This window comes from Stenella coeruleoalba, assembly GCF_951394435.1.
Source record: "Stenella coeruleoalba genome assembly, chromosome: 1".
Classification (NCBI taxonomy): domain Eukaryota; kingdom Metazoa; phylum Chordata; class Mammalia; order Artiodactyla; family Delphinidae; genus Stenella; species Stenella coeruleoalba.
Window position 1 is genome coordinate 2,298,437 of NC_137169.1, and position 140,744 is coordinate 2,439,180.

A 140,744-nucleotide genomic window follows, 5' to 3' on the forward strand; every position below is an offset into this window, starting at 1 on the left:
GTGTGGGAGGTACTTGCGGGTTCTTCGCCGTCTGGCATTATAAGTGCGTTGTGACTGTACCATGTTTATTTCTAGCAGGGCCTTTGTGCTGCCCTGACTTTGCCCCCGTCAGCGCCAATGACCCCACACAGGAAACACAGATTTTTGTCTCGGTTGCTGTTGTGACCAATTCCATCTGTGAAGGGCAGGCAGTGACTGTCCCCAGGCAAGGCTGGGAGAGGTGAGAATGGGGCCCTAGGACCTCTTCCACCTGTGCCTTCTGAGCCGGCTTCCGCTGCCCTCTGCGCGTTCTCCTCAGTGATTTCTTGGAAGGCTGTACACACATGCGTGATATCAGTGGCTTTCGGTTCCTGGGACCTGGGTGTTGTGTTGCTTGCTTAGTTTCTCGTGGTAGGTTTCTGGGCCGCTGTCCAGCAGCTCATGCTAACACACATCATCTTGACAGGCTATGAGAGTAGTAATAGTTTTACAGTAGCCAACACTGGAAACAACCAATGACCGTCAACAGGAGAATGGATAAATAAGTTGTGAGACGTTTCTTCACGTGCATGACCACGTGGAGACCGTGTCTGAGCTGCACGCAGCAGCATGAATGACGGACGGTCAGGGTCGTGATGGGGAGGGAGGAAAGCAACTCACACCGGGATACACGCGGTATGATGCCACGTGCACAGCTTAAAGATATGTCAAACTCAAGATTCTTTTGTCTAGGGATACATGCCTGTGCGGTGTCTGTGAAGACAGCCGAGGTTGGTACTGCAGACAGTGCGGCCAGACCCCAGGGCCACCACCGTCTCTTCTTGGCCGGCCTGCAGGGTGCAGCTGGTGCATCCAGACCCCCTCTCCATCCCCTTCCGTGCCCCAGTCTCAGTCCCCATTGCTGTCCCCGCCCTGGTCCCGGACCATGTCTCCACCGGGCTGAGGCTGGGAGCTGGAGGCCCTGGACACCTGGCAGGGCTTGCCCTCCTGCCACTGTCCCAGCCTCCCGGGTAATTTGACTTAGGATCCCTGAATTTGGTAAACAGCATTCCCAAGCATTGTCTCCTTACCCCATCTAGAACCCTAGCAGTGGTTCCAGCAGTGCCTCCCACCTTCAGCAGGACACTGCTCCCGTCCATTGCCAGGACTGGTCCCGGGACACCAGGAGGCACCGAGAAGGGGTGGCCAGGTGACCAGTGTGGAGGCGGCGCTAGGACACTCCTGGGGAGTCCTCAACCTTCAGGACGAGGGCCATGAAAGGGGGCTTTAGGGATGAGCTAGGCCCCGGGACACCTGCTCACAAGGGCACCCACCCTGCTGCTCAGTCTGACCTCACTCTCTTCCCCGCTCTCCCTGCTGGGACATCTCTTGATGGGGAGGGGCCGCACGCCTCCCCTGCACTTGAGAGCTCAGAGACTGGGGGTGGGGAGGGGGGTGGTGGTGCCCTTCCTCCTGCGGCTGGCTCCCCCCACACACACACACTGGGAGGCACCCCTGGGGACCTCAGAGGCCAGAAGGAAGCTCGGGGAGATTTTGAGGCCAGCCGGGCAGGTGGCGGCGCCACACCTTCCGTCTCCCCCCACCCCTGCAGGCTCATCACCTTCCCCGCCTGAGATGAAGGGGTGGAGGCTGCCTGCGGGGAACTGCTCTGTGCTTGGGCGCAGGCTCGCAGAGGGCGTGTGCTGGGAACCAGGCTCAGCACCTCCCCCTCAGCTCCATTCCGGGGTGTGTGGGGAAACCGAGGCAGAGACAAGCGGATCTTGCCTCCAGTACCCCGAACCTGCTCCCGGCAACCCTCACCGCAGGGTGGACAGAGGCGCAGAGCACAGGGTTCACATCTGGGCACGCTGCCTTCCGGTGGTGAGGGCTTGGGCTCTGACCCAGTTTCCCTGCCCGCAGTGGAGGGTGGGACCAGCTGCCCTGCAGGTCCTCTGACCCTTCCAGAACACGCACGTGGGGGCGTGGGGCGCTCCACTGAATTGCTCCCGTCCGCCCTGCGGCAGCGGCTCCGGGGGTCACCGCCCCGGTCGGTCACCTCCCGACCCCAGATCCGGGAGGCTCAGCTCCTGCCCAGGTCTTTCCTGCCCCTGGTGGCAGCAGGCTGGGCGGAGACCCCAGCGCTCTGAGGATTCGGGGCACACGCTGCTCCAGCAGGCTCTTGTTTTTTTAGCACTGGGCTAGTTTTTAAGAGCAAATAAGCAATGGCACTAACGAACACCTAGTTGAAAGTAGCGCACTGAAATCTCTCGGGGTGTCTGACACTAGCAGGTGGAATCACTCTCTTCCCTTTGGACAGCGAGCTCTTTCCTCCCACGTTCTCCAGAGCACACACTCACGCACACACCCCGCCTACCAAAGTAAGATAAGTAATTTTGCTGTTTAAACTGTAATGCTAAGTTTTAAGTTTATATATGTGTGTGTGTGTGTGTGTGTGTGTGTGTGTATATATAAAGGAAAAAACTATAACTTCAAAATGGAAACTTATAAAACCATCAAAGGTAATAAAAACTTAAAACCACTCTACAAATCAACAGAGAAAATACTGTATTTTTACTTATTTGAAAAGCAAAATAGCTTTGTTGGCTGGTAAAAATGCCCTCTTTCAAAAGGGATAAAAAACACAGGAAGAGACTATAAAGTATAAACCTCTGATGGGCACAATTGGAGCATTTATAAAATATTCTCATTTTATTCCATGGGATAAAATTGGTAAAGAACTTTCTCTAATTTATATGTAGCTTAAAATCGTTTAGCTTCTTCAGGAGTAAACCCACAAATAACTTATTTTAGGAACCACACTCTCTCCTGGCAACCTAATACCCACTGCCCCTCTCTAAGCAAATCTCAGCAACTCCCTGGCATTTCAGGGCTGAGCTACACCTGCATGTTTATGAAAGGAAATGTAACTTACCGATTGCTTTTTAATTATAATTTTAAAACGAAAGTGACAAGACATTTAGTAATCTTTTTATTATATTCATATACTCGGTGAATTAACGCCTAAGCCCTCAAACAACAACAAAAATATATTACTTAGATATTTTACAAGTTTGGTACGTGAAATAAAGACAAATAGAAAACTATGTCAAAACATTAAAAAGTTGCAAATTTTCATTAAAAGTGTTTACGCTTGTACTCTAATGCCAGATTTATAGATACAATTCTTTTAAATTAGAATATTTTGAAATATGAAAATAATAGAAATAAATATTGTTAAGTATCCACAACATATTCATGAGTGAGATTTCAATTAAGTACTGTTCCAAGTTTAGATGTTTATGAATGGCCAAGGGAGCTTATAGTTCCTTTTTAGTTTTCTATCCTTTATTCTTGGGCCCTTAGTAGTACATATATAACTCTGTAAAGATTTTAATAGCCACTGATCACTGCCAGGAATCATCGGAATAGAAACACATGATTCTTCTGTAACCAGCAAGACTGATCTGTTTTAAATGCACTCAATTTTGTCAATCACTAAAAATTAAGTAATTTTACAAAAATCTTCTTTATGTTACAATACATAGAAAACATTAACTGTATAGTTCTTAAAAGTTTTGATTGGAGAGAAAAGAATCATTTCTTGGTTAACTTTTCTCATTGTTCTGTTTAAAGCAGTGTTCTACCTGTACTTCACTCTCATGGGTGAGAGACCATGGCAACATCTTTTTGAAACCAGGAAGGCTCATTTTATAATTATCTTGGCATCTGTACTCTGCTCTCTCTAGTAAAGTTTTATGTTATTTCTCCCCCCATATTTTTACGTTTTTTTATAGAGTATATTTTTGAAGGTAATTCTCTTGGTCACTCTTATTCCGGCTCAGTATTTTGAGTCAACCGTATGAGAAAGCATTAGCCTACCAAAAATGGAAATTGATCGACTAGTACAAATTCACGGTCACTAACATACCCAGGGAGCACATCGCTCAAATAACTATTAGTTTTTAAATATATATTTTGTTATTTTACATGGTTGGGAATTAAAAATATTCTTACACTAACGGTATAGTGCAAGTTTCGTCATCCTGGAAGCCTGCCTGGATCATGCTCAGGAGGAAAGCACACCCTGGGCACGGGGCCGGGTGGGGCAGGGAGGGCCATCTTCTTTCGGTCTCTAGTGGGCTGGGCACCTGGGGAGCACAGGCGTGGACGAGAAGGCAGCCTTTCCAAGCACGTTCTGGACAGACACTGGCTCCCCCACAGCTACCTGGCTCTGAAGCCAGGTGAGCCACTGCCATGGGCCGGGAAGGTTGGTTGGCGGCTGGTCAGGAGGCTGGATTCTGAGGTTTGGTTTCATCATTTTAAGTGGTTTTTGGTGTTGAAAGTATCATACAAAGTGTTTGAGAAAAGTGAACATACAGTTGCAATTCCCACGCGGATCCGAGCGGGACAGGATGACGGGCTGAGCAGAGGCTCGGAGGCTCCTCTGAATTACGCAGAGTGGGAGTCGCTCTGCCTGCCCCAGGGGTTAGGAAAGGGCTATTTCGATGGACACACCTGCTCAGGTGAGCGCAGGATCATCGGGGAACGTCATCTCCTATTTTTCTAGGGCTTCATGCATGTAAAGAACTTGAAGCCCCCCGAGGAAGGGCCTGACGTGGAGCCGCCAGCATTAACCTCCACTCCGCCTGGTGTGGGCGCCGATGTGGGGGTCAGGTGGGCTGCGCTCCGAGCGTCTGGCAGGCGAGAGCCGAGGGGGCCGGGCCGGGACCTTAATTTCTTGACCTCGACCTTACCTTCTTGACCTCGACCTTACTTCTTGCTGCCGTGGACATGCGGGCTTTGCAGGCCAACAGCCCCCCTACCCTGGGGAGGAGGGGCACAGGGGGACTGGCCCCCCCATCCCATCCCATCCCATCCCCCGGCCTGGCGAGCCCTGCAGACCTTCCACCACGGCTGAGAGAGACCCACATGCAAGAGGTTTAGAGTGAGGGCTTTATGGAAATTGCTCCAAGCAGCTGCGCAGAGGTGCTGCGCTGGGCCTGTCCCTCCGCATGGGCTGCTCGGCGCTGCTCCTCCCGCAGGACCGTCTCCTGTGGACCCCGGGCCCTGGGGGCTGGAGACCTGCGAGCCGGAGCCAGGGGAGATCAGGGCCTCACTCCGGAGGCAGGGGCCACGGTCGGGACGGGCGCAGCCAGGAGCCTGGGGGCAGCAGGGGCGGAGCGGGGGTTGCCACGTCTAGAGATGCTTTGAGGTGACACGTCCACGGCTGGGGAAGCTGCTCGCTCCCTTTGGAGACGAGGGAGCAGATGCGGTGCTGTCACCGCTTCGTGTACGTCCTGCCGGAGCTTCTACTCAGGCCCCCCTTGGGGGTGGGGATCTTGCTTCCGACCTTGGATCCCGAGGTCCCCGACTTGGCTGCGGCTGGGCCTCTACCTGCAGTGGACACACAGAGCACGGGGGACAAGCGTGAGCCAGGGCGCAAAGCCGCGGTGACAGTGCGAGTGGCCCGGGGTCGCCAGACACAGGGAGGATCTGAGCACGAGGGGCTGGGACGCTCCCGGTCACCCAGCCCACAGGTGGCTGGGCTGGGCCGGCAGATGTGAGAGGGGGCTGGGCGGGCCACCCTCGAGGATGCACATGCGACGGCAGGAGAGGAAGAAAGAGCCAGAGGAGGAGCCTGACGCACGGTCAGAGGAAAGAACTGAGCCGCTTACCTAATTTTTAGTTTCAAACAGCTCCCGAAATGAAAGACCAGCAGCCATGTGACCAGGGCCGGTTACCCGGCTAGGAGGCCGGGGTGGCTCCCCCAGCACCCCTGGTCCTCACACGTGTGCATGCGTGCGTGCGCGCGTGCGTGTGTGTGCGTGTGAGGGGCGCAGCTCCTGCAGGTGCCTGGCGCTGAATGAGCACGAGACACATTTCCTCATGTTCTCGTTGATCACAGGGCCCCAAAATAAAGTCATGTATCCAAGGTCAAGAATAATTTTCTAATGAAAAACAGCACTCTTCTGTAAGGCATTCTAAACCCTACAGAAAGCAGCCAGAACTGGGATTCAGAAGTCAGGTCGTGGCGCCGCCTACGGGTCTCCTACTGAACCCCCAGTTTCCGGACACTGGTACCCACGGTGCGGAGGGACACGAGACCCGGGGTGCGCCTGCGAACACCCGCGGTTTGGTTTCTCAGCTCTGTGAGTGGGGAAGCAGGACCACGTGGAGGGGCTTCGGCCAGAGCTGGTGCTGACGACATGATCACCCTACTTCTTCGGGACCCAGGGACAGGGCCGAGGCCGGGCGGATGCTTACCTGGCGGCAGCGTGGGCGCCTTGCGTAGCACGTGCGTCCGGCGCAGGTTCACTGTGCAGCCCGTGGGGCCCATGAGGTGGGCCTTCCACGCCTGAAACGAGAGGCAGGTGGAGTGGGAACCAGGCCACCAGAGGGGTGGCGATGCGCTGCGGCTGCGGGCGTGGGTCCTGAGCTCTGTGCGTGTCCTGCCTTGGAGCCCCCTGTGCTGAGTGCACGGCCGGAGCACCCACGTATCTTGAGATGCTGCCTGCACTTCACACCTCTCCCAGCTCTCATCACCGCTGAGCAAACATGCCAAGACCGCTGTCACGCGGGTGCGCAACGTGCGACGGTCCAGGGGCACAGGGTGCAGGGGCTGAGGGTGGCCCTGCTGGACAGCCAGCAAGGAAGAAGGGCCCTCGGTCCTACAATGACGAAGAAAAGAATTCTGCCAGCACCTGCGATGGGCCAGGAAGTGGCTCCTTTCCCTGCCGAGCCACAGATGAGAGCGCAGCCTGGATGACACCTCGAGTGCAGCCCTGGGAGACCGCAAGCAGAGGACCCAGCCAGGTCGTGCCTGGACTTCTGACCCACAGAAACTGTGATAGAACAACGGGTGTTTAAGCTGCTCGGCGGGTGGTGCCACGTTAAGGAAACACGGAGAAAGCAGAGGAGAAGCAGCACAAGCCTGCCAATGCGTCTCTGCAGTTGACTGTGAGTCAGATGCCATCCCCTCAAGGCAGACGCGGGGGGCTTGGGGGGAGGGCAGGAGGGGAAGGAGGCCACTGCCAATGTCCGCGCTGCTCAGAGCAGGGAGCCGACTGGTCTCCAGAAGGAGGGGCTGCTCACGTACGACAGTAATAGTGTAAAGGTGACAACGACAACAAAAGCTCAAAGGCTCCTAAATTCTAAAAATACACAGGGAGAGAGAAAAAGTGTGGGCACGTGAGAGCAGCTCACATTTAGGACTAAAATGGATAAACCATAAAAAGCCGCTCGCTCTGTAAGGGAGGGATGGTGGGCAGGGCAGCAGCTTCTGTCGGGTCTTCCCTGGGTAAGTCTCATTTGACAGACTTTGGAACCGTCTAAGTATCTCATGTAATTGTAGAGCTTGTGTTTGAAAACCCCTGGGACTTGAACACAGACTGAAACAATGAGGCTGAACTGTTAACAACTGGCGACACAAGCACGTGGAGCAACTCCTGTGACCGTGAAGCAGAGATGCTTTTGTCCCACGTCTCCAGAAGGAGGCACGGGAGGGACACAAAGAGCTGGGACAGCACGCGTCCAGCAGCATCTCCCTGCCTGCAGCACCCGCACCGCTGCTCTGAGCCCCCACCAAGGGGAACGTGGGTCCGAGCAATGCACACTCTGTGACGGTCCAACGGGCATCTCTGGGGGCTGTGGGCACTGATTCTTGGGAGGGAAGGAAGGACACACAGACGTGCGACGCCAGAGGTTCAAGAGACCCTTACAGCTCAGACTCCGAATCAGGAACGTCACCATGAACTTTTTTTTTTTTTTGCTACGTGGGCTTCTCACTGTTGTGGCCTCTCCCGTTGCGGAGCACAGGCTCCGGACGCGCAGGCTCAGAGGCCATGGCTCACGGGCCCAGCCGCCCCGCGGCATGTGGGATCTTCCCGGACCGGGGCACGAACCCGCGTCCCCTGCATCGGCAGGCGGACTCTCAACCGCTGCGCCACCAGGGAAGCCCCACCGTGAACTTTTGATGGATTTATCTCAACGTTTTCCCCGGCTCTGTCCGCAAAGAGGCCCAGAATGGTACCGAACCAGGAGCAAGGAGCACCCGAGGCACCCGAGGGGGTCCTGGAACGTCATTTCCACTGCAGGGAACCAGGAACGGAAGGCTCGGTGGGGCACCTTGTTGCGACGGCCAGGAGGCTCTGAGTCCCCTGGGCCACCGGCAGCGCCAGGAGCCTGTCTGCAGAGGCTCTGATGGCCAGAGATCGGTTCGTTCACGCACCACTAAGCACAGCGATGCCAACAGCTGAACACGGCAGACAGTTTTAAGCCGTGAGTTCCTGATGGTGCTAAGATCCAACAAGCAAATAAGCCACCACTGGAAGGTGCTGGGGACCCAACCTGTCGTTCTGAAAACCAGTCAACGATGGAAGAGACCTAAGCCTTCACCGTGCCTTCCCCACACACGGCCCGTGAGGAGGCACGTGCTTCCCATGCTTGTCTCTGTTACGTGTGTGACGTTTTCTGAGAGGGAGAGAGGATGAGCCCTGGACGGCCGGATGGCCGGGGCGCTGAGGGAGCAGCGGGCGGCCGGGCCCACCATCCGGCACGGTGGGGCGTCGCTGGGTCTGAGCCATCCTATTGGCACCACAGCCCCAGGGCTGGGACAAGGGACCCCGCAGTGGACGCAGTGGGTGGACCGCAGGTGGCCGCGGCTGAGGGGCTCAGGGCAGGAGAGGCTGGGCCTGCTGGGCCCCGCGGGAGCTCAGCACGCAGGGCAGCGCTGGCGTCGTGTGAGCCAGAGTGATCAGGCTGACACCAGAGGACGGGGCGCGTGGAGGAGAGGGTGGGAGACCCTGGCGCCCCCCAACTAGGCCGCTGTGTCACCCGCATGGCTCACGCTGGGAGCGGGCGGAGTGCTGGGCACCGGACACGAGGTAGGATTTCCAACCTGGACGGGGCTCAGCTTTATGCATTACAAGGGACCAGAGCGTTACAGAATCTGGCCAGGAGGCCAGTCTAGGCCCCAACGTGGAGATGAAAGCCAAGCCTGGAAAAAGTGAAACCACTTCATGCTTCCATCCCAAAGAGCTGAGACGCTCGCTCCCCCTTCCTGGGAGATGCCACAGGCGTGCTGCGCAGGGAGCGCAGGAATCCTGAGACAGAGCCTCACCCCACCCCGGGGGCCAGCCTCCGCCCGACGCCTGCCGTCCCTCCACGCAGCCAGGTCGCCCCGTCAGCCCCTCACCTCTTCTCCGGGGGTGAAATTCTCGTGGCACAGAGGACACCGGTTCGCCAGCTTCTCCGCTTTGGCAGCTGAAACGGTTTCAATGAGACAAGATCTAGTTACTCCTGTGGGGTGTGAATGGCGGCGCAGAGGAACGGGTGGGCAGGGGCACCGGCAGATGCGGGATCTGCCCCCCGACCCCCCAGCCGGGCCTCCGGGGATGGCGCGAGGGTCTCAGGGGGCTGCGGGGGCACTCACGGTTGCAGTCTCTCGTTTTTATGTGTCTGGGCAGCTCTTCCTTTAAAATGGCCTCGCTGCAGCGGTAACACTCCCCAAAGCTGTCCTTTTTGTCACACTCTGTCAGCAGATGCTCCGTCAGGCTGGAAATCTCCACCACCTGGAAGCCACGACGGGACACGTCACATGGCTGAGCGTCCTGAGGCGCGTGCGGCCCCGGCCCCGGCCCCTGCACGAGCGCGCGCTTCCTGTCCCGCCAGCACCACTCGGGAAGGGAGGCGCACACCTGTTACCTGTGCAGTCACGTACACGTGGCTGGAGACCTCACATCCTGCTTGCCATGCTACCTCAGGAGCATCCAGAGGCCACGGCTAAGCGGGGAGGGGAAGCAACGGTTCACCCACAACACTAACCCTGCCCTGTACTCTGAAGAGCTCAGGGGCCTACATGGCCTTGGGTTCAATCCCGGCTCCCGGCCATTTCTAAGAACGTGCCCGGAAACGGGTCACAAGAAGAGACCCTTTCACCACTGTGACCTCTTTGCCAGGAGGCGCTTGTACACACCCTAGAGCTTCACGCCGCAGACTCTCACCTGCTGCCAGAGGAGCCAGGCCACGCCGGGGGGAGGAGTCTGCACCGCCAGCCAGGGTGGGGAGGAGCTGCTCAGAGGGTGGGGCCTGCCCACCCCGCCCCTGCAGGCCTGAGAGCACCCAGGACAGGAGAGAAGGTCACTCCCCTTCTGGTTCCCCTCCTCTGTCTAAAGAAGGGCTGGCTGGCTGCATAGAGGAAAGATGAACAACTGGGGTGCGCGAGGACCCCTTCAACAGGGTGCCCAAGCATTAACCCTAGAACGGGTCAGTAGGGTGGACAACATTAAAATGAAAAGCTCCTGCTCGTTGGTGAAGAGGCCAGACACAGAGTGGACACCACACATTCAAGTGGCGAAGGACGCACATCCGGGTGTGTCAAGAATGACTACACGTCAGCAATAGCGGGACTGGCACCCAATTCAAAATATGGGTGAGAAACTAGAAGTGCTTCGCAAAAGAGGTCAGCGAGAGGCCAGCAGGGGGACAGGGCTCCAGCCCAGCATCGTCAGGAGAGCGTGACATGCGCGTGGCAGGTGGCGACTGCGAGGCTGGCGAGGACGGGGGGCGGCTCCCGCCCGGACACTAGGCGCGCGGCTCACACTGGCCTTCTGCAGCTGGACGCGAGCCCACCCAGCCGTCCTACAGCGAGGTGTACGCCCAAAAACGTGCGTCCGCACGCGCGGAAGATTACACAAGGGTGTCTGTAGCAACGCTATTCCTAACAGTCTCACCCCAAACCCAGACGCAGTAGAAAGGACTGATAAATTGTGGTACGTTCAAACAATGGAATACTGTACAGCAAACCCCAGACGTAGCGTATGATTCCACTTCAGTAAAACTCACAAAGCAAGAAACAGACATGAGGACAGTGATGGCCCTGGGGAGGAGGGTGGGGTACCTTGCGGTACCTGGCCTGCTGGCGGTTACGTGGATTTCTTTATCTTGCGATAATTCAGGAGCTGTAACACCCATGACTTGTATACATTTATATATATGTTATACTCTAATAATAAAGTAAGAAAAATCAACCCCAACAAAACTTTCCCCCTAACTTTTCCTCTGAAAATGCTAAGATTTGGGACATTTTTGTGACTCGGCCTTCGGGAACTGCGTGCCCAGCTCGCCTGCCTGGGTCTGGCCCGCCCGTGCCCAGCACCTGACCTGTTTGCAGTAGTCACATCTCGTCAGCATAAGACAGTGCTTCCAGTAATGGAGATCCAGGCCTTCTTCTGTGAAGGAGTCGCTCCTCTCCCCACAAAAAATGCATAAACTGAAACAAAACAGAAAGGCAGGAAATGAAGCACAGACCCAGTTTAGCCGCCCCATCCTGCCGGCTCCCGGGGAGCTCTGTGACGCCCCCATGCCCAGCCTGCCGCCACCATCCCGGACCCACTGAGTGGGCTTCAGCTTGACCTGGAGGCACGGCTGCCCCTCACAGAGGGGCCTCACGAGGGGCTGGGTAGCTCCTCTATCAAAGGGCGTAAACAAGAGTCTTTACCACGTAGGGGTTTGAGAAAAAGTAGCTTAAGATCCCTTAGAATTCTAACTCTGTCAGCGTCACCAAGCAGAAAGGATATTTTAAATCACAAGAAAAGATTAGACCAAGACATCTCCCTTAAATTCCTTGTAGATCTGTCTCAGCCACAGCACAGGAGAAAGCATTTTGCTGCTGTAAAGTTTGAGCCTGACCATATTCAATGTCCTGTGATAAGCCATAGTGGAGAAGAAGATGAGAAAGAACATATATACGTATAACTGAGTCACTCTGCTGTACAGCAGAGACCAACACACCGTAAATCAACTATACTTTCATCAAACACTAGAAGAATTTCTGGCCTGTAACAGGACTTCTGACAAACAGCCTGCTCGTTTCTGTCGGGCAAGAGAGGAAAGGTTACCTTGACTCACAGCTGGTGCTCCTGGTTTGGAGGGCAATTTCCTAGCTTTCAGAATCACTGAAAAGAGCCAACTAGGTCACGTGAGCCTCATGAACCGGGGGAATATATTTATCTGACGGCATCTTTATGGGTTAGTCCCTCTACTTATTCTGCAGTGGGTTAGAGACAGCTTTACTCACTTATCTAAACAGTGATTATCTGGAATTTCTGGAGCATTAGGTGGGGCCGCTTTCCTTCCTCGAGTGTCTAAAGAAATTAAAAAGAAAGCTATTTAAATAACCTTTGGTAGAAAACTATTTTCAAAGTTTTAGTAACCAGTTAACCAGTTGGATGGGAAATACAGTTTAAAAGCTACCAGTTAGTAAAGGTAGTATTTTGCATTCAGCCCTGAAGCGTCGGAGATGCAGACATTCGCGGCGTGACTACGCAGAGCTTTCACGATGTGCGTTCTACGTACCCTGACTCTCGGCCTTCGCAGCTTCACTCTCTTTTTCCTGAAACAGAAGAACAGAAAGATCAGGGACGAATGGCTGCAGGGCGAGTGAGAGTCTACCCAGGGTCTACTGTGATCCTGGAGGCATGACCTTAGGCTGTGTGGCAGAATCTCCATCCGCAAACAACATACTTGTTTGAGAGTCGCCCTCTCAACCCCCCGTGGGCAGCAGTCTCCTCCGTCCTGCCCTCCACAGCCCCTCCCTCGGGCTCCTGCCCTCCACAGCCCCTCCCTCGGGCTCCTGCCCGCCCCCCCGTCTCCTTGGAAACCACTCTTCATCAAGGCCACCTGCACCCCCTTCGGGTCGCCTGCCCATCATCAGTGGCTGCCCGCCCGAAGAACGCGCCATGGGCTCCCGGCGGCACGTGACTCTCCTCACCTGTCTCCTCCAGGCCCTTCTGAGTCGGGCTCCCAGGGCGCCCCCTGCGCCCCCTCCAGGACTCAGCCTGCCCCCCGTTTGTCCATACAGACCCTGACGGTGCTTTTGCCCAGGTCCCAGGCTGCACACCCATCTCTGTGCTCATGACCCTAACGTTTGTGCCACCACCTGGGCCTCTCTGCTACCCAGCATGTACTTGGGTCTTAACGTCACTAAAATGTGACTCAACCAGACCAACCCCCCCCCTTCCCCGCCCACAGGCTCCCCCTCACGTGCGCCCCTCGCAGCCTCTGGCGCAGAGCCCAGAACCGCCAGTCTTCTAGGTATTCAGGCCACGAAGCCTGGAGACCCCAGTGGCTCCCACCCCTCCCTCCTGTTCCAGGTGTGGCCTGTCCCCGACCCATCAGTGAGCCCCGCAGGCTCTGCTTCAGCACCCCAGGAGCCTGCCCTTCCCACCACCTGCAAACACAGTGGCCAGGGCGGCCCGTTACTGCCCCTGTAAAGGGACCCCTGGAGGCTCCACAGGCCACGGCACTGCTGCCCCGGGGGCCCCCCCGCCACGCAGCGTCATGTGGTGTCAGGCGGTCAGCTGACCGCCTCCCTCCTCTGGCTTCCTCTTCCCCTGCGCGGGCACCACACCCTCACGCACCGCGTATCTGCCTCGTGGGTCTTGGCTGCTGGGCGTCCCCACTGTGGGAGGTGACAGCCGGGGGCGCAGTGCTGACCGGAGGAAGGACAGGGTGCAGGGCCCTGTGTGTCCACGGCGGGAAGCTGCCCCTCTGCACCGAGCTCTCCTCCTGCCGCTCAGGGGCCTCCCGGGGGCTCCTCCTGTCACCAAGCCTTCCTCCCTGCACTGGCCAGTCTGCCCCACCTGAGCCTGCTAGACCCACGTGGCCTGGGCTGCTGGCCACTGGTGGGGGAGGCGCATCTGGGACTTGCAGTTTCACGGGAGGACAGGGACGAGCTGGTCCCCTATCCACGGCATTAAGTGACGCAATACGTAGACACCGTCTACTGTGATTGCAGAAAATCAAAGCTTACACGATAGGAACTTCTCTCCAACCCAAGCTCTGAATACAGAAAACACACGAGAATACAATTTTAGGACTGGGGAAGCACCTGACAGACTGACACTAAACTTGCAAATAGGGTTCACGTGATTTATACACCTACCAACTAAAGAAAGCAAACTCACACAAACGGATTCTGGGCGTCAAAAACAATCCTTATTAACGAGAGATGGGTTCGTATATCTTGCAGGGAGACAAATGAACAACGCCAAAAGTTAAATTTTAGTTATAAAATCTACCTTAATCTATGCTTTGAACAGATTAGACAACTGACTAGTAATTTAAAAATCTTTTCCGAAAACTCCTGAGCAATCGGGTGGTTTAAAAATATTCTGCCGTTCTCAAGTTTTGGAGCTGGACGGTCGTGGTGTCTACAAAACGATGTGAATGTCCTCAACGGCACAGAACCGTACACTGAAAAGTGGCTAAAATGGTAAATCTCACGTTATGTATATTTTACAATAATAAAAAATAGAAAAAAAGACTGTCATCCTCCTGCGAGATGGCTTCAGTGATCATCTCAGGACAAGGACGGCAGGACGGCACCCACCCTCCCGAGCGGCCGTGCCGTGTGGTCTCTCTTCCTGGAGCAGTGGCCCTTGTTCCTGCTGCATCTCTGGAGCCCAGGGCAGGGCTGGCCCAGTGCAGGCGCTCAACAAACACTGAAGGATGAAACGAGCCGGAGGACAGGCCTCCATGCCCCGCACCACAGATGCTGCGGGGACGCACAGCCTGGTGACCTCGGCAGCTCCCAGGCCGGGCACTGCTCCCGCGCTGCCCCGCCGGTCCCCCGCCTCCTCTCTTCTGTTCCTTGGTGGGCGCTTTCCCGCTCTTCTCACAGGCATTCTGACATGCCAGCGTCCAGCGGAAACGTCACTGTCACTTTCTGTCACAGGCACTTCAACATACATTCGGTCGTATTTTCTTTCTTTTTTGCCATTTTTAGTCACTTATTCTTTTTCTAAAAAGCGGTGGTCAGAGCATTTCCCAGGAGACTCACCCTCATGAGCACAGCCGGCCTTATGCACCCACGTCCTCTCCCTTTTACTATCAACTTAAGGAACTTAATCACAAAAACCAGAGTGATGGCACAAATTTAAATCACAGAGGCAGGGCCCTTCAGAAGGGACACGTTTCATACAACCAAACACCATCTGATGCCCCCTGCGCACTAAGACTCAGTGCTTCCTGACGGGCAGCATTTGCCCCAAACCTTCCTTTTTTAATGCATGGAAATCAGATCTTCATATTCAAGCTCCTTTTCCTCCTTTGCCTCTGAAGGAGGCGAGAAGCTGCAGCGAGGACTTCTGTCCCTCTACCCCCCACCCTGCTCCACCAACTCCTGCAGCTCCGAGCGTCCTCTCTAAACACGGCTGGGCCAGCAGCACACTTCATCCCCGGGAAGAATGACGAGCATGCAAATGTTACTTCTCCTTTTTCATTTCTAATTCTGTTGACTTAAGTCTTCTCCCTTTTTTTCTTGATGAGTCTGGCTAATGGTTTATCAATTTTGTTTATCTTCTCAAAGAACCAGCTTTTAGTTTTATTGATCTTTGCTATCGTTTCCTTCATTTCTTCTTCATTTCTTTTTGATATGATCTTTATGATTTCTTTCCTTATGCTAACTTTGGGTTTTTTTTTGTTCTTTTTTTTTTAACATCTTTATTGGGTTATAATTGCTTTACAATGGTGTGTTAGTTTCTGCTTTATAACAAAGTGAATCAGTTATACATATACGTATGTTCCCATATCTCTTCCCTCTTGCGTCTCCCTCCCTCCCACCCTCCCTATCCCACCCCACTAGGTGGTCACAAAGCACCGAGCTGATCTCCCTGTGCTGTGTGGCTGCTTCCCACTAGCTATCTATTTTACGCTTGGTAGTGTATATATGTCCATGCCCCTCTCTCACTTTGTCACAGCTTACCCTTTCCTCTCCCCATATCCTCAGGTCCATTCTCTAGTAGGTCTGTGTCTTTATTCCTGTCTTACCCCTAGGTTCTTCATGACATTTTTTTCCCTTAAATTCCATATATATGTGTCAGCATACGGTATTTGTCTTGCTCTTTCTGACTTACTTCACTCTGTATGACAGACTCTAGGTACATCCACCTCACTACAAATAACTCAATTTCGTTTCTGTTTATGGCTGAGTAATATTCCATTGTATATATGTGCCACATCTTCTTTATCCATTCATCCGATGATGGGCACTTAGGTTGTTTCCATCTCTGGGCTATTGTAAATAGAGCTGCAATGAACATTTTGGTACGTGACTCTTTTTGAATTATGGTTTTCTCAGGGTATATGCCCAGTAGTGGGATTGCCGGGTCATATGGTAGTTCTATTTGTAGTATTTTTTTTTTTTTTTTTTTTTTGCGGTACGCGGGCCTCTCACTGCTGTGGCCTCTCCCGTTGCGGAGCACAGGCTCCAGATGCACAGGCTCAGCGGCCATGGCTCACGGACCCAGCCGCTCCGCAGCATGTGGGATCTTCCTGGACCGGGGCACGAACCCGTGTACCCTGCATCGGCAGGTGGACTCTCAACCACTGCGCCACAAGGGAAGCCCTATTTGTAGTTTTTTAAGGAACCTCCATACTGTTCTCCATAGTGGTTGTACCAATTCACATTCCCACCAGCAGTGCAAGAGTGTTCCCTTTTCTCCACACCCTCTCCAGCATTTATTGTTTATAGATTTTTTGATGATGGCCATTCTGACTGGTGTGAGATGATATCTAATTGTAGTTTTGATTTGCATTTCTCTAATGATTAATGATGTTGAGCATTCTTTCATGTGTTTGTTGGCAATTTGTATATCTTCTTTGGAGAAATGTCTATTTAGGTCTTCTGCCCATTTTTGGATTGGGTTGTTTGTTTTTTGGTATAGAGCTGCATGAGCTGCTTGTAAATTTTTGAAATTAATCCTTTGTCAGTTGCTTCATTTGCAAATATTTTCTCCCTTTCTGAGGGTTTTCTTTTGGTCTTGTTTATGGTTTCCTTTGCTGTGCAAAAACTTTGAAGTTTCATTAGGTCCCATTTATTTTTGTTTTTATTTCCATTTCTCTAGGAGGTGGGTCAAAAAGGATCTTGTTGTGATTTATGTCATAGAGTGTTCTGCCTATGTTTTCCTCTAAGAGTTTGATAGTTTCTGGCCTTACATTTAGGTCTTTAATCCATTTTGAGCTTATTTTTGTGTATGGTGTTAGGGAGTGATCTAATCTCATACTTTTACAGGTACCTGTCCAGTTTTCCCAGCACCACTTATTGAAGAGGCTGTCCTTTCTCCACTGTACATTCCTGCCTCCTTTATCATAGATAAGGGGACCATATGTGCGTGGGTTTATCTCTGGGCTTTCTATCCTGTTCCATTAATGTATCTTTCTGTTTTTGTGCCAGTACCATACTGTCTTGATTACTGTAGCTTTGTAGTATAATCTGAAGTCAGGGACCCTGATTCCTCCAGCTCCGTTTTTCGTTCTTAAGATTGCTTTGGCTATGCGGGGTCTTTTGTGTTTCATATATTGTGAAATTTTTTGTTCTAGTTCTGTGAAAAATGCCAGTGGTAGTTTGATAGGGATTGCATTGAAACTGTAGATTGCTTTGGGTAGTAGAGTCATTTTCACAATGTTGATTCTTCCAATCCAAGAACACGGTATATCTCTCCATCTATTTGTATCATCTTTAATTTCTTTCATCAGTGTCTTATAATTTTCTGCATACAGGTCTTTTGTCTCCTTAGGTAGGTTTATTCCTAGATATTTTATTCTTTTTGTTGCAGTGGTAAATGGGAGTGTTTTCTTGATTTCACTTTCATATTTTTCATCATTAGTGTATAGGAATGCCAGAGATTTCTGTGCACTAATTTTTTATCCTGCAACTTTACCAAATTCATTGATTAGCTTTAGTAGTTTTCTGGTAGCATCTTTAGGATTCTCTGTGTATACTATCATGTCATCTGCAAACAGTGACGGCTTTACTTCTTCTTTTCCGATTTGGATTCCTTTTATTTCCTTTTCTTCTCTGATTGCTGTGGCTAAAACTTCCAAAACTAGGTGGAATAAGAGTGGTGAGAGTGGGCAACCTTGTCTTGTTCCTGATCTTAGTGGAAATGCTTTCAGTTTTTCACCATTGAGGATGATGTTGGCTGTGGGTTTGTCATATATGGCCTTTATTATGTTGAGGAAAGTTCCCTCTATGCCTACTTTCTGCAGGGTTTTTATCATAAACGGGTGTTGAATCTTGTCAAAGCTTTTTCTGCATCTATTGAGATGATCATATGGTTTTTCTCCTTCAATTTGTTAATATGGTTTATCACATTGATTGATTTGCGTATATTGAAGAATCCTTGCATTCCTGGAATAAACCCCACTTGATCAGCGTGTATGATCCTTTTAATGTGCTGTTGGATTCTGTTTGTTAGTATTTTATTGAGGATTTTTGCATCTATGTTCATCAGTGATATTGGCCGGTAGTTTTCTTTCTTTGTGACATCCTTGTCTGGTTTTGGTATCAAGGTGACGGTGGCCTCGTAGAATGAATTTGGGAGTGTTCCTCCCTCTGCTATATTTTGGAAGGGTTTGAGAAGGATAGGTGTTAGCTCTTCTCTAAATTTTGATAGAATTTGCCTGTGAAGCCATCTGGTCCTGGCTTTTGTTTGTTGGAAGATTTTTAATCACAGTTTCAATTTCAGTGCTTGTGATTGGTCTGTTCATATTTTCTATTTCTTCCTGATTCAGTCTTGGCAGGTTGTGCATTTCTAAGAATTTGTCCGTTTCTTCCAGGTTGTCCATTTTATTGGCATAGAGTTGCTTGTAGTAATCTCTCATGATCTTTTGTATTTCTGCAGTGTCAGTTGTTACTTCAGCTTTTTCATTTCTAATTCTATTGATTTGAGTCTTCTCCATTTTTTTCTTGGTTTTTTTTCTTGGTCTGGCTAATGGTTTATCAATTTTGTTTATCTTCTCAAAGAACCAGCTTTTAGTTTTATTGATCTTTGCTATCGTTTCCTTCATTTCTTTTTCATTTATTTCTGATCTGATTTTTATGATTTCTTTCCTTCTGCTAACTTTGGGGTTTTTTTTGTTCTTCTTTCTCTAATTGCTTTAGGTGCAAGGTTAGGTTGTTTATTCGAGATGTTTCCTGTTTCTTAAGGTGGGCTTATATTGCTATAAACTTCCCTCTTAGAACTGCTTTTGCTGTCTCCCATAGATTTTGGGTCGTCCTGTCTCCACTGTCATTTGTTTCTAGTTATTTTTTCATTTCCTCTTTGATTTCTTCAGTGATCACTTCGTTATTAAGTAGTGTGTTGTTGAGCCTCCATGTGTTTGTATTTTTTACAGATCTTTTCCTGTAATTGACATCTAGTCTCATAGTGTTGTGGTCAGAAAAGATACTTGATACAATTTCAATTTTCTTAAATTTACCAAGGCTTGATTTGTGACCCAAGATATGATCTATCCTGGAGAATGTTCCATGAGCACTTGAGAAAAATGTGTATTCTGTTGGTTTTGGATGGAATGTCCTATAAATATCAATTAAGTCCATCTTGTTTAATGTATCATTTAAAGCTTGTGTTTCCTTATTTATTTTCATTTTGGATGACCTGTCCATTGGTGAAAGTGGGGTGTTAAAGTCCCCTACTATGAATGTGTTACTGTCGATTTCCCCTTTTATGGCTGTTAGTATTTGCCTTATGTATTGAGGTGCCCTATGTTGGGTGCATAAATATTTACAATTGTTATATCTTCTTCTTGGATCGATCCCTTGATCATTATTTAGTGTCCTTCTTTGTCTCTTGTAATAGTCTTTATTTTAAAGTCTATTTTGTCTGATATGAGAATTGCTACTCCAGCTTTCTTTTGATTTCCATTTGCATGGCATATCTTTTTCCATTCCCTCACTTTCAGTCTGTATGCATCTCTAGGTCTGAAGTGGGTCTCTTGTAGACAGCATATATATGGGTCTTGTTTTTGTATCCATTCAGCCAGTCTGTGTCTTTTGGTGGGAGCATTTAATCCATTTACATTGAAGGTAATTATCGATATGTATGTTCCTATTCCCATTTTCTTAATTGTTTTGGGTTTGTTATTGTAGGTCTTCTCCTTCTCTTGTGTTTCTTGCCTAGAGAAGTTCCTTTAGCATTTGTTGTAAAGCTGGTTTGGTGGTGCTGAACTCTCTCAGCTTGTCCTTGTCTGTAAAGGTTTTAATTTCTCCATCAAATCTGAATGAGATCCTTGCTGGGTAGAGTGATCTTGGTTGTAGGCTTTTCTCCTTCATCACTTTAAATATGTCCTGCCACTCCCTTCTGGCTTGCAGAGTTTCTGCTGAAAGATCAGCTGTTAACCTTATGGGGATTCCCTTGTGTGTTATTTGTTGTTTTTCCCTTGCTGCTTTTAATATGTTTTCTTTGTATTTAAGTTTTGATAGTTTGAAGGGAGAAGACTCAAATCAATAGAATTAAAAATGAAAAAGAAGTAACAACTGACACTGCAGAAATACAAAAGATCATGAGAGATTACTACAAGCAACTCTATGCCAATAAAATGGACAACCTGTAACAAATGGACAAATTCTTAGAAATGCAATACCTGCCAAGACTGAATCAGGAAGAAATAGAAAATATGAACAGACCAATCACAAGCAGTAAAATTGAAACAGTGATTAAAAATCTTCCAACAAACAAAAGCCCAGGACCAGATGGCTTCACAGGCGAATTCTATCAAACATTTAGAGAAGAGCTAACACCTATCTTTCTCAAACTCTTCCAAAATATAGCAGAGGGAGGAACACTCCCAAACTCATTCTATGAGGCCACCATCACCTTGATACCAAAACCAGACAAGGATGTCACAAAGAAAGAAAACTACCGGCCAATATCACTGATGAACACAGATGCAAAAATCCTCAACAAAATACTAGCAAACAGAATCCAACAGCACATTAAAAGAATCATACACGCTGATCAAGTGGGGTTTATTCCAGGAATGCAAGGATTCTTCAATATACGCAAATCAATCAATGTGATACACCATATTAACAAATTGAAGGAGAAAAACCATATGATCATCTCAATAGATGCAGAGAAAGCTTTCGACAAAATTCAACACCATTTATGATAAAAACCCTGCAGAAAGTAGGCATAGAGGGAACTTTCCTCAACATAATAAAGGCCATATATGACAAACCCACAGCCAACATCATCCTCAATGGTGAAAAACTGAAAGCATTTCCACTAAGATCAGGAACAAGACAAGGTTGCCCACTCTCACCACTCTTATTCCACCTAGTTTTGGAAGTTTTAGCTATAGCAATCAGAGAAGAAAAGGATATAAAAGGAATCCAAATCGGAAAAGAAGAAGTAAAGCCGTCACTGTTTGCAGATGACATGATAGTATACACAGAGAATCCTAAAGATGCTACCAGAAAACTACTAAAGCTAATCAATGAATTTGGTAAAGTAGCAGGATACAAAATTAATGCACAGAAATCTCTGGCATTCCTATACACTAATGATGAAATATCTGAAATCAAGAAAACACTCCCATTTACCATTGCAACAAAAAGAATAAAATATATAGGAATAAACCTACCTAAGGAGACAAAAGACCTGTATGCAGAAAACTATAAGACACTGATGAAAGAAATTAAAGATGATACAAACAGATGGAGAGATATACCGTGTTCTTGGATTGGAAGAATCAACATTGTGAAAATGACTCTACTACCCAAAGCAATCTACAGATTCAGTGCAATCCCTATCAAACTACCACTGGCATTTTTCACAGAACTAGAACAAAAAAATTTCACAATCTGTATGGAAACACAAAAGACCCCGAATAGCCAAAGCTATCTTGAGAACGAAAAATGATAAAGGAGGCAGGAATGTACAGTGGAGAAAGGACAGCCTCTTCAATAAGTGGTGCTGGGAAAACTGGACAGGTACACGTAAAAGTATGAGATTAGATCACTCCCTAACACCATACACAAAAATAAGCTCAAAATGGATTAAAGACATAAATGTAAGGCCAGAAACTATCAAACTCTTAGAGGAAAACATAGGCAGAACACTCTATGACATAAATCACAACAAGATCCTTTTTGACCCACCTCCTAGAGAAATGGAAATAAAAACAAAAATAAACAAATGGGACCTAATGAAACTTCAAAGTTTTTGCATAGCAAAGGAAACCATAAACAAGACCAAAAGAAAACCCTCAGAATGGGAGAAAATATTTGCAAATGAAGCAACTGACAAAGGATTAATCTCCAAAATTTTCAAGCAGCTCATGCAGCTCAATAACAAAAAAACAAACAACCCAATCCAAACGTGGGCAGAAGACCTAATAGATATTTCTCCAAAGAAGATATATAGATTGCCAACAAACACAGGAAAGAATGCTCAACATCATTAATCATTAGAGAAATGCAAATGAAAACTACAATGAGATATCATCTCACACCGTTCAGAATGGCCATCATCAAAAAATGTATAAACAATAAATGCTGGAGAGGGTGTGGAGAAAAGGGAACACTCTTGCACTGCTGGTGGGAATGTGAATTGGTACATCCACTATGGAGAACAGTATGGAGGTTCCTTAAAAAACTAAAACTAGAACTACCATATGACCCAGCAATCCCACTACTGGGCATATACCCTGAGAAAACCATAATTCAAAAAGAGTCACGTACCAAAATGTTCATTGAAGCTCTATTTACAATAGCCCGGAGATGGAAGCAACCTAAGTGTCCATCATCGGATGAATGGATAAAGAAGATGTGGCACATATATACAATGGAATATTACTCAGCCATAAAAAGAAATGAAATTGAGTTATTTGTAGTGAGGTGGATGTACCTAGAGTCTGTCATACAGAGTGAAGTAAGTCAGAAAGAGCAAGACAAATACCGAATGCTAACACATATATATGGAATCTAAGGGAAAAAAATGTCATGAAGAACCTAGGGGTAAGACAGGAATAAAGACGCAGACCTACTAGAGAATGGACTTGAGGATATGGGGAGAGGAAAGGGTAAGCTGTGACAAAGTGAGAGAGGGGCATGGACATATATACACTACCAAGCGTAAAATAGATAGCTAGTGGGAAGCAGCCGCATAGCACAGGGAGATCAGCTCGGTGCTTTGTGACCACCTAGTGGGGTGGGATAGGGAGGGTGGGAGGGAGGGAGACGCAAGAGGGAAGAGATATGGGAACATATGTATATGTATAACTGATTCACTTTGTTATAAAGCAGAAACTAACACACCATTGTAAAGCAATTATACCCCAATAAAGATGTTAAAAAAAAAAAAGAGCATGCAAATGATCCAGTGGAGGATTCCTTTTATTTACCCCTAAACTAATTTAAAAAACAACAAAGAATAAAGATATCCATTTGGAGAGTCCCACGAAAAGCAAACCAAGCATGCTGTACATCTACGTAAGGAAATAAACGGTCACAGGGTTTTGACCGAGAGCATGACGGTGAAAGACAGTGAACCTTGCCAACCTGGACTTCAGCCTGCATCTCCTTTAGTGTTGCCGACTGCCCTTGTAAAGCTTTAATTTCTTCTTTCTTGCGTTTTTCTGCTTCTTCTGTAGCTGCTCTTTTCTGTGCCTGGTATGAAATGATTTTCCATTAGAATTGATTTTTAGGGTAGCGCTGGAAATTGAGTGATAAGTTATAGCATATAAATTATGTTTCTTCTGTATTATAATCGTCACTAAGACTAGTACTATAGCTAGAATCAAAAGAAAATCCACCAGATTCATCTAATAAATGTTTACTGGTTGTTTTTTTTTTCTGGAATTAAAAAATTTTTTTTAAATTTTATATCGGGGTATAGTTCATTAACAGTGTTGTGTTAAATGTTTCCTGTTGATAAACACTGCAGGTGTCCTCCCGGCCATCATCATCCCTACACAGACAAGGTGGAAGAGCCAGGACGCGGGCTCAGGCACCAGTGTCCTCCGTGTGCTGTGCTTCCTGTCCCCATAGCCCTGTGAACGATGTGTCAGTTTACTCACGTACCAAGTCACTTCTTAAACCTGGGACCAGGTCATAACTTCATGGAAGTTAACTTACCCTAATTTCAGCATCTGTAGGTCTGCCGTCTATTGTAGCAAATCCCTCAAAAAGTGTCTTATAGAGGACGCTCCTGCGGGTGGCGCTCTCCTCGGGAGGGAGGCACTCGAGGACCAGAGCCCGGTGCTGCGCGTATAGGTCCAGGATCATCCCCACTGCCGAATCCCGCACCTTGTGCTCCCTGTGCTCCAGGGCCCGCACTGCGAACTAAGAATAGGGTCGGGACGTGCTCTTGTTACTGGGTCTCAAAATAGCCACGTTTATTTCTTCTGGCATAAAAGAAACATAGGGACATCGTAGACATTTGAAAAACATGGATGACAATGCCCATAGAATTCCAGCTATTAAGATACAGAGTTTTCCTCACTTCCTTTACTTTACATGTGCAGCTGAACCTATGTTGTATGTACAATTATTAGTGTTTTCCTTTTTCCTACTTCAGGTATTAAATAGCATTTTTAAAGTTACATCCCCCCAGAAACTTCATATTAAGTATTAGAAAATATTTCAATCATAAAGAAGAAATATAATAAACTTCACGCATCCACCATCTAGATTAACCAACGTCTATCATTTTTGCCAGGTTTGCTTCAACTCTTTCTAAGAAACAGAACCCTAGGACTACGGTGCAAGTCCCCTTGAAGTCTCCCTGGGCCCCTGTCCCCTCCCCCCACCCCGTCAGAGGCATCAGTGTCCTGAGGCTGGAGGGCACGCGCCCCCCAGACGTCTTCATTTGCTGCACAGTGTACGTGCCGTGTGCGTGTGTGTGTGTACACGCAGGATTTTTGTTTGACATTATAAATGATTCACTGTGCTTATCATTCTGACACTTTACTTCTTCTTATTCAATGTTCCTTTTTCAAGATCTGTGCATGACCTTGAAGTAGGCGAACGACCCACCCCATCCATTTTAAGCTCTTTAGTGTCATCCGAACACATCACAATATCCGACGTTCCCGCGTATAGTAAACCCACGTCCCCTCCTGGTCCTTTGAGCGCTGGCCCCTCACTGGCTGGGCTTCCTCACTTCCTCTGTCTCCGCCTGCCACACACTCAGGTTTTACCCCAGACCTTGTCCTTCCCAACCCCTGCACCAGCTCGAGAAGTTCTGACCGTGAGGCACCCCCGGGATGATCACCTCCTGCCTCTCCAGCTCACCTGTCTGCACTCCCTCCCATCTGCCACCTCCCGCGAGTCTTTCCCGCCCCACGTGTCCATCACCAAGTCACCCCCGGCATCCCTGCAGGCCCTCAAATCTGGGGCCGCTCCTCCTCTGTGTTCTCAGGTGAAGCAGAAGGTGCTGTGGGCTCAGGAATTGTGCCAGCTGGTTTCATGCTGGACTTTGGGCCATGGCGATCCTGGGGCCCTTGGCATCACGCAGTAACCTGACCCGTGACGTTTCCTGGTTGGTTTCCCTGCTCAGAGGTCAAGGGCAGCATCTCATACTCCCTGCTCGCCTCTCGAACCTCCCCATCCACTCTCGGCTTTGAGCCGACGCCCTCCTGTTGAGAGGCTGGCTGGCCGCTGCCTGGCTCTGAGCCGAGCCGTCCGAGCGAGCACTGCGGCCCCGTTCCGTCGGCTGCCTGGGGGCTTTGTTCCTTCAATTAGAGCCTCACCCCCACCTCCAACTTTCACTCATTTCTCCTCCTTAAACTCTCCGTCTCGATCAAGCCCACTGCATGTAGACGGACCAGCACAGGGTGACGTGCTCACCAACCCGGTTTCCCCACTTCCTTGGGGCACAGTTGTACACGCCTCCCGGGCCCTGCAGTGAGGATGGGGCCACCTCAGTGGATGGACATGTCTGAGAGTGGCTCGGCCTGTGGACACCTGCACTCACAACCTCTAGTCACCCTCCACCATTCAGTGACCTTGGAGGTCATGTGTGAAGCCGCGGCATCACACTGGGAGGAGACGGAGCCCCCGAGTGCCCACAGATGGCACGGCCACAAGGGACAGCAGTGAGCCTCTGCGTGTCACTGCCCTGAAGAGTGGCATCTGTGATGGCAGCACAGCTTCCTGGACCAAAGCTCACGCTGGGATCCTGACGTGGGTGTGGCCCTAACAAGGATGTAAGCATGTGCGGCCGGCTTACGGTCTGTGCTGGGGAACGAGGAAACTGACGTGGAAGCAGGACAGGCAGTGGCCACGTGACGCAGGGCAGGACAGGGGACACTGACCCATACTCAGGAGGCAGTCCAGGGGCTACACGTGAACGGACACAATCAGTGTTCACTTCTGGGGCTCATGGGGTTGTCCAAAGCATAAAACATGCACCTCCTTCCACAGCCCTGCCACCTGCTACGATGCGGCGTCATTGCTTGCAGAGCTTGCTTCCCTGGGGACACGGCTCTGCACGGCTCACGCCCCGACGCCACGGCGCAACCGGCAGCGCGACTCCAGCGCCCTCATGTGTCAGAGGAAGCGGCGACGTTCCGAAATCGCCCCCCACCTCCGCACGCAGCCAACACCGGCCAGATGCTTGCCATGCTCCGGCCACCAGCTCGGAGCCCAGGCTGCAGCGGCCACCCTGGGGTGCTTACCCGCATCACACTGTCCACGGTGAAGCCCATGCCCTCTGTGCCCAGGTCCCGCAGCAGCCGGGCCAGCAGCGCCATCTGGCTCATGGCCAGGTGAGCCGAGGAGTTGGCTTTTAATGGCTGGACCAGGTAAGATGGGATAAGCTGGAGAGACTTCACTTCCTTAAACAAGGCCATTTCCTATAAAAACCAACATCATTTGTTAAGTTTTACTGGAAAATGCTAAGGGTAACTTAGTGCCATCCGCAAAGTAAACACTGAAGGAAAAAACAGGAAACAAAAAATGACAGTGACAAACGGCAGTAAAGTCACTGATCTATAAGCTCATGTTTCCATTTAAGATGTAATAACAATTAAAAACAAAAACCAAAAGCATCAGAAATAAAAACCACGACCACTTGGAGATTAATGAAAGCTTTACAGCAAATGTGATCAGTAACTTAAGGTTTCTCTTCTCAGGATTTCACAACCTCAAGAAAAAGGTTTTCTAATTTCTAAAATTCTGAAAGAAATTAGTCCTGCTGCGAGAACCACCATTTCGGTATTTATTAAACGTCAGCCAAGCATGTAACCACGCACAATACTCCAGGTGAACAGACCCCTAATGGGTTTAGATGAAGGAGGGTAAGTACCTCCACACAGTCCAACGTCTCCAAGTGAGCAAGTCTTCCCATAACTAAGATTTCATCATTAATTAGCCAGACGCAGAAAAAGAAAAAAATGGTAAAATATTAAAGAAAAAGATCGAAGAAACGATAAAATATTGATAAAATATGAGACGTAATATAGGAAGACGTCTGTTTTTAGCAGGTCTGCAGGCCACACTACCCAAAACACCCTCTCATTTTGACAGTACAGTTAACTCTCTCTCCGGGCCCATGAGTAGCTCTGAACCAAAGGAAAGAAGAAAGAGGAAGGACAGCCCCTCAGAGCAGCATGAACGGTGAACTCGCACGTGACACACAGATGCTGAGGACACGGGGATGCAGGGTCGGTTGCCCAGATGCTGGTGCAGAACGAGAACAGGTCCCAAGCAGAAGACACTCAGCACCACCACTGTCTCAGAGGTGAATGTGGCTGGAAAATAATTCGCTGCATATTCAATGCATCCTTTGAAAGATTTCCCCCAAATAGTATCACTTACTTGTTTTCTCTGAAAATTTAAGTTCATTAAACAAAACAAGATCAGTGGTTCTTCATGTTGGAGAAACTATGGCAACTTTGGGTTCCTTCCCTAGAAAGCCGTGCACCCTCACAGCACTGTGTGTGACATTCGAAGGGGCTCGCAGACTTTCTGAATCTTAATTTGAGATCTCCTAGACCAGATGGAGTCACTAATATAAAGAGAGCAAAGCATATTCTCACACTGCTCGTCTAAGCGTGTGCCCCAAACTCTCTTTTAAACTTGTTATTGGAGTATAGCTGATTTACAATGTTGCCTTATTTTCTGCTGTACAGGAAAGTGTATCAGTTATATATAAATACATATCCACTCATTTTTAGATTATTTTCCCATATATGTCATTACAGAGTACTGACAAGAGTTCCCTGTGCTGTACAGTAGGTCCTTATTAGTCATCTATTTTATATATAGTAGTGTGTGTATGTCAATCCCAATCTCCCAATTTATCCCTTCCCCCCGTGTTTTCCTGTTTTCTATGTCTGTGACCCTCTGTTTTGTAAATAAGTTCATTTGTACCCTCTTAAAAAAAATTCCACATATAAGCAATATCATGATATTTGTCTTTCTGTGTCTGACTTACTTCACTTAGTATGATAATTTCTAGGCCCATCCATGTTGCTGCAAATGGCATTATTTTGTTCTTTTTTATGGCTGAGTAATACTCCATTGTATATATGTACCGCATCTTCTTTATCCATTCCTCTGTTGATGGACATTTAGGTTGCTTCCATGTCCTGGCTATTGTAAATGGTGCTGCAATGAACATTGGGGTGCACGTATTGTTTTGAAATATGGTTTTTTCAGGGTATATGCCCAGTAGTGGGATTGCTGGGTCGTGTGGTAGTTCTATTTTTAGTTTTTTAAGGATCCTCCATACTGTTCTCCATAGTGGCTGTACCAATTTACATTCCCACCAACAGTGCAAGAGGGTTCCCTTTTCTCCACACCCTCTCCAGCATTTATCATTTGTAGACTTTTTAATGACAGCCATTCTGACTGGTGTAAGGTGATACCTCATTGTAGTTTCGATTTGCATTTCTCTAATAATTAGCTATGTTGAGCAACTTTTCATGTGCTGTTTGGCCACTTGTATGTCTTCTTTGGAGAAATGTCTGTTTAGATCTCTTGCCCATTGTTTGATTGGGTTTTTTTTTATATGTATATTGAGCTGCATGAGCTGTTTGTATATTTTGGAGATTAATCCCTCGTCCGTTGCTTTGTTTGCAAATATGTACTCCCATTCTGTGGGTTGTCTTTTCGTTTTGCTCATGGTTTCCTTTGCTGTGCAAAAGCTTTTAAGTTTAATTAGGTCCCACTTGTTTATTTTTGTTTTTATTTTCATTACTCTAGGAGGTGGATTGAAAAAGATCTTGCTGTGATTTATGTCAAAGAGTGTTCTGCCTATGTTTTCCTCTGAGTTTTATAGCGTTTGGCCTTACATTTAGGTCTTTAATCCATCTTAAGTTTGTTTTTGTGTATGGCATTAGGGAGTGTTGCAATTTCATTCTTTTACATGCAGCTGTTCAGTTTCCCCAGCACCACTTACTGAAGAGACTGTCTTTTCCCCATTGTATAGTCCTGCCTTCTTTGTCATAGATTAGATGACCACAGGTGAGTGGGTTTATCTCGACTTTCTATCCTGTCCCATTGATCTGTATTTCTGTTTCTGTGCCAGCCAGTACCATACTGTTTTGATGACTGTAGCTTTGTAGTATAGCCTGAAGTCAGGCAGTCTGATTCCTCCAGCTCCATTTTCCTTTCTCAAGATTGCTTTGGCTATTCAGGGTCTTTTGTGTTTCCATCCAAACTAAAAATTTTTGTTCTAATTCTGTGAAAAATGCCATTGGTAATTTGATAGGGATAGCACTGAATCTGTAGATTGCTTTGGGTAGTATAGTCATTTTGACAAAATTGATTCTTCCAATCCAAGAACATTGTATATCTACCTGTTTGTGTCTTCTTTGATTTCTTTCATCAGTGTCTTAGAGTTTTCTGCATATAGGTCTTTTGTCTACTGAGGTAGGTTTTATTCCTAGGTATTTTATTCTTTTTGTTGCAAAGGTAAATTGAATTGTTTCCTGAATTGCTCTTTCTGATCTTTCATTCTTCGTGTACAGGAATGCAAGAGATTTTTGTGTATTAATTTTGTATCCTGCAACTTTAATTTTGTATCCTGCCATTTTCATCAATTTCATTGATGAGCTCTAATAGTTTTCTGGTAGCATCTTTAGGATTTTCTAGGTATGGTATCATGTCATCTGCAAACAGTGAGAGTTTTACTTCTTTTTTTCCAATTTGGATTCTTTTTATTTCTTTTTCTTCTCTGAATGCCATGGCTAGGACTTCCAAAATTGTGTTGAATAAAACTGGTGAGAGAGGACACCCTTGTCTTGTTCCTGATCTTAGAGGAAATGCTTTCAGTTTTTCACCATTGAGAATGATGTTTGCTATGGGTTCGTCGTATACGACCTTTATTATGTTGAGGTAGGTTCCCTCTATGCCCACTTTCTGGAGAGTTTTTATCATAAATAGGTGTTGAATTTTGTCAAAAGCTTTCTCTGCATCTACTGGGATGGTCATATGGTTTTTATTCTTCAGACTGTTAATATGGTGTATCACATTGATTGACTTGCATATGTTGAAGAAACCTTGCACCCCTAGGATAAATCCCACTTGATCATGGTGTATGATCCTCTTAATGTGTTGTTGGATTTGGTTTGCTAGCATTTTGTTGAGGATTACATCTATGTTCATCAGTGATATTGGCCTGTAATTTTCTTTTCTTTTTTGTAGTATCTTTGTCTGGTTTTGGTATCAGGGTGACGGTGGCCTCATACAATGAGCCTGGGAGTGTTCCTTCTGCAATTCTTTGGAAGAGTTTCAGCAGGATAGGTGTTAACTCTTCTCTAAATGTTTGACAGTATTAGCTGATGAAGCCATCTCATCCTGGACTTTTGTTTTTGTTCATGCTGTACAGCATGTGGGATCTTAGTTCCCTAACCAGGGATGGAACCCGTACCCCCTGCAGTGGAAGCACAGACTCCTAACCACTGGACCACCAGGGAATTCCCTGTTAGAAGTTTTAAAATCAGTTTCAATTTCAGTACTTGTGACTGGTCTGCTCATATTTTCTATTTCTTCCTGGTTCAGTCTTGGAAGGTTGTGCATGTCTAAGAATTTGTCCATTTCTTCTAGGTTGTCCATTTTATCGGCATATAGTAGCTTGTAGTAGTCTTTTATGATCCTTTGTACTTCTATGGTGTCTGTTGTAACTTCTCCTTTTTTATTTCTAATTTTATTGATTTGAGTCCTCTCCCTTTTTTTCTTGGAGTCTGGCTAAAGGTTTATCAATTTTGTTTATCTTCTCAAAGAACCAGCTTTTAGTTTCATTGATCTTTGCTATCTTTTTCTTTGTCTCTATTTCATTTATTTCTGCTCTGACCTTTATGACTTCTTTCCTTCTACTAACTTTGGGTTTTGACCTTCTTTCTCTAGTTGCTTCAGGTGTAAGGTTAGATTGTTTCTTTGATATTTTTCCTGTTTCCTGAGATAAGACTGTATTGCTGTAAACTTCCCTCTTAGAACTGCTTTTGCTGTGTCCCACAGGTTTTGGATTGTTGTGTTTTCGTTGTCATTTGTCTCTAGATATTTTTTGATTTCCCCAGGGATCTCTTGGTTATTCAGTAGTGTATTGTTTAGCCTCCATGTGTTTGTATTTTTTACAGTTTCTTTCCTGTAACTGATATCTAGTCTCACAGCGTTGTGGTCGGAAAAGATACTTGATACAATTTCAATTTTCTTAAATTTACCAAGGCTTGATTTGTGACCCAAAATATGGTCTATCCTGGAGAATGTTCCATGAGCACTTGAGAAGAAAGTGTATTCTGTTGTTTTTGGATGGAATGTCCTATAAATATCAATTAAGTCCACCTTGTTTAATGTGCCATTTAAAGCTTGTGTTTCCTTATTTATTTTCATTTTGGATGATCTGTCCATTGGTGAAAGTGGGGTGTTAAAGTCCACTACTATTGTGTTACTGTCGCTTTCCCCTTTTATGGCTGTTAGCGTTTGCCTTATGTATTGAGGTGCTCCTATGTTGGGTGCATAAATATTTACAACTGTTATATCTTCTTCATGGATCGATCCCTTGATCATTATGTAGTGTCCTTCCTTGTCTCTTGTAACAGTCTTTATTTTAAAGTCTATTTTGTCTGATATGAGTATTGCTACTCCAGCTTTCTTTTGATTTCCATTTGCATGGAATATCTTTTTATGTCCTCTCACTTTCAGTCTGTATGTGTCCCTAGGTCTGAAGTGGGTCTCTTGTAGACAGTGTATATATGGGTTCTGTTTTTGTATCCATGCAGCCAGTCTGTGTCTTTTGGTTGGAGCATTTAATCCATTTATATTTAAGGCAATTATCAATATGTATGTTCCTATTGCCATCTTCTTAATTGTTTTGGGTTTGTTTTTGTAGATCTTTTTTCTTCCCTTCTGCTTTTATTCTCTTCTTTTGTGGTTTGATGACCATCTTTAGTGTTGTATTTAGGTTGCTTTTTCTTTTTTGTGTGTGTATCTATTGTAGATTTTTGGTTTGCATTTCCCATGAGGTTTTAAAAAATTATTTATTTATTTATTTATTTATTTATTTATTTATTGGCTGTGTTGGGTCTTCGTTTCTGTGCGAGGGCTTTCTCTAGTTGTGGCGAGCGGGGGCCACTCTTCATTGTGGTGCGCGGGCCTCTGTCGTGGCCTCTCTTGTTGCGGAGCACGAGCTTCAGATGCGCAGGCTCAGTAGTTGTGGCTCATGGTCCTAGTTGCTCCACGGCATGTGGGATCTTCCCAGACCAGGGCTCGAACCCATGTCCCCTGCATTGGCAGGCACTTTCTCAACCACTGCGCCACCAGGGAAGCCCTCCCATGAGGTTTTATATAGCAGTCTATATATAAACAAGGTTGTTTTAAGTTGCTGGTCTCTTACTTTCCAATGCAATTCCCTCTTCCTGCATTTGTGCTCTCCTCTTCTCACGATTGCTGGGTTTGATATCATATTTGTGTGTGGATGATTTGCTCCTTTTAGTGTATGTTTGCCTTTACTAGCAAGCTTTCCCATTTCTTAGTTTCCTTGTTTGTAGAAACAAGAATATTTCTACCACCCTACCCCCCCACCCCCAACCTAGAGAAGCTCCTTTAGCATTTGTTGTAAAGCTCGTTTGGTGGTGCTGAATTCTCTTAGCGTTTGCTTGTCTGAAAAGCTTTTGATTTCTCCGTCAAATCTGAATGACAGCCTTGCTGGGTAAAGTATTCTTGGTTGTACGTTTTTCCCTTTCATCACTTTAAATATATCCTGCTTTTTCCTTTTGGCCTGTGGAGTTTTTGCTGAAAAATCAGCTGATAACCTTCTGGGGATTCCTTTGTATGTTATTTGTTGCTTTTCCCTTGTTGCTTTTAATATTTTTTCTTTGTATTTAATTTTTGTTAGTTTGATTAATATGTGTCTTGGCATGTTTCTCTTGGGTTTATCCTGTATGGGACTCTCTGTGCTTCCTGGACTTGGGTGACTATTTCCTTTCCCATGTTAGGGAAGGTTTCAACTATAATCTCTTCAAATCTTTTCTCAGTCCCCTCTTTTTCTTCTGGGACCCCTATAATTTGAATGTTGGTGTGTTCAGTGTTGTCTCAGAGATCTCTGAGAGTGTCCTCAATTCTTTTCATTCTTTTTCCTTTATTCTGCTCCTTGGCAGTTATTTCCACCATTTTATCTTCCAGCTCACTTATCCGTTCTTCTGCCTCAGTTATTCTGCTATGGATTCCTTCTAGTGTATTTCCCATTCCAGTTATTGTGTTGTTCATCACTGTTTGTTCTTTAGTTCTTCTAGGTCCTTGTTAAACATTTCTTGTATCTTCTCCATCCGTGCCTCCATTCTTTTTCTGAGATGTTGGATCATCTTTATTACCATCACTCTGAATTCTTTTTCAGGTAGACTGCCTATTTCCTCTTCATTTAGTTGTTCTTGTAGGTTTTAACCTTGCTCCTTTGTCTGCAGCATATTTCTCTGTCTTCTCTTCTTTCTAATTTACTGTATATGTGGTCTCCTTTCGCAGGCTACAGCGTGGTAGTTCCTCTTGCTCCTGGTGTCTGCCCCCTGGTGGGTGGAGCTGGGTCTTGTCCCTCTGGTGAGCAGGGTTGTGTCAAGGGGTGTGTTTTGGGGTGTCTCTGAGCTTAGTAAGACTTTAGGCAGCCTGTCTGCTAATGGGTAGGGCTGTGTTCATTTCTTGCTGGTTGTTTGGTCTGAGGTGTTCCAGCACTGGAGCCTGCAGGCTGTTGGGTGAAGCTGGGTCTCAGTGCCAAGACAGGGACCTCCAGGAGACCTCACGATGATTAATATTCCCTGGGGCTGGGAACTCCCTGGCGGTCCAGTGGCCAGGACTTGGCACTCCCACCACGGTGGCTCAGGTTCGATCCCTGGTTGGGGAACCAAGATCCCGCAAGCCGCACAGTGTGGTGTGCCCCAAACTCTTACACCCTCACTTCTATCTTAGCTTCCCCCAGCGCCCAGGCTAGAGGAGGCATGTTTGCTGAAAGAATAAAAATATTTAGATCAAGACCATTATACATCTTTTTTTTTACCCCATTTTTCTATTCTGATTTAATTCTCCATATATTTTTATTTATTTAAAAAATAGTGTACGTTGAATAAAAAAAACACTAGAAAAAGCAAACTGTACATTTTAATCATGTTTAAGGCAACATTTACCTGGTTTAGAACATGAGGAAAATATGATGGTGAATCACTAAGGATAATCTATGATGCTCTTGGGTAGACAAGATCTTGTAAGGTATTAAGAAAGTCAAGTATCTGTAGTTATATGTTTATTATTTATGGTTTCAAATTCTGTGGTGAAATTCATACCTGAATAAAATTGGAAGCTATAACACGCAGGCGAGCAGAAGAATCTCCAGTTCTCGTGAGCAGAACAGGAATGGTCCTTTCCACACAGTGAGTTGTTTCAAGCTTACCCAGTTTATGTTTAGGAATATATTGTGTGATTAACATTTTCAACAATTTCAAAGATGCCTGAAAGACCTAAGAAAAAAGTGATAAAAACAGATGAGCCACTCTCACTGAATTCCACCAAAAGAAAACATGAAATTTACTATTAGTTATAAACACAAACGTTACGCTGAAAACTACATGCTGTCTGAAGGACTGGAAATGGCCAACTGAAAACTGCTCTGTGAGCACAGTTCCCGGCACATGGAAGGCACAGGCTCTTATCTCCCATGTGTCATAAAGTCCCCGACATCTCTCCATGAGCCAAATATCTGACATTACTGCTGAACTGCATGAGCTCCTGTATGAATGCAGACGACAATGTAATTGTGGGATGTTCATTCTTAAGGTCCTTTCAGGGTCAGGAGAAGTCGGTGCTAACTCCCAAGCTCCTCAGGTGTCATGAAGAACAAAAACATAAAGGGGCATGTATCAGTCGTGGTGGCCAGGCCTCTGTGCACATGGACCAGAGGGCACGGCCCACGGGGACAGACCTCAGACTCCTTAGCGACCACATTCCTTCCTCGAGAGCTTCATTCCTAGTGACACCACATGCTAGGTGACAACGGTACTGGGGACCAGGCTGCCTCGGGCTACCCTGACCTCCTGGGGACATCCCGGCAGCTCTCTGGCAGACACGGGGCCCCTGAGGGGTGGGCGGGGACTCACTGGGGTCACGATGTCTCGGACGGCTCTCCTGATGAGGAATACGGCCGCCCTCAGCGTGCTCTTCAGGTCTTCCTTTGGGGTTGCCGCCGGTGCATCCATCAGCTGTTTATACAGGGCGAGCAGCGCGTCCTCCCGGTGCGACCATGTTTTGGAATAGGCCCCGGCCACCTGGGAGGGCGGGACCCGGCCCCTCAGAGTGGGCACTTGGCCACATCCCCTCCCCAGCAGCCCCGGCAGCCTGCGCCCTGCACCCCTGGCCTTGGTTTGTTTTAAACCAAGACACAGCTTTTCTAATAACAGGACCTCCACCCACTAGGTATGTGTATTTGGAGAAATACTCCTCCTAACGTGGAAAATTTAAGTTTATGTTAAAACATGGAACGTATTAAAAGTTCCAGCACGAGAATCTTTTGAGGCTGGTGACACGCTCATGTTTTGTTTGCTCTGCTGTCCTCTTCCCTGGAGCTGGCGGTGCTCTCAGGCGGGAGCTGGTGTTGGACCCCAGCCCTGTCAACACCACAAATCAGGCCCAGGCTGAAATGGATACTTGTCATGAAATCTGAAATTCTAGCTTACGCTTGTGCTGCTTCACGTAAGGAGTAACTATCAAAAGACTTTTCCATTGAACAGTGAGGACAAATGGCAGTTGCAGCATCGGGACCAGCAAGCCTGGGAGCCCTGTGGAGCCGCCCGCCCCTGCCCGTTGTTTGCAGGCTGTTTATACGAGCTTCTGTTCTTACCAAGGCCTCTCCCAGCACGTCCACGGCGGAGCTGGCTTCGCGCAAGGCCTTCTCTGTTAGAGGCTCAGGCTCGCCCACGGTGCCCGCTCTGGGAGGCTCGCTGCTGTCCGTGTCCCTCGTCTCTGGCTCCGTGGCCACTGCCCCAGGCTGCTTGCGGGTCGCGGGAAGGGGCCGCTCATCGTAGGGCAGGGACTCGAGCTGCGGGAGGACAGGGCGGCTGCCGGGCTCGGTGCAGGATCCTCCCCACACACTGACCCCCCATCTACACCCATGGGCTGACTGCTTGGGACTTACCTGGTCAGAATGATGGTATTTTGCTAAATGTCAGTCTCGTCAAGTTAGAATAATTTATACCATAGGGTGTAATTGAAAAAAAATTAGATCAGGGGTTTTATTCCCTTCTAAACTTACTACAGACCTAATAAACAAGCAATGTAGATTCTGCCACGATTACTATTTACAACTAGTGATTTCAGTTCAGCTGACAGTAGGTCACTACAGTAAAAGTCATTACAGTTTTTTTCTGGCAAGACCCTCGGCATTTTTAGTTTATTTCTGAGAAACAACTCTCAAGCCTCATTTTAAACGCATCCAGTGCCCAGCAGCCTTGAAGTACCACAGGCAGCCAAAGCTCCAGACCCTTATCCACCTTTGTCTGCACCCTGCAGCAGACACTTCCCGGGCTCTGTTCTTGGCGACCCACGTAGAGCGATGGGAAGACAGACTCCCCGCCCTCAGAGGCCTCGTTCTCAGGGGGAGACAGATATACATTAAACAAGTACACACGTCACAGACTTCCAGGTAACTGAGGGCAGAAAGAGCGATTCCAGAGTCACTTTCTGAGGAAGGCGTCACGGTGACACTGGACAGACAAGGAGGACCGTTTATTCATACTTAATACTTGCTGAGGTCTTAACTGGGTGTACAACACATGTGAGATTTAGCTTCTCATCTTTTAAAATGTGCTCACACTTGTAAAACAAAACACATTGAGGTACTAAAAAAGGAGAAATTAGAGTACTTTTAGATTGAAGTGTGAAACATAACGATTAATTTACAGACAAGATATCACTGGAGGGAGAGGGAGGATGGCAATGCTCACAGACACGCCCTGGGAGAGCCAGCGGCACGAGGGCGTGGGGGCCGTGTGGCAGCTGTGGGTCTCTGGCTGCCATCCTCCCCAGGGTCTACTGGCCACGTGGCCATGCCCGGCAGGGGCTCCAGGGAGGCCCCCACAGGCCAGTTGGCACCTTTGCCCCCTCTGGTCCTCGTCACTGCTCCTCAGGTGGCAGGTGACTGAGGCCGATCTAAGCAGGGTTAACCCGGGGACCCTGCTTAGAATGGGACGCACGCTCTCCCCCAGATGGCACAGCGTACAGAGCTGAAGCTGAGGCCACGTGACGAGCCCGGCCTTCTGAGAGGGCGTCTCAGAACCACAGGAAACAGACTCGCAAGACAGAAATCAAACCAACCCTGGAACCCACATGACCTCTTAAAATTCCCAGTTATAAATGCCAATAACCCCGAGTTTGAACCAGGTTTTCTGTCCCCTGCCACACAGGAGGTTCTAACAGGTACGGTAACTGGATACGACTTGTACCGAGGCTCTACTAAGGTCAGGCCAGGGTAGGAACCTGACGAATATTGTCTCATTTAATCCTGGAAACCACCCTTTAAGAAGACGTCTGTACATCTTTGCAAAGAGAAAAACAGAGGCTCAGAGGATGAAGTGTGTCTCAGCCATTGGCCGATGTTCCGGCCACAGCTTTTTTGCCCCTCTTCTTGACGCAGCGCGGGTAAGGCTGTCACTGTTTTGTACCTTGGTACATCCCTTGCCCCGGGAAAGCACCTGGCATGATGCGGGTCCCCACTACATACATGTGGAATAAACTGTCCACAGCGTGAACATGAGTTACCTACATGGGCCTTGGGAGGAAGACCTGCGGCGGGGGGTGACCAGTCCACCACGCAATGCTGAGGAGAAATGTCCAGGGGATGCGATGAAGGCTTCTCCTGAAGGAAAGGGTCTGCAAACTGGTTTTCTGTCCCCCTTTCTTCTGGCTGTGGCAGTGAGAGCGCAGGCTGCTGGTGGCGAGGGCTGTTGGAACGGACCAGGGGCTGGAGGGGCAAGTCCAGAGGCCTTCGTATCTGGGGAGAAACGGGCCATTCAATCCCCAGTGTCACTGCCCCACCAGACACACCCCTTGTTCCCCCAGGGGAGCGCTAGTTTGGGAAGGCAGAGGGGGAAACCCACACTGATGAGGTCCCATAGCCATGTCACTGCCCCCGACTGTCTCTGGATGGTTACTGTGTGGACCACTCAAGTGACACCTGTACCAAAACACCAGAGTGGCCATGAGCATCTGTGCACGGGGTGCTGTGGTGGGGAGGCCACAGGCGGGCAGGGAGCACCCGGCTGGACCCGAGAGGCCTGTGCTGGTCACTCCGTGTCTGCAAAGCAGGCTACTTCGTGTCACCTGAACGAGTGCAACGGACTCAGTGGTGGCCACGTGCTGGGCCAGGAGCAAGTGCTCCAGGCAGACGACTGCACCCGAGGCTCCCTGTTCTCACCCCTGTGGATGGGGTGGGGAAACTGAGGCACAAAGAGGCCAAGGAATGAGTCTGAGTCTACAGAGTTGGACGGAGGACGGAGCCCAGGGTCTGGCAGCGAGTGCCAGAGGCGGCACTCCCTGCACTGCCCTCTGGGTGCCGGGCCTGCGTCCCAGCCTGGAACGTGGGCTCCGGACATGAGACCCGCCCCCACCCAGCCCGAGCTGTCAGGGTGGTGCTCTCTCGCCCCACCCCCGGGGGCTGTGTGGGCAGGGCTGCCAACAGGAGATGCAGTCGCCCACCGGGAAGCCTTCCCACCCGACCTGCCCTGTCTCCGCCTCTGCAAATCCTGCAAGAGTGCGTCAAGGCCAGGCCTACGACACGGGCCCACTGTCGCCGCTGTCGCCTGAGCCTGACAAAGTCTTCCGTTTTGTGGAACGCGCAACCACCCTCGTGGACCCCGCGACGGCTCTCCCGGTCCCTGGTCCCAGCTGCGGGCCCCGCCACCCACCAGCTCGGCGTCCACCAGCCCGTGCAGCTGCAGTCGCCCGTACACCTGGCTGCGGTAGCGCGCCATCTGCTGTTTCTTCTCCTTGGCCAGGTCGTAGTCCTCCTTCTCCACGGCACGGCGCTTCTCCACCTCGTACCTGCCCAGCCGCTCCCCGACCTGAAGCACACAGCGTTGGCTTTGGCTTCGCATGTGGACCGACTCACGCGAGGTGCAAAGACGGTTTTAAAGTAACGCTTTGAGGACAGTGTGGGCGACCAACTCCGTGTCGGGGGGAGAGGGGAACGGCACGGGGGATGGAGGGAACGGGCCACCGCCACCTGCGAGCTCACGAGAGTTTAAACATCTTACATTTCCTGCGGCCGTGGCCCTGAGGAGGGCTCTGCAGGAGTGTGTGCTCTTGCTGTCCTTCATGTGCTGATGCCCCTGAACCCACGCTAACCCTGCAGCCTTCAGAGGCCTGCCGTTTGCTGAGCAGGAACCAGGGCAGTTAGACACGGAGCCGCCGCCTTCCCCACAGGCAGTACCTTCTGCAGGTCGGCGATGGCCTGCTTGAGCGTCTTGGCGTCGTCGTAGCGCTCCCTCTGGGCCGCCTCGCGCTTCCTTTCATCTAACCTGCGGATAATCTGTGCCACTTCCGGATCCTGGTACATGTCAAAGGCCAAGTCATCTAGTGGGGAAATATAGTCAGACTTCCTAAAGGAAAGGAAAGGGTACTTTAGAGCCAGTTTCAATCTATGTGACGCTGCAGGGGGAGAGTGGGCCCCGTGCTCAGTGCTGAAGACACACAGACAAGTCTGGAAAGGTCCCACCCACACCCGTTCCGGAGCATTTCTTGCTGAGAAAGCAGAGGCTCAGAGAAGTCAGTAACGGGCTTCAGGTCACAGAGCAAGTGCAGGCAGGTCTTGCTGACCCCACAGCTTATGCTCTTGACCATGAATTATATGCACACGGGGCATCTGAGCCTTCAGTGTGTTCATTCACTCGTTCAGCAGATATCCCGAGTGCAGACCGTGCAGGGCTCTGCTCTGGGCGCAGGGACAGGACAGAGCATGTGAATCATTTGTAGACGTGGGAAAACCAAAACCAAAGCCAGCCATGAGCAGGCCCCAGCCCTGCAGAGGCTGGCTTGGTGGCCCAGGCCGAGTCCAGGGTTGCATTTTACGCCACAGTAATGGTGACGAGCATTAAAGACGGAGAACTGCTACCACTGGGCTTGTACCTCAAAGTGTCTGATCGTATGACATCACCACCCAGTCCTGCAGGAGATCAGAGAAATCCTTCCCAGAATAAATGACCTAAACGTGATCTGAATAACCTGTTTTGGATTACGCACCGCCTCCCTCTTTCCTCCCAATTCTATAACCGGCCAGAAGCTTTCTTCTGGGCCTGACATTTAGAACCAGGACGCCGTCCTAACTACTCGACAGAAGCGTTAGGGGACACGGTCCAGAGCCTCCCAATCTGCTGCATCAGAGGCAGGAAGACGCCTGCTGTTAGCTTCGCCTTGGATGTCCTTGCACACAGCAAGTATCATTAAAGAGATGATTTGTCATACAAGTTTGGTTGGTTAATAATATACTCAAACAGGACAGGGGACCACATCACCTTTCAAAGGCAGCCAGGACCCCCTTTCCCCAGACCTTGACTCAGGCGGCTGTGGGCACAGCAGCGGGCACATGGCCACGGCGGCTGTGAGCGGCTCCGTTCATCTCAGTGATGACTGAACAAGAGCACGTTTCTGTGCTTCCAAGATCCGTTGACTCTTCTTACCTAAATACACACCACACGCTCAAGTCTAACTCACTCTGCCCTGAAGTTCCAGAGGCGAAGCCAAGACTTCATTACAGTATAAAAACCCTACGAAGGACGAAATGAGGCTGCAATGCCCAGGCATCAGCAGCGCCCACTTTCCACGATGCTCCAGCACCGCCGGTGGACTCAGCCTTGGGCACTGCCCACAACCTTTCAAGACCTCCCTCTACCTTCAGGAAAACCCTGGCGGGGGTGGGTGAGTCAGGACAAGAAACTGCAGTTTACCATCCCCCGTGGCTAACTTGATAAAGAACTGATTTAAACAGAAACCACAATTCCCCAGAGGGCTCTTGGCGATACTAAACCCGGTAAGTGAGCTTAGTCGTCCCTGTTCACCAAGGGCAGAGCCGGGGGCAGCACCTCCACGATGCTGAAGGAAGTACCTGCCGTCAGTGCTCCCCCCGTGCTTCTCACCCCCACCTGGCAAGGTGAGGACTCCAGCAGGCGGGAAGGATCCGGGCTGAGGACTGAAGCGGAGCTTGTGTAGGCGGGATGATGGGTCACCCTGCGCCGTGACTTTTTATACACGAAACTGTAAGCACGGCCTCCACTCCAGTATGCCATACTCAGCACCACCCAGTGGCTCCGAGCAACGGCACAGAGAACTGACGCCATGTTTGATGCAAACGGAAGAGCCAGCAGTTCTGGCCATGTGCGTGTGAGCGTGGAAATACACCACAGGTCATGTGCAAATGTCAACTGTGTACTAACATCTAAGCATTCGAGGAACTGGCTAGTAATGCCAGAACATGCAAGAAACGAAGTCAGCTCTGCAGGGCAGTGAAAGAAGATGTGCTGAATAAAACGGTGACCTTAATCTGCAGCGTATTTAAGACAATCCCATCAGTGGCTTAGTCGGCTCCAGACTGAATGTAGAGGCCCCCAGGTCCAGGATCCTTTCTTTGGAGCTGACTTGCACTTTCATGATTCCAAGGAAAGTTACAGAAATTTATTGCCTCGGGGGTGGGGGGCAGGGCTCTTACCCAGAACAAGTTCCTTCGAGAGCTGGGTCCTCTGTGTTGTGCCCTAGATAATGATCAATCAGCTTCTCTCTAGAGGTCTTTGGGGGAAAAAGTTATGCTTAGTATCTCAGAGAGAAAAGGAACAACATAAAACAGAGATGATTTGACATAAAGGTGTCAGTCAGGGAGCTTCAATGATCCTAGTGCCCTGGAGTAAAGTTTAATACAACAGCTGCTGAAAATGGTCTGCTAGCTGTTCACCAGATACTTTTGTGAGGACTTTTAGGATGATACTTTTGTGACAAAAATAAACGATCCCCTCTTGTTAGAAATAAATGTCCCTCTTCAGGAATGAAACTTCCCAAACTTACAATATTGCTTTCATCACTGAAATCTGCAGGGTCTCCAATGATATTTATTGCCACCAAAGCAACCTAAGAAAGAGTTAATCAACAGAAATTAAGTATAACATGTCTGACATGACTTAACCCCTTTATAACAAACTCTGAGCCACACTGTCATAAAACGGGATGAGGTACAGCAAAATGCTTTAGCTGTAAAATCTCAGGCTAATATAGAATTATTAATGACTTTTATAAATTATATAAGTTAATATTCTAATGCTGAACCAAGAGGGTATTTTAATGTTTAAAGGATGTTAAAACAATACAGCTAAAAAACCTCCAAAGTTTTAACCCAGCTTTATATCAAACCATCCACTCAAGGTTAAGGATGGGGTCACATCTACATGATCGTGGTAAATTAGACAATGAAATGAAAACCTACGTTAACATAGCTTGGTTTGTCCAAGGCACTGATTCTCACTTGACGGGGAGGAGCCGCCTTCGCGTACCCCCTTCCTTGAGAATCACGGTTGCTGAACTGAAAACTGAGGGAATTACTGGTGAATACACAGATGGGGTGGAGGAGGGAAAAGGCTCAGAATTCTGCTGTCAAATACGGACCAGGCACCACGACTCTGTCTCAGAACTCTCCTTCAGCTCACTTGCTCAGCAGAAAGCTCTGACTTGCTGGAATGCTTGCACTCCTCTTGGAGGGGGCAGGGAGTGCTGTAAATATCTGCGCTAATTAACAAGACTGCTTTGGACACAGTTGATTTCCACTAATATTCTTTATGCCAAAAAAATAAACAGAAGGGGAGGGAGGGAGCTAGAGAGACTCTGGACTGCATGCATCATGAAACCGCACTCTCAGTTTCCACCAGGGGATTTACCTTGTAAACGTTTAGGGGGTTTATGGAGAACACTGCTGTCCAACAAAAATAATGGGCTGGCCAAAAAGTTCGTTCGGATTTTTCCATGCGGTGTTACCTCGAAAACCCGAACAAACTTTTTGGCCAACCCAATATAATGCAAGCCACATATGTAATTTTAAGTTTTCTAGTCGACACAGTAAAAGAAACATTTAAAATTGATTTTTTGATTTTAACACTATATTTAAAGCTAATGTATCCAAAACATCCTCCTCTCCTTGTGTAACCGAGCCTGGGTCACACATGCAGCCCATGCACTTGGACCAGCCACGCTCCCAGCGTGCACAGCCGCACGTGGCCGCTGGCTCCGAATCGGAGCACGCAGCTCCAGGGAGCTTAGCACTCTCCCACAGACACCACCTTAAAGGAGGAGTCTCAGATGCCACAAAGCAGGGGGCGGGGTAGGGGTGTCACCAAGGGGAGGGCCCATGTGTCTCACCTGATTATACACATTGTACTTGTTGATATGGTTTTGGTGAAAAATCAGCTTAAGAAACTGTCCTACTGCATCCACATACACCGATTTCAGTTCCCGGGCTTTGCAACCTGTCTTTTCATTGTCACAGAGAGAGACGTAGCTGAAAGAAAAAACACAACTCTGGAATCACGCTGATGTGGAAATACGCTGCCTTCGGTGCCCACTGAGCTCCGCAGGTTTCAAGGAAAGTTGTTAGGTTTGGAACGAAAAACCCTAGGGAAGAAAGTCCAGAAGTCAAGTTCTAAATAGTTCTCTTAAGATAAGCTCTGCCCCTGAAAAGTGGCCTGAATACGACCGACAGGAACACTGCCCAGTAAGCACGCTCAGCACCAGGCCGGTGTTCGGAAGGGTGTGCTCTCCACCTGCACACAAGTACGTAAGACAGCGCCAAGGGCAAGGGCGACTCCTTAGTTTTTAATTGCTTTGAGGTGGAATTAGGCTAAGAGTCCCCACCGTACATGTAAAATTGCATTCTTACCCAAGCCTTCGAAACCGCTCTGCTTGATACGGTGCGAAATACTCAGGCAGGCTCTCACTAACGTAGAACTCGATTTTACTGGAAATCATATACTGATGAGCAAGCAACTGTAGTTTTCTTATTCGACATCTCTCCACCATTTGAAGAACAATTTCTTGTGGAAACTGGCAAAACCTGAAAGCAAACACATTTTTGTTTTATCTGCAGGATCTCCGTAGAGGGTCGAGGGATGTTCGCAGCCACGCTTACACGTACGTGTCAGGTCTGTGGGTTCTGATGCTGCCGGGTCCCCGGTGCTGTCCCCGCCCTCTGGCCTTCCAGTCGCAGCTTGAGCTTGGAGTGAAGGTTTGATGGGGTCTGCCAGCCCCTCAGCGTGAATCATACTTGGAGCAGTTAGTTAGTGGTTTGAAATGAAACCCAAAGTTTATCACGAGATAAAAACATCAATCTAAAGATGCTGTACTAGCGAGTCAAAGGACTTTCCACCAGAACCTGAACACTTCAGGAAAGCCCTTGCTTTACAGAATCCTGAGTGGAGTGAGCAACGATCAGTACTTCAAGAATGCCTCTCAACGCTCGCTCAGCGGCCAGGAGAAGCCTACAACTGTCCACGCTGGAGCTTCTAATTCTGCCCAGAAGGGACACAGAGCATTAGAACGTCACACTGCAGTATGTGATCACGACTGGGGGCGGGGGGCAGCACGATGCTTCGACAGCGGGCAGCGTGTGCGCCGAGCTGGCCAACACTGGGTGCGCACGACAGTGGGCATCGAGGGCATCTAGAGCCGGGGAAGCACCGAGGATGCGACAGTGGGAAAGGCCCCTCCAGCACGCGTCACGATCCTCCTCGAGTGCAGTGGCGACCTGGCCACTGGCCGGCCTGGCCCCTCTCCCGCCTTTCCTCCCAGCAGCCCCAGCTGAACTGCACCAGAGCCAGCCTGCCCCTTCTCTTGACCCGATCACCCCATCAACACACACGCACACTCACTCACACTCTCACATTCACACACACACACACTCTCATACACATACACTCACGCTCATACACACACAACACACAGTCACTCACACAGTAACACACACACTGACACACTAACACACTCATACACACTGAAACTCACACACACACTGACACACACACACATACACCCATTCACACCCTCACACAAATACACTCAATGCTCACACTCACACACACACAACACACACACTCACTCACATACTCACACTCATATACACTCAGAGTCACACACTCACACAACACACACACACACACTCACACACACGCACACACTCCAGAAAAGCCTGAGGAGCCTCCCATGACCGTGCCTCCGTCTCCAGCTCCCACCCCGTTTCTCAGCTGCCCCCTTGGCCAAGGTCACAGGCCACCACTGACCTCCACGAGGCTGAGTGCAACGTACACCTCATGGTCCTGACTTCCTGGGCCCCTTCCTGCCTCGGGCTGCCTTCCCGTCCGGCCCTGACTGCCCTGGGCTGGGTTCCAGGTTCCCTTCTCTATCTAGACTCACTGTGAGGCATCCCACCTGCCCTATGGCTTTGAAAACCTCCTAACAGGGAGGAACCCCAAGTAAATACCATCCTGTGTCCGAACTTGCACATCTCGTTGGTGACTTGACATTGAGTGCAGGCATCCTCAAAGCACCAGATGTGACCCAGACAAACACACCCCTGACCCAGCTCCCCAAGCCGCCCCAAACAGCCTCCTCCCCCAGCTTTTCAGCATTAGCACCGCACCCATCATGTGGTCCGTGCCTGTCCTCACGCTCCTAGCAGAGGGGCCACCATCAGTGGAGAGGACAGAAAGGAAGCGCACAGGAAGGATCATCAGGCGGGATGGATGGGACTCTGGAAACTTCTGTGTTTAACTGAGGGACGTGAAAGGGTGAATGGGGAGAGTGCTGCTGAGAAAGTGGGGCCAGTGACTACACGTATTCTGGGGGGGTGATCCCTGGGGTTTCCTAAATGCCAAGGTTGTAAGAGAGAGGCATGTGGGGCAGGAGGGCAGCCAGGAAACTGGGAACTTAGCAATTCGAGCCTTGAATACCCTTCAGTCAAGCACTGCTTTAGACATTTAAAATATTTACTTTTTTTAAATGCAGGTATAGACATAATTGGCAGTGAGATCATTCTAGACATAAGGACACAGTAATCTCATGTGGAAAAAAATCCTTTATAAAAAAAACAAAACCTCCAAAACTGTTTAAGGAAAACTAAGATGACTGACAAAAGTTTGAAGCTGTATATTTTAAAGCCCTTCAAAAAAAGGGCTATGGGACTTCCCTGGCGGTCCAGTGATTAGGACTCAGCGCTTTCACTGCTGAGGGCCTGGGTTCGATGCTGGTCAGGGAACTAGGATTTAGCTATTCAAAGGTAGCTTATTGAGAGTTTATAGATGAATCAAAAATACCCCTCAAACTGATGAAAAGAAGGGACAATACACTGTGCAAATCAGTGAAGAGAAACTCATCTAAAATGGAGCCAGAGGCCCCGCAGGGAGGGTCTCAGGCATGGACTTCCTTCATCCGGGCAGGGAGCAGCAGACTCGGCTGCCCCAGCAGCAGAAGGGACACTTTCTCCTGGTCCAGTAACAGCCCAGCCAATGAGATGCTGTGACCACCCCAAATCCTCGCTTTCCTCCAATGGACTTAGGTTCAAAGTAGCCCCTCCCAAGTGCCCCTTTTCTCTGTAAAATAAGGTTTCTCCCTCTCCTTTGTCCTCAGACTCACCTATGCTTTCACCAGTCTGCATGTCCCGAACTGCAATTCCTCTGCCATTCTGAATAAGCTCATTTTGCTGGCAAAAACAACTGGCTATTTTATTTTTAAGGTTGACATCGCATGGTGTGCAGAAGTGGGTTCTGGAGGAGACGGAGCCTGGACCCACGTGTGACAGCCGCCCATGCCCCGTGCCCTGCTCCCCTCCCCTCCCCTCCCCTCCCCTCCCCTCCCCTCCCCTCCGGGCAGCGAGAGCCCTCCTCCTTCCGGGCCAGGAAGCCTCCTCTTTCCGGGTCAGCTCCCTCCTTTCGGTTAAGTGCTCTGACTTTATTGGGATCTGCTTGTTTTCTTTTTGGGAAGGCTTTGTCCCTCAGGTGAGTACTCACTCATTTGTTCCCCCTATTGGAAGTGTGCTGGAATTTTGGTAAAATTCCACTGGAATCAGGCTGTTTAGGGATTTTTCTTTTGCTCTTGAGGAAAGCTCTAAGAAATGGGACCCCAGTCACCTAAATGCTCTAAGGGCACCCTCCTTCGGGGACCCTGGCTGGTTTTATGTTTAAAAACTATGGTCCTTCCTCATGCACATTTTAAACTAAATAGACTGACTTAACCCCAAATACTTCAGAATACCAAGGGCCATTATGGGGAACTTTCAACCTCTCCAAACTTGTTTCTCTCAGAACCAAATTAGAAAGCAACGGCTCTAAAACTAAACAGACTGAATGGGATGCTTATCTTAATCGGTACCTTGGAGCTTCCAAACACATCCAGGACTCTAATAAAACTGCCTCTTTACAAAATACCATTCCTAGACTAACAGAGGAGAACAAACTGAAAGAAGACAAAACGGCTCTGAGGCCTCTCCCCTGCCCTCGCCCCTTGTGCCCCTGCGGCACCTTCCCTCCCCTTCTGCCCATTCTCACCTCCTCTGGGCCCTCCACCCGCTCCTAACCCTCTTGCTGAACTCCCCTTTTTCTCCAAACCTCTCCCTGTTTCCCCCTCCCCTGAACTTATTAAGTCCTGCCCTTTTAAAGCTAAGCCTTCTAGGGGTCTAGATGCTAAATCCCTAGTTACTTATGTTGCCTGGACTAAAGCTGAACTTCTAGCTGTAGTCAAAGATTTTCCCAAAGTAACTGAGGACCCCCATGGATTTGCTGAAGAACTTATCCACTTATAAACTTATCAACCTGGCTTCTCAGATTTATATCAATTAGTCCACATGCTTGCTGGTGAAGCTCAGGCCTAACATTGGATGAAACTTGCCTGATGGGAAAATCCTGAAAGGGATTTGGAAAAACAAACCCTGACTGTTAGCAGGAAATCCAAGAACTTGCTAGAAATTTTCACTAAGAGTTTCAAAAGGTTTTCCTAAGTATGATGACTGGAACAAAATTCAGGCTTTGCATGCAAAACCTATAAAACCTGTTCACGGCCATTGTAGTTGTCTTCAGACTGTCTTTAGAGAAAACTCTGGTCTTCTTTTGGATGTTGAATCTGCTTGGGTTGCCTTTAACTCTGTGTTCATTAATGGGCTGAATGGGGATTCTCTTTCAGTTAAAAGGACCAGGATGGGGACTTCCCTGGTGGCGCAGTGGTTAAGAATCCACCTGCCAATGCAGGGGACATGGGTTCGAGCCCCGGTCCAGGAAGATCCCACATGCCGTGGAACAACTAAGGCCGTGTGCCACAACTACTGAGCCTGTGCTCTAAAGCCTGTGAGCCACAACTACTGCTGCGTGCCTAGAGCCCGTGCTCCGCAACAAGAGAAGCCACCCCAATGAGAAGCCCACGCACCACAAGGAAGAGTAGCCCCTGCCCATCGCAACTAGAGAAAGCCTGTGCACAGCAGTGAAAACCCAACGCAGCCAAAAAAAAAAAAAAAAAAAAAAAGACCAGGATGGAATGGGAAACCCTGTCCACTCCAGGTTTGGTTAATTTGGTAAATCAGCGCACTTGCACGCTAGACAATTCAACAAATGGAGGCCCCACCCTCCCCGCCAACCAAAACCTCTTGGTCTCTGCTATTACTGCAAAAAGCCAGGACACTGGAAAAAAAGATAATTAAAGCCTAAGCACTGCTGGCACCTTCAGCCCTCTAAGCAACCTTCCCAATGTCCTTCTAACCCCAACGGCCAGGCTCTGAGGAACTACAGGGGGCTCTGCCAACCCTCCCTTTTAATCGGCTCGGAGAAACGACACTCTGGATGGGGATGAATCTCTGTGTCCTTACTGACACCACAGCTACGCTCTTGGTGCTCAACCTCACTGCTGTAAAGCAGCCCTGCCTTGGAGTGCTAAACAGTTCAAATAGTGGGGGTTTCTAACGAACCCCCAAAGATCCCCGTCTCAGAACCTGTTCCCTTTTGTTTAGGCCCTCCGAGAGACACACACTGTTTTCTCCTTAGGCTCCTTCATCCTTATTCAATCACTGGGCAGAGATTTCTTAGGGAAATACCATGCTGGAATTTCTTTCTCCTGAAAGGGGGAAATAGTTCTAGAATTTGACAGTAGCCATCAAAATAGCCAAGCAGCGAACTGAATGACCTTCGATATCTTTTACTTGCTCTGTCTCAGATGCATCAGAGGTGATTTCAAGGATACTCACTAGTCACTTGTCACCACTGGATCAGCTACCACTTTCCCTGGGGGCAAAATCTCCAACTGAAATACACAGACTTCAGTGCTCCTCCCATTAAGAGTCAAACATATCCCTCAAAACTTCTCCCCAGAATTAATCAGTACCTTATAATTAAATAAAGAGGTTCTTCAAGGCATCAAGCCCATAACAGAAGATTTCAAAGCCGCAGCCTCATTATCCCTTGTACTAGTCCCCGTAACACCCTGCTTTGCCCGTGAGAAAACCCAGCGGCTGAGGATGGAGGTTTGTCCGGAAACTGGAATAAGTGACACTGTTATCCCTGGCACCCTGTCTTCCCTCAGCCCATATGCGACTAGCATCCATTTCTACTAAAAGCAGAATCTCACTGTAATTGATCTATGCACTGCATTCTCTAGCATTCCTGTTGATAAAGCTACTCTGTATCTTCTTGCTTTCACTTGGGAAAGAACAGTAGACCTGGACAGAAATGCTTAAGGCTTTTCCTGAAAGTCCTTCTTCTTCTTTTTTTTAAAATTTATTAAAAATAAATTCTTTTGGCCGTGCTGCGCAGCACGTGGGATCTCAGTTCCCTGACCAGGAATTGAACCGCGCCCCCTACAGTGGAAGCATGGAGGAGTCTTAACCTCTGGAGCGCCAGGGAAGTCCCTGAAAGTCCTTCTTACTTTTCAAACCTTACAGGCTGACCTGGACAACACCGCCTTCTGCAGGCTCTACTTTATTACAACATACGGATGGTTTGCTTCTCTACTCGCCTCTAAAACTTCACAGGAGGACAGCATTCACCTGTTCAAACCTTTTAGCCTTAAAGGGACATAAAGTCTCCAAGGAAAAACTGCAGTTTGCTCAAACTCAGGTTCAATATTTAGGGCACCTGATCTTAGAATGAGGCTACCTTTAGATACAGGTAGGCTTCATGGTACCCTCAACTTCCCCAAATCTAAAACTCAGCCCAATTACGAGGTGTTTTGGGCTAGCTGGCTACTGTCAAAACTAGATTCCAAATTTCTCTCTTATGGCCCAGCCCCTGCATGTTTTATAAAAAACAACAAACCGGACCCTATTATTTGGGGCGATCAGGATGACATAACCTTTGGAGCCTTACAGAAAAGCTTAATAAGGGCCCCTGCCCTTAGACATCCTAATTGTCAGCTTCCTTTCTTTCCCTTTGTACGTGAGAAGGAGGGGAACGCCTTTGGAGTATCATCCCAAACACAGGGACCATCATCGACCCATCGGCTAGTATAGTCGACAGCTGGGCCCTGTGCCATGGGGACAGCCCCCTGGTCTCAGAGCCACTCCTGCCACTGCCCTTTTGGTTAAGGCCACCAAAAAAATAATCATGGGATTCCCTCTAACCATCTTTGTACCCCATGCAGTAGAAGCTCTCCTGAATTTGCATCACACTCCTGTGAGACCCTCTTGCTAACTGCTCCTCACAGAACTCTTTCTTGGTGTAATAACCTCAACCCTACTGTTCCTCTCCCCGCTGCTCTGACAAAACTCTTCCAGACTGCTTAACACTGACAGATCACCTTTTGACTCCCTGCAATAGTTCACAGGAAATTCCTCTAACCAATGTAGATTTTTCATGATTTACTAATAGTTCCTATCTAAAAGATGCAAAAGGTAACACCGTGTGGGGTTGCTGTCGCAACTCCTCTTGAAGTCATCAAGGCAGTACCTTTGGCTACTTCAGCCCAAAAGGTGGAATTACATGCTTTCACTAGGGCTTGTACTTTAGCCAAGGGCAAGACCACCAACATTTATACCCACAGCCAGTACGCCTTTGGGGTAGCCCATGACTTTGGGATGTTATCAAAACAGCAAGGTTTACTTACCTCTGACGGGAATAAAATTTAAAATGGCTCTCATGTCTAAAATTTATTAGATGCCATACTTTTGCCAGCTGCTCTGTCTACTAGCAAGGTCTCTGGGCATTCCAGACTCGAGTCCCTGTAAGCTAAAGGAAACCACCTTGCTGACGTTTCTGCCGAAAAATGCTGCTCTCAAAGGAACCAATGGCTAACCCTCTGTCACGCTCCAAAGGGATATCCCCACATCCCCCAGATGATAATTTGGAAACACTGACTAGAAATGCCCAACAACTGGCCCCAGAAAAGGAAAAACAATATTGGAAATTGAATAACTGTTGGCTTGATAAAAAGACAGACTCTTGGTTTGGGCCAAACAACAATCTGGTCCTACCAGAAATTCTAAAGTTCCCACTACTGACCACTGCACATACCTTAAGCCACTGGTCTACTGGCAAAATGACAGAGTTCATGAACCAATATTGGTGAAGAAACATGAAGAAAGCTGTGAGAAGCGCCCACCGTGCTTGTCCCATCTGTCCAAAACACAACCCAGGAAAACCTGTCTGCACTGCAGTAAGTTGCTAATGGGCCACTCGAGACCTGGCAGAGGGATTTTATTCAGCTGCTCCCATCTCAGGGATATAAATATGTCTTAGTCATGAGTTGCATGTTTTCTCACTGGACTGAAGCTTTCCCTTGTAGACAGGCTACTGCCTCTTCTGTGGCTAATATCCTGTTAGAAAAGATCATCTCTACCTGGGGAACGCCCCCTGCCCCTGAACTTCAGCGGCTGAACACTTTTGACAGGTCTGTGGCTGGTTTTACACTTTTACTGTCTTACCATCCTCAATCCTCAGGGCTAGTCTAACGCATTAATGACATCATTAAGACCCAACTGGCAAAATTTGTAGAGACCCTCCAAATACCTTGGCCAAAAGCATCACTGTTGGCCCTTCTAAATCTCAGATCCACCCGTTTGGGAACTCACAAACGCTCACCCTCTGAGACAGTCACAGGAAGCCCAATGTACCTGGTTCCCGCCTCCTTTGATCCACAGCTGATAAACGGAGATATACTTCAATACTGTAAGGGCCTTACTGTTTCCATTGAAAGTAATCACACTTTAGTAATGTTTTCATAGCATGCTCCCAGGAGATGAAGACCTTAAGTATCACACCACGCAACGCGGAGATCTCACCTACTGGAAGGGACACCGCAAGGAGGATTCCCTTCGACCTCACTGGAAAGGCCCCTATCAGGTACTGCTAACCAACCCTTGTGCTGCTAAGCTCCAAGGAATGGACTCCTGGATTCATGTCACCTCTAAAGAGAACACCAAGCCCTGAGTGGACCTGCACAACTGGCAACTTGAAAGTAAAGATTTCCAGGAATGGAAGCAGACAGCATCCGATGAGACAGCTTTCCCAAGATGGACCAGGCCCATATACCCTTTTCTCACTATTGCTTCTTACCTTATTTTCTCCCTCTCTACCTTGGGCAGACATTGCTTTTATGCACATTTTCTGATCTACTGCAAGAGAGGGAAACCTCTCTGATGGTTGGATTTGTCACCAGAAACCTTGATCTGTCCATGACAGCAGTGACCCCTGCTCACACTGTAAGTAACTTCTCTGGAATCCCAAATGCCACTCTGCACCTCAGCTGCTCCGCAGGTATAAGGTGAGGCTACCAAAGCCGCACGCCCTCGTCCCCTGGCTTCAGTTAAGCCTCCTGAATGTACACGCGGAAGACACGGGAGCGGTCAGTGTGAGTCAGACCGTCTGTAAGCTGGCTGTCATGCCCATATATTTGGGAAGACTTTTAGTATGTGATAACATCATACGTGAGTCTTGGTCGAAGGCCGCCAAGTCCCTGATACCGACAAATGAGTCCATAAATGCTACTACTGACGAGGGGCTCCTACGTGTTCCTCCCGGTTACTCTTCTATACGTGGAAGCCTTGGTAATGGCCCCCAGCTTGGGCAGCTCATCATCTTGACAGCTGGAGGGTAAAAGAACAGTGTGCTTTTGCTGTATTCACTGTTCTACTTTCTCTTCATAACAGATCAGAAACCTCCCATTGGTCTATTGTGTTAAACCTCCTTAGCTGCCTTACATGGGAACTTCCAGCAGGCGTATATGACCCCAGGTTTGCTTCTGTAGGGAGAGCCGCCTTTCTCCCCCCATCAGAGTAGGTGCCAATGAACACATGATTAGAAATCTCTTCCTAACATTAGAAGAGCTGGCCAATTCCACAGCCGAAGGAGTAGCAGCCCAACATCGTTCACTTATTAGCTAAAGTAGTTTTAGGTAAGTGCATAGCCCCCAATTACCTATTTGCTGAGCAAGGAGGTGTTGGAACAATAGCAAATACCATCTGTTGCACATGGATAAATGTCTCGGGAGAAGTAGAAATCCAATTACACAAAACCAGGGAGCAAGTGCACTGGTTGCAAAAGATTTTCACCTGATATTCCACGGTCCTTGGATTTGTTCAGCTGGCTACCTTCAGACCTAGGGTCATGGGTCAGAACTATCATAAAATTTGGAACTGTCATGTTACTTTAAACTTTGTTTTGCATAATTATTTTTAACCTTTGTACCTGTTACATGTTAAACCTTTGTAGAAATGATGTACGCAACAGAGTGATGTTGGCTCAATGCTTTGAGATCTCCAACGTGCACAACCTTGACAAGATGTACACTTTAGATGGGAGTGCTTGAGAGTCTTCCCTTCTAACCTTCCCTGTTACTCAAACATGGCCTTAAACGGTTTCCTACTGCCATGTAATTTCCCTCCGACTTTGGATGTGACAAATAGGAAAGGTCCTTCCTGACACTGAAGGACAAAAACCACTAAATGCGGACAACCTGACTCTTGATCAGTGATACTTTTGGAGAAAGTTCTTGTTCAAAGGGGGAAATACGACAATTAATAAAACGAAACCTCAATTAAAATGGAGAGGGGGAGCCCTGAAGGGGGAGCACTCAGGCACGTATCTTCCTTCATTCCTGGGCAAGAAGAAGCTGACATTACTGCCCCAGCAGGAGAAGGAAGATTTTCTACTTGTTCAGCAACAGCCCAGCCAATGAGACACTGTCACCACCCTGAACCCTTGCTTTCCTCCAATGGACTTTCACTCAAAGCAGCCCCTCCCAACTTCCTCCTTTTCTCTATAAAGCAAGGTAAAGTAAGGTTTCTCTTTCTCCTTTGTTCCCCAGACTTGCCTATGGTTTCACCATAGCTTGCATGTCCCGAATTGCAATTCCTCTGCCATTCTGGAATAAACTCATTTTGTAGGTAAAAGAACTGGCTATTTTATTTTTAAAGTTGATTATTACCTAAAAAGGTATGTATCTCTTCAAGATAAACTGACAGCTCTAAATTTCTTTCTTTTTTTGGCCATGCTGTGCGTTTTGCAAGATCTTAGTTCCCTGACCAGAGATCGAACTCGGGCCTGGAGCAGTGAGAGCACTGAGTACTAACCACTAGACAACCAGGGAATTCCCTAGATTTCTTTCCAAATGAATATTATTTGACAATAAAAAATTCATGCCCAGAGGCTCTGATCATTGGTGTAAACTTTGTGTTCTCTTGGAGAAGTGTGTCTCATGCCCTGAAGATTTCAGGCTCTATGAATTCCTAGGTCATAGAAGGCACTGGAAAAACTTCCCTTGCACCCTTGTAAAGACCCCCAGGACCACCTCCCACTGGAGTTATATCTATCAGTGCCTGAGCAATCACTCTTTGACCTGGGCTAACAGAGCACCCTGTCCTCTCTTTGGGAGACTTGGCTTGAGGTTACTTTCCTTTGCCTCCCTATGATGTGCTTGACCTCAGAGAACACTGCTGAAGTCAGGAGACCCCCGAGCCAAACCCATGAGTCTGAATGGACATCAAGGCACATATACCCTTTCCTCTGAAGCAGTCTGAAAGTTTACTACTAAAACAAGTATAGGTCATGCCTTAGAAGAAATACCATGTCAAGATGTGAAAGAACCATATCAGTATTACTTTTATAAATATTACAAAAAAGCGGTCCTGTCTGTGTATTTAAGTACCTTTAATTCATGCACAAATGCTGAATAAGTGCATTTAGTAGGAAGGACCTCTGCTGAAGGGAAATGCAGGTGTGTGTGTGTGTGTGGGGAATGCAAGTGTATTTGCATAAAACCGTGGCCGCAGCTCACTCCGGGCCCCTGGGCTTGGGGAGAAGCAGGACTGGACTGATTCGTGAGTCTGGGGGGAGCGTGGATGTGACTGAGGCTGCCTGGTGGAGGTGTTCCTCCAGCCCCCTTGGGCCTGGTGGGGCTGCCGGGCTGGCCCAGTCCTGGGATGCTACTTGCGCCCGGATAAAGCCCTTGTTCAGTATCAGCTTCATCAGCATTAAAGAGGCTATTTGTCCCCATCTGCTCTACTCTTTTGTTTCATTTCTCAGTTCACCGAGAGTGGAGTCTTGTTTGTCGGGTTCCCTCAGAAACGCCAAAAGGAAAATATATTTGAATTTTAAATGGGATTTACATTCAACTTTTTAGCAATATATCATCTGAATAAACGTAAGTCGCAGTATATGACTGAACGTAAATGTCATACAGATTTACACGTTCATGAATAGGAGCAAACAGTAAGCCTTCTACGCACTCTCGGAAAACAAGTCATGAGGAGTGAGATTCCCCGAGGAGGTGAGGGGACCAGGAGGTGAATGGCCTCAGGCGGCCGACACTAAGTCGGGGAAGCCAGATCAGGCCCTGGGGCAGCTCAACAACTAACTCTGCCCCACCTCTGGGGAAGAATGAAGGCTTCTCAGGAAAAGACTTAAATGTTTCAGAAAAATACTCACTGGTATTACATCACTCAAGTAATGAAGACTTTTAAAGGTGTACAAACATTCCAGATGAGTCTGAAAGGGACTTGGCTGAAGTCCTGTGTTACATGAAAGCAGTGAGATGTAAAATCTTTACCACCAAGCACAGAGAATGCGGGACTGGCCCTCAATCAGGGAACTGGGGGCGGGGCAGTTCTCCTTCCTCTCTTCCGTATTTGCATGCTTCTTAAGTGAATGTGGGTTAATGTTATAGGGAAAAAGGTTCAACAAATTTTCTTTAAAAACAGAAGGAAAAGAGTCCAGCGCGTAACTAGATGGGTGAGTCTGCAGCACAACCCGACCCTCGTGCGGTTCTGCCGTCTGAGTCGTAGTAAGACTAGCAGTTGAGACGGAGAGAGCCCATGCGCCCTTGAGGACCCAGCGCCCTTGCCCCCCACCCCCCCCACCGTCTGACCCACCTCGGTGACCTCCACCCGCTGACAGTCGGTGCATGGATCATTAGCTCCCGGGCGCTGAAGCCGTCTTCGTGTCCAGATGAGCTGACAACTACGAAGCCGATCTTGTGGGGCATTCTGCACGCTGGGGCTATGTATGAGAGCAGGAAAGACTGCTTTAAGGGACTTAGTAGTACATCGTAACATTGAAAGTGTTATTTCCTGCCTTGTTAATACACAAAGTAATTCCCAACCTAGTCAGGACTGTCCCATCACTTTGAAAGAGTCTAGTTCTTATTACACAATTTTTAAGATGCCTCTTGACTTTTCCCAAATACATGCCAAAAAGTTTGACCAGCGTTGTGGGTTGAACTGTGTCCCCCCAAAGCTATGCTGAGTCCTAACTCCTGGTGCCAGTGACGTGACCCCGTTTGGAAACAGGGTCCAATATGGGGTCATATTGGAATAGGATGGGCCCTGCTCCAACATGACTTGTGTCCTTATCAGAAAAGAGGCAGGGACACACACACAGACAGGGAGAAGCCAAGTGACAATGGCCGAGCAGCTGGAGCACTGCGTCTACAAGCCAAGGAACGCCGAGTACTGTCTGGAGGCAGCAGAAGCTGGAAGGGGCCGGGAAGGAGCCTTCAGAGGAAGCGTGGCCCTGCACAAGTGCACCTTGATTTTGGACTTCTAGCCTCCGGGATAAATTTTTGTGGTTTTAAGTCATCCAGTTCGTGTTACTTTGTTATGGCAAAAACAAGGTCTTTTGCTAAGATATGAATATAAAGATTTTCAAATTATTAAGGAACTAATAAACCAGTGTGCTAATGAGTTATACAAAAATAAGGGGAAAGGGGGCCGTTTAATCAACGGCATAATCATTGCTGAATGAAAATGCTGATCAGCAGGGAGAGCAGAACCACGGCGGAACCTCAAGCACATAGGTGTTCTCCCCGGGCCTGGCGGAGGGGCTGCCTCTGGGCAGATGCGTAAACACCAGCTGCAGGATCTCCTCGTCTAGGTGTCTCAGCACAGCTGGCTTGGCCCATAGTCGCCCAGCACCGTTCTGAGGGCGGCTGTTTCAGCAAAGCTGGCTTGGCCCATAGTCGTCCAGCACCGTTCTGAGGGCGGCTGTTTCAGCAAAGCTGGCCTGGCCCAGAGTCGCCCAGCACCGTTCTGAGGGCGGCTGCAGCGACGCCCAGTTTTGCCCACTCCTTTGAAAACAGCACCTCAATCCCAATTTCCCTCCGTGGTTCTGTCCTCCCCACACCCGGAACTGTGGGGCTGACGCCCATCCTGCCCCCCACAGATCCCTGCCTGAGAGGGCACGTTTCCCAGGCTTGGGTGGTCCATGAGTTCCACATCCCTCCTCAGGAACGGGCTCAGGGATGGAGACATGAGAAAGGACCCAAACTGGACCAAAGCCACTCAATCCCAGGACCCTGCGGAGGCTGTGGCCATTGCATAGTGTCTGCGGGGGCGGGGGGGGGGGGCTGCTGGAGGCCACCAGAGGGGAGATCCAGGCAGGGAGTGGAGCTGACACGGGGAAGCAGTGCTGAGAGAAGCAGAGACACCCTGTGAGCCTCAGGACTTAAAGCCCGAGCAACTCATGGACTTCCGGTTACTCTCCAGTGACTAAGCCTGTCGATGCTCTTCAGTCGGCCAATTTGAGTGAAGTATGCGACCAAGCGTCCTCACTAACACAGAGGATAAAGACTTCTCCAGAAAGTTCTCTGGGGTAGGACATACTATTAATGGAGATTTTCAGGAGGAGGTGACACATAAGCATATCCCACATGGAATGTGTTTGTTTTAACATGCTTGATACATGATCTAGATCTTCCTTTGACTTTTACTGAGAACCTGCAGAGGACCACGTCAATAAATTAATTCTTGGCTGGCACTCGCTAATGTTTCTTGGAATATACGAACAAAAGTATTTAAAATAGAAAGAGAAACCACTATTAAAGATCCCAGTTATTGTTTATACAAAGCTCACTGCAGGATATCACAGGAGAGAAAACCAAACTAACCCAGAAAGTAATAAAATGCAGGCGCAAAAAATGGACAAGTGTGATTTAACCCACGGCAACTGCACAGCCTGGCCTGTGTGCCAGCTCCCATGCCAGACATGGACTGGCCTCGCCCAGCCTTTGGCTCCTCCCACGTGCCCGGCTCGCAGCCTGGACTGACTCTCCCCTTGGCCTCCATACCTCCCCCTCCCCCGTCCCCTCTCCCTCAGTGCCAAGTCTCACTGGTCCCACCTTTGGAACAGTGACTGAATACGTCACCTCTTCTGGGTCCCACTGTGTTCTCTAGAAAACAACGGCCAGGTTTCCCCACGTGGAGTACTGCCCCCACCGGAAGAACCCTCCTCAAGCCCAACCTGCTGTTCTAACCCCCGCTTTCTGTCATGGATTCTAAAGTCCCTCCAAACTTACTAAAGCTCAGAGTTAGATCCCTGTGTCCTTCCATCACCTCTAAGAGCAGGGCCTGTTGCTTTCTATCCCACCTTGAAAACAGTAGGTACCTATGAAATATTTTCAACTGAGTATGATCACATATCCTGAAAGTCCAGAGATCTGAAATACTGTTTATTCATCTTGCTGACCTGTGTACTGACCTACTCCCTTACACCATACTTTTGTGTGCAGATGCATACATGTTTATACCTTCGTCACAACTCTGACACCCCAGCTGTAGAGACGAGGAAACTGAGGCACAGAGAGGCCTGGCCCAGGGTCATCCGGCTATGAAGCCACACAGGCCGGGTTTGTTCTAAAGCTGGTCAGGTTCCAGAGCCTGGTCTTGACCAACACCCTCGGTTATGGCCCTAAGAGTTAGAAATGGGGCCCTTTAAATCCGAATAAAGGACGTGTCCACTATACTGCGCTGCCTCGATAAATCCAGAACACAGTCCTGGCATTCAGGGACCAGACAGGAGAAGTGCCTGGGAACCGCAGAGGCAACGCTGTTACGTCGGTTTGGGAATTCGAACAGGATTCCTTTATCGCCACGTCCTTCCGCCTTGTTCCCTAGGGTCCCCTTTGCGTAAACCTTCAAGTCTTCCCTAAGATACTTGCGGTGTCACTAAGGACACTAGTATTGGGCTCTATAAAAATCACATTAACATTCTGGGGAGAACCAAAGCTCTGTCGAGTGCGGGGCCCCGGTGCACAGCGGTCCTCGCCTCAAAACGAGCGCCGGTTGCATCTTCCCCAGCAGTGATCACTCTCCCCCGCGCCGCAGGACGAGCCGGGACCGTGGGGAGAAGGTAACTCGGCGGTTCCTCCTACGAAGTCTGCTTTTCACTATGCATCGGGGTGCTGAATCTCTACGTTAAACCGAAACACTTTACCAACTTCCGAACATCTTGCTACAAGACTAGGAGACAGACTTGTATCGTTTCCTTCTTAGGAAAACCTAAATGTTACACACTGAAATGGTTTTTTGGTCAAGCAACCTCAAGACTCGAAAGCGCCCCTGAGAATCCCTGAAACAGACGAGGCTGAAGAGCCAGCTCAGCACCGAGTCGGGGTCGCTGAGCCCGCACCGCCGCCAAACGCGGGGACCAAGCGCTGGCGCCGCCGGCCGCCCGGGGCGGTGACGCAGCGCGCTGGCCGCGCCCACGGAGGCCCTGCCGCCCACGGAGGCCCCGACGCCCCCGGCCCACTCGTGTACCTGTCAGGACGTCCGCACGACCCGGGCTGTCCGCCGGCCCTCGGCAGCGCCGCGCCTCGGCGGAGCTCAGGAGGCGCCTCCTCCGCCGACCCGGGCCGGCCGGCACCCCCAAGCCGCAGCGCTGGTGGCAGCCGAGGAACAGCCCCGGCCGCTAGCGCCTGTTGCCCGGGCCGCGGCCGCCGCTCTCATGACAACCAGGCCGGCCCGCCCGGACCTCCGCGCGTGCGCGACCCCGCCCCGCCGCGCCTGCGCACAAGGCGGAGTCGCACCGCCTCTTCCTGGGCCTTCTGGGTAATGTAGTTTTCAGGGAACGGCGCCTGCGCACAAGGCGGGGTCATGCCGCCGCTTCCCGGGCCTTCTGGGTAGTGTAGTTTCGAGGGCGGGGGCGGCGCGGGGCCTTGATTCCCCTTCGTGGAAACCCCCAGGCGCGGACACACGGCGCGGCCCGCCGCGTAGGCGCCGCCCGCGGGGCCGGAGGCTCTGAGGATGTCTGCGGTGCTCCAGAAGCTCAAGAGGTTCAAGCTGCGGGCCCTGCACAACCAGAAGAAATTTGGGGTGGCGGGCAGGAACTGCGAGGAAGTGCTGCGGAAGGGCTGCCTCCACTTGCAGGTGCCCCGGGGTCCGGGAGGCGGGGGGCCTCCGCTTGCAGGTGCTCCCTGGGCCGAGGAGCTGGGGGCCGATGGGCTGGGGGCCTCTGCTTGCGGGCGCCCCGGGCCGCGTGGCGGTGGGGGTGGGGGGGGGGTGAGGCGAGTCTGACTGAGCGAGCCTGCCCAGAGCACTCTTTTTGAGCTGGGAAGATGTTGGCCCGTCGTCCTGCACTGTCAACACTGGCCGATCTCAGGCTGCACCGAGCCGCAGTGCGTCCCCGAGTAATGACAGTCTCTGGGAGGGGGCACTGTCCATATCCCCAGAGCGGAAAGCCTGAGCCTGACCACTGCCGACGGCCACGTGCCCGACCCCGGGCTCCATCCTGGCTCCTTACGTGGGCTGTCGTGGAGTCCACCTGTCGCCCTGTGAATCGGGCGCTAACACCCCCATTTCAAAGATGAGGAAACTGAGGCACCGAGCGACTAAGCAACGTGCCATAGACACTGAGGAAAGGCCGGTGTTTAAACCCCGGTCTAGCTACGCCGGAAGCCTCTTAGCCCAGCCTCTGCGGGTGCGGGGGCTGCAGGCGGGGGGCGGGGGAATTGGGGTCCTTCCCGGCTTCTGGGTCCTGGTGCCTGGTGCTGCATCTCAGCAGATGGCCTGAGTGAAGCCTCTGCCCCAGCGCTTAGGAGCCCACCCGCTTGGGAGAAATTTAGGGAGAATAGGAGGTGCTGCTTTTGTGCCTCAAAACCAGGGAGTGTGGGAGACATCTGGGCCCCAGGGAATTCCCATTTCCTGTGCTGCGGAGTAGCCCCCAACCTCCTCCTCTGGCTCCTCGGCCCCGTCAGAGCAGGGGGACTTTGTAGAGAGGCCTGGGAAACTTCCCCCTTCTGACCGTGAGCATCACGACATCTCTGGCCTGAGACCCAGGGACTTGGTTCCAGTGCTCGTAGGCTCAAGTGCTCCAGGGCACAGGCCGTTCCCTGCCTGGTTTCCCCTGGTGTAGAATGAAGGGTTGGGCTCAGAGGCCTCTAAAAGCCCTTTGGCACGAATATTCTAGGTATTTCAGCCATTGTTCTTACCCTTATTGAATTAATTTTCTCGACTGGGCTTAGATCAGTGCTGGGGTTGTGTGTGCATGTGTGGGGTCGGGGAGAGGGGAGGAGTTGCTATTAAAAATGGATATGGGGAGGGGGAAGGGTAAGCTGTGACAAAGCGAGAGAGTGGCATGGACATATATACACTACCAAACCTAAAATAGGTAGCTAGTGGGAAGCAGCTGCATAGCACAGGGAGATCAGCTCGGTGCTTTGTGACCACCTAGAGGGGTGGGATAGGGAGGGTGGGAGGGAGGGAGACGCAGGAGGGAAGAGCTATGGGAACATATGTATATGTATAACTGATTCACTTTGTTACAAAGCAGAAACTAACACACCATTGTAAAGCAATTATACTCCAATAAAGATGTAAAAAAAATTCGTAAAACTGATTGGTGTCGAGCAACAGAGGACTAAACCTCAGCAAGTTAAGAGTCCTGTGTGCTGATCACACTTCCGTGGCCAGAGGCGGTGGGTCCTGCTCAGTAAAGATGTTCTCCTTAACTCATTGGTGCCCAGGGAGAAACTCGAGCGCTAGGCGATGTGTCCTGACACCTGTCAGGCAATGAGCCTCATTGATGGGGATGTGTTTACGGGCTTAGTGCAAGCAGTCAAGGGTCATTTTTGGAAACAGGCTTGGATTTTTTTTTTTTTTTTTTTTTTTGCTGTACGCGGGCCTCTCACCGCCGCGGCCTGAGCACAGGCTCCGGACGCGGACGCGCAGGCCCAGCGGCCATGGCCCACGGGCCCAGCTACTCCGCGGCATGTGGGATCCTCCTGGACCGGGGCACGAACCCGTGTCCCCCGCATGGGCAGGCGGACTCACAACCACTGCGCCACCAGGGAAGCCCACAGGCTTGGATTTTAAAGTGCCCTGGAGGAGCTCGGTTTGAAGGGTCCGAGTGGTGAATCCTGCAAAGCGGTTATCACCGTGTATGTATTTCTATGACTTTCCAGGTCTTAGAACGACCTACAGTAGGTGCCCTTGTTTGGACGTGCTCTGTCCGTGCAGACTGCATCTCGAGTGGGATTCTTTACAGCGTAGTAGTTCCTTCTTGTTCTCTGTGAGGGCTGCAGATGGGAAGACCTCAGGTCGCCACCCCAAGACTGGGCCGCCCGAGATCCAGGAAGTAAGCATCCCACCCTGCTCTCCCCTCCCCCTCTTCTTCCCAGCTCCCCGTTCCTGGCTCCACCCTGTGTCTCTACGAGGATGGCACGGAGGTGACTGGAGATTACTTCTGGAGTGTCCCCGATGACTCGGAGCTCGTGCTTCTCACTGCGGGGCAGACCTGGCAGGGTTGTAAGTGGCGGGGACCTTGGAGATCTGTGGGGAAGCTGGTGCGGCTTTGGAGGTGCAGAGGGCCTGCCTGGGGGTGCCAGCCCCGGGAGGGAGGGGTCCCCCTTACTCTGGGCTCTGAAGGAGGAAGCCCCGGAGGCAGAATCAGATGGCAGTGTTGTCCATCCTCTTGGCCAGGAGGCCAGTGGTCCAGCTGGTTGGTCTATGTGTCTTTTTAAGAAATTCCTTTAGTTTTATCTACATTCATTTGAAGTGTCCTAGTAACCCCTAAGGGCAGAAGGGAGGGCTCTGCGGGTGGGAGCCTGCCCAGTTTTGCGGGTAAGGCAGAGCCAGAGAGAGAGGCTGTCCTGTTCTGCTGGACTTTGTTGCGGAAAATAATCAATAACCAATCAGTAATAAGAACAGAACAGTTTTATCTGAGCCGGACTGAGGCCTATAGCCCAGAAGCCCTCTTCCCAGGTTTTCTGGAGAAACTGCTCCAGAGAAGCAGGGTTTTCAGCACAGTTTTATGTCTTGTCAGAACAAAGACCCTTAAACAAGGCAGGGATGCATTTCTCCGAGGTTTCAAAAAAAACCAGACCAGCACGTACACAGCGAGTCAGCATGGGCTTGGCACCTGGGAGGGAGCTTTACGATCGAAGGAGTAACCAGCATTGGTGTCCCAGGAAGAGGAGCATTAATTTTTATCTTTAACATGGATGTTCTTTACTTCTGGTCAGTGCGCCCTTTTCTTTAATAATTAAAGCAGATGTGCAGTGTATGTTTGCTCAGCCACAAAAAGGCTGTTTTAGTTAGCATCAAATGCATGTTAACTTATGTGGAAGCCAGAACAACGTCCCTGCATCTCAATATGTAAACATTTCTTTTATCAACTGTCTCAGGGATGGGCTGGTGGCTGATGCTGTGCTCAGTGTCTGGTCTCTGTCGGGTTTGCGGACACACCGTCCTTAGGCTCCTGTCGGGGCTGCCTTATTGGAGCAGGTGCTCTTGGAGTTGGTTCTTTGGGGGGGTCTGTGCTGGATGACAAGTGATACTCTGGAGCCATAGGCCGGTGGCCAGGTGTGTGCCCTTTCCCTGGGAGGGTCGTCTGGCCCTTGTGCAAAGGGGCTTCCATTTCAGGAGATGTTTCTGGTGCCTGGGGAAGGAAGTGGAGCTCTGAGAACCGAGGTTGTCCTACCTCCTCTGCCGAAAGGGCGGAGAGAGAAGCCTGAGAGCAGTGCAGGTGTGGCCTCGCCCCTCGGTTGGGACGCTGCTGTCAGCAGTGAAGGTGACATGTCTGCTGTGCGCTCCTAGTGGCAAGCAGCTGTCCTCCTTGTACTTCTAGAGAATTAAGTCTCAATAAAGTTGTTAAAAAAGAAAAGAAAAGGAACTGCACGCCGCTTTCCAGAGCTGCGGTCCCATCTTACCTCCACAGCAGGGACGAGAACGGCCTCTCCAGCTCTTGGCATTGTCGCTCTTTTCACTTTAGCCGTTCTGGTGGGTGTGCGATGGTGTCTGGACTTGCATTTCCCTCCCGACGGATGGTGTTGACCATCTTCTCCTGGGCTGATTTACCATCTGTAAACCTTCCTGTGAAGTGTCTTTTGTCCATTGTCTAATGGGGTGTTTTTTATGGTTGAGTTTTGTGAGTTTTTTCCTAATATATTCTGGATGAGTCTTTGTCAGATGTGTTGTTGACACTGATCTTTTCTCCCAGTCTGCAGCTTGTCTTTTTTTTTTTATAAATATGTTCTTATGACCATTATGCTTTTATTTCTGTGAGAAGGATTCCTAGGAGTAGAATTGCTGAGCCAAAGAGTATATGTGGTTTTTTTTAAATAAATTTATTTATTTTATTAATCTTTTTTGGCTGCGTTGGGTCTTCGTTGCTGTGTGCGGGCTCTCTCTAGTTGTGACGAGCGGGGGCTACTCTTTGTTGCGGTGTGCGGGCTTCTCCTTGCGGGGGCTTCTCTTGTTGCGGAGCATGGGCTCTAGGGGCACAGGCTTCAGTAGTTGCGGCACTTGGGCTCAGTAGTTGTGGTGCACGGGCTCTAGAGCGCAGGCTCAGTAGTTGTGGCGTGCAGGCTCTAGAGCGCAGGCTCAGTAGTTGTGGCGTGCGGGCTCTAGAGCTCAGGCTCAGTAGTTGTGGCGCGCGGGCTATAGAGCGCAGGCCCAGTAGTTGGGGCTTGCGGGCTATAGAGCACAGGCTCAGTAGTTGTGGCACACGGGCTTAGTTGCTCCGCAGCGTGTGGGATCTTCCCGGACCAGGGCTCGAACCCGTGTCCCCTGCATTGGCAGGCGGATTCTTAACCACTGCGCCACCAGGGAAGTCCCTGCGGCTTGTCTTTTCGTTCTCTTAACCGCGTCTTTCATGGAGTAAAATTTTTAATTTTGATGAAATCCAACTTGTCCCTTTTTATCCTTCTCCGCGTATGGCTTTGGTGTTCAGTCTGAGACCTTTTCACGAAGCTTTAGGTCTTGAAGGTTTTCTCTGTCTTTCTGCGCCAGTTGCTATGATCATGTGACTTTTCTTGGTTAGCCTGTTGAGGGTGGATCACACTGATTGATGTTTGGACCCTGAGTGGCCCCATATCCCTGGAACGACCCTCGGGACCGTGCGGCCTGTTCCTCGCGTGCGTCTGGACTTCTGTTTGTAGGACGCTGTGAAGCCCTCGGTCCCAAGTGCCTGCTCGGAGGGCTTGCGGCTTTCGGGTGTGAGCGGAAAGGCCCCGGGAGCCAGCAGGACAGTGAAGGGACAAACCTGGAGTGTGAGAGGTCTCGAGGGAGGTCCCAAGACGAGGTGATTTCACTTGGAGGAAGGAAGGCTGAGGGGAAGGGCGGCAACTCGCTTGGGTGGCTTTCGTTTTCCAAACTGCGTCCCGTGTCCTCCCTGTCTGTCCTCACACCAGCCGGGCGCGGGCAGCCAGGCCTAAGGCCCGGAACCCTGGGCTGGTGACTGTCGGGGCAGGGGTCTGGCTGGTCCTGGGGGAGGAGGTGGTCTCCCCGAGGCAGTGCTCCAAAGCCTGGTGGCCTCTCTGTTCCCTTTGGTGGCAGACGTGAGTGACATCAGCCGCTTCCTGAGCGTGTTCCAGGAGCCGCACGCAGAGCTTATCCAGGCCGCCCGACAGCTGCTGTCGGACGAGCGGGCCCCGCTGCGTCAGAAGCTCCTGGCCGACCTGCTGGGCACCGTCAGCGAGAACATCGCAGCTGAGACCAGGGCCGAGGACGCGCCGTGGTTCGAAGGTGCCTCACGGATTCGGGCCTGGAGGGAGCGGGTGGGGAGTGCTTCCTCCGGGCCAGCTTGCTGGGACATGGGATCTGCGTCAGTTCCCATACCAGGGGCTCCCCAAGCACGGGGCCAGGGGCCAGGCAGCCCTGGGACTGGCCGTTTTATTTTTATTTAATTTTCAATTGTGGTCAAGTAGGCATAAGGTAAAATTCACCGTCTTTACCGTTTTCAGGCATATAGTTCACTGGCATTAAATATCTTCCCGTTGTTGTGCAGCGTCACCACCATCTGTCCTCAGACATTTTCATCTTCCCAAACTGAAGCTCTGCCCACACTGAACATCGCTCCCCACCCTCCGCAGCCGTGGCCCCCAGCCTTCTTCCTGCCCCTGTGATTCTGACTCCTCCAGGGGCCTCGTACGAGTGGGATCGGCGTCTCAGCATTTAATGTGTCCGTGGTTCATCCATGTGGAGGCAGGTGTCAGGATTCCCTTCCTCTTTGAGGCTGCGTGATATTCCATCACCCGGGTGGACCACATCTTCTTTATCCATTCACCTGGGCTGCTCCCACCTTTTCGACTGGCCTCTCAAGCCAGGCGGAGGGAGCCCTGAGCGACTGCAGCCCTCTTGGGAAAGGGGCTTGGAGGTGCCACCAGGCAGGAGCCCCTCGGTGGCCTCTGAGATGCTCCGTGCTGGTGGACCAGACTTCACCACAAATGAACAAAATCCAGGGATAGCGTGCAGGTCCCCATTAGAACGTCTCTAGATGGAGCTGAGCAAAACGGCCCTCACCTTCCGCCCCTCCTGGGAGAGCACGGGCCCTGGGCTCCAGGCGTCTTGTCTCTCCTTCCGGCAGGTTTGGAGTCCCGGTTTAGGAACAAGTCTGGCTACCTGAGATACAGCTGTGAGAGCCGGATCCGGAGCTACCTGAGAGAGGTAGGTCCACACTGATGCTGGGTGTGCCAGGCGGGTTTGGAAGCGGGCTCTGCTGTTGGGACTCTGCTCCAGGGCCAGCATGGATGTTGGAGGAGCGCACAGGCTGGCGTGGGTGCAGGTTCAGGTGCAGGTGCTGGTATAAGTGCTGGGATGGGTGCTGGCGTGGGTGCAGGTTCAGGTGCAGGTGCTGGTGTAAGTGCTGGGGTGGGTGCTGGCATGGGTGCAGGTTCAGGGGCAGGTGCTGCTGTGGATGCCAGTCTGGGTGCAGGTGGACGTGAGCCAGCAATGGATGGGCCGCTTGCCCGGAGAGCCCCCCGCACGGCCGACATCTGGCTTCCACTTGTCAGAGCTCAAGCTGGGTCCGGGGTTGCAGACTTTGCCTCCCTGCAGTCTGCGTGAACTCTCCCTACGGGCTGTGAGTAGTGAACCCGCCTTTGAACGCCTTCATCTGTTGGGCGGTTCAGTTTCGACGTGAACTCATCCCAAGTAGCCGTCTCCGTCCACCATTAGCTTGGATGGACGCCCACACGGTGGGTGGGGAGGGGCAGCTGCTCTTCTGTCTCCAGCGCTGCCGTTGACTTTCCCGTCTGTGCGAGGCGCAGCTGCCTGACCTCCAAGAAGCAGCAGCAGGGGCTCCGAGTCGTGGTGGGTCCAGGCTCTGACTCTGGGCTCCCCTCCGGGAGGTGTGAGAAGCAGACTGATACAGGTTGAGAGCCGAAAGTCTCCGATGGAGACGCACTTCACCTCCGAGGAGAAATGGGTCCTCGGGCCCAGTGCACTCTGTCCCGCTCCTTTTCAGCAGGGAGGTGACCCAGCTGACAGACGACCTTCAGCAGGGCAGGCCGTGGAGGGGACTGGTGCCCGTGGTGCTTTGGGGGTGCGTTGCCCCCTCTCTGGAGGATAACCTGGGTGCTTGACTGGCCCCTGAGGCTGGGTTCTGGGCAGATCTCCTCCACCCTTCATGGGAGGACAGGCGGCAGGGGGTGGGTTTGGGGGCAGCGGCAGGCAAGGGCCCTCAGGCTCTGCCCTCTGTGCCAGCTCCTCAGAGAACTGGCGCTGGAGCCCGGGGGTGGGCTGGGCGCTCCCCGCAGAGGCCCGTGGGCGCCATTGCCCCTGTGCTGCGTGGCTGGACGTCAGCCGTGGGGCGTCTTGTTCGTCCTTTGCAGACACCCGCCCCCCGCACCCCTCACCTGCGCCTGGCTGCACGTTGGTGCCGCAGAACTGCCCACACGTGCTCTGTTGAGATCCCGTTACACAGAAGGAAACCTCAGGACTGGGGTGTCTGAGGTCCTGGGGCCTGGTCCAGATCCCCCTCTCCCCCTGCCCCCATCTCTGCCTGAAAGTGGCCACCCTCAGGCTCCTTCTGTTGCTGAGGACACGCTCCCCGCGCTGGCGGGTGGGCATCTCCAGGGCATCATTCCCAGCCCCTGCTGGATGCAGCCCCCTGTCCGGTGATGACCCATCTGCTGCCCTGCTGTCACTCCCACTGGGCCAGGCGGTCTCCTTGCTTCTGCCCCGCGCTCAGTGTGGGCCCAGCTGTGCCCATGGGTGCGACTCTCCACCTGCGCCCCAGTGGGCGGCAGCGCGCTGCTCACTCCTCACCTGCACACTTCCTCTCGGGTTTCAAAGCAGTGGGCAGTGCTTGGGAGACAGGGCGGCCGGGATGCCTGGAGCTTGAGTTCTTATCTGATTGTGGCCAAAGCTCCATCTCACGGGCCCAGAGAAATTTCCCAGCGTCAGACAGGCACAGGCGGTGTGAGCTCAGACCCCCGACCTCCGGGCCGTGCTGGGACCCCAGGGGGCGGGGCCCGGATCCCCGACCTCGGGGCCATGCCGGGACCCCAGGGGGCGGGGGCCAGACCCCCAGACCTCGGGGCCGTGCCGGGACCCCAGGGGGCGGGGGCCAGACCCCCAGACCTCCGGGCCGTGCCGGGACCCCAGGGGGCGGGGCCCGGATCCCCGACCTCGGGGCCATGCCGGGACCCCAGGGGGCGGGGGCCAGACCCCCAGACCTCGGGGCCGTGCCGGGACCCCAGGGGGCGGGGGCCGGATCCCCGACCTCGGGGCCATGCCGGGACCCCAGGGGGCGGGGGCCAGACCCCAGACCTCCGGGCCGTGCCGGGACCCCAGGGGGCGGGGGCCGGATCCCCGACCTCGGGGCCATGCCGGGACCCCAGGGGGCGGGGGCCAGACCCCCGACCTCCGGGCTGTGCTGGAACCCCAGGGGGCGGGGCCCGGATCCCGACCTCGGGGCCGCGCTGGGACCCCAGGGGGCGGGACTCTGAGGGCTGTGGCGTTGGTGGACCGGGACCCCGGCGGCGGTGGGCTTTCGGGCGCATGGCCCGCGTCCAGCGGTGCCCCTGCCTCTTCTAGGTGACGTCTGGCGCGTCCCTGGTTGTGACGGAGGCTCGGGAAGAGTACCTGCGGGTCGTGGGTGCCATGTGTCAGAAGCTCCAGGCCGCCCGCTACAACAGCAGCTACTTCGACAGGGGGGCAAAGGCTGGCCGCCGGCTCTGCACGCCCGAAGGCTGGTTCTCCTGCCAGGTGAGCTACAAGCGCGTGCCCGGGGCCACCCCGGCCAGGGCCTGGTGAGCTGGGGCAGCTCTCGGGGTGAGGGAGGGTCTCAGCCAGTGGCTCCCAGACGTCAGTGGTGTCAGAACCCCCTGGAGGGCTCGTGAGCCCCCTGGGCCCCTCCCGGGGCCTCTGTTGCAGCAGCTCTGGTGAGGCCTGAGAGCCTGCATTTCTGACACGTGCCACAGTGATGCTGGTTCAGGGCCCTCACTTGAGAACCGCTTTGGCGGGCGCGGGCGGCAGGACACAACTGCTCGTGAGCCGAGACCCCACCCTGGTGTGAGAGGAGGGATGGCATTCGTTTGGGTGGCTGATGCGTGTTTTGCTCCCCTGGGAAATCCTGGATGAGAGAGCATCAGGATTGCAGGGTGGTGGCCGGATGTGGCATTTCGGGCTCTGGCTGAGCTTGGCACCGCGGTGGGTGGCATCAGCTGGAAGCAGCATTCTGAGCTGTGGAGACAGCTAAGGGCACATCTTGCGCTTTGCAAGCTGTACGTTGCACTTCCAGTAAAATCCACTCCTGCCGCTGGCGCTGGGCCCAGAGTGGGCAGGGGTGGGCACGGCCTCCCTCCCATAGGCCCCCATGCCTCTGTCCCCACCGGGCAGCCCCTCCCACGCGTGACGGGCCCTGAACATCCAAACGCCGTTCCTTCCCAGCTGGCTTCGCGTCACACCTCACACACAGCCGACCTCTCCCTCCCGGGGGGGTGCGCCTGGAGCCTGGCAGTGTGTGTGGCGGAGACAGAGACCAGACCCTTCACCCCGGCCTGGGCAGGCTCTGGGTCAAAGGCCTCTAAGCGTCGGGCGGTAGGCTTCCTGCGGGGCGGCTGTGAGGGCCCTCGGGGGCCGGAGTGGGGCTGGGGGCTTCAGGGAGGAGGAGATGTTTTCGCACGTCTCCGAGGCCCAGCCTGTGCAGGGTCTCAGGGAAATGCCGGGAAGCCGTGGAGGAGACAGGAGGGGAGCAGTCGTGTGATGGGAGCAGCATGGGGAAAGCTGGCACCCCAAACGGCCAATAGGCTCACTTGTCCCCTTCGCAGCCGCAGAGCATCACCCCGGGGTCATGAGGGAATGGGGTGCCGTTCCAGGGCAGGATGCTTTACCTCCTGAACAGACTCTTTATAGGGGCCTGGCCCCGCCAAGGGGTGCCTCTGTCGCGGGCGGAGCGGCAGTGAGATGCTCCTTGGCTTCGTGGCCTTTACCTTCTCTCTTTCGGCCCAGGGTCCCTTTGACGTGGACGACTGTGCTTCCAGACACTCCATCAACCCCTACAGCAACAGGGAGAGCCGCGTCCTCTTTAGCACCTGGAACCTGGACCACGTGTGAGTGCGTGGGGCTGAAGGCCACAACCACAGACCCGGAGTGCACCTGCGACCTGGCGCTGCCCGGCCTCCGCGGCTGGCGGGCTGCCTGGTGCGCCACGCGCCCAGCGCACGTGTCACGGACCCACAGACGTCGTGGGCGTGTGGCGTGGAAGGGGTTGCCGGGATCGTGCGGTGCTGACGCTCCTGGGCTGCGTGGCGGGTGTCACTCAGCGCGGTGGGCTCACATCCCCGTCCGCACCTGTGCAACCCCGTGCGTCCCCTCCCACCGCCAGCGCCCACCTGTGGGCGGAGGCAGTGGTCGGCAGCTGCGGGCCCGGTCGGTGTGGCACGGGCACCCTGTGTGGGGTCCTTGCCTCGCCCAGGGAGTGGGAGCTCTGCGTTGTGACGTGTAGGGCGTTTCCTGCTTCAACCAGGGTTAGCAGGTCTTGGCTGGCAGGATCATTTTATGTGTGTGTTAGCTCATTCTAAAAACAAGGGCAGAACTGGACAATTTTATTATTTTCACTGAGATGCTTTTCTTGTTGACCCCTGAACAACGTGGGGTTTGAACTGCGTGGCTGCACTTACACGTGGAGTTTTCAGTAGGAAATACTAGAGTACTGCTCCATCCACATCGGTTGACTCTGCGGATACCGAGCCGCGGATACGAAGGAACCCTGCACGCAGAGGGCCTCCTGTAAAGTTACACGTGGATTTCTGCCTGCGTCGGGTGCTGGCGGCTAACGTCCCCTGTCTCCCGTCCTGCGTGTTGCCGGGTTGCTCTCCAGGGTGGTCCCACCAACACCCTCACTGGCTGTGAGTTCACGCGCCCCAGGCTTCACCACCTCTTGGTATCGGTACTCTTTTTGCGTTCTCCCAGTCTGATGGGCGAGAAAGAGATTCTCCTGTTGTAATTCATTTGCCTGATTACTAGGAAGGTTGAACGTCCGTGTGTTTATTGGCCACTTGTGTTCTGTGAAGTGGCTCTTGCTTCCTCTGCTCAGTTTTTACTGGGCTTTGGTTTTCTAATTAATTTGTAAGAATTCTTTACACGTCCTGGTTACTGATTCTTTGGTGGCTCTTTGTGTTACAGGTATGTTTTTACAGTTTGGGCTTGTCTTTCGCTTCTGGGATGTCTTTGATCGTCACGGGTTTAAATTCCAGTGTACTGAGATGTAGCTCTTCTTTTTTGTGTGAAATCCTTCCCTTCCTGTATCATGAAGATACCCTAGTTTTTCTCTACTGGTTGGCTGTGCTGTTTCTTACCTGCCTGGAGCACCCCAAGATGATCTCTGGGCTCCATGCCATCTGTCTGCTCCTGGGTTTTCACGGCCCACTAGGGGCCACACCGCCAGCATCTAAGGAGGGAAACAGGCCGGCCTAGAAGAGAACACGGATGAAGCAGCAGTGTGCACGCCAGACCCTGAGTCATGTCTCCTGAAACGTGCCAGTTACACTGCCGCTCTTCTTCTAAATACACATACGTCCACATAGATACACGTACTGGCTTTTAATTTCAAATGTGGTTTTGACAGCAGGCAGCGGGGGTTTGAAAACACTGGTCTGATTGTTTCCCTGAGACGTGGCCACAGGCCCACCCCGACTCTGATGGGGCTGAAGCCACAAGCCACGTGTTTAAATAGTTAAACACTAAAGAGTAACAAACTGTCAGTACAGCACGTGCTGTCCTCCCCCTTGGACCGTGTCACCGCGGCCCAGGCCAGGTTCCTGGTCCCAGGCGGTGGACTTCTCAGGGCTCCGGGACGTGGCCGCAGTGGCCTGCAGTCCACAGCCTGCCCTCTTCTCTCACCCCTCGGGCCCCCTCACACCACAAGGGCTGCACCGCGCATGTGCAGGCTTAGGGGTGCACGTACGGGGGTGCAGCCTGTCCTGGGAGGATGTTCCGCGCCTGAGTTCCGGGCGTGTGGGCTGGGCGGCGGGGCAGGGGTCCTGTTCCCTGAGGGCTAAGGGCGCCTCCTCCAATACCCGGTGTTGCGAGAAGTCTTCCTGTCTGGGATCAGCGCTTCCCTCCCTCTTTTCAAAACCATCCTCGGCCTTTTCCTTAACTTCATTCATTTGCCTTTCATTTTGCATCCCTTCTTTCTGCTTTTTCGGGTTTCTTCTTGCTTACCAGTTAATTTGCATCTCTCCTGTTTTCTGACGTGTACATTTCAGGCTATCAGTGTCAGCTTTAGCCACCACCTGTGCGTTCGGTAATTTTACTGTTATTCAGGGGTAAGGATTCTGTCATTTCCGTCGTGATGTTATCCCTGCTCCGTGAACTGGTTAGAAGTGGGCATTTGTTTTCAGTTGCCGCCAGGTTCCTAGTTGCCTCTCCTGGTGCCCGCTCGCAGCTGTGGTCACTCACGCCTCCTCTGAGCCTCAGTGGCGGGGGCGTGAGTGCGAGCGGCCTCAGATCTGCGTGGCTGGATTTAAGCTGCTCTGCCGTCTTTCCGCCCCTTTCTTGTCGACTCTGACATGTCTCCGGGTTTGGGTGAGTGTCCCACTTGCTCTTATTCCCATGGGGTCCGAGATGGTCCCATCAGAGCTGACGGCTGCCGTCCTCTGCCCGTGTGGTGATGGCCGTGCTCCCCATCAGCATCGCGCTCTGCCAGGTCAGTGGTGTTGGCACGTCCCCAGCGTCTTTCTGCAGCCAGGACAGTGTCTGGCCACTGTGGCCAGTGTTGGTGGAATGAATAGGAAATGTGTTTGGACTTCTTCAGCCCTCTATTCTGGGTTCCCAGTCACCGTTCCGGTCCTTCCCTTTTGGGTCTCCTTTGTGCTTTCTGTGTGTTTAACCGAGTTTTCCTTTTCCATTGCCCATCACCCCACCCTTCGGTGGTTTGGGAAATAGATGTCTGCTTGTGTTCCCTTAGTGGGGCCCCTGGGAGAAGCACATCGGAAGCAGAATTGTGTCCCCCTTGCCCCCAGGCCCCGTGGAGTCACCTTGGTGTCACCCCCTCTGCTCGCCGTGAGCCCTGCACAAAGTGTGGGCGTGTTCCCGGGGTCGGTCCTCGATTACGCTCACCCACAGATCACATGGCACTCAGCCTCACTCCCTGATGATGAGGGTCCGGGGGTCGTAGAAAGGCCCTGAGCGCTTGTTGAGCTGACGTGACTCCAGGCCGGCGGCCACTTGGCCCGCAGTGCTTTGGAGACATGACACCTCATCTTCTGGCGTCTGTTCACAAGGCTGCCGTCAGTCTGCTCTGCCTTTTCTGTGGCAGCTTTAGACTTTCCCTTTCTCTTTGAAAATGATGCGTATCTAGTACAGATCTCCATTTTAAATTCTGACCGGGACTTGTATTCTCTGCTCTGAAGATGTGTCTGTCTTTAATTTTGGGAAGCTCTTCAGCGTTGATTCTCTGACTCCCCCTCACGTACCTGGACCAGCTCCTCCGTCCTCCTTGTGCTGCATCTGCTCTTACACATTCCCTTTCCCGGGGACTTCCTGCCACAGACTGAACTGTGTCCCCCAAATTCATGTGCTGAAGCCCTAACCCCAGGGTGACTGTGTCTGGGGATAGGCTCTTCAGGAGGTGATTAAGCGTAAATGAGGTTGGAAGGGAGGATCTGATAGGACTGATCTGATAGGACAGTGGTCTCATAAGAAGAGAGGGCTTGCTCTCCACCATGTGAGGACGTAGCGAGGGGGCAGCCGTCTGCGAGCCAGGAAGACACTTCTCACCAGAACCCGACCACGCTGGCCCTCTGATCTCAGAATCCCAGCCTGCAGAACGGTGAGAAAACTGATTTCTGTTGTTTACGCCGCCCAGTCTATGGTACCTCGTTGCGGTGGCCCGAGCTGACACACTTCCTGTGCGTTCAGTTCACGCATTCTCTCTTCAGCTCTGTTGCATTCCGTCTGTGCGTTCAGCATTGAGTACATATTTCCTTTCTACAAGTGCTTTTGGGTTATTTTTAAAAAACACGCCTCTTCATGCCAGTCTGCTTTCATTTTTATTTTTTAGTTTAAATACACTTATTTTATGGTTGTGTGCAAAGAGAGGTCTGGCCTTTGCCCCTGACCCCTGGGAGGTCACCTCTGAGCCCTCGGAGTGTCCTGCGTGCTAGTGTGTCTGTTTCCCTGGGGCCGGGGATCACTGGACAGCCTAACAGTGTGACCAAGGTGGGGGGTTTGGGTCACGTGGTTTCAGCTTGCCCTCTGGGGGTGCTGGGGATGAGGTCAGCTGTGCCCACATGGCAGAGCCCCAGCAAAGACTCTGGGTGCCGAGGCTCAGGGAGCGAGCCTGTCTGCTGATTCTCCATGTGTGTGGTCACCACCACTGCTGGGAGCACTGTCCATGACTCCCTGGGGAGGGGATGGCCGGAGCTGCCCTGGACGCCCTGCCCTGTGTGTCCCTAACCTTGGATGGTTTTAATTTGCATGCTTTCGTGGCTGTAAACTGTAAGTGTGGAGGCTCTCGGGGCCTTCCGAGTCCTTTCAGCGAACTGTGGACCCTGAGGGTGTTCTCGGGGCCCTGAGCTCTGCAGTTGGCGGCAGAGGGAGTGGTCTGTGTTAAGATCCCTGGGGGTTCTGGGGGCGCCACCGTTGGCTGCATCCTTCTGTGCATTGCAGTGCATTCCTTGTGCTTTGCGTGTGTCTGGGCCATGAGTTCGTCCTCGGTGGGAGGTGTCTGCAGACGGCCCGGGTGTCCCCACCGAGCGGTTCTGCATGTTTCCACCAGGTGCCCGGGGCTTTCAGGGGGCTTTCCTTGCTCGCGGGTTCCCTACCACGTGCAGCGTAAAGTTGGACGTGTGAGAGGTGGGCTGATGGTCCTGGTTTTCCGCGTGACTGGAGGACGGTCACACTAGTGGTGCCCTGTGACCAGCACCTGCCGGGTGTGCTTACCTCGTCCCTCCACTGCATCAAGCAGACAGGAACCTGGGGGTGCCTGGCAAGGGTTCGCACATTCACCACGCCGGGGAGCCTGACTTGGCCTCCTGGAGGATGAAAGACCCCGCGAGGAGAAGGGCCAGCCCCTGGCCAACCCCCCAGCAGAGTGCAGCCCCGTGACTGGGCCAGGCCAACCCACAGAACCGCTAGGTTTTGGGGGGCTGGTTATGCAGCAGTTGGTAATTGATGCAGAGGCTTTTCCTTCCCCTCACAAAGCCCTGGACCCCCAGCAGCACCTGTTCCTCCCCTAATGGCTGGGGTGGGAATCTCGGCCCACCCCTCCTGGCTCTTGAGGGCCCCGGGGGCCTCCATCAGGACCGGAACCCTGTTGAGCTGTGGAGTGTAGCTCAGTCCTGTGGTCCAGCATTGGTTTCTGTGTCTGCAGAGGGGAGCTGCCTTCTTTCTTTTACTCTCAGATACTTATTTATTGTTACCTTTTCTGTGTTGTGGGGGACAGGATTCTATGCCGGTCTATTTGCCACCAGCCCCCCGAGCTGTGCTGTTTCCAATTCCATCTTGTCAAGTTTACAAGCTTCTAGGCTGGTTACTTAGGTCTTTTGAACTGTTGCTTATAAGTGAAAGCAGTTTACACAAAGATAACATCACGATTGTTTTAAGTGGACACACATATGCGTATAAAAGTACAGGATGAACTTTGGAAAGACACATGTCAGACCCTTAATAGAGATCGTCTCTGGGAAGGGAAGGCGGGAAGTGAGAGCGAAGGCTGCAGCTGGAGGTGACTTTAGCTTCATTTGTAAGATTCTCTTTAAAAACGTTCGTACAGTATCAGGTAATTGCTAAGTCTGCACATAGCCAAAGTGTGAACCAAGGAAGCCAAGTTGTTGGTGAGTGAGTGTGATGGGACTATGGTTGGCTCTCATTTTTCTCTGTGTACTTTTCAGTATTTAAAAAAGTACGCGCTACCTACTTTTATTTACTTATTTAATTTGGCTGTGCCGCGCAGTTTGTGGGATCTTAGTTCCCCGACCAGGGATTGAACTCGCACCCTCAGCAGTGAGAGCGCCGAGTCCTAACCACTGGACCGCCAGGGAAGTCCCCCATCTACTTGTAAAATGTGAGAAGCCCGGGTGGCGGCATCAGGCTCTGCCAGGCTGGCTGGCCCGGCGGGCGTGGCCGCGTGCGGCGCTGCACCCCCGCCAGCCTGTGGAGGGATGTCCCCAGTGCTTGTTCGATGGCCACAGGGTGAGCCCGTTTCAGCGCCCGCCCTGCTCTGTCTGGGACGGCCTGAGTGCAGGTCCTCTGCCGAGTTTAACCATCTCCGCCTGTCTCTCCTGGAAGCCGCCAAACCTTCATGGATGTCTCAGCCGAGTAGACACCACATTCAACCATCTCTGTGCTTTAACAGAAAAGGAGGCCTGGCAGGTGCCTGGGGTATTGTGACAAATTGGACAGCGGAGACGGCGTCTCTAACCTTGCTTTGCAGGATAGAAAAGAAGCGCACGGTCGTCCCCACGCTGGCCGCGGCCATCCATGACGCCGAGGGGAGAGAAGTGGACTGGAAGTACTTCTACCGCCTGCTCTTCACCTCTGAGAACCTCAAGTTAGTCCACATCGCCTGCCACAAGAAGACCACCCACAAACTCCTCTGTGACCCCAGCAGGATCTACCGAGCCCCGGCGGTGCCCCGGAGGAAGCGGCGTGCTCGCCAGCGCCCGTGATGCAGCCCGGACAGCACGTGCATCCTTCCAACAGGTGCTCCTGTTTTTGTTTTTTTGGCCACTCCAATATTCCTGGAAAACACTTGAAAAAAATCTTCCTACAGATTCTGGTTTGAGCACATTTCTGAAGCTGTCTCCTGACCTCTGCAAGCCCAGCTGCCAGAGGACGATGCTGGTGGCTCCCGGGACACCCAGTCTCAGGAGTGGCCTCCCTCCAGCTTCACCCATGTGTGCGTGCGGTGTCCCCAGCCAGGCGGCTCCCGTCTCACCTGGCCACTCGGGCTTCAGGGAGCTTGTGTGAGCCCTCAGCTCCTCTGGGCCTCCACGCCCCAGGCAAACGCAGTGCTCCGTCCTCTGGTCTCTTCTAAATGCTCGAAAGAGTCGTGACCCTTTTGGGGTAAAATACAAGGATATTCACTGCTGTATTATTTCTAACTGCAGAAAGTGGGAAACCCTGCAAATGTCTGTGGGGCTGCTTGTGGCATTCTGCTGACCCATAGGCAATTGGTGTTTCTGTGGGTCCAAAACAGTCAGATAGATAGCATTAATTTCATGACTCAACCTGACACTCTACTCTGTAACAGTTTCGGGCATTTATGTGAGAAGTGGGAAGCTGGCTGTTAAGTGCACGAGGCAGGCAGGTGGCTCGGCCATGCCCAGTGTGACACGGGTGTGTATCACACGTATGTGCCGGTCATGCAGAGACCGTCACTGCGTGTGAAGAGCAGGAAACCTGGGGGGTGGGGTGGGGTGACTGGGTCACAAAGGACTAATTTTCTAAATCATGCATTTTATAATACTTGAAGTTTTTGAAATGAGCATTTATTTCATAATTTTTTTAAATTTACTTTTTAAAGTCACATTTTATAATACTTGAATTTTTACATGTACTGTATAATCACGAAAGCAATAAAGATTTTTTAAAAATAGACACGTCAAAAAAGTTTGCCCTCATTGAGAATGATGAAAATGAGGAAAAAAATGAGTCAATGACTTTTAAGAAGCTGACCCAAATCATTCTATCTTCGTCACTGAAATATACACACATTTTAGAAGGTGCCAGTTCAGTGTGGGACTTGAAAAGTGCTGTTTCAGTTCATGGCACTGATCTAGTGTGCTGGGAAGTGGGCACGTGGGATAGGCTGGACGCCCCGGAGCATGGTGGGTCCCATCTGTGCAGTAAGGAGGCCGGACCAGGCCCAGTGGCCCCCACCCCGTCCCTCCAGCTCCGCGGCTGCGTGCCCAGGGCAGGGCTGCCTGCTCTCTGCTGCTGGAGTGCGCCTGTTACAACCTCTTCGTGACATGTTTCTGGAGGGCAACTCAGCAGAGTTGTCATAAGGACCCCTTCCTTCCCCCGCCCCCGGCCTCTGGTTGCACAGGGCTGCCCGGGCACCAGGCCTCCCCAAGAGCTGACTGGTCAGGGCTTCTGCTGCCCACATCGTGCCGCCTCGGTGTGACTGCCGGGAGAGTGTCCGGAAGCTTGTGCCGGTCTCTCCTGGCCTTGGCCCCGTGCACTTTTTCTCTCTGCTAATTTTAATCGGGGTGACCAAGATTAAAATTGAATTGCTTTCCCGAGTCCTGTGAGCTCTGAGAACTGTCGTGCCTGAGGCCGGTCCTAGGTCCCCTGCACAGACGTGCGCAAGGAAGCGGGGTGAGCGGTCGATGGCAGTCGACAGAGTCACAGGAATGCTCGCAGGACGCACCCCACACCCCTCCTGCTCTGGCACCGGTAGGTCATTTTGTGGATTTACGTAGGAAGTGTTTCTAAAAATCTGCATGTGTCACATGGCCTGGCCTGTGGGTCGGGTGTTCACTTTAGATGCTGGCGGAACACATCCTCGGAGTATTCCCAATTAGAGCAACTTTAACACGCGTTTTAATATGCTTTTTGAAACTTTATTTCGTCCCCCGGGCCTGATCTGCATTCCATCTGTCTTGCTCACGTCACCCCGGGCTGGCCTCACGACGTGTTTTCTTTGCACTGTCCTTGCACGCGAGAGCACAGAACGGGTTCCCCAGATGCGCCGCCCTGGTCCCAGCCGCCTCTTTACAGGGACACCTGGTGTTTTCTTTTGGTAATGTCTCACTCTCGGGAGTAACCATCAGGGACATGGACTTGCCCACCCTGGCCACCTTCAACACCCAGCAGGTTCCACTGGGCGCGTTCCCTGCACTCAACGTGATCCTCCAGTTGCCACTGGAAACCAGAGCTGCGACTCAGTGGAGCCAGCTGGCGCCGGGGAGGCGGGTGGGCGGGACGATGGCCCACCACACTGTCCGTCATCAGTTAGAAAAAGGCCTGGAACACGTGGGGAGCTTCCTGCGGTTTAGCTCAGCAACCTGGGCGGCTGGGGAGGAACCGCTCCAGGCTCCACGCGGACCGCAAGCCAGCGGGGCTCAGGCATCCAGGAGTGAGGTTTACATTTCGCATTTTGGTGGGAACATGCCGACGTGTCTGTCCTGCAGGTGGGCTGTGATTCAGGTTGATGCTTCTCCCGGGAGCCAGTGTAGGGGAAAGACAAAATCCCCTGAAATCTGATGCAGCTCGACTCCCACGAATCCGAGTGCCGTGATTAACAGTCATTCCTGCAGAATCTCAGGTTGTAAATTACTCTCCCTGGATGCTGCCAAAAGGCCTTAGAAGCAACATCGTCACGTTATTAAAGTAGTTTGTTGACCAATAAATCACAGAATGACTCAGAGCAGGGGAAGGTCACAGCTGCTGATGGGACAACGACCACACTGAATCAGAGGGACTGTGGGGACATGTGTGGGGACAGGCGCTTCCCGGCGGCACTCTGGGTCCATCAAGGACAGTGGCCAACCTTACAGGGCAATTCAACTATATTTTGCCCCCAAATGATGTTATGTGAGAAACTTCCGTTGTTCACAGGACATTTTAGAGGGAGGGAAGTCTAGCGGCTGTCGTAACTAAACCAGAAGTGCTTGCTAGCGCAGCAACAGTAGGGCCGCTGCTCACTCGTGAAAATCCAGCACGGCCCTCCGGAACTGCAGGCAGCTCTCCTCCTGTGCCTGTCACCCAGGGACCAGGCTCCCTCTTGGACGCTCTCCTAGTCACCAGCCTTGGTGTCCTCTGCCAGCAGCTGGCGACAGGAGGGGCAGCAGACAAGCAGGCCCGCATTCCTCTCCGGAGCCCACTGGCAAGAATGTGTCACCAGGCGCTCCTTGAGACGGGGGCGTGGCAGTGCAGCTCCGGCAGGGCAGCTGCACCAGGTAACACTGCACCAGGGAGAAGAGCACGGCTTCGCTGGATGGTTGCTCCCCACACCACACAGGGCGAGGAATGTGCCGAACACCTACCGTCTCAGAAATCCCACAGCCTCAAGAGGAGGAGCCGTGTCCCTTCCAGCTCACAGCCCTGCGCTCTCAGCTCTTGGCGCTGGTTAACAGGTTCGCACATGTTAAGACAGGACAGGATCTATTTTCTCCACTTGGCTGTCCAGCATTTTAGAAAGGAATACAGCTCTAGGGACATAAGCCTTCTTTAAAAATATTTTCAAAATATATTTTATTTCTTTTCCATATGGATTTTGCTGAATGTCCAAGGTACACATGAGCTTCATATACAGAAATAAAGAAGAGTTCTTTAAGAACTGGGATTGAATCAGTCACAAGAATGATCAAATTGATTATGGAAAATAAACTTGCACGTTATCAAAGCTAAGCTTAAGAGTCTCCTTTACAGAGATCTCTCGTTTACGAGAGAAGTTAGCTGGAGCCACCCCGTGGGTACAGATGGGAGAAAACGCATCACTGCGGAAACAGCTGTGCAGCAGAGGTCTTTTAGTCCACGTGTGCCAGTCTCCCCGCGGGTACGTGGCGTTCTGTGCTGCTGACCTTTGTGGGTCAGTTCTGAATTCTGATTAGAAGCATGGACTCTTGGAGATAGGTTTGGTATAAATCTCTAATGTGCTGAGCTGGGAAGCAGTCAACGGTACTGAACGTGCAGAGGATCAGTGTGTGCGTCTCCCCCTCTATGTTTCTGCGCCGTCGGCATCGTCGTCGTCGTCGTCTTTGGCTCTGAAATGCATTTTCCTGAATTCGCGTCTGCTCATCGAAGGGCAGGATGACGATGCTGGCGGGAGGTCCTTGGAGGGAAGAGAACACCTGCTTCAGGCACGGGTTGCCCAGCACGAGCACCCGTCTCCAGGCTCTGGTCCCCCCCATCATGGGAGCGTGCTCCCCACCAGCGTGATGGAGGGAGAGAGGAAAGACTCTGGGTTAAAAGCAAAAGCAAGCCCGGCAAATGCAGGGGAACTGCCCAGAGGGCCGCAAACCACGGCCATGACTTCACACCCCACAGCAGGGTCCAGACTCACGTCGGCCAGCCCGCCCACACCCGCGCTCGCTATGGCAACGGTTCTCAGCTCCGTGCGGGGGATGCCCCACACCAGCAGCCGTTCTGCTCTCTCCTCCCGGGTTAGAGCTCTTACTGTGTGTGATCTGCACCGGGTGGCACTCAACGTGTGAACTGGGGCCGTGACCAGGCGTGCGGTCTGCTGGGGGCTGCCTGCCCAGGGGAGAGGCCACAGGCCTTACCTGCATGAGCTCGACGTTTCCGAAGAAGCGGCTCACTGGCATCGGCTGGTTGCTGTCGTCGTCGAGAAGGACGCTGTTGTCCATCTGCAGTGGAGGCGTGTGGCTCTGCTCCAGGTCCGCCGCCGCCCCGTCCCTCTCGGGGCAGCCACTGTCGGAGTCTCCTCCCGCAGGGGCCCCGCATCTCGGCGGGGGCGGCCTGTCCTCAGTCTCTACCGGGCAGGCGTCACTCATGGCTCCACAGTGCCCCTGGGGGAGTCCTGCGGTCCCCTGAGGAGCGGAGCCACTGGCTTCCTTTCCCGGAAGCCTGGCCCTGTCCTCGGCCGATGCCAGAGGCTCGCGTTGACCCGGGGTCTCGGGGGTCGCTGTGGGCGCAGCAGTGCCGTCACTCTGGGGGATGGGTTTCTGGAATTCTGACTTCACAAGATGACCTTTGTCGTACTTGAACTTCTTGGACGTGCGCCTGTCGGTGGCTTTTTGTGATGAGGAAGGCTGTCAGGAGAGAAAAGGCAAGGGAAGACCAGACACGCTGAAGGTTACGAAGCGGATGGCAAACAGTTAACAAGCCTCAACGCCAGGGGCGGGCAGTCCTGCTCACAGCAAGCGACATCACCGCTGGAGCCACAACTTACAGGACAGGGTCCTTTCATTGTCTGCCGCCAAAGGGGCGGAGTCCAGACTGACGCTGTCCCCCGAGGGGCGCCCTGACATGTAAAATGATGACCCCAGACCCAGCTTCCATTCGTTTCTGCTGGGCTGTGAGCTCTGATGAGGCAGGACTCTCTGTTCCATGGCAGGAGCGGGCGCTCAACAGGACTGTGAACTTGACTCAGCGCAGCTCTAACAAGCGGCGCCCCAGGAGGAAAACCAGGCCAGTTGCTGCTGTGAAGCCAGGTCTAGCCAGACCGCCGGGCTGCGGCTCAAGGGAGCAGCTCTGGAAACGGACCACCGGGTCACCATGGCTGCATGCCCCTGGCTGGACACAGAGTCCCCTGCCTCCCCACCTGCCCTTTGGGGTGAGCAGCATGGCCTGTGCCAGCATCGCTCAGGCTGCCCAGCAGAGGCCGCTGAGCCCACAGCTCTCGGTGGGTGGGGAGCACGTGCACCGAGGGCGGGGCCTCCTCTGATGGCGACAGCGCCGTGACCTCGCCTCTGGTCTGTTCGCCACACTCAAGACTTTCTAACGTGACATGTTTCGTGGAGAGGTGGACACTCGGTCCAGTCCTGTCTCCGAGGGGCTGAGGCTCACCTGACATGCCGTCCGGGCAGACGTGGCGACGTGGGCTTCCTGGGCCGAGGCCGATGTGGCCAAGCAGCTCCGGGCTCGGAGGCGCGCCGAGGACCGCACTCCACCTGCCAGCTGGGCCAGACCAGAGGCTGGTCAGAGACCCCGAAGATGGCCCCTCCCACCCCCCTGTTTTTATCGACCATGGAAGGACAGACACCGTGGCCTCTTTTTTTTTTTTTTTCCCGGCTGTGCCGTGTGGCTTGTGGGATCTTAGTTCCCCAACCAGGGGTTGAACCCAGGCCCACACAGTGACAGCGCCGAGTCCCAGCCACTGCACCACCAGGGGCTCCCCTGATACCGTGGCCTGAATGGCGCATCTGCACAAAGCTGGGTGGAAGGTGCTGACCCCCATTTCCATGATCCGGGAAGCTCGCATACTCTGTCCCCACCTCCCACGTTTTTAGAACCTCCATTTGTGAGTGAATAGATGTTCAGTTGACTTCGGGTGTTTAGAATAAGCAGCCTGTATCCTTGCTCAGAAGGTTCTTGATAAAAGGTGAAAAAGCAAAAGCCCCCCCACCCCCCCCCCGCCCCGCAAACCCTCTCTTTGAAATCACAGGGGAGCCAGGCCTAATCCCATCAGCTTAAAGGAGCTCTTGCTGCCTTCGACAGGCCGCAACACACAAACCGCCCGCCGCCATCTCACTTGGAATGCAAAGGAAAGTCTTCTAGTGACAAGAAAGGAATTAAAACAATGAAACTGACAATCATTTTATTTAGGAATAATTTTAGGTTTTCAGAAAAGCAGCAGAGATGGGAAGGGAGTTCCTGCCCGTGCCTCCCTCATCTTGCCGGCAGCCAACAACCTGGTGCATCTGTCAAAACTAAGTTCAGCACTGACGCGACAATTCATGAACTGGGGCTTCATTTGCATTTCACCTGCCTCTCCACTGACTGCTCTCTCTGTTCCGGAATGGGGACCACAGACACTTAGAAAATAACACATAAAAGCGCAAGTGAGAACTTGAAAGTAAGAGAGTTGGGGGATAGTGAGGAGGGCGTAGCGGAGGGCAAGCTTGACAGCGCTGTCCCAGCGGCCGAGACCTGGGGGCTGAGGACGGGGCGGGATGGGGGGCAGCATGCCCAGAAGTGGAGAAGAGAGATCAGAAAGCACACAAGCTGGCTTAGAAATCTGCACAGCAGCATCTCATCCAGAGGCCCCTGGAGGAGGGCAGGCCACCGAGGCTCCGAGGCACGTGACCGCTTGCGGAGGGCATTTAAAGGGAAGGGGAAGGCAGCTTCCACAGCGAGAACAAGGCAGGACGCGCTGATGTGGACGCCCCGGGGCTGGGCTTTGCTCAAAGAGCCCAGGCAGCAGTGTGGCGCTCATACCCAAGGAACTAAGCCTAAGAGGTTACAGAACATCTCCTGCGGGGACGGCACCGCGCCACCCAGTCTCCCTGGAGCGCTAGCGCTGCGTAGTCGGGAACAGACATTCTTAGCCCCAGAAAGTCGCTGACTATCCTCTCCTTCCGTTATAGTCCGATGCCGGCTCGTGCCAGGCTCCCTCAGGGGGGACCGGCGCTCGTGACAGCGGCCACCATCCCTGAGTGTCAACACACAGGCGCTGTGCTCGTGCCGGGCAGCACCCCACTGCAGATGGGGCCTCGGGAGAGGACCCTGCCGAGGTCACACACAGTGATGTCTGGCTTCAGAGCCCCTCCCCCTGCTCTGTCACCAGAGCCACCCGCAGGAAAGCCTTGGCTGCTTGCAGAGGGACCGAGCAGAGAAGCTGCCGTCCGGCTCGGGGGCTGCGTGCCGTGCAGGCCCTCTGCTGGCAGCAGGGCACTTCTAGATGCTTTGCACCACAGCTCCTCGGGGGGCCTGTCACCCCTCAGCCTCCTGGGCCCCTCTGCAGAGGTGAAGTCGGTGAGGGTCTGGCTGAGACCCAGGAGCTGTGGTTACAGGCACCTGAGCCGGCCATCTGCCATCCGCACCAGATTTGCGAGAGTCAACTCCAGTGGCATTCTGGCTTTAGTTTAATCGTGGGTAAAACTACCTCTAAGGCCCTTGCTCCAAAATGTCAAGGATCAATTACATTTTTTTCTAACTTGGAGAACCGTTGCTCTTCAGTTAGGCAAACTGGTTGCTTCCACGTAAACAACTCCTAAATGAAAAAGCCCCCATCACTGAGGACTTCCTCCTTCCAAGCAGACTAGTTAAAGACTAAAAGGGCTGGAAGAGATCAACAAAACAGCAAGAGGTGCTCCACTAACCCTCCCCCAGTGCAACTGGTGAAGAGTATTAACAACAACCATTTAAAGCCTTTGCAAATGGTCCTATAAGCAAAGAGCAAAATGAAGAAACAGTTATTCTGGTGTCCCAACTCCAAGCGGCCAAGGTCAGCACACAGGACCCCCTCCCCCCCCACCCCCCAGGCAGAGGGCTTTCTTCCCAGGGGGGCAGGATGGCAGCACTTCTCATTCTGCCCTCGCCCCACCTGCTGTGAGGCCAAGTCTCCAGCACACGCTTGAGAGGAGGGGCTGCCTTCTGCCGAGGCCCCACTCATGGAACAGAGGTTCCTGCCTGGGCAGGGCACTAAGGAGACTGGGGCCCCGTCACCCTCGCCCCTCCTAGCGAGGCAGTGGTTCCAAGGCCAGGAGAGGCAAGTCCAGGGGATCTCAGGCTGCTGCCCCCCTTCCCTCCCCTGAGCACTTAGCTCTGAGAGCAGGGGTGTCACACAGAGAAGCCTGTCACTGTCCCCAGCTGGGGAGCCCTGGCTCAGATTCTGCCTGGAGAAGAGGCAGGCATCAAAACAAAGGGCTCTTAATCTCTTCCACCTTCATTTACAACAGAGTGTGGAGAAGGTAATGCCTAAGGGGTCCTCAAGAACAGTGGAAGCTGTGATGAAAGGCAGATGGGAGAAAAATCAAGATAAAGTGTAGGCGTATAGTCTTCAGGAGACAGCCAGGGGAAAACACAGCAGGAGGATCCCTCCTGGGGTCAGAACAAACATCAAACACTGATCTTAGAAACTATTCCTTCAAAGAAGCCAGAAAGTGATTGGATACCTTTGTAGAAAATTTATACTCCAGGTCATCGCTGAAAACGACTGGGCGATCAGCTGGCAACTAGCGGAGCTTAAAAGCTGGGTGTGGGGACTTCCCTGGTGGCGCAGTGGTTAAGAATCCACCTGCCAATGCAGGGGACGTGGGTTTGAGTCCGGGAATATCCCACGTGCCGCGGAGCAACTAAGTCCGTGTGCCACAGGTACTGAGCCTGCGCTCTAGAGCCCGCAAGTCACAACTACTGAGCCTGCCAGCCACAACTACTGAAGCCCATGTACCTAGAGCCTGTGCTCCGCAACAAGAGAAGCCACCGCAATGAGAAGCCCGCGCACCGCAAAGAAGAGTAGCACCCGCTCGCCGCAACTAGAGAAAGCCTGCGCACAGCAACGAAGACCCAACGCAGCCAAAAAAAAAAGAAAGAGCTGGGTGTGGTCAGAGGAAGAGGAAGACAGCCCCCCTGAAACTAGTGAGACCCAGGTGACTGTGGGCACACCCAACACTGCCCCTGAGGAGCATCATCACAGCTTCAGCTGTGGGAAGGGAAACAGACTCTACCAGAATCCCCATCACCAAACAAATAAAAAGGACATTAACAGTAAAAAGCCTCAGGGTGGGGGTGGGAGACCAGTACCTAGAGCTGCTACAATATGTTATCTAACATGTCCAGTTTTCAAAAAATCATGAAACATGCAAAGAAACAGGAAAGCAGACCCACACACTAGAATAAAAGCAACAGAGACTCCCTGTGAGAGATCAGATGTTGGATTTATCAGAAAAGGACTTCAAAATAGCCATTATAAATGTGTTCAAGAACTAAGAGAGACCACGATCAAAGAAAGATTTGATGACATCACATCAAATAGAGATTATCAATAATAAGATAGAAATTATAAAAAAGAACCAAATGGGAATTCAGGAGTTGAAAATTACAATAGCTGAAGTAAAAAATTCACTGGCAGGGGTGGGGGTGTGCTCAAGAGTAGATATGAACTGGCAGAAGAAGGAATAAGTGAGCTTGAAGATAGATTGCTAGATTACACAAGCTGAAAAACAGAGAGAAATAAGAACGGAGAAGAATGAAGAGCGCCCCAGAGACATGGTGGAGACTATTAAGTGCAGCAACATACGTGTAATGGGAGTACCAGCAAGAAAGGAGGGAGAGAGGGGCAGAAAAAATATTTGAAGAAATAATGGCTGAAAACTTCCCAAATTTATTGAAAAACAACAATGTACAAACCAGCAATCTCTGTTTCTCTTTTTTTTTCTTTCTGGCTGCGCCGTGCGGCATGTGGGATTAGTTCCCCAACCACGGATTGAACCCACGCCCCCTATAGTGGAAGCATGGAACCCTAACCACTGGACCGCCAGGAAATTCCCCAAACCCAGCAATCTCAAAGAACTGAACCTCAAGTAGGATAACTGCAAAGAGATCTATAAGCAGATGCAACACTGTTTAAGTGCTGAAAGTCAAAGACAAGGGGAAAGTCTCGGAAGCAGCAAGAGGAAAATGACTCCTTAGGACAAGGGAGCCCAACAAATAAACTGTTGATTTAGCAGAAGCAGTGGGCGCCAGACCACAGCGGGTACATTCAAACAGACTCAAAGTTCTCAGACAAAAAACTGTCAACCAAGAATACTATATCCAGCAAAACCATCCTTCAAAAGTGAAGGCAAAATAGACACTTCCAGATAAACAAAAACTGAGAGCACTTGTTGCTGCAGACTCCTCTTACAAGAAATACTAGAGGAAGTTCTTTGGGTTGGAAGCAGGTGACCCCAGACGATAATTCAGATCCACAGAAAGGGCTTCCCTGGTGGCGCAGTGGTTGAGAGTCCACCTGCCGATGCAGGGGACGCGGGTTCGTGCCCCCGTCCGGGAAGATCCCACATGCCACGGAGCGGCTGGGCCCGTGAGCCATGGCCGCTGAGCCTGCGCGTCCGGAGCCTGTGCTCCCCAACGGGAGAGGCCACATCAGTGAGAGGCCCGCGTACCGCAAAAAAAAAAAAAAAAAAAAACCAAAAAAACAAATCCACAGAAAAAAGGGCACCAGTGAAGGTAATTACGTCCTCACGGAGACAGTTTACGTGCATATTATTTCCTTCCCTAAGGTGATTTAAAAGACAGTTGCATACAGTAACACGTATGCAAATGTAGGCAGGAATGCCCATAACAGCACAAAGGAGATGCGTGGCATCAAGGCTGTACTGGGCTAAGGAAATGACCACGGCTGGTAAAGTAATCATGACAGTGTGCTATCGGGTTTAGAACATTAAACATTTACCACCACCAGAAAAGTGCGTTAAGGGAACAGAGCTACATAGGGGTAACATTTGTGTATCTCTCTGGAACTAAGCTAGTTCAATCTGAAACGAATTCTGCTAAATTACAATGTACACGGTAAGACCTAGAGCAACCCCTGGGGGAAAAAACTAAAGGTTAAAAAAAAAATCAATAAAACCCTACATTAGAACCAAACAGAAGTGTGAGAAAAACAAAAAGTAAAATGACACGCGAACCCAACTAAGTCACTGACGCGCTGAACAATCCCTCAAAAGGCAGAGACGTCGGACTGGGAGAGCGCAACCACGTGGGTTTTCAGGAGACACACTTTCGGGTCAAAGGTACCCCAGGCGCCGCTCCCACCCCCCGGAGGGCCCCCTCCCCAGGCAGGGGCGCATCCTGTCCCGGGCCCTCGCCCTGGTTCACACCGCCCGCCGGCTACCAGTGCGCCCCTCCATCCTCTCCACCCTCCGGGGTGTACCCGTCGTCATGTGCCCGCACTTGGGCTGGCTGACCCCGGGCTCGGGTGCCGGCAGCAGAGGCACGCGAACCCCGGGCTGGGCAGCGTCAGGGCACCAGGGGTCCGGACCAGCTCCGGAGAGAGAGCGCCCCCACCCCAGGACCTGATCTGGGAGCCCCCTTCCCAGGGGCGTGGCCTTGGAGCGTCCCTAGCCCGGGGGCGTGGTATGGGGGGGGTGCCCTTCCAAGGGCGTGGCCTGGGAGACCCCCTTCCCGCAGACGAGGTCGGAAAAGGGGGGGTCCGCTTCCAAAGGCGTGACCTGGGAGCTCCCTCCCGGGGGTCGAGAGCCAGGCAGAGATCCCCCACCTCCGCCCGAGGCGTACCGTGGCTCCCCTTCAGCTCCCAGAAAGTTGGCGACGGCACCCCCCACTGCGCCCGGCGCAGCTCCCGCCCGGCCTCCGGCCCCTCACCTTCCGGCTCCTCATGAGTGTGAGCGGCGCGTTGCCGCCCTCAGCCCCGCCGCCAAGCCCCAGCACCGGGCCTAACACTCTCCAGCAGAGAAACGACCCGGCCGCCCTCGGCTCGCGCCGCGGCGTCTGACGTCACCAGAATACCGGCCAATCACAGCCAGGCGTCTCCAGGCATGTGACCCAACAAAGTCGGCGTTTTACGTAGCTGGCGGGTCTCACGGCAGTGTTGTGAGGATAATCTTCCTTGCGGGCTCTCCGGCCGCCATTTTTGAGCGGGGCGGAGGCCATACTTATGAGGGTCGCCTCCCTTGGTGTCTCTGCGGCCGCCATGTTTAAGAGGGTCGGTGGCCATAGTTTAGAGGGGCTTCTCCCTTGAAGGCTCTGCGACCGCCATGTTTAAGCGGGGCGGCGGCCATGTTTATGAGGGGCCCCTCCCTTGACGGCTCTGCGGCCGCCACGTTTAAGCGGGGCGGCGGCCATGTTCGTGAGGGGCCTCCTTTGGAGTCCCCGGCCACGCGCGTGGAGGCTGGCTGCGAGGGCCTGCGCGGCGGTGTCTTCCACCCCGGTCCGGCAGGCGATTTTCCCGGGCCCCGGCCTTGGCTTCTGGGCCCCGGGAGCGATGCTGGAGTCCCTGGAGGTGGTCGCGCGAGGTCGTTCACCGCCCTGGCCGCACTGCCCACCGATGCAGTGCTGGGTGGGCCGGGCCCGGGGCTGCACGGCGAACCCGGCCCGCGTGGGAAGGGACGGCGGCGTCTCCCGCCGCGAGCCCCGGGGGCGGCCGCCCTCGGGTGGGTCCCCCGCGCTGGCCCGCACCTCGTCTCAGGCACGTGCGTCGGCGCCCCGGGACCGAGGTCCACGGACGAGGCTAAAGCCCTCCCGGTGCTCGGGGCTCCGGGGCCGGGGCCGCAGGGCCCTTTCGGGCCGGGGGACACCAGCCTCCGTGCCCGCTGTGGCCCTCCTCCCGGAACCACCCACTTTCTCATCAGGGACGCTGGGACCATGCGCTCTTCACAAATAAACGACAGTGCTGTTTCCTTTTGTTATTACTGTTTTTTTTTTTTTAAACAGATGAGAACATTTAAATCAGGCAGTTTTGTCAATTACGTTTTAAAATTAAAGTATAAAGGTTGAAATGTGTACCGCTCGAGGGTCTCTCCGCGCGTGGTTCCCTGGCAGAGGCGTGATTCACCGTCTCTTCCAAAGGCGTCATGGTCTCTGCCCTGACGGAATGACTCCCTCGAAGCCTGGAAATACAGTCGATGCCTCTTTTCAGTGCATAAAAAATGTGGGCCCTTCAGGATCCCGCCAGAGCGCTATGCAGACTCTCCTCTCTAGACACGCGTCCTTAGGTAATTAGGGCTGCACGTGGGGTTTTGCTTTTGGCAGTGCGTGAAGACACGTGCAGTCCTAGGGTACACACGCACACACGGACACGTGCACACACACGCACTGCACACAACTGCACACACCCGTGCACGTGCATACATGTGCATGCACAGGCAAACACCAGCACAAGCTCACCTACCTGGCTATCCTATCCGTCTTCCTTCCCAGTCCCATGCTTTTCACCGGGTTGTTCCCCATGGTACACACCTAAGGGAAAAGACAAATGTGGGCTGGCAGGAAATCCTTTTGAAGGGGAAACTAACATAATCACTGTCAGCTGTTAAGAAAAAAGCAAAGTGATATGGGTGTTAAATACCTAACCTGTCCCATTTTCGCTGAAGTCGGTTTCACAATGAGCTGGGTTCAGTGATTTTAGACTCCTTAAGATCTCTGAGTTCTCAGTTCTCATTAACTAGGGGCTGATCGCCACAAGCCAGTTTTGGGCTCCATGGTGGTTTATGGTTAATGTCAACTGAGACACACACCGCACTGCTTGAGCGTGTCCGACTGTGGCCGGATCATCTCAGTGTCATCTCGAGTTTAACGTCCCAAAGGAGCTGTTGATCTCCTGTCACAGATATGCTCTGCTCCCCCCTCACTGCTCCCCTGCCTCCAGTTTACATAGGTGGTATTTCCAGCTGCCCAGCTGATCCGGCCTGGCCCCCAGGGCCAGCCTTGACAACCAGGGCATACTCACGGCCCATGTCCCATCAGCCACCATCCCTGGTCCGCCTTCCTCTCTTGCCAGTTCTGCCCTTGGCAGTCAGGGTGGTCATTGATCAGTGACCCACCCCACTGCTAACGGTCTTCAGCACTTCCTCACCGCTTCTAGGATGGAGAGCGACAGTCCTAATACGACCTGCACAGCCCAGCACAGTGCCTGGCACAGTGGCTACTCAATGAATGATGGTCGAATGAATGCTCAGAAAGCCCTCTGAGGTTGCCCACCGCTGCCCCTCGTCCGGACTCATCTGGCCCTGCCACCCCCTCCCCTCCCCCTCTGCTGTGCTCCCCGCTCCCTCTCAGCCCCCACCCTGCATGCACTATTCCCTCCGCCTGGAAAACCTGCCCCCCAGCCCCCCACCCATTTTGCCTGGCTAGTTCATTCTACAAATCTCAATGCAGCTTCAATTTCATGTCCCGGTTGGGGGGCAGTGCATTACCAGATGTTCTCCCCAAACCCCAAATTCAGCCTGTCAATTGTTTTTTAGCATCCTGTACTCTTCCCCCAGGGCGTGGAGCCAGCTGGCTCTCCTATCCCCTCTCTCCTGGAGCACTGCAAGGCATCCCTTCCCTCACTCACTCCATGTGTCTGCTGAGCTGTCATGGCCATGCTGAGCTGGGCCTGGGGTCCCAGTGGTGGTGGGCTCATGCCAGTCCTGCCTTTTTAGTGGTTTAGCCCCACAGGGGGATGGGCGTTGCTGGAATAATCACACGAGGATCAATCCATCTGCATTGGTGGTAAGAGCCACAGGGGAGAAGCCGCAGCACCCGGGGTGTCAGACCCACTCAGGGGAATCAGATAAGGCTCCTTGGACAGTGGAAGTGGATCAGAAGTCACCTCTTCTCTCCAGGACCCAAGCCCCTTTCAGGCTCCCCAGGAGGAAGCAGGCAGGAGCCCCTGCCTGGGCAGAAGTTCGCCCCTCCTGACGCAGCGGGAGGTCCTGCCCTGGTGGAGCAGGCATGCTTGGATTCTCCGCTCTGCACACCTCCCAAGCTGCCGTGTCGGGACGCGATCCATCCTGGAGGGCACACAGAGGGCATGGAACCAAAATCATGCCTCTGCACATCCCTCTGGGTTCCTCGGTGCCCTTTGTCTCTCGTTTTCTTCCTGAATGGCTGTACTCCCTACCCTTCCGGGGTTAGGGGCCCAGAGAGAGGCGTCCCCATGATGGCAGGACATTGGTTCTCATTGCCGGTTGGCCCCCCACGTGGATTGAAAGCTCCCTGAAGGCAGGGACTGTGTTCTGCTCAGAACCCCGTCCCAGAACCCAGCCAAGTGTCTGGGACATGCAGGCGGGGGCTCGGGAAGCACTGATTGAAAGAAGGATGGTGATGATGACACACAGGAAGAAACTGAAGATGGAAGATTCTGAGGAAACTTTGTATTCCTCAGAATGCAAAGGTTTCCTTCGTAGCTCACCTCTCCTGCCTGACTCGGCTGGGTAGTCACAACCCTACAGCCGTGCAGCTGTCGAATTCCTCTCATGAGTCAATCCCACGCAAATTTGCCAAGGTCCTAGCAGGAGCCAGGCATCTTCAGGACCCAGAGGTCGACAAGGACGTGCAGGCTCAGAGCCTTGCAGGACACACAAGAGGAGCACAGAGCTCCTGCGACCCAGAGAAAGTGCAAAGAAGTTCCAAAGGGACACTGGTGTTGAGCAGGAGACAGTCTCTGTGGAGGGAGGTTGGTCAGGGAAGGCTTTCTGGAGGAGGTGGTGCTGGCCTTGGGCTTTAAACATATGTGAAGTGTCAACACCGAGGCGGGGCCGCCCTTCGCCGAATCTCACCAGTGGTTAAACATCAGTGCAGTTTCCGTAGGCTGCTTTGCAGGCTAATCAAATAATCTGTGACATTAAAACATTTGAGAACAATAGGGCATTTTCTGCTTCAAATCTCCTACAGCCTGCTGGGAAGAGGGGCCAACTGTGGGTCTATTAGACAGGCTCATGTTTCAGCAGATTCACGATCAGCAGCAAGACCTGTGTGAGGGTGCTCTCCTCAAGCGCACGGCAGTTCCTTCCTCCTCTTTGCCTCCCTGGCAGGAGACTTGGAGGTGGTCTCATTCAGAATTTCTTGATCTTGTTTTTCCTGGTTCACTTGGCTTTCCATTCTGGGCTTCTGTCTTTTTTTTTTTTTTTTTCGGTATGCGGGCCACTCACTGTTGTGGCCTTTCCCGTTGCGGAGCACAGGCTCCGGACACGCAGCCTCAACGGCCATGGCTCACGGGCCCAGCCGCTCCGCGGCACGTGGGATCTTCCCAGACCGGGGCATGAACCCGTGTCCCCTGCATCGACAGGTGGACTCTCAACCGCTGCGCCACCAGGGAAGCCCTGGGCTTCTGTCTTTTATGTGCAATTAATCGTGTGTGTGTGTTCTAAAAAATCTAACTGTGCTTCTGTTTTTATTGATAGCGACTCTGAATTGTTTTGGGCAATAGTCAGGATGTAAATGTATGCGAAGCAAAATCCTCATAAAGCCTTCACGTTCCACTGACATCGGACAGGTAGAAATTCACCAGAATCAGCCAGGAATGGTCTCCCGACGCCTTCTGGCTGTACTGTAACTGTCATCATTCTCCATTCGTTTCATTCATCAAACATTTATAGAGCTCTCTGTGTGCACTGCGCTTCATCACTGTAAGAAATATTGCAGCCACATCACACAACTCGGCTGACAGCTGGAAGGGGGGCTCCCTCAAAGGAGGGTCTTGGGATCTGGGGGACCCACAGATGTTTACTCGAAGCCAATGGAGAAATAGTGCCAGGCAGTTGAACTTTGGGAACTGCCGTGGTCCCCGTTTGCCCTGAAAACACAAGGAACACACCCTGCTTGGGTATTCAGGGAACCCCAATCAGAATGGAACATTCAGGACATCATCCTGGCCTAGAAGCTCTGAGTGGTTGGCAGTGTTGGGACAAAGCTACTCCCTGGGTAGGGACATCGCCGTGATCGTGTCCTTTGAATGAAAACCCAAGGATTTGCAGAGCCTGGAAAAGGCTACATTTCCAGCGAGATGGAGAAAACGCCATTTTAGGAGGACCTTTGGGCTGGCAGCAGGAAAGACCCAAAGAAGAAAAGCTCTATTCTGAGAGCTCCTGGGCCCCAGGCTGGTGGAAATTGGCTTGTGATCCTATTAACATGGAGTGAGGCTCAGACCGTGAAGCGAAGGTGTAAATTAGTCTCTCGCAGCAGATTTACTTCTGCCTCACTCACAAGCGCTGGCGTCTTCCGTGGCCCTCTCGGCTCCTTTGGCTAAAAGTCCGTGACACGTTATGGACAGCCGCCAAAGGCGTGTATTTGCCCGTAAATGTGGCGTCGTTAACTCGGTGCTTTCTCCCTCTGAGGCCGTGTGATGGCCCGCGGGCTGAGCGTGGGGACTATACCCTCTTCAGGCTCTGAGTTCCGGGCATCGCCTGCATCCGAGCCCAAGCATCACGGGACCCTGCCACCCCCATGGGGGGAAGGCCACCCGGGAGAGACGGACGTCACCGTTGGATGCAGAGTCAATTAGTGCTGGGAACAATTGACCTCGAGTCTAGGTCCATCCTTCCTGGGGCCTTGCGGGGCTAATCACCAGATCCCAGACCCATTGAGTTTCACCTGGGCTGCAGAGACGTTTCAAGGTGCTGCCCTCCTCCCCCGCTGTCAAGAAAGGTGATGAAGGCCCTCTGGGGTGGGGGGCGGGCAGCAAGGCGGTGGGAGGGCTGATGTGGCAGACGGGAAGCACAGGAGGATGGCAGTGCCCGCCCGCCCGCCCGCCCGGGAGATCACAATACACTTAGCCTTCCTTCCAGACACCTTTCAACCACCTGAAAGACTTGAAAGCCATGAGTACGCAGTTTTGCTCTCAGAGATGGGGGACAGGGAGATTTTGCACCAGCAGCATTTACTTGGAAACAAGGCAAGGTCGGTGGACCCCTGTCTGTTTCCCCGTCCCAATATGGCAGGCGGCTGGCTCAGAGAGGGCGAAAGGTACTCGATAGGGGAGGTGGTTAATTCACAAAAACAAAACCTGCGGGAGTCCACAGGTGAGCCGGGATCCTAAGGGATGCTGGAAGGGTCCCTACCCCACATCGGTGAGTGAGGTCTGCCCTGATCCGCCAGCACAGGCAGCAGAATGACAAAACGGCCGGCCTCTGCCGGCGGTGGCTGGCTTTTCTGCCCGCAGTAATCCCCGTGTCCTTGAAGGGCATCTGCCTCCTTGCATCCCCACACTGGCATCCCCGTCACGCTGCTTCCTAAGAATGCAGAATAGGCTCAGGCCAGTGCGTTTTGAGGCAGCTAAACGCTGGATAAGTGTCACCGCACGCAGATTCAAGTGGCACAGCCAGGGTTACCTGTGGTCCCTTCCCAGCAGCTAACAGATGTGAGCTAATGGCGTGGATGTCCTTGCTCTCAGGGGGTGCCTCGCCAGGGCTGTCTGGCTGCCTGGTTGTCCGTGGCCTCACCTGTCTCGCTCAGGTGTGGGCTCCCCTGCTGCCTTGCTCCAGCCTTCTTTTCAGTCTGGGCACAAAACGGGAAGCAGAACCTGCTTTGTTATCTGGTCTCCACACACATCTCTCAGTTTGTGGGGTGTTGGCTCGTGGACAGCGGGCAGCTCACAAGGTTTGTGCCTTCTTGAGGCTTTCATGACCGAGCCATCTGGAAATCTTGGACAGTTTCAAGCTAATGCAGTTGGCATGAGCTTAGAGGTGAAAAGGTGGGGATGATCTTTTCCATTGGATTTGCCAGTCCTAGGATCTCCGACTCCAGTATTCTGGAAGACAGATTTATACCAGAGCAGGGGCTGGGAGCTGATACTCATCCTCTCCCTCTCTCTTACACACACACACACACACACACACACACGTGGGGGCACGTCCTAGAGAGTTCAGACCAACTACAAAGTTAAAGGACACAAGACCTCATTCAGTTGCAATTTGGGGATCCCCAGGACCACCCTCAGAGTCACTAATTCTCTGGAAGGACTCACAGATCTCATGAGAGCTGTTATCCTCATGATTACGGTTTCTGGCAGGGAAAGGATGCAGATCGAGGTCAACCAAAGGAGGAGACGCCCAGGCAGAGTCCCGGGAAAGTACCCAAAGCGGAGTCCCCACCCCGTGGAGTCGGGACACCTCACCGTCTCCGTGCTGACGTGTGATAACACACATGGACGACTCCAGCCAGGGAGGCTCTCCTGGGCCCCAGTGGTGTCCCATGCCTCCATGACAGAGGCATGACTGATGATCGATCAATTGATGATTGATTGATGATTGATTTCCCACATCATTGGTCTCAGTCTCCACTGATACCCGTGACCCCCACCCTAATCACGAGGTTGGTCCTTCTGGCCTAGCCAGCCCCACCTTGAACCTTCCAGGGGAGGCCGTCTCCTACCCTACATCGCATTATTGGCCCATTCAGTGTGACCAGAGGCCCCCAGGAAAGCAAAGACACTCCTATCAGGCTGGACATCTTAGGGGCGACTGCCCAGAAGTGGGAGACAAAGGCCAGATTAAACTCGCTAACCCACACAGGCAGGGGGGAAAAGAAAGAAAACGGTGCTCTGTGGGTCTATGACTCCTCCTTTCATAGGCTGGTTGGAAATTTCTTATCTCTTTTTTCCGAATTTCTGTTGTATTCCCTGGAACTAATGCCTATTGTATGTACCTGATTACAAAGGAAAGGGTCTTACAGAACAGTTTTCCTCTCAGGAAAAAAAGAGGCACCCTGCCCTTTTCTCAGTGAGAGAGAAATGCTTTTTTGAATAAGTTTTTAATTTACTCAATTTTTTTGGATGCTGTTGCTTCGAGGATGCGATCTTCCAGCAGAGAGGCGCGCAGATAGCGGTGTTTTAATATCGTGCTGCTCCGGAGGGTGGCTGGCGGTGGCCCAGGGGTCGAGGTACTGTGGTGACTTGTAAGACAACTCCTGTCATCTCGCCGTGACCACGAAAATGGGACCCCAGGCTGCCTAGCACATCCTTGTCCCTCCCCAAGACCACGGGGACCGAAGCGAGGCTCCTCTCTCTGGCCCGACCCAGAATGACCCCAGCTGCTCTTCCAGACCAGAGGCCAGCCTTCCCTGACTGATGAGAAGTTAATTATCCACATCCCCAAAGAGATGTTGTTGTCTGCTGTTCATGTTCTGCCTGGAGTTTTAAAAAATAATGTATTTTAAGGTCAGTAAAGTTTTGATGGTTCCATGCACGGTGGCACCTGAGTCAGTGGTTACGTCATGATCATGCATAGGGCAGAGCGCTGTGTCCAAACAGTGATCTTTTCCACTTGAGATTTTCAGCGATTGCTTTTTTTTTTTTTTTTGGTACGCAGGCCTCTCACTGTTGTGGCCTCTCCTGTTGCGGAGCACAGGCTCCAGACGCGCAGGCTCAGCGGCCATGGCTCACGGGCCCAGCCCCTCCGCGGCATGTGGGGTCTTCCCGGACCGGGGCACGAACCCGTGTCCCCTGCATCGGCAGGCGGACTCTCAACCACTGCGCCACCAGGGAAGCCCTCAGCGATTGCTTTTTAAGCTTTGCTGCCAGGATGCGCAGCGTCAGGTGCCGCTGACTCTTGGAAATAGCAGTGCTGCAGCTGAGGCCCTGTGCTCCAGGCTGGGAATGCCCAGCTACCTCCCAAGCCTTCCTGCTTGGGCGGCTTTTCTGCTGCAGACACTGAACCGTGGGGTCGGCGTGAAGAGCCCTGCCGAGACTGGGGCTGGGGCTGGGGCTAGAGGTGCTGAGCGGAGCTGGGGGCCGAGCGGGCGCCGAGGTCTGGCCCTGGATCCTGGGGCGGTCTTGTGAGGATGGCAGGGATGCAGAATGGGCAGAGGCGTCAGGAGGGACCTGGTGCCCCAGCTCTGCAGACTCGGTTTCCCCAGATTCTGACCAGCACGAGAACCTTACCTTTGCAGAGAATATGTGTCCACATGGAAAGGCAGCTGACACCGGGGGGACGTGCCAGGAAAGGAGTGGGGTCCCTAGCAGGTCCCCCGAAACCATTGGGTGAATAACGAAGCCGTGGTGACATTGGGGGTGTTCCTGCGTCTGAGCCCCATGCTGGTGGGACAGGCCTGGTGAGGCTCCCAAACGTTTCAAGCACCTCCGTGGGTGCCTGGCCGGCTCTACCTCTTCCGTGGATTTACGCCCCCTCTTCTGACACCACCACGAGATAGCTTCTCACATGGCCCCATTTACACCTGGAAACTGAGACCTGGAGACAGGGCGTGACTTGCCCAAGACCACAGAGCAAGGAGGTGGCAGGTCAGGATCTGGACCCGGATGCACCCAATTCACCACCACCTGGGGCTCTGCAGGGGAGGGACCCTGCCCCCGGGGAGGGGCTGGGTGCTGAGCACAGGCGGAGGAGGGAGGGCCGCTGGGAGCTGCCCAGCGCCTCCTCGCCCACCAGGTCTGGTGTCTTGGGTCCCCGACACCAGGGGGCAGGATGACACAGGGAACGGAGGCGTAGCTCCTAGCTGGTCCTGCTGTCAGGAGGGTGGAGGGCGCAGGCGGGCAGGTGGGGCAAAGTGGCTCTTTTTCTGACGACCTTCAGAACCCTCTGGTGGGCCAGGAGCAGAGCCATCAGAAGCTACTGCTGCAGGAAATGTGCCTTTTCGGCTTCTCAGGCTCCCAACACGTTGCCAGGGAGTGAAATCAGTGAATTAAAAATGAATTAAAGAGAAGTGGCGGCTGCCTTCAGCACGGGGCTGTCAGGAGACGAGCTGGTCCGCCCGGCGGCGCCTGCAAGGACCCCTGCGCCACCGCTTTCCCTCTGGTCTGGAGGTGACGTGGATTCCCCTGGGGTCCCCGCAGGTTCTGTGCCAGGTGGGGTTTTCCTGGTGAAGCGGGTGCCGTTTTCCTGCTGCCTGGAGTTTTGCCTCTGGCCCGGGGCTGGCTCAGCCCCTCTCTCTCCCCTTTGCTGGTCTTTTTTTTCCTTATACTTTTTTTAAGCTGAAGTATAGTTGCTTTACGATGTTGTGTTAGTTTCAGGTGTAGAGCACAGTGATTCAGTTATACATACATACATCTACTCTTTCTCAGATTCTTTTCGCATTATAGGTTATCACAGAATATTGGGTAGAGTTCCCTGTGCGCTACAGTAGGTCCTTGTCTATCTGTTTTATATATAGTAGTGTGTGTATGTTCATCCCAACCTCCTAATTTATCCCTCCCCCACCCCCTTTCCCCTTTGGTAACGATAAGTTTGTTTTCTATGTCTGTGAGTCTATTTCTGCTTTGTTAATAAGTTAATTTGTATCATTTTTTTTAGATTCCACATATAAGTGATATCATAGGATATTTGTTTTTCTCTGTCCCCTTTGCTGGTCTTTTCACACATGTTCACTGCCCAGGGACCTTCCTGTGTGGAGGTGGAATCTCAGACCCTCCCCTCAGCTCGTCAGTGCAAAGGTCCCATCCGGTGGGCGAGCAGGGCTCCTTGCCTGTGGGCCTTGGCACACTGGGACCCAGGAGGCCCTATGGAGACTTAGGACTCAGGTAGAGCTTCATCTGCTCCTCCCTCCCCTGCCCTGCACTCCCCTGGACTTCTAGAAACACCTACTCTTTTGTGGGGTCACCTGGGGATCTGCTTGTCCAGGTCCCTCATTCACAGAGTGGGAAACAGGGGCCAGGGTGACTCAGGCACTGACCAAGCCCTGGAGCCCTTCTGGCTCCTGGGGTATGTCTGCCCCACTGTCTCCCCGTGGGGGGCTGTGCTCCCCTCGGGGCATCGGTTCTGGGCACCTGTTTGCTGCTCCAGCTACTGTTTATTCCCTTTTCTCTCCCAGTTTTTCCTTCTTCTCCTTTTGTCCCAAACCTTCCTCCTTCCTCTGCTTCTTGGGGGCATGCATCCAAGCCCCCAGCCCAGCAGGAGGAGGGGTTTCACCGGCCCCATTTGCATTGCAGTGGTGATAGATTGGGGGACGGGGGTGGGCTAACGGTTCCCAGAGTGTCCGGGGCTGTGTGCTTCCGAGCCCCCTGGAGAGGCCTGTCTTGATTGGACAGGGACAGCCCCCACAAACGCTCTGCCTCTGTTTTCCGGGCATCCTCCCAGGATGCACTTTGCTGCCTTGATCCCAAGTCTTCAACTAACCCTGGGCCAAGAAACTACTGGAACTGAACACGTGGATGAGCTGTCAGATAATCCAGCAGGTGCTGGCTTCCTCCCACCCAAGCCTGTCGGGGTGCGGTTCTGAGCTGCTGCCGGGTCACGGGACCCGAGAGGGAGACCACCGCCCCGGTGGTGGCAGGAGCCCGTGTGGCTGTCTGCAGAGACTTGGAGAGCTGCCTCTGCCCCTCCTCTCCCTGGGCCTGCTGCCAGCGTGGGTCCAGGTGCCTGGCTGCCAGTGCAAACCCAGATGCAGCCCGCAGTTCTGTGGCCGGGGAGCGGCCGGGACACGTCACTGAGCCCCCGATCCAGACCTGGGTCCAGGTGGCCTTCGAGGTTGTCTCGACCAGGCGGCCTGTCTGCAGCCCATCCCACCCGCCCCAAGCAGAGCCCTCCCCATCCTGACCAGAAACACAGCCCAGGGTAACTTTCTGTTTCTTTGGCTCCCACGAGCGCCCTGGGAGGAGAGCAGCGCTCCAAGTCGGCCAGACGCAGCTGTCTTGAGTCTTCGCTGGAGACCCCCCACCGGCTCTGGGCCCTGGTTCCCACTGGGCTGAAGAGGGACCCAGGCAGGGAGAGGCGGGGCTTCTCAGCTTTGGAGGCCGGCGTGGAGGTCCGTGCCGGCCGGCCTCTGCAGCACCTAACTCCTGGTCTCGACCGTTGCTCTTCCTTGAGGGAGAATCTCTACTCCTCCTTTTCAGACTCTCCTCCCCGAACCTGCCCTAAACCCCGGCAAACGGATCTCTCCTGCAACCGTGAGCCCCGTGACACAATGTTCATGCCTCTGCCATTGGACTGTGTCTGGGCCACCAGTCACCCCAGGTGGTCCCTTCCCTGTGGGAAGTGACCAGGGGGCTGCAGGGGGCCAAGGGACAGGACAGCTGTGAAGCGGTCACCTGGACTCTTTGAAGTTTGGTACAATCTCCTCTCTGACCCCAGCCTTACTCACCTGGGCCTGACCTCTGACCTCCAAGCTCCAAGGCCCAGCAGGTGAGCAGGCAGCTTTAAGAAACACAGCGCTTGGCTCCCGGGTGCGGACCACCCAGGGGGTGTGGGTGGTGGCCCGTCAACTGCTCTTCTCGCTGGAATCCTCTAGAAGTGGCTCACAAACCCCCTGCCCTGGTCCGTGGACCCTGCCCGGAACCTCCCACCAAGGATGTCCCAGCAATCCAAGCCCAGCTTCTGCTCTTCAGGCTTCTAAAAACATTTGGGGACAGTGACAAATGACACTGAGGGAAGGACTGGCCATAAAACTATGTCAGTGTTGAGGTTTGCAGACAGACACCATGAGGTCATTGTTTGGGGCCTCAGTGGGACAGGCTTAGGTTCGAAATCGATTTTGAAATATAGGTTATCCGTGCGTTCCCTTAGTACTTACTGAGTGTCTATTATGTGCCTGACATGATAGGCACATGGGGGCACCGCTGGCCCCAAATGCCTGCCCTCGTGAAGGTTGGGGCCTAGGGAGATGGAAAATAAATAATACGTACGCAGCTAAGCAAGCTACACAGCACGGGAGACCACGCCATGGGCGACGGGAGACAAAACGGGATGGGTGGGGGACGTGAGCGCTGGGGAGGCCCTGCCACGTTACCCACGTCAACACAAAGCCATCGACACAACGGAAGCCAGCAGCCTGGGTCCAGTGTGGGCCTGGGGATGACCTCCGTGACCCCTGCAGGGACAGGTGAACCAGCAAAGACTGTGTCTCCTGTGGGTCCCAGAGCTGCTCGGCCACCGAGAGTGCTTCCGAGCCATGGTGGCAGCCATGCTACTGGGGAACAAGGGAGAAAGGAGTGCAGCCACCCGCCCCCCCCCCCGTCCGTCCTGCAGGGTGTACGGTCCGATTCCTGGCCGTGACAAAGAACTGGCAAGGATAGCTGGGCACTATGTCAAGTCCGACTGCAACAGTGCATTTCATGTGTCTCCTGGGATGGGCCTCGGTGCCCAGACACGGGGCCAACTCCTATTCTGGATGTTTCTGTGAGGGTGTTTCTGGATGGGATCGACATTTAAATCAGTGGCCTCTGAGCGAAGCAGACTGCCTTCTATAGTGTGGTGGGCCTTGTCTGTTCAGGCGAAGCCCTGAATAGACCCAAAGGCTGACGTCCCCCCAGCAAGAGGGAGTCCTGCAGCAGGTGGGCTTTGGAGCTGAACTTCGGCAGCAGGTCTTCCTGTGTCTCCAGCTGTAAGTTTTGGGCTTGCAGCCTCTGTGACCGTGTGAGCCAGTTCCTTGGACTAAATCTCTCTCCATGTTATATACATCTTTTTGGTTCTGTTTCTCTAGAACCCTGACTCATACACTAAGGCAGGACATGCTTGGGTTTTCCGAGACAGAAGAAGGGAGAAGTGGTGACTGTCCGAGAAACAGCTTCCAGAAAGGGCTGAAGGGCATCCCTCATGGAGTTGGGTGAGGTCTGTGCTGTGAGCCCAAGAACACGACCGGGGGTGAGTGTGTGACGTCACGGTTTCCTGGAGCGAAATGTTTCTGTCCTTAGACCACGTTGCTGATGGCTGTGCTGTCAGAGCCTCACCATCCCCAGGAAAACCTCCCTCTAAAGCAGGGGTCCACGACACCCAGGTCGCAGACCGGTCCGTGGCCTGTTAGGAGCTGGGCCTCACAGCAGGAGGTGAGTGGCGGGTGAGCGAAGCTTCATCGGCCGCTGCCCATCGCTCGCATTACCGCCTGAACCATCCCTCCCGCCCCCTGCCACAGATCCATAGAAAAATTGTCTTCCATGGAGATGGTCCCTGATGCCACAAAAGTTGGGGACCACTGCTTTAAAGCACAGCACGTAACCGTGCCCTTTCCTCCTGCCAGAGAAGCCTCCAGCCCCCCAAAAAGTTGACCCGCCCTCGGCCCCTTCCCCGGGCGGCCGGCCATCTCCTTGGTGACTGCAGTCACTCGACGGTGGTCTCGGCCTCTTTGACTCATGAATTCCTCCGGAAAGGGAAAAGCTGAGAGGATCTCACTGTCGTCTTTCTGAAGCATCCTGTGGTCCTTCCATCCGTGCTGGGTCCTCTATGCCTCTCTCCCCTTGTCCCCAGCCCGACACCACTCTGCAGTACCCACAGTGGACTCCCTGCCATTCCCGAGGGTTCAGACCCCTCATCTTTCACCCCAGCCAGGGGGCTGCATCGTCTGCTGTCAGCTCGCTGCCTCTGTTCCTGCGAGGCTGCCAGCGAGAGAGGGCCGTGAGGTCTGCGGGGTGGGCCTGGCCGTGCAGCAGCAGCTGTGACCTCGGAGGGCCCGGCGGCCAGGTGTGGTGGTGAGTGGCGGTGAGACGCAGCGACTTTGGGAGAGTGATGGAGGCAGGGGCTCGGCTAGCCCTCCCTAGAGCCCTGGCCGTGGTCCCACTTGGGGACCTGACTCCCCTCCTTCAGGCTGGAAGGTTAGTGGCCTTTCTCCCCCACCCCTTCCAGACCTCACTCTCTCGGCCACCCTCACATTCACAAAAGCCTCAATTCCCATAGGAAACACCCTTTTCCTAAAATGTGAGGCGTCCTCTGTCTTCTTGGCCAGACCTGGACTGGTCTGCATCACGTGCTCTTGGTGGGGCCTGGCTGCCCACGGGGAGGAGACGGCTCAGCACTGTGTCCGGCTTCCCTGCCCCGCCCACCCCCCGGGCCTATCACACAACCCGGTGGCTCCAGGTGCATCTCTGTGCCACCAGACGGCCTCTTGGTTAGATTTCCCCATGAAGCAGAAGTGGGTGCTTCTGGATGAAACCCTGACATCCCAGGGCACAGGGGACAGATGTAGGTGCCGGGTGCGGTGCCCGCCATCCGCCCCTGACGTGCCCTTCCCTGGGAGGGACGTCCGTCCACGGGAGGCTCCTGACCTCTCACCCGGCGTCCTCTCCTGCCTCTGCAGTGGGTGAACCTTCAGCTGGGGGGCAGCCCGTGGCCCCCTTTGCTCACTGGAGGCAGACAAAGCAGGAGGTGTCCTGAGCTGAAGGGTGGGTCCCTCCTCGCCGGCCTCTGCCCGGATCAAGAAAGGCCACGACCCAGGCCCTCCCGTCGGGGCGCCCCCAGCTCTGCTCTGGGGCACGGACCCTGCCTGGCTCAGCCACGCAGCTCACCCCCAGCCTTTCACGACATCAGTGAGATTTGGTTCTCCATCCGCTGACCCATTTGTCTGATTTCTTATTTGGTTCTGACAACAAAAAAACGTTTGCCATCCGGCTCTAAAAGGGTTGAGTCACTGGCCACTGCAGTCACTGACCTTCAACACACCCTGAAAGGAGTCCAGGGTGGAGATCAGGAAGGAGGCGCTCTGTGCTCTGGGGAACCTGGCAGGACAGGCCTTCAGGTAGGTATTTTCAGGAGAAAATCTCGTGAACCCAATTTCTTGCATCTTCTTATACCTAGAAAAGCACTAAAATCATTAACAGAGATGTCTGCTCCTCGAGACCAGCAGCAACCTTCTACCGAGATATATGCTTGACTGCAGGTGCCCCTTCTCCAAAATCACACATGTGCTGACCGCCCTGCCTTACCTCTTCAGAGCAGTTCCTCAGAGCTGCTGAGAGGCTGTCTCCCAGGCTATAGTCCTCCGTCAGTCCCCAGATGAACCTGAAGCTCACAGCTCTCATGTTTTTTTTTTCAGTTGACAGTTCAGGACTAGGGTATGAAGAAGGGTGACATTATTTGGGTCCCCCAGAGACCTGGACAACTGGTGACTGTACAAATAGCATCTCAAAACCTCTAATGCTCTCTCCTCCACCTGGATGCTTCCCTCATGCTCTGGACCCAGAAAGCTTGAGCTGGGATCTGGGATCTGCCAATTACCAGCCGTGTGGCCTGGGGACACTTCCGAATCCCTGGTCCTCATAGTAAAATGCAGATGAAAATACTTCTCGTCGATAATTTCAGAATCAGATGGGAAGGATGATGGATGAGCAAGTTCTCTGCAAACTGCCCAGAACCACAGACAAACCAACCCACTGCCTCTAACACACGTTCTTTCCCAACCCAGGAGCCTCGAGACCCCAGCCATGAGCCACTCAGGGACCGTGTGAGAAAGGAATAGGGGTCCTGATTGTGGCGAAACCCTTCCTTTGCCTCCTTCCAGCCCTTCCATATTTTTGTTATGCATGTACACGAGGGACATATGATATTAAAAAACTCTAAATAAGTCTGAAAAACTTTTTTTCGAGAATTCTAAAATCAAATGATAAGTGATAAAAAATCACTGTGCTGAGATACAGTTGGCAGCATTTTTCATTCTTTCCTGGTGGTTTATAAAACAAGGGTACGCCTTGGAGTTGATGAAATGAATAATTTATTTCAGGCAGATTCAGATACATCTGAGTTAAAAGCTTAGCTCCGCAACTGAGCAGCCACGTGAACTCGACCCTGTTACTTGACCCCAGTTGCCTTGTCTGAGGGTAACATGGGTTACGACTCTTTGGGGTGCAGGTGATGAGGAGAAACCACCCAAAGTGGCTCCAGGTAAGAAGCGATGCAGGTCATGGAGCTGCAGATCCCAGGCTTGGCCTCAGTCTTGGGTTCTCCTCACCTCATGTTGGACGTGGGGACAGGACGACAGCTCAGAGGCCCTCTTCCCAGGTTCCAGGCACCTGGGAGCATGCCAGCTCCCGTGCTGACCGGGAGCTGACGGGGTCCCAGACCCTGTGTGAACCAGGGGGTGGCTGGAGCTGATTGGTCAGGCCTGAGTTACGTGCCCCTCTGGAGCTGGGATGCCCCAGCGCACCCCAGATGTGAAAGGAGATGGGGGTCCCCAAGGCAAGGGACCGTGTTTTGGTGCCCAAACACCAGAGTCCTCTGCACTTGCTTCTACGCGGACAAGGCACCCCCCACGCTTGCACAGGGACTGGCACACGTCAGGGGTTCCACAGACTCAGTCCTCTTTCTCCTCCTTCCTTCCCATCCAGTCATCTGCTCTTTGAGGCTGGCTGGGGCTGGGTCGGAGGGTGCAAAGGGGAACTGGGGGTGGCAGCATTCTGAAGGAGGCCCCCTGCCAAGCCCGACAGAGCTCCAGAGGAGGCCTTCTTTGTGCGGGGCTCCCCGTGAAGGGCACACAGATCACATCATGTCTCTTCCTGGGAGCAGGGAGTGAGCACGTCACCAGCTTTTTCGGAATCAGCACATGTGTTTCTTCCCGGGGCAGGGGAGGGGGCCGGGGGAAGGACGGATGAAAGACAGACTCCGGGGGCACCTCACTGACACTCACGCAGCAGATTTCCTACGAAACTCTTGAACTAATTCCAGGTGGAATTCTCATCCAAAGTCAGCTGCTGCAAACAGCCCAGCCTGCTTGGAGCGACGTCAGATCGTGGCCAGACAACTGAGGCTGAGAGCACCTCCCCCTGCCCCGAAGGGCTGTTAATAGGGTCGGGGGCTTATTTCCAGGATCACGACCCCTGGGCCTTGCCAAAGAAGAGCCAGAGGGCTGTTCGGAGTGGCTGGCACAGAAGATGGGGTGCCCACAGGATCCTCATGCTCCCAGCAAGATGCCCCTGATCCGTCCCTCCTGCCTCTGGACCCCCGTCAGTCGATTCACGAGCTACAAAGGGCTCGCCCTCTCCTGCGCTATTTGTGGCTTCGCTGCTCACATGGGTCTCCTACTCGGTTCAGAGGAAACCTTTGTGTGCCAGGAAGGCCAGCTCCTCCTGTCATTCAGTCCCAGCCCACGGACATCAGCAGCTTTTGCAGGGACAATCTTTTTCTTTTTCCAAATAGGACATAAAAATCACCTGCATCGTGACACCCCTCTGAACCATGGCAGCGGATGGCGAAGCTCTGGAAGTGGGTGTGGGTGGGGAGAGGGGGGACAGGGTTTATCCTGAGGACCCCCCCCCAATTCTCTTTAGCCACGTTACCTTGTGATCAAGGCGAGTGATGGCAAGGTGACCGGCTGGACACCAGGAAGCAGAGGAGAGGTGACCTCCGGGGACTGTATCTGCTTAAATTCCAGGGATGTTGTGACCAAGAGACGGAACTATTGGAGACAGAATCAAACACAAGCTGCCTTCCGTGTACTGAAATGGGCTGCTTCCAGCGCTCTGCCCCTGGGGCGCCCAGGAGAAGGCTATAAAGACTCCTGGCTGTCCAGTCCCAGGGGCACTTTTGACCACCTAGGAACAGCATCCTTGTCCCCTCCCATTCCAGAAATTGCTCTGGGTTCTTCCCAGCCTGTGGCCCGGGGCTGAAGAGGTTTCTGGGCCCTCATCCCTTGAACGCAGACAAGCTCCGTGAAATCTGCAATTCTGAGGGTGACGTGGACCTGGGTGCCGTGCCCGCCTGCCTCCCACCCCCAGGTGTTCACTGCCTGGCGCTTCCTCCTGCCCGTCTCTGCAGGTTTGGGAGTGACAAAGGGCAGTGATGCTCCATGGACCTTGGAGACAGCAACAAGCCCTGGCCTCTCCTTTAGGGAGAGACGTAGCCAAATGACGACAAAATGGCTTCTTAAAACTGCCTCCATCAGGTTTTTACAATATAGAGGTCAAGGCCTCTGGGGGGAGAGGCGCTGGGCTGGAATGGGGCCCCAGGGAACTTTCTAGGGTGATGCAAATCCTACTGCAACTCCTCTATGGGGCGATGATTGCACGCATGTGTATAATTGCCAAAACTCTTGGAAATGAGCACTTCAGAACTGTGCATTTTTGGGGGTATGTAAATCATATATCCGTTAAAAAATTTTCCAAGCACCAGCTAGCAGTTCTTTCTGTTTTTTTTTTTTTTTTTTTTTTTTTTTTCCTCACGTGTAAAATGGGGATTGTTGTGAAAATTAAATGAGATATCCATGCAAGGCTCTGGGTAGAGGGCCGGCCCAGGACATGGTAATTGGGCAATAAAGGCTAGCTGTCTGCATTATTACCACTTTTTTTTCTTATTCCCAATGATTGGTCTAGATCCTTCCGCCGAAGTGAAATGCATTCTGTCTTTGGTAGAGATGGAGAATGTCCATCTTTCCTGAGGCTTCATGAGCTCACCTCCCCCCAGACTCATGCAGACCACGCTGGATCAATGCAGCGATCGTGTGATCCCTGCATGCACAGGGGTTTACCTGTCACCACCTACCTGCCTGCAGGGGTACATTTCATGAGTGCAGGGAGCAAGTCCATGTTGTTCATCACTGAATGCTCAGCACACAGCATAGTCCTGGACGCAGGGCACTCTTTAGAAACACTTGTGGAATGATTTAAGGATACTGAGGTGATGATGATGATCTTAATGACACCTAGAGTAGTTAACTTTTAGAACCTTTTCATTGTAAAATAAAGCACATGCATGGGAAACCATAGGGAAATGTTTAGTTCACTGGATTATTATAAGGCAGACGCCTTTGACACACCACCCACATCAAGAAATGGAACTTGGGGGAATTCCCTGGTGGTCCAGTGGTTAGGAGTCAGTGCTTTCACTGCCGTGGCCTGGGTTCAGTCCCTGGTCGGGGAATTAAGATTCCACAAGCCGCGTGGTGCGACCAAAAAAAAAAAACAGAAAGAAAGAAAAAGTTGTGAGACTATGAGACAGAGGAAACTATGAGAGAACAGAAACCATAACAGTCATGTGCTCAATTTCCAGGACAGTGCTGCTTAAAAAAAAAAAAAAGAAATAGCAAATAGCACTTGATTTTGTCTTACCCATTAGGTTAAACCTGATGTATATCTGAGTCTCTTTTAATGGGCAGGTCCCACATGTATCCCTTCTTTCCCCACACTTTATCTGCTAACGTCCCTGGGCCATTGGATGGTGGAGGTGCCCGCACTCTGGGTTTGCTGATCGCATCCTCGTGGTGCTGTGTATCGTGTTCCTCTGTCCTCGGGACTTCCGGGCAGGAGGCAGCTGGAACCAGAGGCTCAGTCCGACTCTGGTTTGGTCGCCTTGGCAAGGCAGCACGTGATGTCTGGTTTCACTCTTTTTAGATGTTATCCGCTGTCGTGGGGGAGCTTGTGCCTCTCCCAAAACACATGTTCAAGTTCAAACCCTGGTACCTGTGACTGTGGCCTTATTTGGAAAGAGGGCCTTTACAGATGTCATCAGGTTAAGATGCGGTCATCCTGGATAAAGGTGGGTTCTTGTCCAATGACTCGTGTCCTTAAAAGGAGAGGAAATTTGGACACAGATGCACAGAAAGGAGAACGCCTTGTGAAGACACAGATGCACACACACAGGGGAGAAGCCCGTGTGGCCACGGAGGCAGAGACCAGGGTGATGCGTCTGTATGCCGAGGAACGCCAAGGATGACCCGCACCCACTGGGATCTGGGAGGGAGCCTCCCTCAGGAAGCGGCCCTGCCCACACCTGGATTTGGGCTTCTGGGCCCTGGAGCCGGGGAGCTGCTGCTGTTCTCAGGGTCAGGGCAGAATCCAGGTCGTCAGTCAGACGCTTGATGCCGGTCCCGTTTCTGCCACTGAGGACAGGCCGGGGACCCGGCACAAGCCAGCCAACCTCTCTGCGGCTCATGTCCTTATCAGCAACAGCCGGGCAGAGTTCACACTGTCTCCTGTGGCTGTGTGAGGAGAAGATGAACTGATGGCGCCGAGGCCTCGGGAATGCGTCTGGTGGGTAGGAGATGCTCTCCAACACAGGCAAGTGGGTCCCGCGGTGGTGGTGGGGGCAGCATGCCCAGGCCACACGGGTCCCAGCCTGGATTCAGGCCCTGGCACTGGGCGCTGGCCCCGCTCCCTGGACCACTGACCTTGTTGTATCTTCTCAAGATCACACACCTGGAGATGGCACAGGACCCCAGAGTCCCACCAGGTGGGGCCCCCCGGGGCCTCAGTCTCCCAGGGACAGGCCAGGAATCCTTCCATGTCACACAGTGTGGGTAGGTGGGTGGGCTTGCTTGGCCGAATGAGAAGCCGACACAGGCCCAGAGCTGTCAGAGAGGGTGTGCCAGGCCTGGTCTCTGTCCCAGGGGAGGGACGGCACTGCTGGGCACCCAGCTTTTTATTGGGCACGTGAGGAATCAGCCTTGTCCATGTCTGGAAATGCCAGCCGCCCAGCACTTGGGGCCCCCGGGCCGAGTTGTGGGAAGCGGGTTTGGGAGCCGCTTGCCGGCCGGGTGAAGGGTGTGTCCTGCGGTCCTACAAGCGGGTCATGTGGGGACAGGCCTGCTCATTGCACCACGTGCTTCCCTGGTGATGGATGGATGGATTACGTAAGACACTTGCAGAGCTGGAGAGATTAAGAAAAAGTTTGAAATCGTTACAGACACTGACAGCTGCTGGCTGAGCCTACAGACGGGTTTCCCGATTGTGTCCTTTTCGAAGTTCGCTGTCCTGAGGGTTTTGCTGGAGAGACTTGACCTCAGGGCAGCTTCGAGGAGCCGGATGGGACGCTCCCGCCCCGCCCCCGGACCCCATCCCCCTCCGTCTGTGGGTTCTGCATCCCACCGTCTGGCAGGGCCCTCAGCTTGCCTGCACCCACCCCCGGGGGCGATTTCTTAAGCAGCGCCTCTGTGCCTGGCGCTGCCCTATCACTGTGGGCAAGGGGATGACAGGTGACGTCCCCCAGCTGTCAGCAGCCCGGGAGGAGGGAAGTTACTGCCCTTGGGGGGAAGGGGCCTCTCTTTAGAGAGACGTCTCCATTCGTCTTGTTCTGACTGCTGGTGGTCTTTTGAGCAAGACCCCCGGGGAAGCTGCCTGTGCCTCCACGCGAGGTTCTGCCGGACCTCTAAGTCTGCAGCCCCAAACAGGCTCAGGCCCTGCGTTCATTCCCCAGCCCCGCCCTGACGGTGCCCTTACCTTGGCCGATGGTCCTTTGTCCTCTGGCCGCCCAGGCTACAACAGCCGAGTCACCTGCAACTCCCATTGCCTCGTGGCTCCTCAGGGAATCGGCCTCTCAGTCTGTTTGTCTCCTAAACGGTCCCTGTATCTGCTTCCTCCCAGCAGCCTCCTGTGGATTCCTGAATTACAGTGAGCTGTGGACACGCCTGTCTCCAAGCAGATGAAAAAGGCCCTTCCCGGCTGGGACCACCTGGACCAGCTGGTGACCAGGTGCTGCTTACACAGAAGACGCTTTGTTCCCACAGAGCCCCGCTTGCTCCCCTCCGGGAAGCCCTCCAGCCCTCAGGAGATGGGGTCATTCCACGGGACCTTGGTTCCTTGTTCAGCCCTTTCCCTCTGTCCAGACCCAGGCTTCCGGAGGGTGGGGCCTGAGTCTGTTCCTTGTGCCTGTAGGGCTCAGAAGGTTGGACGCAAGAGTCAGAAGGACAGGGGAGCTGGGTTCCCTGGGCGCTGGGATTGGGAGGGAGGTGGGAGGCGTTCTCATCCTCCTTCTGGCCTCCAAGGTCGTCATCCCAGACCTGGAGCCTCAGAGCCCCGAGTGGGGCTTTGTCGGCCAAAACCCTCCTCCACCCAGTGCCGAGCTGGTACCTTCAGCCTTAGTTATTCCTAACTGGGCCGTGGGCGTTACTTCCTTCTTCTCTCCTGGAGGGTACAGCCTCAGATGGCAGACGACACATCTGCTCTAAGAGGCTCTGTGGTCAGCACTTTCTGAAAGCAGCGTGTGTGGCTATTCCATCCTCAGGCAGCCCGAGGGGCAGGGCCGTGGATGCACAGCCGCTCACGGTCAACGCTGTGCTGCCTGGGACACACTGTTGTCCCAACTACAGTGAGGAGAACTCGGGCACCTGCCCAAGGTCACGGGGCCGGGAAACAGCAGGAGGCAGGTTTGAAGCTGAGCTTCGGGAGAGCCCAGGGGGCCGGTATTGACCACGTGTTTGGGGGAAGTTGAAAAAGAGATGCTCGTTGAAGTAGTTTCCTGCCGCTGCTATAACGAATGAGCACAGGCAGTGGCTTGAAGCCACGCCAATGTGTTCTTTTACCATCTGGAGGCCAGAACGCTAAAATGGGTCTCAGGAGCTGGCTGCTCCTGGAGCCTCCGGGGGAATCGTCTCCTTGCTTCTTCCAGCTGCTAGAAGCACCCGCATCCCTAGACTCGTGGCCTCTTCCTCCATCTGCAAAGCCCGCAGCCCAGCATCTTCCCTCTGACTGTGACATCCTCCCCCACTGCCTCCCTCTTATAAGGCCTTGGTGATGACACTGGACCACCCAGGTGTTGACTGAAAAAAAAAGGCACAACCTAGAAGTTGAAAATTATGTTTTAATCATCAGACTTTCTGAGGACTCAGGCCTGGAGGCAGCCTCTCAAGAAAGCTCCAAGAGACTATTCGGAAGAGACAAGGGAGGGGCCGGGATATACCGGAGTTTTTGCAACAAAAACCAGTTTGTTGGAACATCAAAAGATTACTGTTAGGACTTCCCTGGTGGTGCAGTGGTTAAGAATCCACCTGCCAATGCAGGGGACATGGGTTCGAGCCCTGGTCCAGGAAGATCCCAGATGCCGTGGAGCAACTAAGCCCGAGCGCCACAACTACTGTGTTTGCGTGCCACAACTACTGAAGCCTGCGTGCCTGTGCTCTGCGACAATGAGAAGCCCATGCACCGCCATGAAGAGTAGCCCCTGCTCGCCGCAACTAGAGAAAGCCCACGCGCACCAAAGAAGACCCGATGCAGCCAAAAATAAATAAATAAATTTGTTAAAAAAAAAAGATTACTGTTAATTAAAGGGAACCAGACATCTCAAGTTAATGAATTTAGCATGCTTTACTATGTACGGGAAGATGCAAGAGCCTGGGCTCATTGAAATCATCCCTCTGATTTGTACCTCAGCTATCTAGGGCCAGTATCCTGCTTCTCTCCACCCTGAGTCCCCGCAGGGTGCACAGCTGCGGGCGGCTGCAGTGGATGAGGGCTTGTGGCCGCAACAGCCTTTGTTTACTGATAGGGCGAAGTGCTTAGTCCACACGGATAATCCAGGATAACCCCATCTCAGGACCCTTAACTTAACCACCTCTGCAAGTTCCCTTTTGCCAGATAAGGGGACACATTCACAGGTTCTGGGGACTAGGATGGGGACATCTCTCGGGGCCACCTTTCAGCCAACCACAGCCCTGGGGGCTCTGCTTAAGTAGTGACGAGTGTCCTTGGCTTTCAGGGAGTAGAAGGAGTGGGGAGGAGACACCTACTCTGAGCCGCCTTAGCAAACGCGGGGTTTGCTTAGACTGGAAGGTCCTGCTCCCCCAGCCTTGGGCCAGGCTTCGCCGGCGTGGTGCACTGTTCAACACTGTTTGTGGAGGGGGACTAAAACTGCGTCGGGCTCCGGCAGCTCCCTCGCCTGGCAACTGACAGTGACGGAAGGGGCTGTTTTACAGAAGGTTCATGAAAAATGAAAACATGATGTTGATTTCCAGCAAACCTAAATTACTTAGGCTAGTGTAAGTGGATAAATATTTCATGCCGCTTATTAAGCTCCCACCAACAGCATCTCTCCGAATGCCTCCAAGGGGTCTCGGCTGGGAGACTAAGGGGAACCCCCCCTTCCTGCCCCAGCCGCAAGTTCCCAGGGTCATCCTTGGGACCAGCCACAAGTCACCGGGGGCCCGGGGCTGCCCTCTGATGCGGCTACCAGCACAAAGGTAATGACAGGAACCAGAGAAAAGTGAAAAAGTGGAGAGAGTAACCAGAGAACAATTGCCTCGGTGATGTTGTTTTTCTTGGCGAGGGAAGTAAGGACACAGACAGTTTGGAAACTCAGCTTCTTCCCTGCTCACACCTCCTCCCCCGGATGTGTGCAGAGGCCGACGGGGTGCTGGCGGTGGGGGAGCCCCCTGAGCCCCACTTGTGATGTGTCTGGATCTGCTGGCTGCAGAGATGCCTGGACACGGGATGGCCATGGCTGACCCTCCACTCCCCTGTCTGCTTGGCTTTCTCCCCCAAAACTGCAGGCATGAGAACACCCGCTGCCCTACAAAACTGTACTGAGGACTGTCTCCCCCTCCCCCTGCCAGTGGAGCAAGAAATACGCACACAGGCAGTTTGGGGTCACTAGACACCAACAGTGCCCTTATGGCCCAGCCTAGGTCGCCTCGTCCTCCTCTGTCAGTGCCACCTTGTGACAAGAAGGCCCCTCTTCACGAGCTCACGGGCAGGAAAAGGCATTAACCCGAGAGGGCCGGTTATGTGGTGGGTGTGTTCCTCAAATTCATGTGCTGAAGTCTCAGCCCCCAGTATCCCAGACTGTGGTCCCGTTTGGAGAGGCCGTTAGGACGGGCCCTAACCCAAAAGGATTGGTGTGCATAGAGGGGAAATTTGGGCATGGGAGCGTGCATTCAGGCAGCACGCCTGTGAACATGAAGACAGCCACCTACAAGGCAAGGAGAGGGGCCTGGAGCACATCCTGATCTCAGCCTCAGCAGGAACCAGTCCTGCTGGCACTTAGAGTCTGGACTCCAGCCTCCAGACTAACGAGAGACTCAGTTTTTGTTGTTGAAGCCTCCCAGTCTGTGGTGCTTAGATATGGCAGCCCCAGGAAACTGAAACAGCCATATTTTGTTCCTTCTGGGAGGGAAGGTGGGCGCAGGGGAAGTTGTTACTGGTGGCAGTGGTGGGGAGGGGAGAGCTGGCTTGTCCCTGAGTGGCACCTTGGGGCATCTCGGTCGGTTGCCTTTATCAGCACTGAGCATTTTCATTGTACCCAATTGTCCAAAGTGCTTCCTTAGCTCACCCAGGACTCAGACCACCTGGCTGACGCAGGCACTGCCATTTTCCCCAAGTGCCTGACACAGAAAGGTCGAGAACTTGCCCAAGGACACACAGCTGGCAAACGGCAGAGCTGGGATTCGAAGGCAGGCCGTCCAACTCTGGGGGCCCTGCTCTTGCAGGAAAGAGTGAATAGTGTCCCTGGGAACATTTATTGCCCTGGGAGGCAGAGGCGACGCGTTAGCTCTGGGGTCCAGATGGTCCCCAGGTTCACCTGGAGAGTGGTCCAGGCCAGCGTGGACAACACTGGGTGCAGAAACCACTTATTCCTGCCCCGAGGGTGAGACCACATTGGGGCCCTATCCACATAGGCTCTGATTCCTTCCCTGCAAGAAAGATGACCAGTAAGTGCCTTGGTCTGGAAGTCCTGCCCGTTTCCAGGCCAGGTCATTGCATTCCGCCTGGGGTCTCTCTAGCAGTTTCCATCGTCCGCACGGACGGCTGCCCACACGCAGCTTCCGAAGGAGCCCACCCAGGGGCACAGGACTTCCCTCTGCCCCTCCACTTCCTCCCCAAGCTGGAAGCGAATCCCTCCAAATCAGTCAAATTGTTGGGGGACAATTCTCCACGACTACGTCACAGTCTGCACAGGTGGGGCCTCGGAGCAGAGGATCTTGGCAAGTCGACAGGGTAGCCCACACACCTCTTTTCAGATACACCTGCTTACACTCAGGGCAGTAAACCTAGAGGTCCCCTCTCCGCCCATGCCTGGGGAGGGTCTGTTCACATTCCAGAGTAGAGACAAGGTCTCTTAGGAGGGAGGGATGGGCAGAGGTGCCAGCGGCCCTGTCGAAGCTCTGAGTCTCATAATTCGGGGTTCCGCTCCGTGTCGTAACCCACCGCACGTGCAGCCAACAGCTTGCTCAGCTGCGCTGCCCGTGGGTTTGGGGCTCAGAACTCGTGTGAAGGTGGTGCTCTGGCAGCTGTCTCTGCTGTGAGCAATAAACATCCCGTTTCTCTAACCAGGGGTCTGTGTGTCTCTGCCAGCATATGTGGCAGGTTGACCTATTAGCTTGCAAGTAGGGTAGCATCTCAGAACTGTCGTAGCTTTTTTAAAAATAAAATAAATAAATTACTTAATTGGCTGTGTTGGGTCTTTGTTGCTGCATGTGGGCTTCTCTAGTTGTGGCGAGTGAGGGCTACTCCTCTTTGCGGTGTGCTGGCTTCTCATTGCGGTGGCTTCTCTTGTTACGGAGCACTGGTTCTAGGCGCGCGGGCTTCAGTAGTAGTGGCACATGGGCTCAGTAGTTGTGGCACATGGGCTCTAGAGCGCAGGCTCAGTAGTTGCGGCACACGGGTTTCGTTGCTCTGCGGTATATGGGATCTTCCCGGACCAGGGCTTGAACCCATGTCCCCTGCATTGGCAGGTGGATTCTTAACCACTGTGCCGCCAGGGAAGCCCCCGTCGTCGCTTCTGACTTAGCAGTACTGGTGATGAGACTGGGATGTCGTCAGTGGTGTGGCTGCTCACTGAAAGAGAAAGATGGGGGCCCGAGGGCTGGCTGATGTACTTGAGGACATTCCATGGGAATTGGTAGCGGAACAAACTGTGTGGTCAGCTGGGACCAATACGTGGTCCTCTCCTTTGCTGCCTGTAAGTGAGAAAGGGTTGGGGAGGTGGGGGAAGGCCGGATATTCGGAGGTGCATTGAAACAAGCATCTAGGACCGTACTATTGGTGCTTGCTCCCTCCTCCAGACGGGAGAACAAGTCCGTGAGTCCCCACGGCTGGCACAGGACTATGGGCGGACTGAAAACATTACAAGCTTGTTCGTCTGTTGCTGTCTCCTCCAGGCAGGGGGAGAAGGGGTTCAGCATGTCCCAAAGCTGGTGTAGGGCTTTTGGGGGGCCAAAGACATGGGCAGCTGGGCCATGACCAAGTCTACCGTACGCTGCTGAAGCCAGAGCGTAAACGTGTCCTGAATCCCCATCCTCAGCTATCCTGATCTCCGCTGCTTTAAGGGTTAGGCGTGAGGTCAAGGTCTCTCTGCCCCAAGGGCTAACCGAAGGCCTGAAACACTCATCCCAGCATGCTGGGAGCTTTAGGGAGGAGAGGGACTCAAATGGATTACAGTGGGTACACACTCGAGTCTCCATCCTGCACAGCTGGTGGGGGAGGGGCGCTGGGGGGTTGAAGGAAAGCTGGATGGAGCCACGGTGGCCTGTGAGGGGCCAAAGAGTCCAGGGTGCTCCCTCGGTGCCGGCAGGAGCACGGCGGGGGAGGTGGACTCTGGCACAGGAACCCGGCTTCTCCAGCCTTCCTCCATCTCCCCCACCTGGCCTCTCTGTCCTCCCCCGCCCCAGCTTGGAGGTAACACCATCTCCCGGAAGTTGTCACTGTAACTCTTGAAGTGCTGACTTTAACTGGGAGGGCTGGGGAGAGAGTTGCAGTAAAGCAAAAGAAGGTCAAAGTCACTTTGTAGGGTATACTTTTGTGCCGATTCAGTGCACTGCTTCTGCTGCTTCTCCATCTGGATTTATTGCAGGAATTAATGCGTTATGTTGCATGCTCCTAATTCCCCATTTTTATGTACCTGACAGAGGAGAGATGCATTTCTTTGGCTTTGTCCTGCTGGTGGTTCACTGAGATTCTTTAGTCTGTAGGTTTATGTTTGTCACCAGATTTGGGAAGCTCCTCAGTCATTATTCTCTGAGTATTGTTTCAGCATTGAACTCTTTCTTCCCTCCTTTTGGGACTCCAATGACATGACTATTAGACCTTTAAAAAAATAGTCCCATAGGTCGCTGAATCTCTATTTTTTCAATCATTGTTCTTTCTGCTGTTAAGATTTTATAATTTCTATGGATTTAGGTTCAACTTCACTGATGCATCTGTCATTTCTGGTCCACTTTGACCCCATCCAGTGAGCTTTAATATTTCAGTTATAGTATTTTTGAATTCTAGAATTTCCATTTGGTTTTTCTTCATATCTTCTACTTTGCCAAGACTTTCTCTTGTTCATTCTGTTTCGAGAGTGTCTGTGATTGCCTTTGGGAGCATCTTTATAATAGCTGCTTTAAAGTCTTTGTCAGATAATTGCAACATCTGTGTCAGCTCAGCATTGGCGATGATTGTTTTTTACATGTGAGTTGAGAAAAAAAAACTGGTTCATCACATGCCATGTGATTTTGGATTATGTCCTGGACATCGTGAATATTATGTCATGAGACTGTGCCTTGTTTAAATACTTTGAGAAATGGTACTATTTTCGTTTTAGCAAGCAATAAGCTTGGTTGTGTTCAAACACATGTTCCAACCCATCTTCTGTGTGCTGTGGTTCCAATGTCAGCTCAGTTTTCAAAGCCTGCAGGGTACTATTCAAATCTGTCCCTTGTGTGCACAGCCCAGAGGCCAGCCTTTGGGCTGAGAGGTGGTTCAGTTCTTGAAGTCTTTGGTATACTGTCCAGGATCAGATTCATGCCGTGTGCAGCTTGGGAGGTGAGACCAGGAGTTTATCGTACTACTTTATGGTGTTACTTTCAACAGCTTTACCCTCTCTGAAAATTTCCTCATAATCTCTGGGCTTTTTTGGTCCTTTGGGTAGAAACCTAGGGCTCCAATGACCTTGCTCTGACATGCACTTCTGCGACTATACCATTATCTGTGTGAAATGGTGGAGAAAAAAAGAGGAAAAAGGGCAATGGAGCTCTCCCTGCCTCTGGGGTATCGCAGATCCACTAATCGGAGAGGAAAATTCCCCTCCCTCGGAGTTTTGGCTTTTGTGGGTTTCCGTTGTGGTCCCGCAAACACTGCCACAGGGTTATTTGGAGGCTGAGGTGTGAGAAAATAGAGAAGAGAGAAAGGACATGGGATTTCTACATTTTCCTTCAGCATTTAGGAGGCTCTGTTCCTGCTCCTTGAGCCAGAATTAGAGGGCTTCCCCTGAAGCTTTCTGTCTGTGCCAATGCTCGCTTTCACGTTGTGAGTTGGGTTGTGTTCAGGCCAAGTGATACTAGAGGAAAAAAATGGTGAACTCACTGTGATTTGGTGGTACTTAAAAGAAAATCTTGTTTTCTTCCTCGATCTGCCTGCTCTATTTACTTTTCAAAGTCCTCAAATAACTGGTCCAGGTGTTCTAGTTATGTTTCGTGGGAGAGGTCAGGTGAAGCGTGCTTACTTCAACTTACCTGAAGTTGGAATCCTTGCATTTATTCTTTAAAGATAATTTCACTGTATAGAATTCTAGGTTTTTGTTTCTTCAGAAATTTAAAGATGTTCATCCACTGTCTTCTTGCTTACATTGTTTTCAATAAGGAATCTGCTATCATTTTGATTTTCATGTATCTTTATGTAACATGTCCTTTTCTTCTGGCTGGTTTTGAGATTTCTTTTTATCCTTGGAGTCAAGCAACTTGACTATGATGTGACTCTATTTCTCTCATGCTTGAGGTTCATCCAGCTACTTACATCTGTGGGTTTGTAGTTTTTATCAAATTTGGAATATTTTCAGCCATAGTTCTTCAAATAGATTTTCTGTTCTCTTCTTTGGGGATTCCAATTTCACTATTTTAGGCTGTTTGAAATTATCCTCCAGTTCATGAATTCTCTTTTAATTTTTAAAAACTATTTTTTCTCTTTGTGTTTTGTTTGGATAATTTCTCTTGCTTTGTCTTTATGTGCATTGGTCTTTCCTCCTGAAACATCTAATCTGCTATTAATTCTACCCGTGCATTTTTCATCTCAGATATTGTCATTTTCAAAACTTTGATTTGAGTCTTTTAAAATATTTTACATGTTTATAACTTTTTGAATATATGGCATAGAGTTGTAATAACTTTTAAAAAATACTTTATTTTTTAGAGCAGTTTTAGGTTCCCAACAAATTAGGGGGAAAGTATAGAGATTTCCCACGTAGTCTGTGCCCCTACCCATGCATAGCTTTCCCTGTTATTAACATCACTCACCAGACAGTACATTTTTCACCAAGGAAGAACCTACATCAACACATCATTGTCGCCCAAAGTCCATAGTTTACCTTAGTGTTCACCCCTGGTGTGGTACATTCTATGGGTATGGACAAATGTATGCTGACATATATACATCATTAAAAAAAATAAATTTATTTATTTATTTGTTTTTATTTTTGGCTGTGTTGGGTCTTTGCTGCTGTATGCGGGCTTTCTGTAGTTGTGGCGAGCAGGGGCTACTCTTTGTTGCGGTGCGCGGGCTTCTCATTGCAGTGGCTTCTCCTGTTGTGGAGCATGGGCTCTAGGCATGTGGGCTTCAGTAGTTGTGGCTCGCGGGCTCAGTAGCTGTGGCTCGCGGGCTCTAGAGCGCAGGCTCAGTAGTTGTGGCTCGCGGGCTCTAGAGCACAGGCTCAGTAGTTGTGGCACACGGGCTCAGTAGTTGTGGCTCGCGGGCTCTAGAGCGCAGGCTCAGTAGTTGTAGTGCACGGGCTTAGTTGCTCCGTGGCATGTGGGATCTTCCCAGGCCAGGGATCGAACCCGTGTCCCCTGCACTGGCAGGTGGATTCTTAACCACTGCGCCGCCAGGGAAGCCCTATACATCATTTTAATCTGACATAGAGTATTCTCACTGTCCTACAAATCCCCTGCTCTCTGTCTATTTATCCTTTTCCCTCCTCAACTCTTGACAAACACTGACCTTTGTCCCCATAGTTTTGCCTCCAATGCCTAAATGTTAGATAGTTGGAATCACACCTATGTAGTCTTTTCAGACTGGCTTCTTTCACTTAGCAATCCCATTTAAATTTCTTCCATCTCTCTTCATGGCTTGATAGCTCAAATCTTCTCAGCTCTAAATAATATTCCATTGTCTGGATGTACCAGTTTGTTTATCCATTCACCTACAGAGGGGCATCTTGGTTGCTTCCAAGTTTTGGCAATTATTATGAGTAAAGCTGCCATAAATACCCAAGTGCAAGTTTTTGTGTAGACATAAGTTTTTAATCCATTTGGGAAACGCCAAGGAGCATGCTTGTTGGATCTAGTTTTGTAAGACGCCACCAAACTGTCTTCCGGGGTGGCTGTACCATTCTGCATTCCCACCCACAATGAATGAGAATTTCTATTGCTCCACATCATTGCCAACATTTGGTGTTGTAAGTGTTCCAGAATTTTTTTTTTTGCTATTCTAATAGGTGTATCGTGTATCTCGTTGTTGTTTTAATTTGAATTTTCCTGATAACATAGGATGTGGAACATCTTTTCACATGACTCTTTTTCACCTGTACATTTTCTTTGGTGAGGTGTCTGTTCAGGTCTTTTGCCCATTTTTTAACTGGGTTGTTTGTTTTCTTATTGTTGAGTTTGAAGAGTTCTTTGGATAACAGTCTTATCAGATCTGCCTTTTGCAAGTATTTTCTCTTGGTCTGAGCTTGTCTCCCAATCCTCTTGCTGTTGTCCCTCACAGAGCAGAAGTTCTTATTTTAATTAAGCCCAGTTTATCAATTATTTATTTCATGGATCATGCCTTTGGTGGTGCAGCTGAAAACTCACTGCTACCCTTGAGGTCCTCTAAGTTTTCTCTTATGTTATCTTCTAGGAGCTTTATTGCTGTATGTTTTACATTTAGGTCTATGATCCATTTTGAGTTAATTTTTGTGAAGTCTCTAAGTCCTGTGGTTAGATTCTCTTTTTTTTGTATGTGGGCATCCAATTGTTCCAGCACCATTTGTTAAAGAGACTATCTTTGCTCCATTGCCTTAGATCCTTTGTCAAAGATCAGTGGATTATAGTTATGTGGGTCTATTTCTGGGCTGTCTATTCTGTTCCATTGACCTATTTGTCTATTTTTCACCAGTACCACATTGCCTTGGTGACAATAGCTTGATAGTAAGTCTTGAAGTTGGGTAGCATCACTTCTCCAACTGTGTTCTTCTCCTTCAATATTGCGTTGACCTTAATATATTTTTAAATGTTCTTGTCTGCTAATTCTAACATCTATGTCAGTTCTGATTTGATTGAATTTTCTTCTTATTACAGGTTGTGTTTTCAAGCTTCTTTGCATGCTTAGAAAATTTTGATTGGATGCCAGACATTGGAATTTTACATCGTTGGCTGCTGGATATATATTTTTTAAAATAGATCTAAAGTATTCCTGAGCTTTGTTCTGAGAAGCAGTTATTTGGGAACATTTGGATCCTGTCATACCTTGCTTTTAAGATTTGTTAGATGGGACCAGCAGATCAGCAACAATTACCCCTAACAGTTACTCCTAGACCAGATCAGCATTTGGTCTTGGGGAAATTAATCGCCACAACTGAGGCAAGACTCTTCTGAATGCTCTACCCGATGCCCCGTGAATTATGGGGATTCCCACTGTGGTGGTGAGAACAGTAAAATTTTCAGCCCTCTGTGAGCACTGGGCACTGTTCCCACTAACACTTTTGGGGGCTTCTTTCTGCAGCTGTGGGTAGTCTTCTCACCTATGTGCACTGATCATTCCTTTGCTGGATACTGGAAGGGGATCTTCTGCAGATCTTCAGAGTTCTCTCTGCAGCTTTCTCCGCTCCAGTGCTCTGTCCTGTGAAGTCTAGATGCTTCGGTCTCCCTGCATTCTCAGCTCTGTATCCTCTTCTCAGGGTCCTCTAGGCTCTGCCTGTGTTCCTGCACCTGTGCTACAGCCTGGAGACTCACCCAGGATAGCAGGTGGGGGTGATCTTCGGGTTCACCTGGTTTATTTCCTATGTCTCAGGAATTACTTTCCTTTGCTGCCTAATGTCCATGGTATGAGAACCTGTTTCACGTATTTTTTCTCTTTTGTGGGAGTTGTTTTAGTCGTGGAGGTAAGTGCACTGCTTGTTATCCCACTTGGCCAAGTGCACAAACCTCTGCCTATAGACCATTTGATTAGAGTGTCTAGAAAATAATACTAACACTTATTGAGCACTAAATGCATACCAGAAATAGTTCTAAGAACTTTATTTCTCTTATCTGTAGAATTTTCACATTAGTTCTTGGAAGCAGGCACCATCGTTATCCCATTTTTCACAGGAGGCGACTGAGCCTTGCCGAGGTCACTCAGCTGTGAGAGGTGAGGTCAATCCCAGGCAGCGGGGCTCGGCCACCTTGCTGCTGTCCTGCCCCATTAGAGGCATCATGGCCATCATGCTTCAGCAGGGAGTTCCAGAGGCCCTTCTCAAGGGCCTTTCCGGGATGGTGAGGGCTGTGTTTGAATTAAATTTGACAGCCTTTTGTGTGGGTCTTCAAAAACGAGGTGACCTTTCTCAAAAAGCTTAGAATAGAATTCTGGTGAAAACCTTAATTTGGCTGTTACTTTTTTTCCTCCTTTATCCCACTGTGTGCTCCTCTGCTGGTGTGAGTTTTGCCCGGGCTTGGACATCTGAGAGGCCATGGAGGTCTTGCTGCAGCTGAGACCCTCTCCCTTTATAGATGGGGGGCCTTTCTCAGGAGTCAGTTGGTCCATCCAAGGGACCATGAGGAAAACAGCCCAAACAGCCCAACCATGGCACACAGGTCTCAAGATGGCTGGTGCAGCAGAACCCAGATCTGCTGCCACTGGGAACTTCCCTGGGCCTGCTCCACTTAGCCCCAACCCCTCCAGCCAGGCTTGGTCAGGTGCCTACCAGATCCTCCCTCATCATCCTATGCTCGCTTGGGTGGTGTGTGTGTCTGTTTATGTGTCTGTCTCCCCTCTTGGGCTATGAGCACTTGGGGGCAGAAGGTTTTTCCTAATTTGGGTTTTTATTCCTTACAGCTGAGACAGTGCCCAGCTATACTGGGTTCTCAGCAAAGACAGTATGGATGACTGATGAATGAATGAATGGCTCTCAGACTTGTGCCAGTGAGGACGCCTCAGCTCACAAGTAATGGAAGAGCCCATTCGAGATGGCTTAACTGTGAAGAGATGCATCGTCTCCTGTAAGCCCAGGTTCTGGGGCAAGGTGGGCTGCGGGCACAGCACCATCAGGGCCCCAGCTCCCCTGTTCTGTGGGTCCCTTGGCTCTGCCTCTCTTTGTCCTTAGGCGGCCTCCCTCACGGCTTTATGGTGGGTGCTCCCAGCTGGCGATGGGACAAACTGCTCATTCACACCCAGAGGGAGAAAGGTAGATGGAGTGAAAGTCCTTCTCATCCCTCTGATTGGCCAGTCTGATTAGTCATGTGTCTGTTCCTGGGCCTATAATAGTCACCAGGGGAATTCTGTGTGCTGATTGGCTGAAATAATCACCGAGGTCGAGGATGGCATACAGTGATTGGTTAATTGGGGTCCATCCAGAATGAGAGAGGAATTGGCCTCCTGAGTCCGTGGCCAGAGCACAGGAGGGCGGACACCAGACCCAAAACGGGGTCCTATGGGAAGGAGTGGGGGAGGTGACCCGTGTGCCAGTGATGCACTGAGGGACGATGGGATGTCCCCCCACACCAGGTCTCCCTCTCTTCTCTCCAGACGAGCATTTCTTGGGTGCACGCTTGGAACGACACGGGCACTGTGCCCTGGGCTGTGTGGGCACTGTCCCATCTGGAAGGGATTATAATCTCTCCATTTTAGAGATGAGAGAACAGAGGGGCAGAGAAGTTAAGAAACTTGTCCAAAGTCGCCCGGCTAGTCAGCAATGGGGCTGGGGGCCGATGCCTGTATCCACAGGGCAGGCCACTATGCCTAAAATGACCACCGAGGTCTTTTCAAGATGGGATGTTCTCCGTGGTTCCCAGGGCACTGGGTCCCACCTCATCCTACCTTCCCTCTGCCCCCATCTTTGCGCCCCGCTCCCAGAGTGGAGAATCCTCGGTGGGCAGAAAGCACGGGCTGCTCAGGCACCCTCGGCTGCCTCCCAGAGTTCTCGAAACGCAGGTGGTGCTGACAGCCTGGCAACCAGGACCACCACTCACCTGACTAGGATGGGAAGGGCAGAACCACAGCCTGGGCTTTCCTCCGCCCCTATCCCCTCCCTGGGCCCCCAGTGCAGCCCCACTGGACTCACAAAGGGCCAGGTGATCGTGAGGGTTTCAGAAGGATGTTGATGTGGTTGATGGCATGGAAGCTGAGCACACACAGGGCCGTTTAACAGCAAAAAGAGCTGAATCCAGGAATGAAGAAGATAAAATATTAAGACAGCATTGATGCTGCGTCTGTGTGAACCCTGGGGGCAGTGAGTGGGAGGGGCTCTACCTCTGGACGTTGTAACTGAGTCAGGAGCACCCCTCCCTGCTGTCGTGGAAACAGTCACATCAGAAATGACCGTTCTCACTGGTGGCCTGCCCATTCCAGGCCTTGGGCCACGCACCTGTCAACTGGACAGGCGTTTGCTGTGCGTGAGTGATGACGTGCCGGCCAGGCTGCCCACATCCCCTCGTCAAACCCTTGTGCCCGTCCTGAGTGTAGACCTTTGTCTTTTCCATTTTATAAACGAGACAGTGAAGCCTGGCAGAGACCAAGTAACCCATCAAGTGGGAGGATAAACCCGCCTTCCTGTCGCCAGGCCTGCACTCTGGACGCCTCTCTTCCTAAGCTGGATACCTGGGGGCTTCTCCCGACCCCCTCCCACCCCCCGTGCTGCACTCCACCCTGCTCAGGACGGCCCGGGGCACGTGGCCATATGTCACTTCTGTGCCCAGAAACCAGGTGGCTCTTCAACTCCTTGTCTCTCTCCTCATTGCTGTTTGCAGGCAAAAAAGGTGCAGGCAGCTGAGGCCCCCTCTCCTCACTTCCTGCTCCCAAATTCAGGGTCTCCCTTCCCTCCTGGATCTGACAGGAGCAGCTGCGTTTGCCGCCTGTGCCCCTCAAATTCATCACCCCTCGAATGCCTGGAAAAAGGCAAATAAAAATAAGATGATGATATTTTTCGTAAATAAGCAATGTAGCAGCTCAGATCTGCTTTGGGCTGTCAGCCAAACCCACCAGAGAGACACTGACGCTGAAATATTTGAGTATGTTCTCATGGAACATTTATTGTGGAGCGCTGGGTTCCAATAAAGCCTTGTATAAATTATTCATTATGAAATTCAGATGAAATGCCAAAAATCCGCGCTCCAAGGGGCTGCCTTTTTTCTTTTTCTTTTTTTCTGTGCCTCTGAAGAGCTGGTCTTAGTTAGCATCTAATACCACTGGCTAGGCAGGTGGCACAATTATCGGGGAGAAATGAATGTGTCCGGGGCCACGGTTCCGACCTTATGCTCAAGTCTCTGCGAGGCAACTTGGCTTTTCTTAAAGGATTTTCTCTGCTGGCAGAGGGCTTGCTAACGTCCTCTGAGCCCGCTGAGACTGTGGCTTTCTGAGAACAGTGAAGACCCGTGCCCCCTCGCCTGACTCCGGTCTTCGGAGGGGAGAACCCGTTACTTCCGGTGGCACAGGCCCCAGCCCAGGAGGTCCTCAGGTCTGCTCTGGGGGAGAGTCGGGCTGCTTTAGGCAGATCAAGGCCTAGAGGTCCTTGTGGGCTGAATTCTGTCCCCCTAAATCCACATGAAGCGTTAGCCCCAGTACCTACGGACATGACCTTATTTGGAAATAGGTCTTTATAGAGAGAATCAAATGAGGCCATCGGGTGGGCCCTGACCCAGCATGACTAGTGTCCTCATGAGGAGGGGAAATCTGGACGCAGAGACCTGCATGCAGGGAGCTGCCACGTGAGCTAGAAGGTGGCCTTCTACAAGACAAAGAGAGGGGCCTCCGAGGACCAGTGCCGCCGACACCTTGATTTCCAAGTCCCAGCCTCCAGAACTGCGAGAAAATACAATTCTCCCAGCCTATGCTATTTTGTTAACGGCAGCCTGAGCAAATCAACACAGCGATGAAGTGACTTTTCAAGGTTCAAATATAGTGTATCAGGATGTGAACCAGTGGCTTCGGGGTCCAGCCCGCTGGTGTCCTTAGGTTGGAGCTGGGAGCAGCTTCGCAAAAGGGCCCTGAGACCTTCTGTGAAGCCCGAGAGTTAGTGAGGCAGAGGCTAAAACAGGGACTCTGCAAACTCCTTCATTTTTGTTCCTTCAAAGAGCTCTCTGTAAATGTTTGTGGAATTAATTTCACAATTTGCAAATCAAACAAATGAATGAGTGAGCAAGGGAGTCCCGCCTGCCAGGATAACTCCCCACGTGCAATGCTGTCCCTGATGCTGCCCCATGTGTTTGGTGACCAAGACAGGCCACGTCTCCGGAGCCCAGTGACCTCAAGAACCCCGGCTGAGCTGTCCACGGACAACTCGTTCCGTGCCGTGGGGCGAGGCCAAGCGTGGCTCAGCCTTTGGGAACAGAGGGGGTTTCCCTCCTGGGGTTTAGGGACCCCGAGGGCAGGCTCTGCTGTAGGAGGAGGGCCGGGGTCACGCCGCCCTGAGCTGCGGCCGGCCAACCTTGGGACTCGCTTTCCCTCCAAGGCCCTCTCCATGGCCCAACAAGGTCTGTGGCCTGATGCAAATCCAGGTGTAGCCTGGCACGGCCTCAAATGACTTCCAGGGCTTTTCCATTTCCATGGTTAACACTATTAATCACTTCTTTTCTCTGAGGGAGAAGCAGGTGGTGCTTTAAGACAACTCTTTGTGAAATCGATTGGATTTATGCTGACAACATTTAGCATCTCACAGAGGACCATTTGGTCCTGGGAACCTTCCGGATCCCTGGGGCTTCTGTTCTCACTGGTCTTGGGCTGGGGCACAGGTGCTCCAATGGTGGCTTGGAGAAAAGCAGGCCCAGGGGCTGGAGTGCCCCCCCCCGTTCCTTCCCTCCCAGCCAGCTCACTCCCCGGCCACTGCTGAATCCTAATGTATGTGTGTATTTTAATTCTTTCTGCTCGTAGACACTTTTTTCTTAGCATCTCGTTGAAATTTCTAATTTGCCTTGAGGACTCAGCATAGAAAGTTCTGGAGTCCCTTAGCTCTGACCAAACCTCAAGCTGCCACCTGGCCACGTCTGGTGCCAGCCCTCTAGCTTCGGGGGCGTCCTTTCCCTCCAAGCCCCCATCTCTCTCAACCAGCCCCTCCTAGAGGTCTGGGGTCTGACCTGGGCTGCGGGGTCTTGCCTCCCTGTCTTGTCCTCCGCTCATCCAGCCTCCCCTGCCCCCCACCTCAGACCAGAACACTGTGTCGGGCTGTTGTCAGGCCCTGACTGTCCCCCACCTGCTTCCTGGCGCTGGGTCTCTGAGCTGTCGCCTCCCTCCAAGGGTCTGTACTAGGTCCGCTTTGCCATCTCCCTTGGTCTTTGCGGGCGACAGGCCTTCAGATCCCCATGTAAGTGAATGAGCTCTGGGAAGAAGGAATGGCAGACAGTACTGTTACTAAGAAAACCATTCATGCAGCAACACGGGGTGTTTTTTTTTCTTAAAAAGAGCAGCATTTGGGAGCGAGGAAGACCTTGCTTGCGGCATCGCCGAAACCAAGGATGCGTGTCTGCGATGGCAGACGGGCTGGGTTCCTGCACACCTGTTCTCATTTGCATAAAGTGGAGAGACCGCTGGGGGCCCCTCTCTCCCCCTCCCCGCCCCTCCCACGGGGTCCCCACCCTGAGCCTGGCTCTTTGCTGTGATGGTGGATGGAGTGTTTTGGCCCAACACCTGGACAGACTGCCCTCCTCATCCTGAATTCAAAACACAGCAGAGAGGGGTGTCTGGTCCTCCCCCCTCACCCGCCCCCAACAGCTGCTCAGCTGTGATTTCTGTTCCCGCGCCTCTTGGGTCCCTGCGCCCTGAGGTCCTGACCCCCTTGCACGATGGTGAGAGCTGAGGGCAGAGGGACGGTCAGAAGCAGACAGTGAGGCAGAGGGGCTGGCTGCTGCCTCGTCCCAGCCCCTTGTCCCCAGAGTCCGTCCAGGAGCCCCTCAAGGTGGAGTGACGGGCAGCCTGTCCCTTCTGGAGCCGCCTGCTCTCTGTGGCTCAGTGATGTGTCATAACACGTTCCTGGAACGCTTCTTGGCCATCTGTCTCCTGCACTAGACTGCCTGGCGGGCGGGCTGGGAGAGAGGAGCTCCAATTTGCAATTGTAAATTGTCTTCTTTTTTTTTTTTTTCCCCTCTTCCCTCTGCCGGTGTCAAGGGCTGTCATGGTTTGCAGTGAGAACAGGGCTTGGTTTCCCTGGTGGGAAACACATGCCCGGGCCCGGCACCTGGCCGTGGGGCTGGGATGGGCAGGAGGCGGGGAGGCCTTTCTCCAAGGTGACCCCGGGCTGATTCTGGGCCCTGCCCTTGACTCCAGCAAGGGGACAAATCTCAGCGCCCACCCTGATGAGCTCCCTTGTGTGGTGTGAGGGCTCAGCCCCCGACCCCCCCGGGTCTCCCTGCCACCCTCCCTGTCCCGCCAGAGCCTGTCCACGCTGCCAGCGACAGAGGGCTTCCTGCTGCCTCTCCCTGGGTGTCCCCACGCTCCTCACTGAGGCTGCTCCCTCTCTTGGTTCCCAGTGACCCCAGCTTCCCCAGGGCTGTACCTCCAGCATGCCAGATATTTGCCCAGGTGGCTTCACGGCTGAATTCTGCTGAATGTTTAAAGAATTATTACCAGAACTTCAGAAACTCTTCCAAAAAACAGAAGATGAGAAAATACTTCCTGACTCATTCTACGAGGCCAGCGTGACCTGATGTCAAAGCCAGACAGAGACCCCGTCTCAGTCAGCCCGGGCTGGACAGGGGTGTAAACACAGAACTGATTCCTCATGGTTCTGGAGCCTGGACATCCAAGTCAGGTCCTGGTGAGGCTTCTCTTCCTGGTTTGCAGACGGCCACCTTCCCGCTGTGTCCTCACGTGTTCTGCTCTGTTCCTCTTGTTACAAGGGCACCCACCCCATCACGGGGCCCACCCTCAAGCCCTAATCTCACCCTGATCGCCTCCTGAAGGCCCCACCTCCTCACACTGTCACATTGGGGTTAGGGATTTGGGGGCACAGTTCAGTACTTAGGACGCCGTAAGGCAGAACTGCAGGTCTTTGCCCCTCTGTCCAGAACCTTCTCCCTCACATCTTTCCCCAGGCCCGGTCTCCCTCATTCCAGCCTCTGCTCAAAACCTCGAGTTTGGGCTTCCCAGGTGGCGCAGTGGTTGAGAGTCCGCCTGCCGATGCAGGGGACACAGGTTCGTGCCCTGGTCCGGGAAGATCCCACATGCCGCGGAGCGGCTGGGCCCGTGAGCCATGGCCGCTGAGCCTGCACGTCTGGAGCCTGTGCTCCACAACGGGAGAGGCCACAACAGTGAGAGGCCCGCATACCGCAGCAACAACAACAACAACAACAAAACAACCCTCGAGTTTGCCCTGACGCTGTACCTAGCACAGCTGGACCCCAGTCTCGGCCCCCAGCCCCCTTCCTCGCCGTGCTCCTTTCCTGAGCTTGGCGCTGCCTGCCAGGGTGTGGCACAGCTGTCTGACTGCTGGTCCCTGGAGGAGGCTCCTGGGTCTCTGTCTTGCCCGCCCACCCTTGCGTTCGCAGTGCCCAGCGCTGCACCCACAGCTCACAGTGATGCCTCTGCCTGCGCAGTGTGGAGCAGGGCACCGGGGCTCCCTCCCTCAGGGCCCAGGCTGGGGTGGCCTTGCCTCGCCCGGAATTGTCCTTGGTTCTCCCCTCCTTCGACCTGGATGCACCAGCTCCAGGCTGCACTTGGTCCAGCGCTCTGCTGGCTATAAGGCTCTTTCTCATCTCCCTCTTCTGCCCCGTGTCTGGGGTGGGCGTGGCCCTGTGACAAAGGTCCGAGAAGCGCTCCTAATTAATGTGCGGAGGAGGAAACAGGCTTGGGAGAGTGAAGTGACCTTCCGAGGTCACACACGTTGGTGAGTCTGACTTCAGTTCACACACGCACTGCTTCTGCCACGTCATGCTGCCCATCACAGGGACAAGAGCGATGACAACAGACAGACAGACAGACCGACGGATGGTCTGGACAAGGTGGTTCTGTGCTAGGCCCAGGGGAGCGTGAAGTTTGTGGTGTGTGTGAAGCGGAGGTCGGCGAGGCCACACGAGGGCCCGCCCGGCCAGTTAACCCTCAGGGGCTTGAACTCTGGGGCCAGGTCTGGACACATGGGACCACAAGCCGGCTGGCGAGGGGGGTTTCTCCTTCGCGCCACCTGGAGGCCATTCTCCAGAGGTGCCAGGAAACCTCAGACCCACAGTTGGGCCTGGGACGGAAGGAAAGTGGAGGGGGCAGGAGTGGTGCCCCTGGGAGGTGGGCTTCATCCTGGGCCGGGGTCGGGGGTGCCTAGAGGGGGTTATTCATAGGCCGCTTGGGAGGAGGGTGGGATCTGGAAGTCTGAATTCCCAGGAGCAATGATTTAGAGCCCAGGAGCCTGGCCTGATGTCCAAGGAAAAGGCGAGATCAACTGTGGAACCCAGAGCAGTTTGCCCAACTCGCCCCCTGAGGTTTCTTACAGGTGTGAGGGTCTCTGTATCTGTGACTTGGGATCTAAAGCAAAGGGCGCTTCTGCTCACTTTTTAAAATTATTTTCATTGGAATATAGTTGATTTACCATGTTGTGTTAGTTTCAGGTGTACAGCAAAGTGATCCAGTTATACGGACACATATATCCGCTCTTTTTTAGATTCTGTTTCCATAGAGGTCATTACAGGGTATTGAGTAGAGTCCCTGAGCTATACAGTAGGTCCTTATTAGTTATCTATTTGACATATAGTCGTGTGTCTATCCCAGCCTCCCAATTCATCCCCCCAGCTCAAGCCTTCCTCCGCAGCTCCAGGAAGCTCCGTATTCTCTCGTCCTTTGCCCCAAGCCCCAGTTCCCATCCTGTCTCCTCGCTCCACTTCCCCGCACGTCTCCCACCCGCTTCCTCCACCCGCCTGTGCTTTCTGGGTTAGCGCTTTAACTTCTGCAAACACAGGCTACTTCTCTTCTCGCTTGGGATAAAAACCACCAGAAATAACACGGCGAAGGCAGCCTTCCCGACTCCAGCCGGCCGAGGAAAAAGAAAAATCGATAAGCAATGCACAGGGTATGACTTAGCTCGTGAAAGCCATGCATTCCTCTCGACTGGATACCGTCATGATGTTAATCTCAGCCCCGAGCACTCACTTCACTCCTGCGTACCCGCAAGAGTGATGTCCCCAGACAGCATCTCTCACAGGGGAGAAAGGGGAGGCAGGGGCTCCGGACTTGGGCTTTGGGACCCACGTGAGGTCAGCGGCACGCGTGGAGAAGACACTTCACACGGTCATGAAGGTCGTGAGAGCTTTTGTTCCCAGTGAACTCTAGTCAGCACTGGGAAATTCGAGTCTAGATTAACTGCAGCGAATTGGCGGTAAAGACGGTCCCTTGAGAGGGTCCTTGTGCAGAGCTGGGAGTTCCGTCCCCCAGCTTCCTCTGTATGGGTTTGTCTTCTGTCTTGTCTTAGAAGACTGATTCAAGGCTTGAGCGCTGGTAGTAGGTGCATCTGGGTTTGACTCCCTGTTGAGCCGTTTGCCAGCTGAGTGGACTCAGACACGTTGCCCAGGCGGCTTCTCTTTTTCTGTAAAGTGAAGCTAAGTGGGGTTTGGACAGCGCTCTGTGTGTGCAGCTCTTAGCAGCGTCTGAACCACAGTAAGTGCTCAGTGAGCAGCAGTGACGGAGCAGCAGTTTGTGCTTTTTCTGGGCAGTTGCTTTCCTTCTTGGTGTCTTTTTTTTTTTTTTTTTTTGCTGTACGCGGGCCTCTCATGGCTGTGGCCTCTCCTGTTGCGGAGCACAGGCTCCGGACGCGCAGGCCCAGTGGCCATGGCTCACGGGCCCAGCCGCTCCGCGGCATGTGGGGTCCTCCCGGACCGGGGCACGAACCCCCGTCCCCTGCATCGGCAGGCGGACTCTCAACCACTGCGCCCCCGGGAAGTCCCACTTCTTGGTGTCTTTTGTCCACACGTCTGGAGCGAATTTTCAGGACCCTCCTAGCAAGTGCCTAGACGTTCCCTTGCACGTATTTTGCGTGCTAGTCCATTTCTAGTTCATCTTACCGCTTTCCCTTTGCTTGCATCCTCCTGCCCGTCTCGCTCCTGCGCTCGTGGTTCACACAGGCTCGGTGGATTGTATATGTTTCGGGGAACAGGACAAGATTTGGCAACGTGCGAGGGTCCCAGCCTTCTCCTCACCCTGCCCACCACAGGGGATCTGGCTTTTGCCGCGCAGCCTGGTTCCCTCCCCCCAACCCCCCAAGAGAGATTGTGGGCGTTCTGCCTTTGTCATGTCAACTCCAGGATTTGGCGTGAAGCTGAGTCACAGGAAAGTTGGGCCACAGAAATAGTACCAGGACTGTCGAAAGGGGGAAGGACTATTTTATGGGGAGGGACTTTTGTGATGGGGGAGGGAGCATTGTGATGGGGGAGGGACTGTTGTGATGAGGGAGGGCCTATTGCAATAGAGAGAATGTTGTGGTCACAGTGTCTGCAAGCAAGTCAATATTCAGGCTCAGGATTTAACCCTCTCTTTAAAGCCCGTGTGCACGTGTGTGCATGCATGGTGCAGTCACGCACGTGGGCACAAACCCGGTTGCGTGCACGCGTGAGCCTGTGCACAGAATGTGTGCGTTTTCCACTCGCACTGCCTTCCATCCACAGCACTGTGTCCCTTGGTGTGCGGCTGACCCTCGGGCTTCCACGATGCAGCTTAGGACACTCAGCAGGGCCCCCGGGTCCTGCTGAGAGGATGCTCCAGGAGCCTCCCAGGAGGAGGACAAGCCTGGCAGAAGGTGCGTCTCTGGAGTGCGGGCGCTCTTCCCTCGCTGGCTCTGGCATGCGTAGAATCTCCCCTCTCCCCAGCCCAGGGCGACTGTGCAGCCTGTGACCTGCTGTGGGAGTTCCCCTCCTCCCTGGGGGCCAACGGGGTCCCCAGGCCTGTCTCCGGCCAGCACCGTCCAGGCTAGGTGGCATGGCCTGGGGTATGCGGAGGGCCCGTTCCCCTCCCCAGACACCACTGCCCAGCAAAAGCCTGCATAAACACCCCCTCCTTCAATCTTGCCTGGTTGTTTTCTTTATTTCTTGTCCTTCATCAAGGGACAAGTCTGGCTGCCCCGAGGGCTGGTACTCCCGGAGGGGACAGGGGTTTGGGTTGCCAACTTCAAGCTTTGAGGAGTCGCTCAGGTAGAAGCGAGGGGATGCTGGCCTGGGGCTGCGACTCTCAACACCTCCCTCCAGCACCCAGCTGCCACCTGATTTCCCTGCTGCATTATTTTACACCTGGAGCGTTCACTCCCATCCCCTCAGGCACGGCTGGGGCTGGAGATGTGCTTTTCCCAGACTTGGTGGGAAAGTCCTGTCTTTTCCTTGCTGGTATATGACTGTCATCCTCCCCACCCCCCAAAGCCAAACATTTAAAATTTTCCTCATTTAATTGGGCTAATTTAGGAGGAAGGGCAGCAGTGATTTCCTCATGGGGCCGAATCTCTTTGAGAGACTTGATTAATATTCTGATTCCAAGAAGGATAGGTGTGAATTCCTCCGTTATAGATGACACAGTTATATTTCTAAATTCTTCTTCTCAATTAGAACAGATGGTTAAAAACACCCTTGCCTTTTAATTAATCTTCTGAACAACAGTCTTATGAATACAAATGGGTCATCATCCCTGCCCACAGATGGGCTGTGTGGGAGAGTCACAGGCTCCACCTGTGCTCGGGTCCCCAGCAGGTCACAGGGCCTCAGGGGACTATATGGGCACCAGGCCAGAGTGAGGTTCTGGGGTCTCAGTGCTGGGGGAAAGAAAGGGGTCCCCAGCCCATTCCTCTCAGGTCCTGCCCCTTACGCCACTAGGCCTTTGATTGTGACTTTTGTCTTTCAGGCGGGGCTGCGGGGTAACCCTTTGCCTGGGCACCCAGGCTGTCCTAGGGGGTCCCTTTGTTTGTGCACAGGACCCAAATGTCTCCTGTGTTGTGAGGCAGATGTCCTCATGGTTTCCTCTGTTTGTGTGCGTGTGTGTGTCTATGTTTCCCAGAGAGCTTTGTGTTAGGTGCTGTAACCAAGACGTGACCATTTATTCTTGTCTGTCTGTGAGTCTGTCGGCCTCGCAGACTGCAGGCAGCTCGGGGTCGTTCTTGGTGTCCCCAGGACCTAATATGAGCCTGGCTGAATGTTTGTTGAAACAACTGGGCTTTAAAATCCAAACCAGATTCCTGGACTACATCAAAATGAAAAGCCTTCGTGCATCAAATGATCCTATCAACAGAATAAAAAGGTAGCCTACGGAATGGGAGAAAATATTTGCAAATCATGTATCTGATTTGAGGGTCACCTCCAGAATACATAAAGAAGTCCCACAATTCAACAGCAACAAAATAAGAGGGAACTTCCCTGGTGGCGCAGTGGTTGAGAGTCTGCCTGCTGATGCAGGGGACGCGGGTTCTTCCCCCTGTCCGGGAGGATCCCACATGCCGCGGAGCGGCTGGGCCCGTGAGCCATGGCCGCTGAGCCTGCGCGTCCGGAGCCCGTGCTCCGCAACGGGAGAGGCCACAGCAGTGAGAGGCCTGCGTACAGGAAGAAAAAAAAAAAAAGGCAAAGGACTTGAATAGATACTTCTTCAAAGAAGACATACAAATGGCCAACAAGCACATAAAAAGATGCTCAACATCACTGATCATTAAGGAGACGTAAATCAAAGCCACAGTGAGACACCACTTCACACCCATGAGGGTGGCTCGCCATGAAAATACAGAAAACAGGCGCTGGAGAGGATGTGGAGAGATGGAGCTCTTATGCACGGCTGGTGGGAATGTAAAATGGGGTAGCTACTATGGAAAACACTGCGGCAGTTCCTCAAAATATTAAAAATAGAACTACCATGTGATCTGGCAGCTCCACTTCTGGGTATTTCTACAAAAGTATTGAAAGCAGAGTCTTGAGGTGATACCTGTACACGCATGTTCACAGCAGCATTACTCAGTCATCAAAATGTGGAAACAACCCAGGTGTCCATGGATGGATGAACATGATGGGTAAACACGATGTGGTCCATCCAAACAATGGAACGTGATTCCACCTGAACAAGGAAGGAACCTGACACCTGCCACCACATGCATGGACCTTGAGGACATTATGCAGAGTGAAGTAAGCTAGTCACAAAAGGACAAATCCTGTGTGATTCCACTTCTATGAAGTCCCTGGAGGAGTCAAATTCATAGAGACAGAAAGTAAGATGGTGGGTGCTTGGAGGAGGGAGATGGGGAGTTAGCATTTATGGGGACAGAGGTGCAGTTTTTCAAGAAGAAAAGGAGACAGATGGTGGTGATGTTGCCTAACAATGTGAATATGCTTAATGCTGTGCATTTAAAAATGGTTAAGATAGTAAATTTTATGGTATGTATATTTGATCCCAATTTAAAAAAAGCCAAATTCCCTTGGCCAGACAGCCTACCACTGAATCCAAGCTAGACACGCTCCCTGGCACTCATCCTGGGCCCTGGGTTGACCCCATCAGAGAGAACCGGAGCCAGGCGGTAACTGAAGCAGTAAAGTCAGACTTTATTCAGGACTATTGCAATAGGGGAAAAGAGACCTCAGTATAGTCTTTTTTTTGTTTTGGCTGCGTTGTGTTATCATTGCTGCGTGCGGGCTTTCTCTAATTGCAGCGCGTAGGGGCTACTCTTTGTTGTGGTGTGCAGGCTTCTCATTGCAGTGACTTCTCTTGTTGTAGAGCACGGGCTCTAGGCACACGGGCTTCAGTAGTTGCAGCACATGAGCTCAGTAGTTGAGGCATGTGGGCCCTAGGGCGTGCAGGCTCTGTAGTTGTGGCGCACGGGCTTAGTTGCTCCACGGCATGTGGGATCTTCCCGGACCAGGGCTCGAACCCGTGTCCCCTGCATTGGCAGGCGGATTCTTCACCACTGTGCCGCCAGGGAAGCCCCCTCAGTATAGTCTTAACTCTGAGCACAACAAGGGCAAGTGGGAATTTATAGCCAAGGAGCAGGGTGGGAGCGGTGGATGGAAATGACCATGAAGAGACACCAGGGGTAAGGGGGATTCTGGTTGAAGGCAGGCCAGGGGGTCAGATATCACTGGGGGAGGCTGGTGATATCCAGCGTGGGAGGGTCCTCTCTGAGCTGCCTTAGCAGGATTCTTGTTACAACTGGGCAATGCAGGCCCACAAGGATGGATGAGAAAGTCGAAGCATAGAGGGAGAGCTTGGGGAGCCTGACAAAAGTTTACTCAAGGACAGTCTTCGTCAAGTCACCATAACTTGCAAAGGGGATTCCTTAGATGCAGGCTGGGTCAGCCTGAACCTGCCTGTCCACCAGGGAACGACCCACCCACGGAAACAGATGGGTCTGCATTTCTGTGGAAATGATGTTCCCTTTTGGCAGTTGGCCCTATAAACACATTCCTCTCTCCTGTGGGGCCCCAGGGTCTTCAGCTGGCCTCCCAGAGCTCACGCTTGGCAGTGCTGGGCCCTGTGTGGTCAAGGCCAGTGCTCAGGGCATTTTCCAGGAGAAGAGCTGAGCAGTGGCCACTGGGAGTGAAGGCGTGGGAAAGGCTGAGGTGTTCAGAAGGTCAAGGCTGGCGGAGCTCGGAGTCAGTGGCGTGCTGGTGATGTCCAACAACCAGCTCTCTGGTAGTGTCTGCACACGAGTCCTTAGACATTTTACTGATGTTAAGGATACACAGTACACACTTTACCAGTAATAACAAAACACACAATTCTCTTTACTGTAAATTCCATACGGTCAATTGAATCTCACAGACTGATTTTGCTGTTTCTTGCCAAACTCTTGTATTTGTCATAGCTAACCAATGCTTGCAATTGACTAACAGGTGTAGTTCCCACGTGTGTGTTAGCTCAAGGTTTTGTTTTATGTTGGTGAAGAAGACAAAAGGTGAAACCACAAAGACATATGTCTGCACTTCATCAGTTTGCCGAGGATGTGAGCGACTCCCCTGCTGAACTGGATGATGTTTCTCAAATACTAGGAGAATTGTCTCCTCAAATGTTGTGCTCTTTACAGTGTGAACACTTTTAAATTCAATCTGCATCGTTAACATTGTCTCTACCATTTTCTAAGCCCAGACAATCTGCATATCAAACAATGAAGCCTTGATTTCCGGTGCTTGCCTCTTTCAGTGGTGTAAATTCTCCTGCCGTGGCTGATCTCAAGCAACCCACTGCGACATGACTAAAGGTGGGGCTGAGAAGAGGGGGGGCAGTGATGTACCATCACCTGGGGCACCCCACGCAGACACGCCAGACATGAAGAGCCTCAAGGGCTCAGAAAATCGGAAAATGTGGCAGACGTTAGGGAAGGAGGAATTTTGAGTACTTTGTACCTTCGTTTCTACTATAATGTGTTTAATTGTGAGTTTACATACTCTAATCTGTAATAATGGCTGTGCTTAACAACTGCCTTAAAACCCCTGAAAGTTTAATGTTGGCACCTCTGAGGCAGAGTGAGTGGGCTCCAGCACACCAGTGGAGGTTCCCTCATACCACGTCCTGGAGTAGTGTGTGCCACGGAGATGCTCTCAAGGAAACTGGTGGCTTTTGTAGTGACCAGAAGAGGCAGGTGCTCCGGCCAAGGGCTCCCCAGGCCACTGAGATGCACACAGATATGGCCCTTCCTGCCTCTGAGTTCTCCGTTCTTTACAAAGTACAGCCAGGCCTGGGGGCTCAGTGGTTGGTCATATGAGCCGCAGGCGCTTGGAGCTGGTGAAGGGCCGGTACTGGTACCACTACTAGTATTACTATGACTAGTCGTCTGGCTTCTGTTGCTGGTGGCTGCTGTTGCTTAGTCATTTTCTGGGACCTGGGGGTGGGTCCTGCCTCCTGGGGCTGCTATAACAAAGTACCATCAACTGGGCAGCTTAACGCGTTAGAAACAGATTTTTCTCAGTTCTGGTGGCTAGAAGTCCAAGATCAAGGTGCTAGCAGGGCCATGCTCCCCCTGAAACCTGTAGTGGACTCCTTCTTTGTCTCTCCCAGCTTCCTGTGGTTTGCTGGCCATCCCTAGGGATCTGGTCTTGTGGATGCACCACTCCACCCTGTGCTCTGTCATCACACGGCCTCTTCCCTGTGCATCTCTGTCTTCACATGGCATTTTCCTCTTCTCATAAAGACATCAGTCATATTAGAGTAGAGGCCACCAGTGAGACTTCGTCTTAACTAATTATATCTGCAGTGACTGTATTTCTAAATAAAGTCACATTCTGAGACACTGGGGGTTAGGACTTCAACGTAGGAATCTTTGGGTGACACAATTCATCTCCATAAAAGAGTGAGAGTGGAGAACTGTCATCCATCCATCCATCCACCTGCATCCACATCCATCTATCTATCCATTATCCATCCAACCATCCATCTACTCGTCCATTCACATCCATCCATTATCCATTATCCGTCCATCCATCCATCCACCTCCAACCACATCCACCATCTATCCATCATTCATCTGTCCATCTGTCCATCCATTCTGACATATTTATCGAGTACCTTCCATTCTCTGGGCACTGGCCGGGAATCCAGTGACGCACAGGGCAGACGTGGCTCCTGCCTTCCTGGAGCTCTGGGTCTAATCAACCCATCACATGATTGATTAGTTAATTGCTCAGGCTGTGAGAAGTGTGATGAAGGAAAGCCAGGCCCAGACTGGGGAGTGGCTGCCTCTCCCCTGCAAGCTGCCTCTCCCCTACAGGCCTGGCCTGGGAGCGGTCACCAGGCTCCTGGACGCCCATATTCCCCTCTTTGTGTTTCACCATTTTTTTCTCCAGCATGACTCCCTCCCACCTGGGGCTGGAAATGCAGGCTTTGGGCATCCCAACACCTCCCAGGGCAAAACTTGGCACTGGTGGGCCCCAGACTGACCCTAGAATCAACAGTGTGTTATGACATCCCAGACAGATGCAGAAGGAGAGGAACCCTGGGCAGCACTGTCTGGGGCCTGGACATTTCAGGGACCCTGCTGACCAGTCTCTCCAACCTTACGCCACTTTCTGGAGGGCTGGGCAGCCACACACCTGTGATCAGCTCCTGCCTCTCCTTTCACGAGAGAGGGGAGCTTTGGTCAGGTTTTTAACTTCTCGGCCTCAGTTTCTTCATCTGAAAAATGGGGTGATGTTAGTTCCTATCTTGTACGTTTGCAGTGAGTGTTGAGTGAGTGAACACCTGCAAAGACTTATACCACTGCCAGGGCACACACAGGAAATGGGGGTGGGGACCTGTGTGTGTTAGCTTCTAGAACCTGAGCTGGGTGGCAACCTCTTAGAACCCAGGTCCGAGGGGCTGTAGATGTGCTCTGTGCACGATGGACACACCAG

The 140,744-nt window shown here is 52.3% G+C and overlaps 3 protein-coding genes and 1 long non-coding RNA gene across 6 annotated transcripts; 1 reads left to right on the top strand and 3 right to left on the bottom strand.

Annotated features, from left to right (window-relative positions):
- Positions 1-4,862: 4,862 nt before the first annotated feature.
- Positions 4,863-60,467, bottom strand: CEP104 (centrosomal protein 104). 3 transcript variants are annotated; one of them, XM_079912897.1, is made up of 22 exons: positions 60,243-60,467; positions 56,583-56,709; positions 44,130-44,303; positions 43,613-43,751; positions 42,272-42,334; positions 41,922-41,998; positions 39,651-39,819; positions 39,127-39,282; positions 37,986-38,213; positions 36,066-36,263; positions 35,326-35,493; positions 34,516-34,689; positions 26,422-26,598; positions 23,879-24,085; positions 23,303-23,410; positions 12,313-12,349; positions 12,035-12,101; positions 11,119-11,227; positions 9,389-9,527; positions 9,152-9,219; positions 6,223-6,313; positions 4,863-5,352 (listed from the first exon to the last, which is right to left on the bottom strand). In XM_079912897.1, the coding sequence occupies exons 2-22, from the start codon at positions 56,693-56,695 to the stop codon at positions 5,237-5,239; spliced, it is 2,778 nt and encodes a 925-aa protein (XP_079769023.1). In that variant the 5' UTR covers positions 56,696-56,709; positions 60,243-60,467; the 3' UTR covers positions 4,863-5,236. The 3 variants fall into 3 exon arrangements, with proteins under 3 accessions (XP_079769023.1, XP_079769022.1, XP_079769024.1); XM_079912896.1 differs by lacking the exon at positions 4,863-5,352 and having other exon boundaries at positions 6,006-6,313; XM_079912898.1 differs by lacking the exons at positions 4,863-5,352; positions 6,223-6,313; positions 9,152-9,219; positions 12,035-12,101 and having other exon boundaries at positions 9,396-9,527.
- Positions 60,468-60,626: 159 nt separating this feature from the next.
- Positions 60,627-78,455, top strand: DFFB (DNA fragmentation factor subunit beta). Its single transcript, XM_079924461.1, has 7 exons — positions 60,627-60,851; positions 63,101-63,227; positions 66,258-66,446; positions 67,288-67,367; positions 69,741-69,911; positions 71,157-71,257; positions 77,584-78,455. The coding sequence occupies exons 1-7, from the start codon at positions 60,729-60,731 to the stop codon at positions 77,816-77,818; spliced, it is 1,026 nt and encodes a 341-aa protein (XP_079780587.1). The 5' UTR covers positions 60,627-60,728; the 3' UTR covers positions 77,819-78,455.
- Positions 78,456-78,631: 176 nt separating this feature from the next.
- Positions 78,632-90,017, bottom strand: LOC307187929 (UPF0688 protein C1orf174 homolog). Its single transcript, XM_079924462.1, has 4 exons — positions 89,883-90,017; positions 83,625-83,735; positions 82,379-82,867; positions 78,632-81,927 (listed from the first exon to the last, which is right to left on the bottom strand). The coding sequence occupies exons 1-4, from the start codon at positions 89,895-89,897 to the stop codon at positions 81,814-81,816; spliced, it is 729 nt and encodes a 242-aa protein (XP_079780588.1). The 5' UTR covers positions 89,898-90,017; the 3' UTR covers positions 78,632-81,813.
- A 990-nt stretch (positions 90,018-91,007) lies between these two features.
- LOC307190993 lies at positions 91,008-93,670 on the bottom strand. The gene is made up of 3 exons (XR_013829572.1): positions 93,412-93,670; positions 91,408-91,475; positions 91,008-91,126 (listed from the first exon to the last, which is right to left on the bottom strand). It is a non-coding gene; the product is annotated as an uncharacterized lncRNA (long non-coding RNA).
- Positions 93,671-140,744: the final 47,074 nt, after the last annotated feature.

Bases quoted from the DNA above. Each gene is read 5' to 3' on its own strand.
- CEP104 (XM_079912896.1), bottom strand. From the start codon at position 56,695: ATGCCCCACAAGATCGGCTTCGTAGTTGTCAGCTCATCTGGACACGAA. The intron at 39,283-39,650 runs GTACTGCCTGTG...TGTGTGCTTCAG, and splicing joins CCATCGCCGACCTGCAGAAG to GTCGGGGAGCGGCTGGGCAG. The intron at 9,528-11,118 runs GTCAGGTGCTGG...CGTGGCTTCCAG, and splicing joins GATGTGACTACTGCAAACAG to GTGGTGGAGATTTCCAGCCT.
- DFFB (XM_079924461.1), top strand. From the start codon at position 60,729: ATGTCTGCGGTGCTCCAGAAGCTCAAGAGGTTCAAGCTGCGGGCCCTG. The intron at 60,852-63,100 runs GTGCCCCGGGGT...TCTTCTTCCCAG, and splicing joins AGGGCTGCCTCCACTTGCAG to CTCCCCGTTCCTGGCTCCAC. The intron at 63,228-66,257 runs GTAAGTGGCGGG...CTTTGGTGGCAG, and splicing joins GGGGCAGACCTGGCAGGGTT to ACGTGAGTGACATCAGCCGC.
- LOC307187929 (XM_079924462.1), bottom strand. The intron at 82,868-83,624 runs GTGAGCCTCAGC...CTCTCCTGACAG, and splicing joins CTGCCCGGACGGCATGTCAG to CCTTCCTCATCACAAAAAGC. The intron at 81,928-82,378 runs GTAAGGCCTGTG...CTTCCCTCCAAG, and splicing joins GAAACGTCGAGCTCATGCAG to GACCTCCCGCCAGCATCGTC.